The sequence below is a fragment of the Amblyomma mixtum genome, chromosome 2, assembly GCF_055824585.1.
Source record: "Amblyomma mixtum isolate Tamu chromosome 2, ASM5582458v1, whole genome shotgun sequence".
NCBI lineage: Eukaryota > Metazoa > Arthropoda > Arachnida > Ixodida > Ixodidae > Amblyomma > Amblyomma mixtum.
Genome location: NC_143013.1, coordinates 217,824,092 through 217,953,925, shown reverse-complemented (window position 1 = coordinate 217,953,925; position 129,834 = coordinate 217,824,092). Strand labels below are relative to the sequence as shown.

Genomic DNA, 129,834 nt, shown 5'->3' with positions numbered 1-129,834 from the left:
CAGGGTCTTGTCCCGGCCGAACACAACCGTCCGTCCGCTGGGGCCACTACCTTCCACCTCCCTCACTGTTTACAAAGGGTTCCGCGCCGCGCCGAAGGATGGCGCCATGGTTCGGCAAGAGATTGCGTGGTTCAATGTCCGCGTCTCAGCCCGAGACGAGTTACCCGCGAACACGTGGATTGCCTAACACACGCGGCGTTCTCGCTAGTCATGCGGGCTATGCGTGCATTGCTCGGGCTGCACGACAGAGCGTATAGGCTTCTTCGCGCCGCGCGCTGGCTTCGCTCGCAACGTGACTACGCTCTTTGTCGGTAGTTCCTTACACCGCTACCAAACCCGCGATGAGTGCGGACACGACGTTCCGAGCCTGCGGAATATAGTGCAAGTATAACATGGACATGTGGGATAGTGCGTTACAAAGTGCGCGTGCTCCGAACGCTGTTTATTATGGCGGACTTGACGTATGCTCCCTCACGTGCCGTGTTTGCCAAAAGTAACCGAACAGCTGTGCCGGAGGCCGGAGCGGTCTCTCAGCCGAGCGGCGGCGCTGCTCCCCGGCTACTAGTGTAAATTGTGTGACATAAAGCGCCTTCGTTCGGCTGCAAGCCCGCTTCGGCCTCCGGCACAGCTGTTCGGTTACTTTTGGCAAAGTCGGTACTCTAAAGGCCAGGCCTAGCGTGCACGACTTGCATACGCTAAGATTACGTTCCCAACAAGACGGCCCGCTCTGAAGCAGAAACCTTCGCTTCGGAGGGAATTCGTCCTTTTCATACCGAGCAATGCTTGAGAAAAGCATTTTTCAGCGGGAAAGAGCTTAGGAACAGTTTTTTTCATTTATTCTAAGGTTTCACTATAACAGTCACTATATCCGCCGGCTTCCCATCGGCAGGCTTGCATTTTTTTTTGTCATTAACGTTGTTGCTATAGTCAAAAACGTTCCCCTTAGGTTTTCGATGGCAGTATGAACTGCTCGATGGGAGTGGTGGAAAATATTTAAAACAAAGATTGTGCTACGCATGGTAAGAATGTACCATTGCATTCAATATTTGCGTACCAGTGCCTTAAAATATTTCAATATTCAGGATTTCTGTCTAAGAATGCTGTACATGCTGGATTTTTCAGTATGTTAACGGGTGATACATGTGACATCGGGCTTTCGTTTTGTCTGATCTCACTACAGCAAGATACATGAGCGATAAATTTCCTTAAATTTTCATTTCAAGGGAGATTCTGCCGCTCATAGGCCTACAGAGGAATGTCGGTTAGTCGACAGAAATGGTATGTGTTCTAAAAACCAGGTCGTACCACTAGGCTTAAGTTACCGTTGCGTCGCCATTTCTATACGAATGACTGTAAGTGCGGGGGCGACAAACAGCGCAACGTCTCGAAAAATGCTTGAGTTTAGCCTCCATGGGCGTGAATATGTAGACACCGTGTTTTTACACTCTTCTCCAACCACATCTGCATACACCGCGAGCAGACGACAAGCAGAAGACGATGCGCGGAGGAACACGTTTAATGCACTCTCCTGATTGGCTGAGGAGGTCGATAGCTGCCATAGTACTGCAAAACACTTATGAGATAGATTATACCAAGACGCTGTTGATGACGCATGGGCTGCTCCGGTGGCAGCGCAGCACGTAAGCAACAAGGGGTGAGTGAAAGTTTCGGCAAACTTGGTTTAGCTTCGCCTCCGTGTTCTCAATCCGTTCTGGTTTCCAGGTCACCCCCGGCGCATCGACAACCGAAAATGAAAGAATAGTTTAAAATGCAACAGGACTCATCATGCCTATATATGTATATAGGTACGAGCTGTTCCGCTGCCTGTCGGGCTCTGCCGCTCAAGCATTATGAGACTTTGGCAGGCCGGATGTTTGTACATTTGGTTTATATTTGGCGCAATAAAGTATTTTTGTTATATTATTACTACAATCATCACGAACAGTGCTGGATGTTCAACGCCTGTGCCTCAAATGACGGAACGCGTTTCGCCACAGCTGAGTCCCCAGTTTAAGCGAACCAAAACGTACAAACCGGGGCACTCTTGTTGATTGGGAAGTACACCAGCACAAAAAGCGCATCGCACAGATAATATTACTAAACTGGGATAGTAAGAGAGGAGTGCTATCATGATGGTGCGTGACGAATGTAGTGCACAACGCTAAGAGGTTCCGGAAGTGGTTTGTTTGCGGCCTGTGTTGTCGCTGTCTCTGAGCTATGGATTGCAGTCACATTAACGCAACAGAATTAAGCGACACGCGGGCGATTCGAATATAACGATAACGGTAATCCATCAATGACGATGACAGATGCTCTTGCACAGGTGCGCCAACAAATAAATGCATCATCGGCAATTTGAACCGAAACGAAAGTTAGCAGAAAAAAATTCAGGCGGCACTTTGGCTCTCTAAAGTGCTGCAAGGCGAATGCCTTTCCTGGCTCACTGTTTGGCATTGACTGCGGGACTGTTAGTGCTGTACTAGTGCTTTATTTTACTGCGCACTTTGACTACACATTACAACTACACACTTTGACTGCCGACTTTGATTGCTTCTTTAACACGACTCTCTCTCTGCTTCGATGAGTTCTGTAGTATCCATGGCTCTGTTCGCAGTAATGAGGTATGTAATGTGGTCACCCACGGACGCCTTACGCCCCCTGTCGGAGTGGACGACAACTACATTTTATCAGTTGTTGTCTTCTCCAAAAGGGGGCGTCAGGCATCCGTGGGTGATCTCATTACTGCGAATCCGCGCACTCGGACGTCATAACCATTTTGGATCAAACGAAAACCGTGACACCTCTGCTGACAACCTTCTGTCGACAACGATGAGGCGTTAAAGGCTTTCGCCTTAAAATGCAAGGCTGACCACTTCAAAAGCTTGGCCATGAAGCTAATCGGTGAGGGCAAAAACTTTTGTACTTAAGCTAGTTAAAATGTGAGAACAATTATTGAGTCCCTGAGCCAGTGGCTTATATAAAGGTGACTGCGTCATGCCCGGTCAGCAGCTGTCGACTAGCGTGAGCTTTCAATTGCTAAGTTTCGCGAGTATTTTCATTGTATAGCCTCTAGACCGCCACCATAACCTAACTGCTCAGTTATCGGCAGTGGCGTTAACTTTAAGATAACGGAAATGTCGTTATGAGCTAAAGTAGTGACTTCAAGAATCAGTGCAAAATTTGTAATTTGGCTAGATTTCCAATACTGTCCTGTCTTCATTCTCTTCTGCAAAAAGGAGCTTTTCCTCTAAATGATAACTCTAATATAAAAATCGCAAACACTCAACGAGACTGACGCTATGTAAGGCACCACCACACCGCAGCCTCGAGAGTTATGAATGAATGAATGAATGAAGTTTACTTCCCCAACAGATGCTGTGGCGCAATTTCTTTGGGAAATTATGATGACAACGTCCCAATGATCTTCAGGAAAATAAATAAATAAATGATTAAATAAAACAACTTGCCCTGGGAAGACGGCACATCGCTTAAGCTAGTGCTGACATCAGGAGGTGGACTCGCATCGCACGAGAGCGCGACTGGACGGGTGACCTCCTTACAAAGCTGCAGCCAGCAATCCGCTATTTGGCCAGCGATTGTACTCTGATTGCTTCCATAAGTTACTGCTTGCACATGCTTGCCCAGTGTCACTGGGCTTTTTTTGGCAGGCGACTTTCCGCCTGTGTAGAAAAATTATTAGCTAGACGTTTGCTTTCATCGCCGCAGTGGTGAAACAACGAAAGTTTTGGGGTTGTTTGTTTGTGCGTAGGATGTTTGGGGAAGTGCGTTATAGGAGGCATAGAAAGGTCTTCATTAAATCGGCTCGGTGCCATATAAGTGCCATAGTTCACGCTTGAAAAATAGCTCACGCCTCAAAGACCCGGACGAGGCGTCGTCCGTACCCTTCCATGAAAATTTTCTTCCAGACTACGATTGCTCTCGCAGTCGCCGAAGGCAACAGAAGAGGCAAATCCCTGGTAATCATCTCGGACTCGCAGACTGCCTGCGGGTCCTAATTTCCTGCGATCAGAATTGGCAAGAATGCTCTCCGCGTTCTAAGCCAAGATGGCTCAGCCGAATAAAAACATTCAGTTGTGTGGGCGCCGGTACACACCGGCCTGGCCGGGAACCACGCAGCGGACACCATAGCTCGAGGAAATGCTAACCGAGTGACTGCCGATGCGTTGGGACTCGAGCCAGTTACTCCGACGTATGGCGACATAGTGGAGCACCTTAGGAGGCTAAGGAGGGTCCAGCCCCCCGCCCATCCCCCCTCTCCCTTGCCAACTCACTAAAGAGCAGACTATAAGTTGGAGACAGCTCCAAACAAAGACATATCCATGCTTATTTATTCTAAATAACATACACCCCACTACATACAGGCCCGCATGCCCATGGTGCTGAGACAGCCACAGTATACCACACTCCATGGGGATGGCAACACAACCATGCAGTCCCAGTTATACACAATGCCACGCCGGAGCAGTGGGAGGTAGCGCTGGGAACCCGGTGATCAGCTCTCACTGGTCGAATGGGTAGAAGCTGCCGTAGCCGCGACGACGGTGATTATGCGTTGGAGAGGCGGGATGACATGGAGGATGCGGTAAGCGGGTGCGTGGTTACGGCGCATAGCAAAGTTGCGAATCGCCGTTTTTGAGCGTGAGAAATTATATTTAGCCTGAGTATCAGCAATTGCCAGAACAATGAAAGCTTCTTCTGCCTCGATCGGTTGAGCTACCCGTTCGAGGGTGGCGCAACAAAGGAAGTTGTGGGCATTATCCGAAACTGCAACTGCGAAGGCAGAGTGATGAGAGTATTCTGCCGCATCTACATAAGCGGCACTGGTCGAAGGTTGGTAGCGCTTATGAAGCGCATTTGCTCTGGCTACCCGACGGTCGTGATTGTGGGTGGGATGGGTACTTTTCGGTAATGGTGAGATGTACAGGCTGTCGCTGATGCAGTCTGTGGGCGACGTCGTGGAGGTACTGCGTGCTATGAGGTTAATTTTTTAGGCGCTGAAGGAGCTGTCGGCCTGGTTCTGAGTGGTAAACACGGTTATACTGGCTAATGAGGTGTGCTTCGACCAGTTCATCAAGTGAGTTGTGCACTCCCAGCTGGAGAAGTTTGCACGTAGCGGTATTGTTGAAAAGGTGCAGGGCCGTTTTATCTGCTGTGTGGATGAGACTACTAACCTGGTCCCTCTCAATTTGTGAGGGGTGCAGGTAGGAGAGGGAGTAAGTGATCCTACAGAGGCAGAACGCTTGGACCAAGCGCCGTGTCTCTGCTTCGCGAATGGCCCTGTGGCGGTTAGAAATCCTCTTTATGAGGGCGGAGCTATTCTTCACTTACCTGCGAATGGCGCAAATAGCAATGGCATTGTAGCCTTTATTGGGAATATAGAGGCCCAGAATTCTTACGTTGCTTACTCCTGGAATCAGCTTATTGTCGAAATATGCGGAAATTGTCCGAGGGTAAGGGTTTGGAGCAAATTAGAAGTTCAGATTTAAGAGCCGAGCAGCTGAGGCCGATGCTCCGCGCATGTTCTTGGACCGTTTTCTGTTGCCTTTTGAAGGGTGTATTCGATTGTGCCAAAGTTGCCCATGACGATCCAGACAGTGATGTCATCGGCCTACAGGGAATGCTGTAAGAACGGTATGGTGGATAATTTTTGCGTGAGAGAGTCAGAGTGATTTTGAAGAGGAAAGGGGATAAGACGGCCCCTTGCGGGGTGCCCCTATGCTGAGCGGGGTTGGCGGCGATTTTTTTTTTATTCGAGAAGTGTGCCATAAGGCATAAGTTACGAAAGGGGGAGTGGAAAGTAGGAGATAGAAAGTTAAAAGAAAGGGTGACAACCAGTTTCGCCTAGGTAGTCGCATAGGCTGCTGGTGGACACATTGTTCATAATCCACTTAACATAGTCGGCGATTTAACCGAGTCGAGGTGAATCGCCACAGTTATGTTGGTTAAAAAGGCAGTCACATATTGATTAATGCAGGGACCCACGTTAAGGCGACTGAGGTTTCAAAGAATGGCCGCGTGTCGCAACTTGGGAGCGCGAAACCTCGAACCAGACGTGGACATAAGTGAGAAGTCCTAGCAGGCATGCTTCAACTTCGCACCACGTCCGCACACGGAGCCGGTCACATCAGCGACAAAGTTCTAAGGAACTTACATGACAACTCTGTCCAAGCTATAACAAACGACGCTGGGTTTTCCAAAGCACCTCTCCACACAGGACATAACGTTCAAGATATCGGAAGACATCCTCCACCCCCGGCTTTGAACGCGAACGCGAGCGCTGCTAGCCTTACACCTTCGAAACGCCTTTGACAACTTATACCACACTGCCATATTAGATGCACTATCCAATATGGGTATTGGGTGTCGAATGCACTCCTACATCGCCGCTTTCCTTCGGGATCGCACAGCAGCAATCCGGGTCGGCCCCCAGAAATCCTCCACTTTCCTTCTGGGTAATCGAGGAACGCCTCAAGGGTCTATACTGTCTCCCTTTCTTTTTAACATCACACTCATCCCGATGGCCCGCAAACTTTAACAGATTCGAAGTCTCTCCATATTCTTTCTACGCAAACGACATTGCCCTGTGGGCCACCACAGGCTATGTCGGAAGCATGGAAGAAACTCGTCAGGCAGAAGAGCACGTTGTGGCAGAGTGTTCGGCCTCTATAGTCCTCGATTACGCCCCAGCCAAGTACGAACTCCTGTTACTCCACCCAACCCCAGGTAAAAAAGATAGCCCCTCCGTGCTCATCATTATAGATGGCAAGTCGGTGCCAGAAGTGCACAAGCTTCGCGTACTAATATGTGCCTGCAAGACAACGGGCTTAATACGGAGATTAAACTCCAAACTCACTACCACTACGCCACAGGTCATTCGTTTGATCAAACGCATGGCCAATAAACACCGCGGCATGCGTGAACACGACCTCCAAAGACTGGTACCGGCATTCGTGATAAGCCGGATGGTATACTCCCTGCCCTACCTCTACCTTACTAAAACGGAGACAGAAAAGGTAGATGCCTTAATAAGACAAGCCTACAAGGCGGCCGCAAGTCTGCCCATATGCGCCCCCCCCCCCCCCCCACCTTTCATCTTTTACGCACGACAGTCCGCAACACGATGAGGAGGAGGAGGAAAGAGACTTTAATGGATAATGGAGAGGTCAAGTAAACTGACAGAAGCACACCGCATAGCCCAGATAAACAGGCTGTTTTTCACTGCCCCTGGACGCCACATTCTAGCCTCACTCCAGCTCCGCCCGATCGGCCCACCTCCCATTAACTTCCACAAGGTTCCGCAATACGTCAGGGGTCATCTCACTGTCCACCCCCTACCTAAAAGCATACACCCAATGCACCACCAGGCTCAACGGACAGCCCGCGCCCGCGCCTTGCATAAAGCGCATGAAAACAAACCTGCCGTAGTCTTAGACGCCGCAGAGTACTCCCACCCTTCAGCTTACGCCCTCTGTGTACTTTCCAGCAACCTATAACACAGATGTCAGGCTGGATCATTGTAAACACCTCGATAGAAGCCGAAGAAGCAGCCATCCCGCCAGCGGTATGTCTTCCACTGCCACTCTTACCCTGAGTGATGCAAAAACCGGCATGCCATTGAAAATTTTGCCCGTGACTAGATACATGCTGCCACCTATAAAATTCTCACCTCCAGCCCCCAACAACCTCGCCCATCAAAATAGTCTGTGTACCGGCACATTCGGGCAATCCCGGTAACGAAGTGGCCCATTCCGCTGCTCGAGCGTACGTCAACCGAGCGGCGCCTACCGATTGGTGGTGAAAAACTTTTTTAATACTCAAGGAGAGTTTGGGGATCAGAAGACCCCGCTACATGGTCGGTATCCTTAGTCCGGGACACCGCTCGACGAGGTCCCGTCTCGCTCTCGCTTTACTAGAGCCCTTTGGGACTCCAGTGTGGAGCAGTTGAGGAGGGTAGTCCTCTCGGGTGCGGTTGGGGAAAGAGAAAAGGTGAAGATTCTGAACACATGCGTGAAGGATATCGCAGATCTCTCCACAGCGGGCAGCGCCAATCTATGTTTGGATCAAAGTGTTTGGCGATGGCAGGACAAAAAAGAGTTCCTGTCTGAAGGCGCCTCAGAGTTCGCTCCTCTGCCTTACTCAGCCCCTTGGCAGGTGCCGGGTAGAGGCGGTGGCTGCCACAGTAATGCATTAATATTTCGCGGAACCGCAGAAGCGGTTAATGAGCTTCTGAGCCAGGAGAGCTGGGATGAGGTGCCGGGTGTGTGAGCGCTCGGGCGGCTCATCAGCGGCCTCATTGCCTCGTAGACCTTGGTGGCCAGGAACCCAGATTACACTTGTGTGACCCGGATCGGCGGGAGCCCGTCTTAGAATCTGGGAGGTAAGAGGTGATATTTCCCCCGCAGGATAGTGTTCACATGCCTGGTGAGAGTCTGTGATAACCGTTCTCGATTTTGGATCGGCGGCAGCGAGAGCTATTGTAACTTCCTTATCTCGCATGGAATTTGGGGCCCGAAAAGATAGCCCATCGACACTCATTCCCCGGTTTACTACGGCAGCCATGTAGAAGGCCGCGGGCGACGGCCCTGTGATGTCCACGTAGTAGACTCCCTGTTTAGATCCGTATTGCTTCTCAAGCGCGCGAACCAGCGCTTGTCGTCAGCGTCATGTGAAGTCGTGTCCATGTTACGCGGGAGCGGAGCGACTCAGAGCACATGGCGCCACAACACCGGGATGTTCTCCGTCTCTTCTGGCATGCACGTGTGTTGGATGTCTGAGTGGTTTAGCAGGCGGCGCCCAGGACCCGTTTGCGACAGCCGCATATACTGGTTCACGAGGTGGGCCTCCCGCAACTCCTGATAGGAGTTTACCACCCCCAACTCCTTCAGTTTGGCGTTGGAGGTAGCCACCGAGAGGTCCAGTGCTCGCTTTATTGCCTTCCTGATGATGGCATCAATGCGCTCGTATTCTTGTTTGGTGGGCGTAAATACTGCACGGCGTAGAGGATCCGGCTGGTCACGAAGGCATGGGCGAGCCGTAGCGCGTCCCTGCCCCGCAGACCACCCCGCTTGTTGGAAACACGGTGGATCATGCGCCCTACCTGTTCGCCTATGCGCTTGAGTTCCGCTATAGTAGAGTCCGGCTTAAGCCTGTTATTGATAAACAGGCCCAGGATCCGGAGCTCCGCCACTTCACTGATGGGACCGCCCGACAGAGATATCTGTAGAGATGTGTTGACCTTGTGATTTCTCCTGACATGTAGAAGCTCTGATTTGGCGGGAGCACAATAGAGACCACAGTCGGCAGCATATGCATCGACTATGGAGGCGGCCTGGTGAAGGCGTTCCTCCATCTCCCCAAGGCTCCCTTCGGTGGTCCGTATTGTAATATCGTCTGTGTAGAGCGCGTGTTTTATGCCCTCCACCTGAGCCAGTTGGCCGGACAGGTGCATCATGGCGACGTTGAAAGGGAGCGGTGATAACACCGCCCCCCGTGGTGTACCCCGTGTACCCATAGCGTACGGGCCGTATTCTTCGTCCTCGATCCGGAGGAGTGCCTGACGCGCAGGGAGAAAGTCTCTGACATAGGCGAAGACCTTCTCCCTGCAGTTAGTAATGTTCAAGTTACACAGTTTGGTATCATGTTTAAAATTGTCAAACGCCCCATTAAGATCGAGGGAGATAATCGCCTTGTCGAATTGTTGCATGGCTGTGGGTCGTATAATGTCCCGGTGTAGTTGGAGTAGGACGTCCTGTGCAGACATGTGCACGCGGATCCCGAACATAGTGTCTGCAAAGAGGCCCTTACCCTTAACGTATGGAGAGATGCGATCCCGTACCATCGTCTCCATGAGCTTTCCCACACACGAGGTGAGTGAGATGGGTCTCAGGTTGCCCGTAGTCACGGCTTTACTTGCTTTGGGGCGCCTACCGAAGACCCAGGAAGCGCGAGAGACCGTCTGATCACATCATATCACGACATCACGCTTCACTACTGCGAAGAACAGCTACTTTACACCCCCCCCCCCCCCCCCCTACAAAAAAAAACACATCCGTGACAAAACAAGAACAGACGACCTGGCGGCAACTCCAGGCTCGCCCCTTTCGCTCCCCAGCGCTCCTTGCACTTTTTCTTTCCTTCTACTCACACCCCCGAATTTTCCCTCTGTGGGGCACCGAGAGCCACATTCGACCATATTATGTCCATCTGCTGCAAACTGTAGCCACCAGACCAATGCGTCCTCGTGGGCTTGGAGGTGTCAGAGGTCGAGGTCTGAAGCTCCGACCCGGCCTCGCAACTGAGGCCCAGTGCAGTGGGTGGATAAGGTCGCTGTCAGACACAGGCTGCCGGCCACCGCCCACGACGAGAAGCCAGCCGACCTCTGAAATTTCAACTAAAAGGGCTCCGCCAATAATAAAGTTTTTCACCACCACCATCGCACATTATTAAAATGCTTAGTTAGGTAAAATGTCGATATTGCTTTGGTTGGTGGAGGCGAGACGCAAAAAGTGCCCGATTGCTGCGCGATGTCAGTGCACGTCAAAGATTACCAGGTGGTCAAAATTATTGCGAAGTCCTCTACTACGGCACCTAATTCTTCCCTTCTCCTTTCACACCATCCTTTATCACTTCCTTTTTGATGCGGTTGAGGTGTCCACCGAGATGTAAGATAAGATGTAAGACGCACACCTTTCTGCCACCTCCTGCTACGCCTGCCTTCTGTTGGTTTCTCATTGATTAATTGATGGAGGAGAAACGCAAAAGTCGCCCGTGTGCTGCGCGGTGTCAGTGCACGTTAACGAACCCCAGGCGCACGAAATTACTAATACGAAAGTATTATGCAGCTCAGTCGCCAGTCATGTCGGCAAAACCTGTCAGCAAAATGTGTCCGCATGGACACCACACCAGATTAGTGATTCTGAAACTGAGTAATAAATTAATGCGTGGTGTTATAAGTCGTGATGAATAATGACAATGTCATGTCGTAGTAGGTCAATGCTAGTTAAGTAATTCAGTAAAGGTAACAAAAATGAAGAAGTATACTGTCGTAATATGTCGTAATAAAAATTATGACGTCAAATCGTTAATTAGTTAATGATGATTAAGAAAGTTAATGTTTACAAATCAATTAAAAAGGGAAAAGCCAGTGTAACGTGAAAAAATGACTTGCAAAATTGGAAGCCACGTGTCAAGTGATGGTGTCACACCAAAGTCACGTGACAGGATGACGCAAAATTTACAGAGATGACGTTTTACAGGGAGACAATCGCTGCCACGTGCAGACAGGAGGAGTGACGGAAAGAGACGCGCGGCGCAAAACCGCGTCCGCCGAAGCGACGACGCTGTTTTGAGCAACAGATATCGCAGGTGCAGACGAAATCGCCGCGATGGCATCACTGGTTCACCTCAGTGTCCATACGTTATAGTGTAAATAGATTACTTGTATATGGTACATCTCTCCCGCCTATCCTTTCTGCCGGTCCCCTCACCCCTTTCATTTCATTTCTCCAGTCTGCCAGCTATCCCTTTATTTCCGCTGCCCCAGCTCAGGTGCTTCCCGCAGCCATGGGCTGGCCTAGCAGAAACCTTCTAGTATCATTTTAACTACTACTACTACTACTAGTACTACTACTACTCGACCTCAATGTGGTGGCAGTATTCCCGAATACATTCGCCAAAATTTTGAGCAACCGTTCGTAGTGCAGCATTCCGGATGTCATAGCATTTCTTTGCACATATACAGGGTCTCCCAGCTAACTTGGACCAAGATTAAAAAAACAAACAAAAAACTAAGCGTTCTTTAGAACTGAAATCGCGTGGATGTTGTTAGGGTTTATCTGAAGTTACAGTACCATTTTTTCGCTCCTCCTATTTGAATAATTAGTCGAGATAAATAAATTAACCTCTTACATATAGCTTCAAATGTTCAGGCGTCAATAGGAAAGTTGTGGAGCTCCACAAATAGTCTCCAACCCAGGCACTTCCAACGAGATAGACTTAGCGCGGCCGATTTAATTCGGGAAAAACGAAAGCCCACGAAGTTTAAAAAATACCAGATAACAGCGCGCTCCGTGTGCCCGGATGCGCCGCGATTACAGCGCTCTCATCCGTGCTTTGTAAAAAACGTCCCTCGCTTTGTCCATTTCGTGCTGCCCAAGACAGGGCTTCACCTTGTGCTTGGTTCCAAGATAAGCGCCAGTGGGTTCGGGCGGCAATTGAAAGAAGACCCGGATCCTGTTTTTCAGCGTAATTCACACGATGTTATCAGGTCCGCGACACCACATCCGATCTCACATGGGCCACACCGAACATAATCCTTAAATCTCACACGGTGCTCCAAGAAAGCCTTGGGAGTGACCAATTTCCAGTCTCCACTATTATTGCTTACGATTCCAAGATTTTCAACCCTCGTTCGCAGCTTCTCACTGACTCGCATAGGAGGAGGAGGAGAATAATCGGTTTGCTACCCTGCACGGGCAGAAGGGGGTGAGGGGATAAAAAAATGAAAGAGAACGGAGAGTAGCAGAAAATTGAAGTCACTCTAAAAAGTCAGTGTTCGTTGAAGCCACAGCTTATCGCGCAGACCAGAAGTTCGCAAGAAGCGGAGCAGTGCCTTGGAGGCCTTCACCGCCGACGATCGCCGCGGCCAGTGGCCGAGAATCTTCATTTCCGTCAGTGGTCGTAGATCTAGGCTGGGACTGGGATAAATTGCGCTCATACTTGGCAGATAATTCTACCGAACTCCGTACTGTCACCGACTGGACAGACCATCTGGTGAAGGCCATCCAGGCGAACAGCAAACGCTATTAAAAATACCCCTACGGCACCTTATGGGAGGCCCGGCAGGGACTTCTCAAGCGCTGTGTCAAGCGATTGTGTCACCAGCGACACAATCGTAAATTGAGACTCCGCATAGCCGCTCTCACTTGCGAGGCAGAAGAATACGCGAACACGCTAGCCCGCGCAAACTGGGCAACCTTTTCTAACGACCTCAAGGGTACATTAGGCACTAAACGCACGTGGTCCATCCTACGCGCTCTATTAGATCCAAGAACCACTAAATCTCAGACACAAGTAAACACAACGTCTAATACAACTAGAGCTCCAGAAGGGCACCGACGTAATTGGCCAACTACGGGACACTTATATACCCACACCCCTTCAGTCAGCAGATCAACCCAATCTCCCTCCACCTAACCCAGAACATGATGCCGACATCACCTTAAACGAAGTCCACCGAGCAGTTTTTAGTATTCGCCGCTCTACGGCGCCGGGGCCGGATGGCATAGCGTACAAGGCACTACTCAATCTGGACGAAGTCTCCCTCCAGGAACTCACGGAGCTCTTTAATAACCACTGGCAAGCTGGGACTCTCCGAGCAGTCTGGACCCATACCAGCATGCGATTTATACTTAAACCGAGCAAACCCCTGACCCTTCAAAATTTGCGCCCCATCTCTTTAACGAGCTGTGTCGGCAAGCTCTTCGTGCATGTCATTCTCCATCGCCAGCAACCGTTCCTAGAAACAACAGGCTTTCTCTACAACGTTCAATTCGGCTTCTACCCAAACATCTCGGCGCAAGACGTACTTCTCGCCCTTAAAGAGTCCCTCTTTTGCACTAAGCGCCGTACAGCCGTTACGGAGCCATACTGGCCCTGGATATTCATAAGGCGTTCGATACAATAAGCCACGACCATATCCTCACGACATTAGCCACCACGGGATGCGGCACCCGCTTATGGCAATATATTCGGGCCTTCCTTCAGGGACGCACGGCAGAACTCCACCTTGGCGATATTGCCTCCCAGCCTTTCCCCCTGCCTAACCGGGGTACCTCACAAGGGGCGGTTCTATCGCCTTTACTTTTTAACATTGCCCAAGCGCCACTGGGAAAGGCCGTTGCTGCTATCCCAGGGCTCCACACAGCCATATACGCAGATGATATAACCCTCTGGAACACGGGAGGATCCCTCGGAACAGCCCACGATATCCTGCAATCGGCCATAGACATCATCACCACCCATTCAGCAAACACAGGCCTCCGTTGCTCTCCAAATAGATCGGAACTCCTGCAACTGAAACCCCTCCCCAGTGACCCCCCGATTTTATTGCACATGTACGGCAATCCAGTGCCCATTGTGCCTCAGGTGAAGATTCTCGGCCTTGTCATTAACAACACACTCGATACAACCGCCACCCTTCAGCTCTTGCAAAGACAGACCAAACCAGTCGCTGCACTTATCAGGCGGGTGGCAGCACGCAATCATGGGCTGTCTGAACGCGAGACCCTCAATATGAGAAATGTACTAATCATTAGCCGCATTACATACCACCTCCTATACCACATACTCACTAAGCGACAAACACAACAGACAGACATTGGGGTCTCCTTGGAGGTTGCCTTGAGAGAGGGCAGCTTGAGCCCTCCTGATTAGAGCACTCTCGTCACCTGAGAAGCTGTTTATGACGGTCTTCAGGTCAGAAAGGTGGCAGTTGCAGTATTCAACGGCTTCCAGCCACGTTTCCCAACCTGTGATGATAGGCTCCGGCGGGAGAGGCACTTCCGGCAACTGCTCTTTAAACGTGCACACACGAGAAGCCGCTTTCAAAAACACAGCCTTGACTGAAGCAATAAGTTCATTAACGTCTTTGAAGTGATCTCCGAGTTCTTCGGAAAGAAAAAAATTTTCAGAAAAAAATCGTTTAAACTGTTTTCAGCAGGTTAATGGAACATTTTACAGTTGGTTGCAATTGGAACCAACTAGGAATAATTTGGACAAACCTACAACTTACTCTGTATACTTTCCGAAATGTGGTGTCATCTGGTCAACTACCACTTTAACAGCCAAAGTCATCCACAAGTTGCCACGATAAAATGGCAGAAAATAGGAAAAAGGTTGCTTCGATATTTTCGGCTGACGTGGTTGGTATTGTGTACACAACCGGCGTAGGTGCAGTGTTCACAACAGCCAACTGACGAGGTCATCTAATGTTGCCACTTGTGTGTTCTACTCAAAACCGAAATGGATTCGAAAGCAAACAGAATCTGAAAGCAAAACTGCAGCGTATTTCAGGCCCCCTTTCTGTAAATTAGGGCATTTCTAGGCACCGACTTCGGAAATAGGCATTTATAGGCACTCACACCTAAAATAGGCATATATAGGCACTATAAAAAGAGTATTAAACATACTGTCAACACCTAATTCGTGCTCATATGTAAAAATGGTGCGCCTACGAAGCGTTGAAAAAAATAGGCATTTGCCTGAAATCCGGTCTCTAGTGATTAGTCTGTCCCGCGCACAATCCCTCTCCACTGTTCGGCCTGCTCGGTTGACGTACGCTCGAGCAATAGAGTGCTCCTCCTCGTTTCCGAGGTTGCCTGCGTGGGCTGGCACCCAAACTAATTGAATTGGTCTGGGGTCGTGGGGGTTTGATTGGAGATTTTTGTAGACGGCAGAATGGATCTGTTCCTTTGAAAAATTCCTTATTGCGGTTTTGGAGTCGCTCATTATGAGTGTGGCAGTGGAAGATGCTATGGCCAGTGCTATATGGCCGCCTCTTCCGCTTCGAAAGAGGTGGTTGCCCTTATCGAGGCCGAAGCCTTGTGTTTGAGGTCGTGTGACACCACGCTTAGGGCGTACGCTGGGTTGCATGGATATTCTGCCGCGTCTACATGGGCTGTGTCTTCGTTGTCCGCGTGTTTTTTATACAGGGCTTTGGCCCATGCTTCGCGTCTTTCCCGGTTGTGGGTTGGGTGTACGTTCTTGGGTAGTGGGTGGACGATTAGCTTTTCCTTGATTTGCTTAGGAATGATGTGGGTGTTGTCCGGAGGGGACCCGTTGGTTGAATGTTTAATGCGGCTAGAATGTGTCTGCCCGTGTTTGTGGAGGATAGTCTGTTCAACTGCGTTGTGCGGTGGGCTTCAGACAGTTCTTGTAGAGTGTTGTGGACCCCCATGCGGAGGAGTCTTTTGTTAGAGGTCCCTTGTGGGAGATTTAGGGCAGATTTGTAGGCCTGTCTTATTAGCGAGTTTACTTTGTCCGCTTCTATCTTTGTGAGGTGAAGATAGGGGAGTGTGTATACCATTCTGCTAATCACGAATGCTTGCACTAACCGCCTGAGGTAATGTTTTCGCATGCCTCGGTGCTTGTTTGCTATTCTTTTGATTAGCCTGATGGTTTGATGTGTCATGATCGTGAGTTTGGAGAGTGTCTCTGTATTGAGGCCGTTGCTTTCAAAGAACATTCCCAGAATGCGGAGTTTCTGTACCTCCGGTACTGGGAGGCCGTCGACCTTCACTTGTACAGAGGGGTTTCCCTTTTTGTGACGGTCCGCGGTCGGGTGGAGCAGCAGGATTTCTGATTTGGTCGGCGAGCATGCGAGGCCTATACAGGCCGCGCACTCGGCTACCGCGTCGGCTCCCGCTTGGAGGCTTTCCTCCAATTCGCCGACATTTCCCGTGGTCGTCCACAGGGTGATGTCATCTGCGTAGAAGGAATGGGGAAAAGGTGGGACGCGCTCTAATTTTCGTGCCATCGGTATGAGGGTAATGTTGAAGAGTAGTGGAGATAAAACGGAGCCTTGAGTTGTGCCCCTGCTTCCTAGGGGCAAGGGGGAGGATTCCGTGGACCCATACCTTATCTCAGCCGTTCTTTTATTCAGAAAGGCGGTTATGTAAGCGTGTGTTCTAGTTCCTACGCCTAAGTCAGATAGGGCGCTTAGTATGGCTTCGTGCTGGACGTTGTCAAACGCTTTCCTGAGGTCTAGGGCTAGTAGTGCTCTCTTGCGCTTGGCGTGTCTAGGGTGTAGAATTTCTTCGGAGATCTGGAGCATCACGTCCTGCGTGGACAGGTTGCTTCTAAATCCCAGCATCGTATGGGGGAAGAGATCCTGGTGGTGCATGTGGTTTTGGAGACGGTCGAGAATAACGTGTTCGAGGAGTTTTCCCAGGCACGAGGTGAGCGATATGGGACGGAGGTTCGCCAATTGAAGTGTTTTTCCTGGCTTTGGAATAAAGGTGACGTTAGCGTGGGTTCATTCCGGGGTGAGGGTGCCCTCCCTCCAGTGTTTTTGAACAGTTTGGTTACTGCTTAGATCGAATTTTCGTACAGGTTCCGGAATGTTTTGTTCGTGATTTTATCTCCGCCCGGCGCCGACGTGGTGCGCAGTTTGTGCATAGCTGCTCTCACTTCCCACGTCGATATGTCTTCGTCGAGCTCGGGGTTCGGAGGGCCTGAGTATTGGGAGAGTGGGGTCCTAGGTGTGGTTGTGAGATACCTGTATTTTAAGTTCTGGATCAGGGTGCTGTCGTCCACATCTAATTTGTGAGCGATGCGGGTTACGTTACGTTGTTGGAAGGCTTTAGCGTTTTCTGGTTCCAAGAGGCAGCGCAGAAGTTTCCACGTCTCTTTCAGTCCCAGATTTCCCTCCATGCGGTTGCAAATCTCGCCCCACTGTTGACGGGTTAAGTGTGCTGCATGTGTCTCGATCTTTTTTACTAAGGCCGCTATCCGTGGGCGTAGAGTCGAATGGGCGATGGCGTTCTGTGGACTCCCTGGCAGCGTTGCACGACGCTGTCGCATTCCACTCTTAGAGGCGAAGCTTAACTTCTTACCACATATCAGTGACACAAGCAGCAACACTGCGCTTCAGGCTTTCGCCTGACCGCAGTTTAGGTCAACAAAGTGCCCCCCTGAATTTTTTGTTGACCCGCTTCACTTGTCTGGCATGAGTGTTCATGCGAATGTTTAGTGTGAATTTTCATGTATCGCGTTGATGTTTCGATCGTACATGTATAAATAAACTTTGTCTAAAAACATCCATTCGACACGATGTCTTAAGAAACAATTGAAGAGGCAGCGTCTGTAATACGTGACCAACGGGCGGGAGAGGAGCTCCACCATCCTGCGGCAGTAGATGGTTTCACTCCTCTGCAGTCTGGTTTCGGAATCAGAAGAACGGCAGAGGGGACAGAATGAGAGACGCGGACTTCAGTGGCGCCAACTGAAGCGGTGAGCTTCAGTCAAGGCATTTCGGAATCAGGGTATAGAAGAGCCTTATGTGAATATACTCGAGGATACCTATAACTACTGCATAGCTCCCATAGTCCTCCATAAACTCAGCAATAAAATTCCAGTAATAAAGGGTGTCAGGCAGGGACACACTATCTCGCAAATGCTAATCACCGGCTGTTCATAGGAGGTGTTCCGAGGCCCGGATTAGGAACATTTGCGGATAAGAGTTAATGGAGAATACCGAAGTAATCTGAGATTAGCTAATGACATTGCCTTGATAAGCCACTCAGGAGATGAGCTGCAAAGCATGATCAGTGAGTTAGACAGGCAGAGCAGAACGGTAGGTCTAAAGCTTAACATGCAGAAAACTGATGTTCAACAGTCTCCCAATGGAACAGCATCCGGAACATGAGATGAAAATAACTAGAAGAATAAGAATGGGGTGGAGCGCATATATCAGGTTCTCTCAGATCATGAATGGCAGTTTACCAATATCCCCCAGAAGAAAAGTATACGACAGCTGTATCTTATCGGTACTCTCCTATTTGGCAGAAACGTGGAGGCTAAGGAAAAGTGTTCAGCTTAAGTTAAGGACAACACAGCGAGCAATGGAAAGAAAACAATAGGCGTAAAGTTAACAGACCGGAAGCGGGCAGAGTGAGTGTGGGAACAAACGCTAGTTAATGAAATCCTAGCCTAAATCAAAAGGAAGAAATGGGCTTGGGCGAAGGCAAGGCGAATGTAAGGCGAAGGCAAGACAACCGCTGGTCCTTAAGAGCAGCGGAGTGGATTCCAAGAGAAGGCAAGCGTAGCGGGGGGCGGCAGAAGGCTTGTTTGGGTGATGAGATTAAGAAGCTTGCGAGGATACGGTGGCCGCAACTGGTAGACAGGGATAACGGGAGAAACATGGGAGGGGCCTTTTCCCTGCAGTGGGCATAGTCCGGCTGATGATGATTATGCCTCCTTCTCTTCCAGGGCGGCGCTGGTCAGTTGCACTTTCCGCTGTTCCAAAGCCGCATTGGGCGGCTTTAGGTGGTATGGTTTTGGGTGCACGTCTGTGTAATACGAAGAAATGTAGAGGTGTCCCCGTGCACACCATCGCCACCGGCCGGGCTGCCAGTGTTATGGACCTTCCGGACATAAACACTTGAGTGCAGTGGGGCCATGCGGGGACCCTGGGGCGTGCCCCGAATTCATTTTACAATAAAGTTTTCTCTCTCTGTGTGTGATACGAAGAAATTTAGAGGTGTCCCCGCACCATGGCCATAGATTCATATAGAGCTTTGGGTGGAGGCAGGGTAGATTTTGGAGGTTAGAGAAGGTAAAAGTGTGGATTCAGCGGAGCATGTACACATCTTGCGAAGAAAGGCGTTGATGAGTAGGCTGGTCGATGAGTCGATTCAGTCGTAAGGTCTCAAGGCGTGTAGAGTAGTGGGTCAAAGAGGGTACACGTCTGGGCTGTGCGTCCCCGCTCGTTTGGTGTAATCACGAGCTAGCACGGTGACGCCGAAAATGCGGAAGACAAGTTTGGGAACTCGGCCATTTGTGAAGGCTCAGCATGCAGCACGCGAGTCTGTGATAATGTAGAAGCTCCCCATTCATTTGTCTTCTGATTTCATGGTGAGTGCGATGGCAATAGTCTCCGCTTCTGCTGAATCTGGGATCTAAAATTATGCATCAAGGTAAGGGTAGAAGGAGGGGTCGACTGCCCCAAAATCATATTTGGTGGGTTCTGGGTAAGAGGCCGCGTCCGCATACACCACCCTCGTACTCTTACAGTACTGTCTGCGGAGGCAGCGAAAGCGAGCATGACGTAGGGTAGCCTGGAGTTCGTTGTGAATATAGCGTTGGAAGGATCAAGATGGTGATGTAAGCGTACTTGCAGAGGGAGGATGCCTGTCAGGGCTAGGGTTCGTGAAGATTGTGGGTCGCCACTACGGGGGAGAAAAACTCTGCCTGCGGTAATAGTAAGGAGGCGAGTTTGTCGAGAGGTGAGGACGGCCGTATGTATCTGTTCGTAAGGGGTGTGGATGCCAAGGGCGAGGAGACGTTTTATAGATGTGCAGATTGGGAGGCCCAGGGCAGACTTGTAGAGAGTGTGCAAGAGAACATTCACCTTGTTTAAGTCTGCAGTAGTGGTAGGGCAGGCCGTATTGGATGCAACTTATAGCAAGGGCTATTACCAGGCGGAGGGTGTCCTCTTCGCACATCCTCGTTCGATGACCGGCAGTCCGTTGTATCATGTGGCCGATGTTGAGGTCAGTGATTCGAAGGGTATTATTGCAAGGGCGTCCGCAGAAATTTTTGCAGGGGGGGGCCCATTGGTTGTTGGCGCCGGAGGGGGGGGGGGTATATTCGTAGCAAAAAAGGCACTATTTGCGGAATAAACTTATTTATTTGTATATAAATAAAAAATAAGTAAAATACACACATGAAAGAAAAAGTACAAACAGCAAACTAAAGCGCGGCTAGGAGAGATACATTGCAGTTTATCAACGAAGAAACCATTAAAACTAATAAAAAATGCAAAAAGATACTATCACTTCGTGGAGAAGTGTGCTCAGTCTTGCTGCATACGGGTTCTCGACTCACCCGGATTGATGACCAGCACAAAGCACAATATGTTCACAAACACGCAACTACAGTCACTCAGTCAGTCTTCCTTGAACAGCAACTGTAGGCGCCTCGGATTTTTCTGGGCGAATTGCGTAATTACACGGGTGATAAATTCATTTCAGTGCTTCATTACACGCTCTCGGTGCACACTCATCATACATACTGATTGGAAAAACGGTTGAACGCGTACGTCGAAAACAAAAGATGACTATATATACAACTAAAACTTATTTACAAGATAAATGCACGCTCGCAGCTTCATACACCTCGCTCCATCTTGCTCGCGCATCCGCACAGTCGGGCAACCGCACACACACTGCTCGCCGCTCGTCGTTTTCTCGTCCGCTGTCTTGGTTGTTCTGATCTTCGTTGACAACCGGCCACTAAAAACACCGAAGCACAAACACAGAGGCGCGCACACGTGCAAGGGCTTACTTGCCGCAATATCCCCGAATGCGCACTCTGGAAGTGAAAGGAACGCCGCGCGACTTCCGAGGGGAAGGGACACTCGCCACTCCGGTCGTAAAATTTGTTTTTGTGTTTTTATGGGGTTCAGAGCCCCAAAACGACTCAGGCTATGAGGGACGGAGTATAGTACAGAGTTCCGGATAATGTCGACCACCTGGGTCTGTTTACCATGCACTGACATCGCACAGTACATGGGCGCTGTTGTGATTTGAGGCCCAGACAGAGGGGAGAGGCGAGCCAGGCGGGCGCTATCGGGCTGCGTTGACCAAAGGCGCTGGTTTTCGGAGAAGACGTAAGGAACGCTGGTGTGGGGCGCCTCTGGAGACTGCGTCGCCGTGAACAAAAGCAGCTAATCCCCTTTGCCGAAGATTCTGAAAGCGGCGCTTCTACCGAACTGCGCTCTCCCGAGGATCGGAGGAGACAGCGAGCGGCGGTGGCGCCGTCTGATCGCCCGCTTGCCCCTGAGCAGTCGGACAAAGCGGGGGTGGACACGGCTGATTTGTCCTTCCCTCCTGAAGGATTCATCGGTGACCGGCGTAACGAAGGCGAAAACAAGATGCCCTGTGCACTGTCTGCCTCCGTGTCGCTATCTCTCTAGAGATCAAAGAAACAGACACCCATCTCAAGACGGCTCGAAACACATGCTCGCTGGTGCCGCTGTATGTCTGCAACAGGTCGCCCTTCAGTAGAGTTAACGATGGCGTGGTTTGAAAACGGCGGAACGACGCGCGCCCGGACGCGGCATTTCGCAGATATGTGACCCAAAGCGTGGAAGCGGGGCTGCTTTTACCCTTTTGGCTGAGCGCACCACCGTCCCTGGCGTGCGGCCATCACTCACGGTTCGAGTGAGTGATTTTCCAGGGGGGTGCAGCCGCCCCCCCTTGCCCCCCCCTCCGGACGCCCATGTATTATTGTATGAGTAAGGCTCCCATCTTGTTGAAACAAGAGGCCAAGGACGCGTATTAATAGGCGTTTAATGATGGAGTGGTTATGGATCTGGAAGTCAATGCGTACTGGTAACGTGTAGTTGTGACCATAGATACGGATGGCAAATTGCATGCCTCTTGAAGTGGCAAAGTCTTCGACTGTATGTACGGCGGATTAAAGAGCGGCCTCTTTGTCGGCCAGGGAACCATGTGTCGACCCGGAAGTAATGACAGCGTAAAGTTTACATCTGATGTGAAGGAATGTGGAAACTTGTTGGGCCAGGTTAGCCATGGCAATGTTTAAAAGGAGTGGGGAGACGGCTGCGCGTAGACCTTTATTGTGTGTGGCGACGGTGGTCAATGTGTGGGTGCTGATGGTGGCCGTGCGGTTCTATAAGAAAGCGGCTTTGTACTGGAAGATGCTTGGGTCACAATTGATAGAGTTAAAGACCTCCAATATGGCATCATAGATATGTTGTCGAATGTGCATCAGACGTTTCCCTCCTTGGGTGATGCCTTCGAGACATGATATTTGAGAAGGTGAAAAACGTTTTGAGCGGAGACGAAAGGTCAAGAAAATTAGCTTAGGTTTAGCTCTGGTTAAACCGGACAAGTTGCGTAAGCAGCGTCGAAAGCGCGCGACTAGGCGCGCGGCAGCGGCGGCGGCGCAGTGACGGCCCTGCCATCGTAAGCAGCGTCGAGAGCGTGCGACTAGGCGCGCGGCAGCGGCGGCGGCGCAGCGACGGTCCTGCCGCCTGGTGGAGCGCGGCTGAAACGGTTGCTATGGCAACGGCTCTCGACGCTGCTTACGATTGCAAGACCGTCGCTGCGCCGCCGCCGTTGCCGCGCGCCTAGTTGACCGCTCTCGGCGCTGTTTACGCAACTTGCCCTGTTTTACCGGAGCTAAACCTCAGCTAATATTTATGCGAAGCATATCAACGTAGGTTTCGGGCCTTCGCGCGACGCCCGGCGGTGGCCACCATTGACCTTGAAGTGAGATCACATCATGGATCACATGATGTGACGTCACGTGATGACGTCACACCGGCTGCAGATGGGGCCTCATATCGCGCCGTCGGACGTCGTCAGGCGGAGGCCTCCACGCTTCGGTTCGCGCCGTCGCGCGCGACGCGGCGGCGGCGCCACCATCGCTGCATCACGTGATATGTGACGTCACGCCAGGGATGAAGAAGGCGCGCGCCCGCCGTCGCGTCAGTCTCTGTGCCCGCAACCGCGCCAGTGTCTTTGCGCCGGGCGTGTATGCGGTCAAGATGCCTCCAAACGCTAAGGACGTTAATAATAAGAATGCAAAACGAAGGCTGCTTCGCATCCACTGGGCTTAACCTTGATAAGCCTCCAACTTTAATTTTTTTGTTTCTGCTCTTATTTTTTATTTCTTTTATTTAATTTATGAAACCCATGCATTCACTAGATGCGCCTTTATTCATGCTGATACCCTGAGCCTTCGTGGCGGAGTGGTAGCGACTCCGCTTCAAATGCCAAAGGCCCTCGTTGGATTCCCATCCTTGACACAGTTTTTTTTATGTAGTGACGCCCAAAAGCTGAAACGGTTGCTATGGCTGCGGCGCTCCATCTATTTGACCTAGTTGAGGCTAAAGGTCAACCGTGGCTACCGCCGAGAGCTACGCGACGGCTCGAAACCTGGCGCAGTATTGCTTACGCAATGAAACCGAGCATGTATGGTGGGAAGAGTTAGCGTTCCTCGATGTAGTTGTGGAGGCGAGTATGTAAAACCCTATCTTAATATAGTTTATCCAGACACGAGGTTAGAGATATGGGTCTGAGAGCCGTGATGGAGAGGGGTTTATGGGGTTTGCGGATTAGCATGAACTCAGCGTGCTTCCATTGATCTGCAAAGTGACCTGAAATTCAAAGTTCATAGTTGATGTAGGTGGTTAGCGCTTACAGGGTTTTCGTGGAGAGGACACCGAAGATAGCTTTGGTAATTTTATCTTTCCCAGGAGCACTGGTACAGGTGGAGGAACGGGCGGCAGCATAGACCACGTCGTAGGTGATGAGGTGTCCAATTCTGGGCTGGGAAGGCCAGAGTAGGTAGTCCGGAGAGATGGTGAGGATTGGGCCCCGAGATAGTGAGTTTGGAGGGCGGCTAGAAGGGCTCGTCATTTCTCTGGGAAGAGTGGGCAGTTGTCTGTAATGTACACTCTCATGTTGTTTTGGTGGCCTCAGGGTGAAGTGGGCTTTATAGAATGGCCAAGCTTTTGGAGGTGCTTGAGTGCCTTTAACCCTAGTGCGCACTAGGACAACACAAGCAGCGGAAGAGATCGCCATAGCTCTAGCCTTGACTGAAGCCAATCGGCAGGGACTGAGTTACTGGATAGCGACGGATTCTCAGGGTGCAGCAAGGGCATACAGAGATGGAAGGATCGGCCGAAAAGCCGCGAGTATCCTCTTCGAACAAAAACAACACAGACATGGATCAAACAACACAAGCATTCAACACACCATCATTTGGGTCCCTGACACTGGGGTTGAGGGAAATCTCATGGCAGACACCGTTGTCCGAGGGTTCACGAACCGGAGGGCGGGTTTGCCGGTCGAACCCTTCAGCACGCCAGAATCTTACGGGGAGGCAATGAAGGCGTTGTTGGGAGCGCGCAAGAAGTACTCGGCTCCGGCGGATATCCTCGACAGAGAGCAGGCCACCACGCTCAGACGGCTGCAAACAGACACCTACCCAAGCAGAGCCATGTATCACAAAATGTGGCCGAACAGATACGCGAAAGAGTGCGTGTGGTGTGGGGGCTACGCCACAACGTACCACGCCACCTGGGGCTGCGAAAAAAGCCCTTTACTACCAAAGGTAAATAGCCCTAGTCTAGAGCAGTGGGAGGCCCTCCTGGCTGACTCCGACCCGAGCACACAGCTTATGCTGGTGACGAGGGCCAAGGCAGCGGCGGAGGCCAACGGGATCCTGGACTAGGGAAGACCGACCACTGAAGCTCCACATCTATCTATCCCCATCCCCCTACTCCCTAACTCTTCCTTTTGAAAAAAAAAATGTTTTCACTACTACTACTTGAGTGCCTTTTATTGTGTCAAAGAAGTGCAGCCAGTTTTGAGCACAGACCTTGGAGGCTTAGTTCGGGGCCTTGGAAAAGATGAGTGCCCAGTGCCCACAGCCTTGTGTTCTTGCAACAGAGTGTGCACAGAGTGTTGTAGACATGTATTGCGCCCAAGACGAGTGTAGCTCAGGGAGATTCCCAGTTGGTGATCCGAATTTCACCGAGTGACTTGTGTACTTCTGGGGTCGGAATATTAGTAGAGAGGATTTAATGGCCGCTTCCGAAGGTTTCCCCAAGATTTGTCCATAGCGGACGCTTGATATAGCTGGTTTGGTTTGGTTTGGTTTATTAGGGTTTAACGTCCCAAAGCGACTCAGGCTATGAGGGACGCCGTAGTGAAAGGCTCCGGAAAATTCGACCACCTGGTGTTCTTTAACGTGCACTGACATCGCACAGTACACGGGCCTCTAGAGTTTCGCCTTCATGGAAACTCAGCCGCCGCAGCCGGGATCGGACCCGCGTATTTCGGGTCAGCAGCCGAGCGCCGTAACCACTGAGTCACCGCAGCGGGGCTCTACATATAGCGTAGTAATGAATAAATTCGTCGTAATATCAAACTTCATAAGATATGGCATGAAATTATCATTTATACAAGCTTCTTCCACTACTATTTGGCACCCTATCGTAAAGACAGCTGGAAACAAAATATCGAGTGGTGGCTAAGTGGTGGCATATACCAGGTGTTTCGGGGCGGACTAAGTAATTTTCAAAAATAGGTTTTTGGGGCAAAAATATGTCGGCGAACACCGTATAAAACCAGTCTTAAGTAGTACACCGGCTAGCTAATTTCAGATCATTAAATTTTTAACTATTACAGCTAGGCAACTGGTTGGAATGAAGAGATTTGTAGCCGGTCGTTAGTAACAGCCATATCTTCAGAATTTCAAAAATGCGATTATCATCGGCGCGGTGGCTCTACAAAATTTGGCTGCATCGTGAAGAAATACATGCGCTTTCAAAATGCATGCGGGCAAAGCAACCTTTCCAGTGCACATAGCTAGTCAAAAACGCGAAATTTTGTCGAGCCATAGCTGCAAGCGTAATACCGTTTTCGAAGTTCTAAAACCTGATTTATCCATTACTAACGACCTGCTACAAATCTCTAATTGCAACTACGTGCCTAAATCTAATAGTCCAAAGGTTATTAAAAATTGGTTAACCAGCTTGCTACTTAAAACGATTCACCGGTTTTATGGTGTCTGCCAACACTGATAATACTACGCTGAAAAGCCACAATTTTACTTTTAAAAACCAATTTTTTTTTAATTACTTAAAGTCTTCTATGAAACACCTGGTATTTTTATGGGATGATCTATCGCCATTTAGAAAAAATAGTGCTTGTTACCTACACAACGACCATCACAGTCTCATTGGGAGGCCGTCCACTAGAGGAGAGAAAAGAAAGAATGCTCGTGCCCAAATTGAAATCGAACGCTTTGGTATTAGTAAAAGAAGACAATTTTTGCAGTCAGAAGCACTTACACTTCTTTGGCAGTGCACATCTCAGGGGCCACTCATTCAAATGATCTCTCGTAATCAATGAAGGCTATATATTGGGGTTTGTTATATTCCACCCATTTCTCTACGACTTGATTGAGAGTGTGAATATGGCGTATCGTCGAATATCTTTTAGGAAAGCGTGCCTGATCATTTGGTTAATTGAAGACTAAGGTTTTCCTGACTCTATAAGCGATTACCTTAGTAAATACCTTGTAAGCAGTAAGCTGATCGGTCTGTAATTTTTCAGTTCCTTGACGTCTCCTTTCTTATGAATTAAGATAATGTTAGCATTCTTCTAAGCTTTTGGCACGCTCGAAGTCACAAGGCATTGCGTGTACAGGGTGGCTAGTTTTTCTAGCCCAATTTCGGCTCCGTTCTTCAACAGATCTGCTGTTACCTGTTCCTCACCAGCTGCTTCTCCCCTTTCAATTGCTCCTAAGTCTTTCTTTACTTCCTCTTTCGTTACTGGGCCGCCGCGGTGGCTCAGTGGTTATGGTGCTCGGCTGCTGACCCGAAAGACGCGGGTTCGATCCCGGCCGCGGCGGCTGAATTTCTTTGGAGGAGAAATTCTAGAGGCCCGAGTACTGTGCGATGTCAGTGCACGTTAAAGATCCCCAGGTGGTCGAAATTTCCGGAGCTCTCCACTACGGCGTCTCTCATAGCCTTAGCCGCTTTGGGACGTTAAACCCCATAAAACAACCATCTTTCGTTACTGGCGAGACTTCCCATTGCTGCGCGCTGCTGTCTCTCTCATTAACGTTCTGATTGCATTGGCTGCTGTATAGATTTTTTTAGAACTCTTCCTCTATCTGTACTACCTTATTCATATTGCTAATTACATTGCCCTATTTATTTTTAACGCGTACATCTCATTTTTACCTATGCCTAGTTTCCTCTTATTCTTTTGTCGGCTACCCTGCGCTTATTTATCACCTTTGTTAGCTCTGCCAGTTCTAGACTGCCTGTAGGGTTGGACGCCTTCATGCTTTGTTGTTTCTTAATCAGATCTTTCGCCTTCTGAGATAGCTTGCCGCTATCCTGTCGAACCATTCTGCCACCTAATTCTACTGCGCACTTCGCAACGACAACTGTGATATTGTCGTTCATTGTTTTAACATAAATATCGCGTCCCTCAGTTAACGACGAATATCTGTCCTGCATCGATACCCTGAATTCCTCTACTTCTCTCTTACCGCTAACTCGTTGTTCCGTTCCCTCTTCAAGTGTAAGATAATTCCAGACCCTACCATTATGTGGTCGCTACAACGGCCTCCACATGCTGCACGATGCCAGGTTAAGCACACAGTATGAAGTCTATTTCATTTTTAGTCTCACCTTTGGGGCTCTTCCACGTCCACTTCCTATTCTCTCGTTTGCGGAAGAAGGTATTCATGATCCATATATTATTTCTCTCTGTAAACTCTACTAATAATTCTCCCTGCTATTCCTAGACCCTATGCCATAGTTGCCTACCGCCGGGTCTCCAGCCTGCTTTTTACCTGCCTTCGCACTGATGTTTCCCATGAGTGCAGTGTACTTTGATTTTAGTTTGTTCATTGCCGATTCGACGTCTTCATAGAAGCCTTCAATGGTCTGGTCATCATAGCTGAATTTAGGCGCATGGGCCTGCTCCACCTTCAGTTTGTACCTCTTATTAAGTTTAATTACGATAGCTGCCACCCTGTCGATAATACTTAAGAACTCCACTATGTTCCAGGAGGCGCTCATCTCCACCTCTACGGCGTCGGTCAGAGCCACTGGAGTCTTGATACTGAAAACTCCACCAGCTTTGTTCCTCCCCCCCCCCCCCCCCCCCATGATGGTTCAGTGGTTAGAGGCTGAGAGTCCTAACCACTAAGGTGGGGTTCCCGTGTTCGACTCCGGCGGCTGCGGCCGCGTTTTGATGGAGGCGAAACGCAAAGGCACCCGTGTGCTGTGCGATGTCAACGCACGTTAGAGAACCCCGGGTGGTCAAAAGTATTCCGGAGACCTCCACTACGGCACCTCTTTCTTCTTTCACTCCCACCTTCCTCCCTTCCCTAACAGCGCGGGTCTTGGACTCCACCTTATGCAAACGAAAATGCCTTGTGCCATGGCGCTCTCTCACCTAAGCTGCCAATGCGTCATAAGATATCATCATATTCAGAATCTGTTTATTTCAGCACTTAGCATTTCTGCATTGAAACAGAGAAAGAAATGTAAATGTAAGGGTATGATGGCGGATGAGACGAATATAACAGTTTATAGGTAGGTAGGTAGGAGTAACCTTATTAAAATGCCGGCAACCGACGGTTTAACGCGTCGTGACATTGGCCAAGCGTCAACCCGTGGTTATGCCCTACTCTGCACTACGCCAGTTCGGCCCGTTTGTTGTGGGTCGTGACGCTTGTGCCTTTCGAGTGCACCCCGGACCTGCTAGACGGCCCATATAACAGTTTATGTGCCCGAAGAAAAAATGCATTATCCTTAGATCTGGACGGTGTTTTTTGAAAAATATTATTAACTTTGTTTCTTTCCGCCAGGAGGAGCAGTAAGCTGTGCCTAGCGGGTCGTACTGACGTGGTTCAGTCGCCAGTTTGTGGTTGGAATTGACGCAGCAACACCATTACCCAATATCGCAAGGTTGCGTGACACAGATGTGGAAAGGAACAGTTTATTTACAAGAAATAAATACACTCCGCCCCCCACAATGAGTGATTCTGAAGAACGCGCAGGCCCAGTGTTGGCTCTGAAACACAAGGTAGACAGCTGCACACCACAGAGAGTTAAAGTGTTTAAAGGGTTCAAGAACTTGCTATACTCTGACTCGGTTTGCCGACAAGCAAAGACATATGCTACAGGTATGTTGGCAACAAGGAATACTGCTATATTTATGAGTTACAGCCGCTTGGAAAGGTAGTATTTGATAGAAATTAGATCCTTTCGGATAAAAACAAAATCTGACAGTTCTTTTAAAACGCACTTCATAATATGCCAAGTGCGCTTAAAGAACATGCTCTGAATTTACTCTAACACTCATTCTAAGCATTAAATAAGCATTCAATAAATAAAAGTAGACCTAGACATTAGATTGTGCGATGCGATGACATGGTAACCGTTGAGACAATTTAGAAGCAATTTTGTTGCATGCGAAAATGTGTATCGTTTAAATGATTAACGCCTCTCCTGTGCGGCGCGATAAGGTTTTAAAATCCATCCAGTTTTGGATATCATCGTGACCTATAAGATATAAGAAATCTGTTGGCCAGGAGTAAATATGTACTTAAAGGCATGCTTGAGTCAATTCTTTTTTGTTTTTGGTTTTGGCCTACTAAATTAAGAAAGCATTTTCAGCGACGACTGCGGTGTAGATATTTCTGTGACACAATAGCTGAAAACTGACACGCATAACATGCAATAAGAACGAACAAAAGAAGCACAGTACAACATATTTCAGGGTACGTTCCATGCGCAACAAGTGAATAAAATCTAACGAGACCTAAATAACAGCAGAAGGGACAGACAGGTAGTTCATCAGAACACGGGGCAAGAAACCGCAGAAACATCCGTCGATATCTAAATTTCGCCTCATGAAGCAGTCCGTCTTGCGAGGACGACTTCGTTCTTCCTTCTGCGTGGCGTCGCTACAGGATCTCGAAGTATGCTTCGGGAGTTCCCTTCGCAATCTTGGTTATAGGTGTTGCCATCTTGACGGGTCACTTCATTCCTGTGACAAGGACACTGCACGAGCCGGAAAAGTAACAGAAGAAAAGAAACGCCGCAAAGAACGAAGAAAAAAAAAGTAATTGGCCGCCGGAGCTGCTTATTTCCCTCTCTGCGCGTTTTTGCATTTACCGCCGTCCAAAGGTATCCAGAACTCGCAGCGCAAACAGTGACCGAGCGGCGTTCGAAGCGTCGAAGTTATGCTGCTCCAAGGACTCCACGAAACCGGCGCAGCGCCCCATTGTGCCGGGGCCGGTCGGCGTCCAGAGCGTTCACAAAGGCGTGGCCGCCACGCCGCTGGCTCGTAAATGCCTAACAGTCCTTTTCCTGTCCCCCGTACACTCGCCTTTGCCCTCTCCCTCTCTCTTTCAATCTCTCTCTGAGCGGCCACGCCGGCCGGCGCCTATGTCAAGGGTGTTCCCACGTTCGGCCGGACACCAGCGCGCCGTTTCGAACGATCCGAGCTCGGACTTAAAGGCCACCCTCGCGCGGGTACAGTATACGCCTCTGCATTTCAATGGCGTTGCGCTAAGCGCGAAGCGGGCGCTTTTGTTGCGCAATTATCTCGTTCTTTTTTTTTTTACTTTAAGGCCAGTCCATGCGAGAAAACCGTGAATCTCTAATGGCCCGACGGTGGTGGTCAATTAAGACGCCCATACAGTACTGACGCTGAAAAGCCTGAGGGGCTGTCAACCCTTCCCATGCACCCCACCCACTCGCAAGCTGTCACATTATAGCAGCCGCCGGCTATGGTGGAGGTTACATATGCGCTTCCGAAACAAGCTTGGCGCACGAACGAAGCGAGGATAAGCTACGCCTGAAATGCAAAGTCACGCGTAGCGGCGATTAATGGTCGATTGTCTTCGCTCCGTAGCCCGGAGGGACGACGTGCCAGTTGGGCATAAATTACTGGCGCATTAAAAAGGCGCCGCGTAGCCAGAAGGAACAGGAAATGGCATGAAATCCGCTCTCCGCTTGATGGCTGCCCTCACGTGATCTATTTCTCGTTTGTTTGTGTTTGTCGGGGACATTCTCACGCAGTATAATCCGCTCAATGCTTGACGTAGGTTCGTTGCTCATGCCAGCGGCTTTCGGTCCTCCGAAGGCCTTGGGAGCTGGTAACAACATTACCATAGCGTCTCTGGCTGTATCTCTGGCCATCGAAATAGATTCGGGTAGGGGTTATTGGGAAAGAACTGAATGCCTACGCCTCGGGCTACGGATCTCCGATATACGATTGAGATTGCAATCTGTCCGTAAATTACTTCGAACGTAACGTTCAGAACAAGCGCCGCAACAGTTTTCACACGCTTCACCATAGGAAGCCTGTTAGCATTGTTTACACCTCCTAACGCACTGCTGATAGCTTGATTATTCAAAGTAGGGGCGTGAATAATTTCAAGCTCCTACATCCGGGAGCTCTCTGGAGCGACCGCCATTCCATGTGTTAAAGAATGCGTGTACGTTACAGACAGGAAACCTGATGAGTCGTACACACCGGCGAAAATGAATTCGTGCTCCCACATGGTATAATACACGGAGCTCTGTGAATGCTGGACACAGATGGGAGACGATTCATTCGCAACATGCATAAAAACTCCTTCACAAACCTAACGACGATTGTGTTGCAGGATTTCCTCTTGGAAGCTGCCAATGTTTCCGTGAAGCTGTTGTCTATATTGGTTGGACAATGTATCTCTATAAAAGCAGGCAGCGCTGCACTAAAAGGTCAGATATCTCTTAAGTAAAGTTATCTTTCGTCTGGGAGCGACAGTGTACAGGCCCTTTCAATGCAACCTGTTCACTGCCGGTCTTGAAGGTGTCCCCTTGAATCTTCGTGATAGTTTGCACCTCATGGTGTGTACTTTTCTGCATGACCTCTGGCGAACCGATGGACCATACCGTTATTTACTTCTCTTTTTGCTCGTTTAGGTAAACAACTGTCATTCTTGGTGTACTAATCCGTAAGCAATGGATTTTAACGAGTGCGCATTGTTCGCCGAAGTGGTTTTGCTCTTAAACACCGACATGTCGGCTGACCAGTGCGTCCGCATCCAAACTAAGGCAACTGCGGGCGGTCTTTTAACAGAAAGCGGGTAATGTTTTGTGGGGCTTCTAAACACGACGTCGATCCGTGTAGGCCGCCGTCCGGTCGCCAAGTGACGAGAACCGCTCTCTGTGGAATGTGTTTCTCTGTCGCCTTTGCACTTCCTTTTCCTTGAAAGTTCAGTCTTGCGCGCACGCTTGGTGGCCGTGTTCCGGGGTATACGCTTCCTCTCCTTTGTGGTGTCTGTGAAAGTGGAGGGTGTCCTGGTCCTGTGTGTTCTGCGCCCCTAAAACTGTCGGTAACTGAAAAGAAACAAGACCACACGTAAGACAGACTCAAGCTCTTGCTCTTTCACTCTCTTCCACTTTATTTCACGTGGAGCGGCTAAAACATAACAATAAATGTGAATACTTCGTTGTACACCATTCCAGAAAGTATCGAAGTCAAATGTCGAAAATATGGGAACAAAACAGAAATTTTGGAGCACGCCAATTCGCCTGTAAGTCAAATGATATATCAGTTGGCGCAGTCATTAGTGTCAGGACTTGTTTTATATAGACAGCACTAAGTATGTTACTTTTCAGCCAATAGCAGATTGAGAGGTAAGGGCAGGGTGGGTATGTCGAAAGAAAAGCTGTAAAAGGGTTAGGACAAGGAAGTATTCAGGTAAATAGTTGGTCATAATCAGGTATAATTCTAAGCAAAACACAAGAAGCCTTTGCGCTCAGGCACGCATGAAGCAATCATAAGTTCGTTTGCATAACTGAACGCATCAGCTGTCTTGTCAGTTTCTTCCATATATTTTAAGAGCATGCATTGAGATAAGATTGTCATGGTGAGCAGAAGGGTTAGTTCGTGCGTGGAATAGGAAAGTAAGTTAACTTTGCAGTGAAGTATATCTGTAATGCGCTATACTTCTTGACGCAATGTTATATATACAAGAATGCGGGTTACCATATTGTTCACGAGAGATTATTATATTCTCTTGTAGGTATTAGAGATAGCTACCTGTAGTCTTTTCTGGTAGTGCAAAGAAGTTGGTAAATGGTACACTACAACTAGCGGCACAATCAGCCAATAAGGTTACATCTGCTTCAGATTAAAATGCAACTTTGGCTTAGAGGTCATGTCAAGCTCTTTCCATACTTCGACATAACTATGCTATCCAGCAAACCCGTCGTGTCCCTTATGAAAAAGCCATGCTGAAGAAATAAACAGTCGAGGTAGAGAAGGAAGTTATGTTTCTAATGCCTAAAAAATAGCCCGTTGGTCTTCTCCATCGTGACGTCAGAAATACCTGCATGTGAACTGTCAGCCGCGCACTACTTCGTAATTGTACAGCTAAGTGTGGTGACTATGTCTGACTGTTGTATGGCTGGAGATTTTTCCTCTCCTTAAAATCATCCCGCCTTCTTTTGGCATCAGCATGCCGCCACTGCAAATGGCCTTGTTTTGGAAACGTTTTAGGATGCCCTGACTAAACCATGTCTATAGAAAAGACTAATAAAAGACATTTGTCAGATGTGAGAGCCTGCTAACGCATGCTTATTAACAGATTTGGTCTTTCGTGCGCTGGTTCTAGTACAGCTCAAGAATGAGAAGACTCCTTAAAGACACGGATGTGTTGCAGCTTCTGACGTCACGACCATTCGCCTACTCTCTTGTGATATGATACTGTACAAAAACCCAGCTTTGGCAGGTCAAACTAGAAAAGGTCGTAGTCGATAGAAACGTTTCAAGCATGAGGGTTGCACTATCGCACTGGCTGTGTGCAGTACTAGTTGTGACCTTCAATGGCGTGACTTTGGCAAGCACAGCCGTACCACACGTTCGTCTTATTCACGTGCCGGAACCGTGTTTTGCCTTACGTGCCTCAAACACTAGAGAGGAAAAAAAAAACAAATAAGCGAGTGAGCAGCAAAGTCCCCGTAGGCGATGGATCTGAATGCCGGGGGTGATGAGAAGCTATAGCACGGCACGGGCGCTGAGGCCGTTTCTGGACGCCCTTCATGGAGCAGGTCGGCGATGACTCTAGCCCGTGCCGATGTTGTACGACAGGAGTGAGTGGTCAAACAAAGGCAGCGCCTTTTCCTCAACTTGCCCTTGCTGCGCTGCCCCTTGACCCGCAGGCTGGTAGACCTGCCCTTGCTGCGCTGCACCTTGAGGCCGGTAGACCTGCCCTTGCTGCGCTGCAACTTGAGGCTGGTAGACCTGCCCTTGCTGCGCTGCCCCTTGAGGCTGGTAGACCTGTTGGGGTGGAAGACCCGCAAACCCGCCGGCCGGAGAGGACGCGCTCTCAGCCTGCTTCTTCTTCTTCAAGTAAGGTTCTTCGTACTTCTTGGGATCGTAGAGGCCGTGGTCGTACAGGTCCGGGTTGTAGCTGCCATCCTCAATGTCCTCGTCGTCCTTCTTTAGGGTCTGCGTCGCTGGCGCTGGCTGGGGGTAGAATCCAGCTCTCTGAATAGGGTACGTGGGAATTTGGGGCGCCGCCGCCGGTCTAGGGGAGAAGGAAGGGGCTTGCTGCACGGGAGGCCTGAAGGAGTTGTAAAGTGGCACTTGTCCGCCGGCCTGAGCGGAGAAGCTAGGAGCCTTCAGTTGGGCCGCTTGCTGAAGAAAGACGGGTGGCCTCTGCACGGCTGGAGCGGCGGAAGGGGGAGGTCCGTAAGGAGAAAAGCCCGGTCGCAGCGTTGGAGCTCCAGCGGTAGCAGGTGCACCGGCAGGAGAATACTGCTGCTGGGGCGCTGGCCGTGGCACGAACTGTTTGAGGAAGTCGGCGAAGTTTGGTTTCGTGGCGGCCCTCTGGGCCTCCTGGGCGAACAGGTTGGCTATGCTGACCTTGGGCTGCGCTTGCTGCTGTTGCAAGTACTGGGCGGGGACGAACTGCTTCGCAGGGGCTGCAGAAGTAGGAGCGACGGCGAACGGCGCTCCTGGTCTGGCAGCTGCAGCGGGTGGGTAAGTGCCGGGCCTGATGAGAGGCAGAGGGTAGCCTTGCTGCTGCGCGAACGTTGGATAGCTTGGCTGCTGAGACGTTGCGGCCGGGAGTTGAAGACCCGCGAAAGGCCTTGCAGGTTGTTGTGGTGCAGGCTTGCTTGCGAATTGTGGCACGTACGGGGCCGCCCGCGCTTGAACTGAGGGTGGCGCGTAAGGTGCATAGCCAAATACTGGGGGCTGCCTGGCTGTCGATGGAGGACCTTGAAAAGAGGGGGCAGGTTGGCTTGTAGCTGCTGGTCTTTGCTCGGCCAGATGTTTGAAGAAGGTTGGGAAGGCGAGGTTTTCAGGGACGTTTGGCACGAGCGATAGCACAGGAACCTGCGAAGGACCGGATGCCTGGGAAGGAGGAGCCGGCCTGAACTGTGGGTACGCTGGCGGCTTGAACTGGGGACCTGCGTTTGCGGGGGCCTCTGAGTAGCTGGGCGGCCTGTACTGAGGAGGTGGGCCTGCGGGTGGGCCCGAGTTGCTGGACGGCTTGTACTGGGCAGCTGGACTAGCGGTGGCGGGAGCCGGTGCCGGTGCAGGAGCAGGGGCTGAAGGCGCCGGAGCCGATGGGGATGCCGACACCGTTTGCTGGATGTGCTCCGGAATGGTGTCTTTGGGTGCGCCTTCTTGGTAGATGTCTCCCTCCGCCTTGAAGCCATCCTTGCCAGCAGTGTACTTGATGATCCTCTGGCGGCCAGACGCGTCGATGAAACCGTAGGAGCCCTTCACCGTGCCGTCAGGAAGCCTGGTCTCTTCGCGGAAACTGCCGGTCTTGTCCGAGCCCTTGCCGGTGTCGTAGCCGAACTTGTAGTCGCCCTGGAGCTTGGCCCCGATGCTGACATAGTGCAGTGGCGCTGCCTGGAACGTGGCCAGCTTCACTTCTTCGGCTTTTTCCTTTTCAGATGTCTGCGCTGCGGCCTGAGCCTGGGGTTGCTGCTGCGGTTGGTGGGGCTGTGGCTGCGGCTGCGGCTGGGGCCGGGGCTGATACTGCGGCTGATACTGCGGCTGAGGTGCTGCTCTCGGAACGTAGCTCTGCAAAGCACAAGAAGCAAAACATAGTTAAACCCTTATCGACTCGGTAATATTTCTGCAATCTCAGCAATCGTGCCCGACTTGTCACTGTAGTCGGAGCTGGGCGTCAAAATGAAAAACTTTATCGGCGGTAATAATGGTATTTGCCGAGCACAAGAAAAACACGTTAAAATAAATCAAACATGCGTTAGGCAAATGGTTGATGGGCATTAGGTGGCATTGAGGGCCATCAGTAAAAAGTTCAGTGATTAAGAGCGCTAACTAGAATTATCGCAACGGGAAACACATATGCGAAAGTGCTTTAAAGAGAGATTTTGGCAGATGACACACATTCCCTGATAGATGTATTCTACATTCTGTTAAAAAAGAAACATCCTTGCAGAATGATAGCGCTAACTCTGGGGTAAAAATGAAACTAGCAATGTGAAACAGGCAGAGGCGTACAGATAGGAAAATTTAAAAATTGGAAAATATTGGTTAGAAAATGTTTTATTCACATATGTACACATTCCAAGGTTGTCGGATACAATTACATTTACAAGTAAACACGAAGCTAAGCATTCAAGGTGAGCCAAGCTGTTTTTAGCATTGCCTGGAAAGGATGCCAAACTATTGCCTTAAAAATGCCTCAGCCTTACAACTGATGCATCTTGCCTCAGCCCCGTTAATGTGGCTTGGTTACAGGGCGTGACCCACGACTATTGCGACTGCATGCCAGCAAACAAAGGCTTTGAGAGTTTTCCAAAATGCTATTTCGCTTCAAATACGCGGAGCACACCTTCTTCCAAAAAAGCTCTTAACCATCGCCATAATGCGCAGTTTAAACATCGAATGGCGCTTCGTGGTGGCGTACAGTAATGCTCTGCCGGAAAACCGCCTCAATGTTCCTGCAAGTGGAATAGACTCAGAGCTAATTCAACCCCAGGCGAGGCCCATTGTTTTTCCTTCGGAGGTCTTACTTTAAAATGACGAGACAATATGGGACGTCCTTATTTTATTATGTGGTGCATGCTGCTAAGAAGCAGATGATTTCATTATTACATTTGCTGTTTTGTTACTATGCAAACTATTATTATATGTTTCTGCTATGTAAGCTGTGCTGTCTTGTGCTGTCTCTTATTTATATTTTTTTTTTCAATAGGCGCATGAATCGAATTAGTCTGCGAGATAGGGATCCAGATTGTGGACTTAGTGTTTCGATTCATTTTGGCTGTGGTTCAGTGGTTTATTTATTTATTGATTGATTTCATTTCATTTATTTTACCCTCAAGGCTTTCGCATTACAGATGGCGTGGAGCAGCGAAAAAAACAAAAACAAAACAATACATAGATCAAACAGAGCGCTACATATATGAACAATGTTGAATAATGCTAGACGAAAACATTGAGAACAAAAGTACATAAGTAAATAAAAGGATTACAAAAAGATTGATTGATTGATTGATCAATTGACTGACTGACTGACTGATTGATTGCGTGATTGATTGATTGATTGATTGATTGATTGATTGATTGATTTATTGATTGATTGGTTGATTGATCGATCGATCAATCGATCGATCGATCTTCCATCACGGTAGCCATACCACCAGAAACCTTCGTACGCCTTGAATAATAAAATAAGCTAGTAAAGAAGCAGAATAGTAACGTCGTTTATAAACAGTGAATGAATATAGACAGCATAATCATCGCATGTACTCACAACACCAGCCGAGGCGGAAGGCGGCGGTCCCTGTGGCTGGAACCCCTGGGAGACGTAGCCCGACCTGGGCTGGGTGGGCGGGATCACCTGCTGGGGCACGAACCCCTGGGGCAGGTAGCCCCTCTGGGCGAGAGGGGCACCTCCCCCCTGGGGCGCTCCTCCCCCGGCGATGGCCGACCCGTAGGGCTGGAATCCCTTGTAGCCTCCGTTCAGGGGCGGTGGACCTCGCAGGTACTGCTGCTGGCCGGCGCATAGCGTGGCCGACACAGCCAGCAGCCATGATGCCACGAACTGCGCAACAAAGAAGAGGGGGAAAAATGATTCCCGATGATGAAAATGCCTTCTGTTTGTTACGCGCTGTTTATTTGTTCGAAATACCCCGCGAGACCTTAGACGAGAGTGTTACATAAGGGAGTAAAAAATGTGAAAAGCGAGAATGTTAGGTAACGATGAAAATGCCGTAAAAAGCAATTAGTGTGACAAAAAAAAACAAGAAATGAAGCTAGAAAACACGAAAGGTGAACAATATATATGAAGTAGAAAGACGACAACATACAGGAATGTAAGTAAGCCCAGAAACACAGCCTAACTTGAGACAAACAGTTCCATGCAATCCTCAACCACCACGATGGCTCAGTGGTTGTAGTGCTCGGCTGCTGTCCCTACAGACGCGGTCGAATTTCGAAGGAGATGAAATCCTAGAGGCCCATGTACTCTGCGATGTCAGTGCACGTTAAAGAATCCCAGGTGGTCTAAATTTCTGGAGCCCATAACTACGGCGTCTCTAGTAGCCTGAGTCGCTTTGGGACGTCAAATCCCCATAAACCCATGAACCCAATCTTCCTAAGGGCCGCAATTAGTTATCATTATCACTGAGGAGCCAAACATTCATAGAACATTTGCCAATTGTGGTCCATTGGCCATTTGTGACCGTGGTGGTAGATTCTATTGCTTCGTCGCGAATCGTACTTTGACATTTGTATACTGGCGGTAGCTTCGACTGGTCGTCGTCAATCATCTTTTTTTCTTAACTTTCATTTGGAGGACTTGCCATATGACATAATATGCGGCTGTCAATATACTGTAGCATGTCGTGGAGGCTATTTTCGTCCAGAAACCAAAGAAGGCTCTTGCTGTTACCGTTGTCCGCCAGTCATACGGAGAAGTGCTCTTCCTCTAATTAAGAACCTAAATCGTCTGCCGCCTATGAACGCAGCCATATACAGATACACTACGGTCCACTTATTTTACAGCATTTAATAGTTTTTTTGCAATGACTATCACATTAAAACAGGTGCCCCGACTGAGCCATGCTCGGGGTGCTATGATTGCAGCGTTTTTGTCGTGTTTTCCATCTTCTTTTCGAAGTTTTAAAATGGGTTGTCCCGATGCTTCTGAACAGGAAGAACGCAGATAGCGGTACAGCGGAGTGCCGACTACGATGTATTGTACAAGGTGCACAAACGAGTAACAGAGGTCAGGCTTTCGCCCTCACGGCCTGACTCGTGAGCGCGCCGCTGCCTCCGGGCTGGCCGCGGCACACTCACGGCCGCACTCGAGAGGAGAGAGCGGGAGTTGCGCGCTACTTTGGGTTGCTGCCTTCAGCACCAGGTGGAGCCAGCTGCTTCGCGACACTGCTTTGCCGCTTCGCGTTTGATAGTGGTGTTTTTTATGTGTGTGTCTATCCAGCCAGGGCACCTTTGGTAGGCGCCCGCCCGTTACAAAGGGAAGGCTACATCATCATCATCATCATCATCATAATCATCACTAAAAACGGCACGCACGCCGTTGTGTTGCTGCAGCGGCTCTTGTTTGCTTTGTGTAGCGGAAAGGTCTTCTTGATACGTTAGGCGTTTGTGGAGACCAAATCGAGAAATCAGTCATTTTTGAGATCACTCCGGAGACCGATCGGCGCATTATTTTTGTCCCTGTTCGGGGCGGTAGCGCTGGCTAAAACCCGTTATGATCCTCACCTGGAGCGCTACCGTACAATTATCTTTAAAGATGCACTACTGCAACAATAGCCTGTATTTCCGGAATGGACTTTAATCTACGTTCTTTGCCTCCAGTAACTCCTGGAAAGAGAAGCAAAAAATAATGACACACTATTTTTATTGCTTTCACCTTGCTACTATCGTTAAATATATATCAACATGACGTTCCAAAGCTTTCTTTCCTTCTATCGAGTATTGCCTTTGTGCAGATGATTTCATATCTACCACTCCGTACACGCCACGTGGTGTGCGCATGGTCAGGGATTGGATGCATTTTTCACTTTTTTCCGGAAACACAAAGTGTTACCCAGCATCCCGTTCTCATAGCCGAGTGACCTTAAAAATTTCACCGTCAGCAACAATCTGCTTGGCCCCAGAAAAAAAAAGTTAGCTCTTTTTGCTGCTTTATTAAATACATTAGATCTAATTATCATTCATCTACGTCAAGACAAAGACGGCATAGCTGTTTATTTCCTCCAACCCTATTTTAAACCGCTATTGGTGACTGCCGGTGAAGGCTTCGTAGATGATGATCGATACTACGTATTCTGGTGCAGTTTAATGATAATTATTACTTTTATTTATACGTGTGCTCAACAGTTTGCCATCGTAAACATCTTTTACCTCTTCATTTCTCCGCACTCGTGCATTGTGGAGGAGTTGGAAGTATGTCTTTGCCCAACGGAGTTGCGTTATGAGGCGTAGCTAGCTTTCAAACCGAAAGAAGATGGCTGCAAGATAGATGCGGATCGCTCATGCGGTCGACACAAAGCGCTGCACCAAGCGTATAACTGAAAGGATTAAACAAACCAATAGACAAATTATCAAAAAAAGAACAAATGGAGGACAACCGGGAGAGTGAAGAGTACTAAATCGATTGTAAGCAATAGGAGAGATATGAGCACCAAAGTTAACTTTGATATTGAAAACGGCAGTCGCAAATATCCAAAAATAAAAAAGCAACCCTAAAAAAAAAACAAGAGGATACTTAATTACATTGTGCATTGGCATTAGAAGCTGTTGACGCCTTTAAATTGAGTTCTGTGTCATTCTTTCATGGCTGTGTTTGCGGACCCTTACACGTCTGTCTGTGCACATTTTCCCGATGGCGCCTAGAGGGCGCAATCAAGGGCGCAATCAAGATACATCGACATGTTCAGTTGTCACTTCCGATCTGGTGATGTCATTTCCGGTCCTGGAAACTATGTCACCAACGACGCATTTCTTTCCCAGTTATGCTTCGAACGCCATTACATTAAAACTTTTTCGGACACCTGCGAGGCACAACAAACCATCAAGAGCCACGCATGTAGTGCGACCAGGCTTACGAAAGCTCACGTTGCAAGCGCTAAAACAAAAGCGTTTGTTTGTGGGGGATGCCGATGGTTTTGCCCCAATCTGTGCTGCTCTTTTAGTTGCCCTTTCGGAAGCGTATTGCCTCAATTCAATTAAATTCTTGAATTCTTTATTACTATCATTTCTTCAATACAATACATAGCACCACTGTCTGGATCCTTAGCCAAAGGCTAGTTATGGATCCATGCAATGAAAGCAAAGAGATTATTGAGGACAAATGCCTTCTACTGCGTGTCAAAATATTACACATATGAATGGTGTAAAGATACAAAGCGTACAACCAAGTTGGTTCAAATTACAGAAATACAGAAGGGCTAATGACAAAAAAAAAACAGAAGAATGCGCAAGGGCTGATGACAATAAATAAAGATATGAGAGCAAGAGCAGCATTCTTGATACAAAATAAACGCAGGCACATGCTTCCGAATACTGAGAGCGGCATCCATCGTCTTGAAATGTACTTTCTCATTCTTGGCAGCATAACTTCCTACGCAGTTATGCTCAAAGCGTAACGCATTTGCTTTCAACTCCCTTAACCGTTCGTATCCGTCAGTCCGCCTTTCGATGCGATAACTTCGAGTCTGTCCTTCCAAAGATATAACTGCACGCAACGCTGACCTGAAAAAACAAACCTGCTTTCTTTTCTCGTTCTCTGTTTCTCGCCGCAGTGTGGCTATTCGCGTATGTCGTCTATTCCCCTTATTATTTTCTTCGTTCCGCGCCCTACCCAACGTTGGACAGGTCAGCGCAGACGTATCCATCCTGCAGCTAACTTGAACTGGAGGTTTCGTTACGGCAAACACTGACGCTACTGCAGTCAAGGGCAGAAAAGGGCGGCCCACATAAACTGACCACGAGAAGAAAAAAAGCGGGACTCGAAAACAGGTTGTTCTGCAGTTAGTTTTACTGTTCTTCGAAGGGTCACACAAGGTGTACTTCTCATTCGGCATTTTTATCAGCGAAGTTCTCTCCACGTCTTCTTTCATTACATCGCTTTTCTCTTTCTCTCTTATCAGCGAAGGGGAAGGTTGTACGCCGTGTGGGCCGAACAAAACATGAAGTTCAAGCCGGATTTAGCTAAACCTGCTTCGGTGACGCGGCTTTCATTTTTTTTTATTATTGCACGGAAGGTCGCGCTGAACGCGATGATAGCGATCACGGCGGACTGGACAAGGCCGCGCGGGCGTGCCTTAAGCTTTAACGATCCCGGGCGTCCGCAATTAAAACCAGCCGGTTATTGAGGTGCAGTCGACGGTCTGTGTCGGAAATAGACGCTACTGTATATACGATGACTTATTTACGCAGCAGTCGGTACATGACAAATCAAAGATTAATTTCTCACAAAATTTGCTGTCGCCCATTGCAAATATGGTGAACAGCTTGTTCGCCAAAATTTTAGATCTATTACGGCAGCATGCAGTTGTAGCGAGTAATACGAAAACTTCGCCTTCATATCAGCCAAACACGGGTCGAGCATAAGACAGAATAGTAGACATTTTATCACCAATTCGACGATAAGCAAGCAATAGATCACCCGTCTTTGTTAACAGCAGCAACATGCCTTTTTCCGGCCTAAAGAAAGTATTCAGAAGGCGAAACGCGCCGCATTTGTAAAAGTATTTTTTGTTTAGTGTTCTGCGAAGCATGGAAAATGCAGCATTTGTAGAAGCTCTTTTAAAATAGAACAAGCTCTTAACGTTCTATCACGAACGTGCGCGAAGTCTATCACGAGCACACTGTAATAATGTGTGGGATTTAAATAAACGAAGCACAAGGTTCTTTGGTCGAACTTTATCAGTGCCCTCATTTGTAACGAAGGTCATAAGAATTCTGTACACATGATTTCATCGCAATCTTGCGAAAGGCACTACACAGTCCTCAATACGGGGCTACAAGGTGTTCCGGAAACTAGCAGTTAAATTGCCTGGACCTTAAGACCAGAACATATGAAACACGTTTCGTAAGAGCCCCTTGAATAAGGATGATTTGACAGGGCGCAATGAGACGTCGAAAAGAGACGAGAGACGTGAACGCACACACCAAGCCACTCTTGGAGAAGCCACCCTAGTCCACCTATATTTCTGGTACATCGTACCCTTTACGTCTCCCCTTCCAGACGCATGCTCCATCGTCACCCTCTTGGCTGCGTTGCTATGTCGGGCACGGTCGCCTCTTTACTGCATTCGAACTGAAAGCGCTTCGTGCGTATGCTTGTCTCACATCTGTGCCCCACGACATTTTCGGCTTCATTCCTCTCATGCCAACAGTTGAAGAAACCAGCGCGGCCTTATAAACCTTCTTTTCGGAGCACTTTAAGAATAAACAAAAATAAAGGCATTTGCTGCTAAAGGGGAAAAATTTTAGAGCACTAGATCGTCTTAGAAAACTAGAACAATCTGTAAAAAAAAAAAATTATCAAGATTTCTTGTCTTCGTTCACTCATATTTTGGCACAGTTCATTTGGTCACTATCGCCTCAAGAGGTCTTAACCTGCAGCTCATGCCGCAGGCAAGAGCGAAAGCTGCCTGTTCCCTTGTCACTTCTTTCTCAGCGCAGCTGGTCATAAAGGTTTTGCAACGACGATAGATTATGTGCCTCCTTTAAAGTGCAGTACAGTAGGGTTTCTGGGTGCCACCAGGTTTCACCGTGTAGTGTAAAAAACACGAATGTTGTGGCCAATGTGAAACACCAAAGTAGCCCACTGCTCTCATAAAGCACGAGCGTGGTATTCTACCTTCACTGAGTAAAGCGACAAAAAAAAAAAAAAGTCATGGGGTGAGTTAGTTAAAGATGACTGCGCAAAAGAAAAAAACAAAAGAAAGGAACGTCTACATGTTGGGGACATCCCGACCATGGGCGCGGCTGAGAGCATTTGCCCTTGAGTCCTTCAGAAAGAAGGAAATAGAAAAGAGATTCCTGTTTGCGGCGCCTGTCTGCATTCCCGCGTCTCCGGTTTTTCTTGGCTTTCTTTTTCCCCCGCTTTGTACAGCTCCACCTCCACCCCGCGTGCTCATTTCTCTCTCTCTTTTTTCTTTGCCTCCCGATTGCATTTTCTTCCCTCATCACTCCTCGTTGTTTTCCTTTTGAATTCCCTCTTCTTATTCAGTCCGGCTCTTGGAGACGTCAGCGTTGCACAGGGGGTAAACAGGTAGTCCGAGTCGAACTCACCGCTCAGGCACGTGCGTAATATCACGTCGTGCATCAGCGAACGCGAGGGCACACTCTTATCAACGCTAGGGCGTGGGCGCATGCCAAGAGCAGGTATCGGAAAGCGAGTTCTAGAAGGCGCCGGTACGTCCAACGGTCGCGCCTTCTTTTCCGCTCTCAATATGCGCGAGTCGGTTACGAAGTTACTAATGTCCAGAGGGGAGAAAAACCCTTGTGAAAATCCCTCTGCTGATACCGGGTCATTCATGTAAAAACGCGCTGTCCCGTGAAGTGGCACACATGTGGGGAAGAGTAGCGGATTCTCGTGGAAATTGGAGGCGAAATGCTAGAGGCCTCAGTACTGTGCGATGCTATAGTGCACGTCAAAGAACCTCAAACGGTCGATATTATTCGGAGCCCTTCACTACGGCGTCCCTCATAGCTTGAGTCGCTTTGGGACATTAAACCCAATAATGCAAAAGCCATTCTTATGGAAATAAAACTAATAGTGTTTATGACTGGCATGCGAATTCGAGGAAGAACGTCCTCGAGAGTAAACGTTTTTTACGACTATATGCGTGTCCGGACATCAGAGATGTCCCGCGTTATCTCTTCCGATCGTACAGTCTTATTTTTTAAATAGAACTGCGGGATGGTGATCACGTGGCCATGTCATCCTCTTGTTCAAAAACGCTAACAAAGCTTCGTAGCAATGTTGCATGCCCAAGTAAAGGCGGTCATACTATTTTTTTTTTGTACCTAGCAAACGCAGGCGAAGTTGATGTGCTCTATACGACCTGTAAAATGTGAACACGGCTTCTACACTCTAAACACCAATACACCTATAAGGGAGTAAAAAGGAAATGAGCTGCCTTCCAACGGACTATCTTTTATAAAAGGGACTAGAGGACAGCGTACACTCTTTTGACCCCTTTCTTTTCAGAGTGTATGACGACGACACTCCGTGCGGCTTCCAGGCGCGTGCATAACAAGTTCAGCACTTCATCTTCGCGTAACTGTTGGCTAAGCGAGGCCATTTGTTGAACAAAGAGCAACGTGGCATAGCTAACTTAACACGTTCACTTCGTCGTGGGCCATTGGTAGGTCACTTCCTGCATCTCTGCCTTACAGCACAAAAACGGAGGGGGCGCTAAGAAGCCGTGGGACAGGTCAGATTTTTGAAAGAACCTGCAGAAGACATACATTTAGGTTGCTGTTACCGTCTGTTTTTGGTTCCAAAAATTCAGGGGGCACTTTGACTGTCTAAAGTGGGTAGAGGCGGAAGCGTTTTCCGCACCATCTTCGCTGTTTCTGTGGCACTGGTGGCGTCACATGTAATTGAATACTAATTACTAAGTGATGACAAATCACTAATTAATGGTTATTACTGATTAATGCCTGAATGCTAATTAACTGCAAGCTTCGCCTTTAGGAGTGGAACGCGACAGCGCGTTGTAGCGCTGCCAGGGAGACCACCGAACGCCACCACCCGTTCGGCGCGATGCCTTGCGCTTTGAACGCAACGCTTTTTGAGAAAAGGAAATGTCGCAGTAATTCTCTGTCATCTCGGTGGACACCTGAACCGCACCGTAGAGGAAGGGAGGAAGTGGGAGTGAAAGAAGATAGATAAAGAGGAGCCGTAATGAAGAAAATGAAAATTGTATTTGAGGAAAGGAAATTACGCAGTAACTGTGTCACAAAATTCAGGGGGGGCACTTTTTTGACCTAAAGTGTGGTCACTGATGTGTGGTTAAGATGTTAAGCTCCGCCCCTAAGAGTGGAACGCGAGAGCGTCTTGCAACGCTCCCAAGGAGTCCATAGAACGCCATCGCCAATTCGGTTCTACGCCTCGCTCGCCGGTAAATTGGTTTTTGAGGAAAGGAAATGTATCTGTCTCTCATTTGTCGGTGGACACCTAAACCTCGCCGGAAGGGGATGGAGGAGGATGAGAGTGAGTGAAGACACCGTATTCACTAGACGCGCCTTTGTTCATTCCAAACCATCGAGCTAGCACGGCGGAGTGGATAGCATGCTCGTCTCTCACGCCGAAGACCGGGGTTCGATTCCTGAGCTCGACCAATTTCTTAATCGGCTTTATTTATTTATATGGCCTGACTAGTAAAGCTAATTAGACTAATTGGGTAATTAAGCAATTAACTAAGCTCAGTCCCACTTACTTGGAGCATCACTATAGGATCCCTTCAATTGGTTGCATGGTTACTAGCCGAAGTACAATTGGCCCCGTTTGAAATTCGCGCACTGTGACGTCACGACCGTTTCCACCAATTGAAAAGCGTGACATTTTCTGTCGACAACTGCTGCTTACAACGATGAGACATTAAAGGCTTCCGCCTTAATAAGTCGATTTCTCCGGAGGCTCACTGGCAGGTATCGCCGCACCCAGTAAAATCTCAAGGTGGCCCACCGCTAGGCGAAGGCACACAGGGATAAGGGCCTGAAAAATCGCTGCCGCACTGAACGTGTTAAAACATTTTGAAATGCGCTATTCTGTTTCATTTTTACTCTTCCCGCGCCTTCGTCCCTGAAAAATGTCGCACCGTTCACTTTCGTCGGGACCTGCTTGTCAGCACGGAGGGCGACATAAGTAGAATAAAAGCGGAAAGAGTCGCTAAATTACGCTACGCGACGTTCCTTAAACGAGACTCAAGTGGCGACATGGAAATCAACGTGGCCTCAAGTAGCCCTCATGGCACCACTGTAGATAGCCCAGCTGTACACCTTTCTGTCGTGCAGACCAGTGTCTTAAAGCACCTGGTCTTCGTACAGTTCCGTAACAGGTGCGGGAAGATCGTACCTCCCATTCAACTATCTAGCGCCGGGTGCACGCAGCAGTCCAGCGAGCAATATGACGACGTCCAGGAAGCGCTTTTTGGAAATGTCCGCACACTGACCGTCGTTTCAATTAGAAAGCGAGCTTAATTGAGGAAAGCCGGTGCTATCCTTCCACACTCCTGCGCACACGCGTGTTGTGATATAGCATGCTGCGAAAGGAGAACGCATGCTCGAGGCAGTCGCGTGACAGCGCTCGCGGCTGATCGATTCGGGTGCGCGGGCGGAAGCGGGCACGCGAAGTGCCTTCACGGCGAGCCCCCATTCTCTGCGTGCGGTGTAGTGCACTTTGATGCGATCCAAATAAGAAGGATAAGAAAGGTGGTGAACGAAGGATGGGGGAGAGAAAGAAGTAGAAAGAGGTGTTGATTGAGACAATCCGTGCTTGAGCGTACCCTACTCCAATTTTGGCTCTTATAGCCCGGCGCATGATAGCCTTGTGTCTGGTGGCGGCAGCGTTAGGCTTAGAGGGTGCGGGAACGTTTGCTCTAGCAAAGAGCGGGAGAAAGAACTCATTAACGAAAAACGGAGACGTTCTAGAAAAACAAGTACAGGGTTTAGCTTTATGGAAATGAGACTGATAAAGACGAATAGTCAGTTTAAAATGTAGCCTCGCAACCGTGATGCTGAAAATGCGTAGAAAGTGCCTGTAGTAGAATTATTATGCTGGCCAAATAGTAGCAAAGATTTGATAGGCACACACACACGCGTGCCCGCGCGCAAAGAGGCACATACGCACATAAAACATGCGACACACCTGGTTTTAAGGGAATATTTGGTACGCCATAATTTTACATTACTAAATCAATCATGAGAGAAGCCAACAGCCACAGAAACCAAGGGACACGAGGGATTTTTAATTAATTTATTTATTTTGTGCTGTTGTTCGATGAAGACTATTACTTAATATGTTAACGCTTAAAGCTAATTGATTAGAAAAGCAGAAGAAAAAACAACCACATGCCGCCGGTGGGATCCGAACCCACGACCTCCGAATTACGCGTCCGGTGCAACAACAGCACAAACCAGTCGAACAACAGCACGAAATAAATAAATTAATTAAAAATCCCTCGTGTCCCTTGGTTTCTGTGGCTGTTGGCTTCTCTCATATTTATAACGAGCCCCTCCTCCCCCTCTCTTATTTGCTTAAATCAATCATGATACATTATATCACAATCATTACCTTGACAATTATTTTTAAAAATGTACATGCATGCACTACCGGTTATTACTGCTGTGCATTATGGGAGGGTGGTTTCGACTCAGTCTGCGCACTGGCTACATTTAGCAGGAGGCCAAATACAGACATATCCGCGTTCTCCAATTTCGCTGAGGAACCACATGAGGTTGAAATTATGGCAAAGCCCCTCCCCCCCCCCCCCCTTTACCCCCCGTTTTGCTTTCCTCCATCGTGTGCTTTGGTGTGTATAAATTTTCAGTCCTCCAAACCATTATCGCATTAGTAAGGAACTTTCCGTAAGGCCATTGGAGGTCCCTAATTCGGGCGAATGGCTCTGAAGTTATCTATTTTGTCTAAAGTCCCTTACACTTCAAATCAATAAATCACAAAGATAATGCGGACTCGCCTCGTCGTTACGTAGTCTGAATGCGACTCGCACTCCCCTGCGACAGTCGTGGCAAGCATTAGCATTAGCACAGTGCCTCCAGATTTGCACTACAGTTGGCTAACATGTGACTGACAGCTACGAATCCGGGCATACTTCTTTATTTAACGTGGACGTTACTTGACTACCCAAACTAGATCAAGAATTTACGCGCAGTTATCTATAATAGCACAGTGCGGATATTCTTCATTTGCCAGTTGCGCGTTTTATTATATTTTTTTAGTAGCGCTACCCAATTTTTCAAGCTGCACTTGTCGAAGGAGCAACAGCAGAACACCTCTTGACGACGAAGTTCGTATGAGCAACGCTGGCAACAAGGAATAAACGTCGCTTGTAACATAGGAATAAAAAATATAGCAAGGATTACGTAAAGGCGAACCACATTGCCCCCGGCAGAGTATCTACGAGGATGTGTGATGGCGATGGTGATGGTGATGAGGATCACATGCAAGCATCCATGCCTGACATGCATGCCTGTGCATCTTCGTTCACTGCGTAGTGTCGAGAATCTCCCCCCAATTACTGCTTCGCACTGCCTTATTAGAAATAATTTCGTGTCTTAGATATTAGAAAACGAAAGGTGAACATCGTTAGCTTCCCGTCATTTCGCAAGTGCATTCAAAAGCGACCTGCTGTGTGCACGTGCCTGAACGTGTTTGAAGACAAACTGCACATTTTTCTTTCACAGGTCTCCCGGCAAACGTACAAATGATTCCCAATATACACATGACACGACTCGATATTATTCTTACTAGCCTGCACGGGGAATCTTTGCGCTGATGCTTACCTGTAAAGACCGCTGGAGAGGCCGATATGTAGTGCTTGAAAATACGCTGAGGCGCCAGAATTTTAATAGTCAGTCTATAAGATATTAGTTCAAATTTAGGTCTGTCAATAGGCAGCCTATAGACTTAACCCATGACTGGCTATGAACTGGTTAAAATTTTCTAAGGATGCCGATCTTAGAATCTATTGGCTCATTCTGTCTCAACCTTTTGTGATTATCACTGTGCGAAATTGAGCCCCTGGCAGGAAACGCAGACAGCGGAAACATACGCCTGCCTCTCAGGGTATTTCAATAACTTTCGAATAACCCCCTCCCAGTTTTACCTGTAAATGTTCTCGGGGACACTGCAGTCCTATTTTAACTTGGCCGATTACCAACTCGTCAATTTCCGCGCACGAACCGAGCCTTCGCTTACAGAGCACAGACGCGTTGCGTACTTTCGAAATGCAACACACAAAGAAGGGCCGGTATTGAACTGCATACGCGGAGCAGTGGAGGGTGTCTGCCGGCACGGCAGCTTATTTTTAGCTTCCGCTCGGCGTACGAAATCGAACGGCGTGCCATCGGTACGGAACGTAATATCGGCGTAATGCACCGTGGCACTGCTTATACGTATGATTTAGCGAAACGCGCAGGCTGCCCAAAAAGCACACGATAAAGGCACACAGGCTCAGCCTGAACGCTCGGCTAACTGGGCCGGGCCAATCATACGGAGCGCCGTACTTCGAAATCGACCGGCGAACTCCGAAGCGGCAAAAGAGAATCACGCACGCAGGAGCCGTTGAGAATGGGAGCTGTTAGCGGAACTGGTTGCACGCTAAGCGAAAATTACATGGTGTTATTCGTTTTATGCTCTGTTACAGCATTGTGGCAGACGCAGGGAAAGTGATCCGGTAAATATGTAGGAGCCTTGTTGGGATAGCGGCCTGAATACCTCGTTATGGCGGCGGTAATGTTTTTGTCCTGGCTATAGTCGGTACTTTGCGACAGGTGATGAGCGCCAGATATAGTGGACTAAGTTTGTGAGTCCAGTTTATTTATATAAGGGAAACCCTCGAGATGGAGTAGATTTCTGTTAAGGAGTCATTACTAACTGGCGTCCACATGAGTTAGCATATTGCCACAAAGGCAAGCTTTGTAACCATATACGGCTATGCTCATGTAGACGCTAGTGAGTAATGACTTCCTGAATGAGCTTATCCAAGAAGGCACCGGAAAGTTTTGAGAAAAGAACGTCCGGAGAGGACCCCGGAAAATTATTTCGTCACTTAATCGGTGCTGTCAGTAGTGCGGGCGAAGTACATGCGTGCACCGGCAGTTTGACCTTCTCGTTATTTTATGTTTTTTGTTTTTGCCGTAATCGGTCGCACACGGGTCTCCAACAAAGCCGCCATGGGCATGGGTGGGGAGCAACAAAAAGTCGGCACTTGTAGCGGAATAATTGGCCTTGGTAAACACACTTTCAAATGCCTATTACGACTTTCTACGAGTGCGGTACCCACTAGCATGGCCACCTGTGCGGAGACAACGTCAGCGCATAAACACTTCGAGGCTCATGAGTGTTACCGCGAACGACTTCGCTACCGAACCGCTATAAAAGGCTGTGCTCAACAGAGCATGTTAGTGTGTGCTGAACCTGCAAATGAGCACTTGTCGCTCAGTACACAATGCTCAGGTCTCTCTAGATGCGTATGCGTAGCCCTCGTAAGGAATTCCGAAACAGTGTTCATATCAGTGCAGTCGACAGAGCACTTAGCACTCGCATGCGGAATAAAACGTAGAACACGAGCAGAATGTACCTTTTAAACATATCTGAGAAATATCTGTATACACGTGTACGGCTCAGCAGAACAATCACCGCATGCATCTGGTGGGCGCTTTTAGAGTTGTGAATGAGTTTGGGCAAATTTTGTCAGAGGCGTGCTGATGCTTGCGGGCCTGAGCCACGCATTCCACTACGGGTAAATGAAGCTGTCTGTGCTCTGCATTGCTCTGCTTTGCTTAACAAAGAATAAACAGACATGAATATACCAAGCGATTTTATTTTAAACCTATATAAACTTTTATTTTGAAAACCATGAGAGATTCATCGGTGTGGTCTGTGCACGTTGAATGTACCGCTAGGCAGACATTATGTACGTCACAGAGTTAAATTAAAATACGATTAGTTTCTGAACTTCACTGGCCTTAATTTTTTCTGAACTTCACTGGTTTTAATTTTTTGCTTTAGGCCGCAAGGTTACAATGCGAAATTGTAGGGCGTAAACATCCAAACAGAGTCTAGTTTTGAATATTTTTGAATCTGTACTGTGGTTCCAAATATCGAGTGTCGCAAATACGCTCGAGAAGGTTCGCTAAGTTGGCTTTCCCGCGTTGCACATTGGTAAAATGGTGCCATTACAATTTCTAATGCCACAAATACAGACGCAGTTTGTGCTTGTTATGACATAGCAGTTGACGTGATTTCAACACCGACACGATGTGCAGCGACGCCATGTTATAAATATGCAATGCGGAAAAGCCAACTCAACAAGCTTTAAAAACCGTACTTTTGAAGCTGGATAGCTGTAACCAAAATCCTGATCCAGAGATCTCAAAAACTGGGTTCGCTTTAGATGTTCACGATGTTCAATTTCGCAATATAACCTTGGGCCCCAGAGCCAAAAATTAAAAAGTTGATTAGTTAAGGTGAGTTAACCAGACGTCTTTTAATTAAACTCTGTCACGTATCCATAATGTCCGCGCTGCTGTATAATTAACATGCACACATCGCACCGATATATCACTCAAGATTTTTAAACTTAAAATCCGTAAGCGACACGGAAAACAACCGCCGGTCTAAAGGATGTATGTATGAAAGGCGCGGCAATAAGTGAAACAGACGAAATCATAGAGGAATGCTACTTTTTCATGGTTGCGTTGATTAGAGCGGAAGCCAATTAATTAATTATATAACAATTTTTGACGGGAGATCAAATTTAAAGCAAGTATACAAAAAAGACAACCATTCACTGCTAGTTAGAGACCAAAATACGACATCCGCATGTCGCGCGCAGTGCTCTACTTCCCGGGCGCGACCATCTAGCCTTCTACTTTTAAGGTGTGTGTGTTACATGTAGGCCAACCTTGAGGGTGTTCACTAGCGCCACACCCGGCCATAGCGGCAGAAGTGGCACGTGATGTCATATCGCAAGTACCAAGTAGACCGCGATCGAACGAAGAAGGTGGCGGCTGGGCGAGAACCTCCTCACGCTACCGATACGTCATCAATACAGCCAAAACCGAGGCTCTCAGTTCTGGAAATACGCATAGAATAATAGAAGGAGCATATATAGAATATATACCGCCAGTATAATACTCGTCACCACATCAGGAAGGAGTCGCAGTGACAGGCCCCACCCTTGCGTGTTGCCTCACCTGCGCGCACCTGCACCAGTTGTCGGGTACTCGCCAAGGCCCGAAGCGGGTTTCGGGGCCGGCGCTGCTCGCGGGCGCTCGTTAATTAAATCCGACTCCGTTTCCTCGGCCAGCGCCGGCGGGCCGTCCGAAAGGCGCGCGAAATTATTTCGCCCCGGAACTAAGTGATGTAGGGCAGGCGCCTTGGCGTAGTGGCGACGAGGTGTGGAACGGATGGAAACGGAGATGGACCATGGCGTGCCTAACGAAATGGAAGTAACCTGGGAGATAGGGGGCAGCACAGGTGGTGATATATGAACGCGGGTGCTGATATTAATTCGACACCTGAGGTCTCATTTCGAAAGGATTTACGCAAATTTCAAATGTGAAAGCGTGGATAATGCTGGAGCTTCCGTACCCTTTTGCAGTACTTTGTTGATTGCTGCGTGAAGAAAATACGTAAAAAAAAGCTCAACATGCCTTTTTATTGGGCAAGTGTGTAAAAGTTACTCGTATGGAAGTTAAGCTGCTGAGGTGTTTTTGTCTTCGGTTTTATTCCTTTCTCAGCATCCCATCTTCCAAATAGGTACCAGAAAACTATACTCGACAAGGGTATAGCACCACTGGGTGGAAAGGTATGCGTCCGTTTAATGGCGCCTGCTTGTGGTTCCCGCACTCTAACGACAAATACGCCTATATGGGAATAAAAAGAGAGGAAGGTGTCCACTAGCATACTTTTTTTTATAAAAGGGAGTGCATTAGTGGACAATTTACTCCCCTTTTAGTTCTCTCTCTTTACAGTGTGACAGGCCAGCCGGCTTCAACCACTCATTACCTGTAAGTGTGAAGGACTATCAGGCGCTTCACTACATTTTACGAAGCATGGGCCGGAATTACACCTCTCTTCGTTATCCCAGTGTATCGATCCGGTGCTCGTCTTCTTGTTGATTCGAGCTCCGTGCGATTGCAGGGAAGTTAATGACAGCTGTACGCCATCATACTGTGTTTGATTCAATTTGCTTCTTTTAATAAGTTCAGTGAGTAACTCCAGGTCAAAAAACAGAACAGAAAATTTTCTGTCGTCCCGACAGATTTTTCCAATGCTTTGACCGAGAACTTGTAGTAAAAAAAAAAATTGCAGTAACAACACGGTTTTGTGTGCTTGCTACCAAGCAGTACTACAGAACTGCATTGTATGGAAAAAGATAGCAGAAATAACTACAGTACTAAAGAAAAGTACTGCAAAACAACAGACATATCTGTCGTTGCGACAAAACTAGAAAACATTTTGTTGTATTTCTGGCATGGTTCTGTCGTTTTTCTCGGCAGAGTTGCTTCTTGGTGAAAGGCGTGGCAAATCCGATTTGCAAGTATACCCAATTCTGTTCCAGTCATCGACTGAATGATACAGTAGATACGGAAGAGGTATTGCAGCGCTCGAGAACGAAATCCCCACGATGTGTTCCGGAAATCCACTGGAAGAATTCGTTCCCGGTTGTTCATGGTTTCCACAGAAGAATAATAATAATATTCTGCTCTCTCGTCAGCTGTGCAAAAAATTTAAAAATGTTGAGCTCTTGCATCTACATACGCTTCTCACTAATTTTTCACAGCACGTGTCCTTGTCGTGTTGAATTACACGTACTAGATCCGTGTCAGAAAAGAGTAAGTTGTAAAACTCTCTGCCAAACAAAGTAAACGTTTGTGCATGTCTGAAAAGCACTGTTGTTGTTTCTACAGCCTGGCGCAGCACATCTGGGTCTTGTCGTTGATATAACGGCCTAGCTGCACGGTTAAAGAAAACAAAAACTAAAGAAAAGCAGCACCGACGCGTATAGGGACGTGTTCAGCCCGAAAGCACATTGTCGTTGTATGCAGGTCATGTATCCCACGCAACAGCACTCCTCCCCTCGGTTTGCATTAGACTCGTCGGAACCCGTTGTAGCTTCCCTTGTGTCTTCTAGCGAAGAAAGAAAAGTTTGATGGCTTGGCTTGGCTAAGCAATCAGGGCTAGTCGTGTCTACGCGGCTAGCACGGTACACTGGAAAGTGATAAATATAAACAAAACAAAAACAAAATATTTCGGCCGGTCTCTGCGGCTCGTAAGGAACAGGTGGGCGCGTTGGAGGCGAATATACGAGCGAAATGTGTAAACACTGAGCGGCAGAAGACAAGAGTGCAGATGTAAATGGATTAGGAGATAGAACTGGGCACACAAGCGCTTCCTGGCGAGTAGTCGAGAACGCTTATCAGAAAATGCGAAGATACCCACCGCGGAAGGTCTGTCTAATTAAGCGTGACACTACCTCCATCATCGTCGTCTGTCACGCTTGGAGCTGAAAGATAGCACTATACTCCACCCATTGTAGGCCTCGCGGTTTTATGCTAACCTCACTCGTTTACGTTCAAGTTCCCTACCATCTGCTCCCTCGGCAGCAGCTGGTCGGTACCGCAAGACCGCAAGTGGTACTACGATCAGGCCGTCATTGACTGGAGGTCGAACACAAATTGCACTGACGTTTCGGGTGATCCTGTCAGGTTCCTAAAGATGCTGGCCTTCCACGACTCTGGCGACTTGGCTGCGGCTGTGACCGCTGAAGCTGGCTGCTGGCGTCAAGTCGTCGCGCGGCCGCCGGTCACGGGCTCCTCAATCTACATCGATCGCCTCTTTGGCGACCCCCGGCCAACAAAGGGCCCTTCCCACCATCCGTCATATGAGCGTCGCTCTCTGGTAAGCCGCGCAGCCTATACACACCGCTGAGCTGAAGCGGAAGGCCTTTCTTCCGGCGTGCCGCGCCCGCGCGGATGGCATGTGCGGGTCAAGTGTCGTCGTCTTCTTTGGACAACGTGGACAGGCTGGACAGGCTGGATGGTGGGATAGGAAAGTGACAGTTTCTGGCAGCTTCTCGATACCAGAAGCTACGTTGAGGACCTCGTTAAGGCTACAGCTTTTGCGTGTTGCCTAAGCCTCCATTTAACGTGCCCCGCCCCTGAGGGAGCCTTCTCACGTGTTACACCGTGAGCATGTTTTTTTTTTTTTTGTACTAGACGTGCTGCTCACGCTAAGACAGATGTCTACGAGAGCTGCTTTATGAGTTAGTCAATTGAACTTCGCGCAAAGCCAGCGCTCAAGGATATATATGCTTGCAAGGCCAGCACTGATGACGGCACAAGAACTTTGTTGGATGGTTCATATTTAGACCTGCAAAACAGAGTGTACAGGAGGTGTGCGGCTAATATGGGATCGCACTGGGAGCTGCGCGAGCCGCGTCAGGATGAAAACGGCGAGAGTTGCAGCTAACGCATCAACGGAAGAAATCAGCTTAGGAGCTCTTAAATTGCTGCGTCGCCTTAACGCAGAAGCTATGCCAGTATTCGGCTACGTTAGCCTTACAAATCAGTTTGCGTGCTCTATATTACACCAACATATGAGAGCTGAAAAAGCTATGAAGCGGAATCTAAAACAATTAAACCACGACCTTATAACTGTCAGAGATGTATAGTTTCTCCTCCGGGAGGGAAAAGACTTCTCACTCTGATAAAATCGCATTGCGTACGGCTATTCTTCAACGCGTGCGTCTAGCTTCAATTTTCTTCGTTTCGAGTGGAACAACTGATAACGTGCCTCAGTATCACCTTTCGCTTTCACGACATACGAGTACATGGCCTGTATTATATTATACCTGAGATCCACAGACTTCACGTTCCCGCGCCTTTCATGTCGTCGCCAGCCGACGACATTTTCACGGACGTCCAGAGAACTTAATGTATAAAATTGAATGCAGTGGCACTGTTTATGGTACTGTTCTGTCCTTCAAATGTAGTGTTTTTTTTTCTCTCGCGGAAGTCTGCGCATACACAGGCTTCAATTGATAAACACGATCCTCACCATGCCTCTTATTCCTGACGTCACGCATATCGCTTCGCATGCTCCACGCATGTTGCGCAGCCGACATTGAGAACGAGCACGTGACTAATTGACGTTAAATCTACAGCGTAAATGCGTTGGTGACGGTACACAAGGGAATAAGCGCAAAAAAAGTGGTAGGCTTCTAACGTACTTCAACCAAGTCGACAAGTCAAAGCATGTGTTCCGCCTGGTTGGCTCATGGTTTTGTTTTTCTGGTTCGTCGGCACATCAGACGACGACATTAGGATTCAGGTTAAGCTCTGATCGAGGTTAAGCTGATCTGATCTGTTCGCGCTGCAAATGGAAGTTTATGAAGATGACGATTTGCAATGCACAGCGCGAAAATGTGTTGCAGTTTAACACGAGGCCTGAGCGGCTGCGGCGATAGCATATATTGCTCTCGTGCAGTGGCCAGCGAAGCTGATCTGTCCGCGCTGCCACGGGTTCCAAACCCAATAGCGGCAATATCTATTTTATTTCTACACCCTCAAGGCCAGGGATGCCGCAAGTTTCTTGGTTGGGTTCCTTATAAAAATGGTCTATAGACTGTCTATAGACTTCTTATTGACTCTATTGACTTCCTAAGATATTGCTTTTTGTCTGTTCATAGTCTATAGACAAAAGTCTACTAAAAGTGTATGGCCATAAATCTATAGATTTTCTATAGACTGTCTATGGCATTTGTATTGCCTATAGACTGTTCTCTAGGATTTGTCTATAGACACACAATACACTTCATAGACAGAAGTGTATAGACACTCTATAGACAGTCTAAAACTTTTTTTGGTAAGGGTTGACCCCGTGAAGTAGCTCTTTCGGACTAAAACATAGCGAGAAGGGCATTATACTAAATGCCTCGACGGGCACTCTCTATGGTCGGAAAACGCGGCTCGCTGAACGGATAAAAGCGCTTAAAAAGCCGCTTTACTGCGTCGGAGACGAGGCAAGTGCTGAGACCTGCAAACGGCCGTTGAGTCCTTGCACGCAAGGGCAAAACAATTCAGACCAGCTTAAAGGCCTTCAGCAGCTTTCGGGAAAACTAAGCTGCCTTAACGACACTCGTTCTGTTAGCCGCTTGCTCCATAACCTTCTAACTCCGACGCCCGCCGTTACGCTTGATTGCAATAGTGGCCATAGCGATGTTCCCAACGGAGGAGATTGTGTCTGTTGCACAAACGTGATCCGGAATAAACCGTGCTCAATGAAAGGCGCGCCTGGCCAGCGTTTAAGCTTTCGCTTACAAAAGCCGACAATGGCCTGCGTTTCATTATGTATGGCCCGTTCACGTTTGGAACAATGACTTTCGTTTATTACCGGCTCGTTTTTCGAGCGCCGAAGCGGCGGCGCTTCATGGTACCATGCTTCCTAATTACCATACGAACCAAGAAATAGCGCAAGATTGCTTTGCAATACTCTCTATTCCCAGCATATGAAGGAGAATGGAAATCTTTCACAATGTAGCAATGCTCGTGCATTCTTTGTGAGGCAAAACGGAACGCAATGACGGAATGCGAGGAACGAAAGGGGAAACCCGGAACCTCTCGAGGAATTTCTCGGCGCCTTTCTTATAAGCGGAGCTCGAAAACAATGCGCCATCCTTGAAGCATCTCGCAACCGCTCGCTTGCTTCACTCTGTCTAAACCTCGATTGATGGACTCATTGACACCCGCTTACAATGGCTGCATGGACAGCTGTCAGTGACACCATGTACCACGACTCGCGGTGGATGTGCGCTTCGCCTCCATATACGCTGATCGTGCAGTGTAGAAGCACACGCAAAAGAAAGCATTGCGCCAGAGACGAAGAACGGAGCTTATGATGAAAGACGAGCTCAAGCGTTCTGCCGAAGTGAGCGAAGTGACCGATTGATTGTCTCAGGACTGTTACGCAAGAGCCGTGGTTCTGTTTCGTGCTTGTGGCCGTTCAGTGTGCCGCTCTTACTGTTATACCATATCAGTTTCTCTACCCCTAGAAAGAAAGAAAGGATATGCAGAATACGCTGCAAAAAATTATGCTGTTCACAAACCATGTTCCGGTGGTACTACACCAATGGCTCTTACATATTTGCGAATATTCCCAGTCTTGTTTCCTGTAGTAGCCTTTGTATTATGTTCATTTTTCCGGGCTTACTTACTGTGCTTGCTACATGCCAAGTTATGCAAACGTTTCCCCTGCTCTGGAATGGACCGGCGCCAAAAGCTACCGTCCCCAAAGCTTGCCATAAAGATTCGCAGCTGCGCAATTTCCAAAAGGAAATTGTTTTTTCCGAAAAAATTTTCTGCCACTTTACTTCCTAGATCAACGTTGTACTATGGCCTGTTGCAAAACTACGCGCTTAAGTACCATGCATTTGGGCGGAGAACGTCCGCATGAAATTTTCATAGCGAAAAAAATTCGGCTTTCTTCATCTGATGTAGTGTAAATGTGAATGAAGTGCAGCGCAATTTTTTTGCGCCAGGTAAAACCTCCTACTATGAGGCCATCCCTGATTCCAAGGCTGACTCGTTATTTCTGCGAGCAAGTACCGGTGACCGAGCCGCGCAAATGCCTGCAGGTTATCAGAGCATGCTGAGCAGACAACGAGCATTATTAGCCGCAATCTATTCACTCCTCACCAACTCTCTCCATCGTTTCGTTGCCGAGCCTGCCGAGGATTTTTTTTTTTTTTTTTTGCAGCAAAGTAAATATATTACCCTTTCTCTTCTCACCTTAGACTCACGCCACGTCGCTCCAAAGTCAACTCAGTGCTTTCTTTCCAGATTGTCAAAAGCAGAGCTCTGCTTTTCGGCCCGAAAACCAAGTTTCAGTAGCACACAGAAAAGTTCATACTTTAACTACATTGACGCAACTACAAGTTCTTTTTTTTTTTCAGCACTGGACTTTCGCAAGAGCGCATTGTTGTTGCCGCTCTGGAATTTGTGCCCACTCAAACCTCGCTCCAGAAACGAAGCCGTGTGACGTCAACGGGTAAACAATAACAGGGTCCACGGGCTCTCATTTCGCCTCACTCGCCGTCTGTCTGGACGCGGGCGAGTCCATTGTTCCGCCAGCGGCTGTACATTCAGCCCTATTCGATGCCACGCTTGGACGACGCGTACAGCTGTCTGCGTTCGAAAGTGAAACGACCGAGAAAAGCGCGATGGAGTGTGAAATGCATGAAACTAAAAATAAAGAACCTGAGTTCCGAAAAGGAGCGTATATCCTCGATACGAAGCCCGGGAGCTAAATTGCAGGAAACGGGCACATTCACTCGCGTACGATTGATTTCCTTAGCGCACGCTCCGCAATGCCTCGCCGCTTTAAACGGCGCTTTTGAACTGTCGAGGTCTATATGCCGCCGCTGCTGGTGGTGATCAGATAAAATAATCCTCTACGAGACTTCCGGAACCTTAATCCGCGATATATTTTTCCTGATTGTTTTGTATAGCATTCAATAATCCTGCCTTGGTGCGTGACATTAGTTAAGCGCATGCCCCGACGAAACAAAACAGCTATGACCCGAATGCTGAGCAGCGTCTAGTGTTCCTCGTTTGTAGCATCTTGCGGAGCCGTCTTCCGCGTGATGTCAAAAGTCTCGCGCGCCTCGTTCATTCGCCAATAGTGCATCCAATTTCCGCATCCTGTGGAGACGGAACACTTTGAACAGCTTTCAAAGCGCATCGAATGTGCATAACTGTGTATTTCAAGAGCTTTCTTAATCGAACACATTTATTCAGCGCAGGTCTGCTCGGAGCATCAAGGGTGCGTTCCGGGTTCAGGAGTCGTTGTACCGATAGCTGACTCTCGGCGACGGATTGCTTGTTATCGTAAAAAGGGAAAACGTTGCAACTTTTCTTGTGCCTCTGAGGGGCTTCTCTTCATTATAATTATTCTATCCAACCTCTGATTCAGCTACCTTTTCCTCATTCTCCCACTTTGTTGCATTTAACAGGAGACTAACTCGAGCCAGCGTGTCATGGGCCGAGTGTTTAAACGGTCCTTTAAACTAAGGACGGCTAGTACGGGCGTTGGCTTGCCACTTCCTCAGTCATGGCTTTCGGGCGCACGATAGCCAAACTTCTGGCCAATCACAAAACATTGTTAAGCGTGGCATGCTTCGATCGCTGGGTGTTTGATACCCTGCCGCCAGTTGGAGGCTCCACTTCAGAGGCAACAAGTGGCGAGACAGATTATAGCCATGCGAACGAATTCTTGAACGCCAGAAACTTGCGAAGACTAAGTTTTCGCTGAGGAAACATTTTGTTATTCCGTAAAAAAATCAAACTTCCCAGCTGAAGGTATGCTGACCAAAATGAAGAATATTTTTTTTTTTTGCTCTTTTTCAGGTTCGAAGGCATCCTTCCCAGCTCCCTTAGTGTAGAAAACATGAAGGGCAACATAACGGCTTGTGTTAGGACAAAAGAGCGGATTACTGGGACGAATTTTTCTCTATGAAGTTTATGTAAAGGCTGTAAAGCTTTCCTTTTTAGCCACATGACTGCGCTTGGGTGGATGCCAATGAGCAATTACTCCCTTATCAAAAGGGAATGAAAACCTAGGAGGGCATGGCAAAGATGGCGTGTTTGGTTTAGGGAATATCCGGGGATATATTGTTACTATACTGCTGGCGTAAAGAGGGTCTAATAAGAGATTGATGGGAGAGGCTTTTATCCTGTGTTGGGGTGATGATAGACATAACGTCGATGACAATGGCTACTAGTTGTGACGCTTTTTAGCCGAAGTAAGAAGACAGAAGGTCGCAGCAAAGTGAAAATCAGGAACAAAACGACATTTCACCAGAAGAAGGATCAGAGAAAGTGGAGTTTATAAAGCTCAGAAAATTCGAAGAGAACTGTGAACGTGTAACGTGAGCATAAACCGCAGATGTGCCCGTTCGAGCGAAACACATTCCTTTGTCAGCGTACAGCATTCGAAAGGAAAACGCGTCGCGCCAATTCTCAGCTGCTGACGTAAAGGGCCGATCACTCGCATACGGCGCCGACCCCATCCAAGCGTACCGCATCGTTCCGCCTGTAACTAACGGCGGCTGCTCTCGCCCGAACCGCCTGTGTACGAGCAGCACCAACACACTACGTTCGCGGTCCGGAACAAAGGCACCGGAACGCAGTGCTCCAGATCTTTTTCCAACGCGGCGCTTATCGTTTTCTCAGTCGCCGGAATCCGCGCAAAAGATCGGGCCACGCGCACCCAGCTTTTGTGGGCGCCTGCCGTCGTCACCATTGTGTTCGCGCTCACGAAGGCGGGTTGAGAGGGAGAGAGGGAAAAGGAAAATAAAAAATAAAAACAAAAACGCGAATCGTGAACGGCCAGAAGCCACGGCTTTGTGTTCGGAAAGCACGAGCGTGGGTCTCCTTCACACACGCACACACTTCGCACACTTTTCGCGCCGCTGCGTTGATTTGTTCGCGTGCGCCAGTTCTGAACTGCTTCGCGTGCCGCGGTGGGTGTCAGTTCCCTCTCCCACGGTGCTGTCGGGACGAGCGCCGCCTGGCTGGCTAGGTAAGCGCGATTTGCCCTGCCTGTGTATGCATCAAGGGCGAGGACGTCGCGGCCTATTCATGCGCGGGGACGTATACTACCATACCTCGCGCTTGCGTTGGGATCGCGTCTTGTTCCGCCGCATTGTTTTGATGGGGCAGGGCTCTGTTTCTCGGGGCGCTGGACGGCCGCTTCGATTGAGCCGTTCTCTTGGAAGGAACGGAAACTAGCTCGCGGAGTTGCGTCCATTGTTGGGGCTTTTGCGAGAACAAAGCAGCAGAGGTTCCGATCAAGGCTGGGGCTGGGATATTCTCGTTGTATGGCGGTAATCTAGGGGATTATTCTAGGCGTTGCCAGGCAGGGTGGGGTGCTCTATAGAAAGCGGATTGAGAAGGCCGGCAACGGCTTATTTTGTATCCGTGCCAACGATAAAGAATACGGAACGTGGACTTCGAAAGTGACGGCCTGACGTCGTTAAAATATACTTCTTTCGCAGAGAGCAGAGATTTTTTTTTTTGCAATGTCTGTTGGATGGAGGTCGTTATTGTGGGATTCGAGCTTGTGTGAAGTCCTTCTTGAAAACTAAGGGCTCGCATAGTCGTCCAGTATGGTCGTGACCGAAAGCATAGTTGTATCTTATTCGACTTTATATACTTCAAGGAATATAAACTACTAAGACAAAGAGTCAAAAACGGAACAAAAATTGAAAGATGCTGCACCGATTTGAAGACACCACTTTGTGCTTGCAGATTTGAGTAGGCACACCCCAAAAAACGATGATGAAGAGAAGAAAAGGCTTTGTAAAGTGTACAGTACAATCATACGGGATGAGTACCATGTCTTGGAAGGACTAATGTACTCGGTCCTCAAGGAGGGATGCAATATGGAGCGCGACGAGCTTTTCCTGTCGCAAATAAATCGCGTCTTACTGACATATATACTACAGTTCCGCGCGCACAGGAAAACAGAAGGAGCAATATTGAGATAGGTGGTTATACTTATCGCCCAACACCTATTATACCAGGCCTGGCGCAAGGCTAGTCCAGTTCTGGGCACTTGCAATAAAGTGTCATGCAATCCGTTTCTCAGCCACTGGTCAGCGAAAAGGCGCCATAAGCTATATAGCAGCGCTTCAATGACGTTGCCACACGTCTCGGAAAATTCCACTCGGACAGTCGTTCTTCCGTAGGCATCGTTTAGTACGCCATGTCCCGACGATATAACGCCGCTAACACGCGTTCGTCATCATCGTCGCAGTAGTTCGCGAACGCTGTAATGCATCGGCGAAAATGAAGGTCGCTCTTTTGTAATCTCCGCGCTCGGTCCTTCCATCCTCGCTTTAAGCCTCATCGTCTTCTCGTTTTTCTTTTCCTTTCTTCTTCTCTCTTTCTTTCTCAATAAACGCGAGTGCAATTCACGCACGCTCGCACACATCTAGCACGCCCGGCAACGTCAGCTCCTTCCGTGTCCATTGCTTTTACGCAAGACCATCTCGGCCACCCCGACGCATAACCGGGCCGCCCGCCGTTCAAGAGTCGAGATCTCTACAGTTCAGAGTGGGACGCGCCTATCTCAGTTGTCCCTCAGTCCCCTCTCCCGTCATCGCTTTCATATATGACGAGAGAGAGGGGGAAACATACAGAGTCCCACACTGATGAGCACTTTGCAGGGACACAGAAGGGCGTTTCTTTCACCGTGGCGCCGGTCGTCAACTTTCACCACCGCCCCGCCATATTATTTTATGTCTCACTTAAAAACGGCCCTGGCAGTTACGTTTCCACCCGTCCATTTCCGTTTTATTTTTCTTTCTCTTCTCATTCTCTTCCTTTTGCGCTCTGGGAACGAGAGGCACGGCTGGCAGACAAGGGCTTGGCCAACTGACCGCTACACTCAGCGGCTGCTGCTGTTACACAAGCAGGGGTCCTTTACCGCCTCCTTCTTTCGCACATTCATGTTTACGCGCTGTAAGTGGCATCCATGAAACTCGTTTTTATTTGTTTTTCTTTCTTTAGTGGCATCTGATGAAATTCGTCTGGCGCGCTCTAACGTACCGGGTAAACATTAGGAGCGTTGTTTAAGTTTTGCGAGACCCGACCGGCTTTGAAGAATGTATGTGTCCTAGAACACGCTCGCGTAAGCGGGTCCACTCACACTGCGCTTGCTATCACCTACCGTCGACCACCTGAAATCACTGGACCATGCCATCTCGTACAATGCGCTCGCGCAATAAACGTCTCAAGTGCCATCGAATGACAGCCCCACAAAGATATGCCCGTCCTCTCGAACCACAACGGCCGTTAGACTCGTGTGAATAGAATAAGGGCCGCTAGCAGTCAAAAGAAGCCGGATCAAAGCGCGGGGTTTAAGTGTGAGAAAAGCGGAATGTCGTTCCTCGTATTACTGGAACGACCGTTAGTGCTATAGCTCAGCCCTTGTGGAGCCGACCTGCTCGTGGACGTATCGGTGGAAAAATTACCCATTGTTGGAATAGTCACAATTAATTGTTTTTCCGTGCTCTATGTTATAGACTGTTAGCCGTCTTAATGGGGGAGGCTCTTATGTGGAAGTGGAACAGTTCATTTAGAGCGGAAAGCTCTAATCCTCCCATGCTGAGCCTGAAAGTCATCCGGCTCTTAGATCTGACCTCTAACGGGAGGCGCGCCTGTGCAAAATGGCGCGTGGCAGGTGCCTCGATCTTTTTCATCGACGCCTTAGCTGCGCGCTTGGCAGCACGTCCGCCGCTGCACTGGCTCTTCCTCGGTCGCTCCTCCTCGCCAGTTGTGGCATGTAATGTGTCACGTGATTCGCTCTTGCGCTTGGCAATGACGTCAGCCGCTGCGCCGACCGCCGCTCTGGACGCTCGCTCTCGCACTTGTCGCACTAGATGCATCACGTGATTTGCTCCGACTGAAACAATTTGCACTCGCTGAAGTCTCGAAACAATAATGATGAACCAAAAAGCTAAACCGCGCCTAACCACGCTTAACAGAGCTTTCGCCCTGTATATCCTGGCTCAGCTGAGTTGAGCCGCAGCCACTTTTTTACTACAAACGTCGGATAGACGACACTAGCAGATTAAAAAGTTGAGCATAATGCCATTTCTGTCACTTATATTTCAGGGTGTCTGGGTAGCCCAGCGATTCCCCTAAACGTCGATCAATAAATTCTAGCTCGTAAAGAGCGAATCAAAGAAAAATTGGGGGCAAGAGTACAGGAACCAGTTCTGCGATATAGAACCATCCGAGACCGATTGCTCGCCTCCTCAACGCCCATTCGCTTTTCAACAAAATGCGACTTGCGTTTGCGTTACCGAGTCATGCACCGCAGCAACAGGGCGAACGCTCTCGAGATGTTCGACTCTTCGTGAGCGACGGTCGAATGCCGGAGCCGGCCTATGTGCTGAGGCGCTAAAATTTCCGAGCACTGCCATTACACCACGGCGTGAGCTCGCGGTAGTCCCGGGCGTTAAGTGCGAAACTAGGATGTGCTCGTATATATGCGGGCGTGAAATTTTAAGCGTTTTATGCACCGCTGCTCCATTTACACCGTCCAGCGCGAGGTATGGCTGCCTGCTGCCATTTTTTCATTTTCATTTTTTTTTTACCGTTTTGCTTTAAAATCGTGAGTCACGATTTCGAAAAATGAGTGCTGGCTTCCGCAAAGCAACTCGCGCCCACGCTTTAGATCCCGTTCCCCTGATGGTACCTGTGCAGCACGAAAATTTGGAAGATGCGGAAAACGTAGCGGGGCTAAGACCCTCGCAAAAGATTATTCTTCGCGGAATTTCCTGGGTTTTCTTCCCTCAGTTCTACTAATTGTATGGTGCGTGAGCAAGCTCTTCTCAGCCGTGTTGGAACGTGTCGATTCAGTTTTTTTTCTTCCTTTTTGCGTCTTTAGCTACTACGCGCTGTTCTTTTTTAATTTTAACTCCTTCCTTAGATCCGCCTCGTCCCGTGAAGCGGTTTCCGTGTCCCGTGCTCGGTTTCTTCACGCCATCCTTCGCTCATGGTTTGGCGGTTCGTTTTTATACTTCATGTGCTCCCCGTCAGAGATAGCTAGGACGGCGTTGCTCACCGTCGAGCGGAACGATTCTGTCATCAGTTCCACCGGCAACAACCACCACTGCGCTTTCCCTCAAGTCTATCTTTATTGCCGCCCCCCCCCCCCCCCCCAAACACATACACACTTTATATTTGCTTGCTGGAGTCTATTTATTCTCGTATTTCCTTTTTCTTTGACGCCGTTTTTCACTGCGGTCGCAATTGGAGTTCCACGTCATTATGGCTTCGCATCACGACAAGTGCTCGCACGAGGAAAGAATTACAAGAAAAGTGACGCCTGAGCGAAGTATCTACACTTTCCGCGGGTATAGATTCGAGACAGGGATCAGCGGAAGCGCGGAAATGGCGGTAGCCGCAGTAGAGCTAAGCGCTCTGCGGTCGTAATGGAAAGGATCTCGGGAAGCGAGAGAAGTTCTCGAGAGTCACGACTGTCATGGAAGGCGCCCCCCGAGGCTGATGCTGATGTACGACGGCAATCTTCGAGACGATGCTGGGCCCCGAGATATTATCTACGGGAAGAGAGGAAGCTTCTGCAGACTTCTAGTGCAGACCTCTCAACGCTGAGCAGCGCATGTTTTAAATATTTTTTTTTGTATTTCACTGCGTTTCATTCACATTATAGAGGCTCTTCATTTATATCGAAGATGAGGAGGCGCTTAGTCTGAGGTAACTTTCTGCATTGCTTTCACTGCACACTGGCTTAGTGCTTGGCGCATTCTCCTGCTGCACGCGGTGCCGGGCAATCGAACCTCGGCCGCGGCGGCAGCCTCGTTTCGATGGAAACGAAATGTAAAAACGTCCGTGTTCTATGCACGCTGTATGGGCGCGTTAAAATACCCCGGAAGTTCAACATTAATCCGTTGCACTCCACTACGGTGTTACCTCTTTTTCTGTTTTCTTTGCCGGTGCAAAACCATAAAGCGATCGATTATAAACCGAGCTCATTGGTTCCGGGCGAGTTGGTTCATCATTCATAGTGATGGTTCAACAGCGCAAACACACACAGACCAAGAAAGAGACAAGACACACACACCAGCGCTGGTGTGTGTGTCTTGTCTCTTTCTTGGTCTGTGTGTGTTTGCGCTGTTGTGCCATCATTATGAATCTGCACCAACTAGCCCATTCTGCAGTTCTTCTATGGTTCATCATGTTATTCACAAAAAGGCGCCTGAAAGGTTAGAGTGCTAAAAAAGAAACGGCGTCGAAGTGTGTGTCTTTCTTCACTTCGCCCTGCATACCATTTGGCGCCCTTTTCTGAAGAGCGTGGTGGCAGCTGTTCCTCACAGTTAAAAACCCGCAAACAGTAGGACAAGGTAGAGTGAATGGTTGCCTGAGCCCACCACCGACAAGCTCAGTTATCAACGTATTTCGCTCCAGTTTTCCGCTGACTCCCGAACTGCATCCGTGCCACACACAATGCGAGTGTGATGACACTGATGTTGTCCAGGTGCATCGAGCGGCACGAAGCCCTTTCCTTTTGCGTAGTCTGTACTTTTAAATGAAGAACGGACAGAATGCACATACGGAATCAGGACATCACACTCGCTGTGCGAGATAATTAAACACTCCGATCCGGTAAGGCGTCACATCATAGTCACGTGCAATGCGTTCGGTGAAAAGACTTTATTGGACGCTGTGACAACGAGATATGAGAGTGGTTTAGCTGCTTTCATGCATACGTTCTTACCCAATAAGAAAGAAATAAGGATATGATCACTTTGCCACGCGACCAGCTCTCAATAGCATGACACCGTTATTGCCCAGCATTTTTCGTCTAAATCGCATAGGCATTAAATCATGGCCCACAACGAGGCAAATAAGCATATTCATGCTTCATAACCGTTTTCTTTATGATGCTCATTTACTAAGCCGTCCCTATAATAACGATACTCCGAAACCGCGACGGCAGCGTATAGGCGCGGCGTCTGAATGTGCTGGCATAGCACGCAACACCGTAAAAAACATCGAGTAGCTCATAGGCCGAAGCACCAGTGTTTCTTGATACGCGTGTCCGGACGGCCCGTCCGAGGCAAGGCGGAAGCTCGCATTGCACCAGAGGCGCCCATCAACGCACCCTTTAAACAAACTAAAAAAAAAATCCCTGCCCGTAAAGCGCAATCGTTCACGGCGTCGGCCTCTCGTAACGACATGTATGCGCGGACAAGGAACTCGCTGTGACACACACACACCGCAGAGGAGAGCGAGTGGCGACAGCCACGGCGGCTCCAGTTCGCAAACGCGCGATACTCTGGCGCCGCGTGCGTCCGGACTGCTAAGTGTCCTCGACCGCCCCACCACTTGCTCCCTTCTTCCTGCTTCCTGCACGGCGCGTGGGCGCAACCGGAAAGGCCACGCCGAGCATCGAGTGCTCCCACTGTGTACATATATACGTATACACTGCGACTAGGCCCGGAGGTGTACACGAGACGACGCCATGCGCGGCACGCTAGAGCGAATGTGTGTATGTGAAGCGCGAAATTGCTAGGCGCGAACCGAGAGCGCGTTTCGAGACGGGAACGGCCATTGTGGAGACGGCCCTGCTCGCGCGTATAATGGGGCAAACAATTCGGCCCAGCAACGAGCGGAGGCTCGTTCGTATGTGAGAGTGAAAGATAGAACCGAACAGGCGTGGCACCCAAGCTCAGCTGAGCCTGTTTGAAGAACCGCGCGAGGCGCTTTCCCACGTTCCTGACGCATCGATTGACTTTTTTTTTTACTTTTTTTCGTGTGTGGAACGGACCGCTAGGTTACGTAACGAAAGTACATGCATGAAGCACGCCGTTACGAGTTAAGAGGGAACGGAACAGCACACGGCTAACGCGTGCTAAGACGAACAGTTGGGCAGAACTATCTAGTTCTGTCCCTGTCTTCCTGATTCTTTTTTTTTTTTTGTCTTTCAGATCTATCTAGGAACCTTCCACTAGAGCAATGAGGGTACGGACAAAAACAGAAGGGCTCGCAAGCGGCTTTCTGAGTGCTGCCAACGTTGGTAATGGCCAGCTGGAGTCCAGGGCAGGGAGCCAGTATTGTTGGGGAGGGGGGGGGGGGGGGGGGGGGGGGGGGGCTGGAGAACGGAAACCCATTTCTCCGGCGCTTACACCCTCCTTGGCCCCCTCCTCCCCACCTTCCACTCGAACTCGGCATGCGGCGAAAACGCGCCCCGTCGTCCGCGAAACGAGAGCGCCAGAGGCAGAAACAATGCCCCAACGGCAGCTGGGCAGCGGAACCGCGCCCCGATTGCGCGCGTGCAACCTGACTGACGGACACTCCTCCACTGGTCCATTGAAGTGCGGGCCCACGTGGGGGGCAGTCTTGACACGCCGTCGCCTCCGCAGTCTGAGAGGTCGTGGGGGTCTCTCGAGACAACGAAAAAGCGCGCGTCTGAGAGTGACCGCGCGCGCTTTTTCGCCGATCAGATACAACGGGTGCACACGCGCGCGTCGTGTGGGAGTCGCGCAGTTTTCTGGACTGCACTATGCGAGCGAACAGGGGGACGCACTTCGACCCGGTTTTTGTCCAGTGTTTGCTGTGCCCGTTCGACGCGTGGCCTCCACGAGCACTTTGGGTCGCCCCTGCACTCTGACCCCTCCTTCGATGGCCGACACTCGCTCCAGTGGGTTCGGTTCTCGAGGCCCCTGTACCTTATCTTTTTTGTCTTCTCTGTTGTGACTAGCACGGTATGACTGCGCCCACGTCTGCGGAGCCACGCGACTGCTTTGCATACAGCCGCGAACGCCTATCGCAATACTTCGTTTTGTTTTATTTTTTTTTTATTCAGAATCTGGGGGGGTCCCTTCGACTGTAACACAAACAGGCGTCAAGTGAAATGGGAGAGCAACTGAGCCAGATTTTGCTGTGCTAAGCATCGTATTGAGAGGTATGTGAACCTCAAATATACTTTGTGCGATGATATATACACTAATATTTATTAATAAACGTGGTTTGAATGACGCGGCTGTCTTCTTTCCTCTCTTTCTCTTTATATCGATGCCCTTATGAGAGAAGGCTGGTTCGGACCGTTGACTCTGCTGCCATGCTATGCGCTGCGGCATTTCCCGCGAAACCACCTACTAAACCATAGAGGCTGCTCTACGTCCAGTAAGCATCTCGACTACGGCTGCCCTCAAACAAACAACGAATGCCACTTGCCAGGTAGTGAACGGAGCCACGCAACGCCCACACCGACACAAGGGCAGCAGCAGCAACAACAAATGTAAAATAAACTGGCATCGACACCATTGACTGCGTGATGGCGCCTCCGATCGCCGCCTTCACGGTTAACACACTGAGCGTGTGCACTAGCTATTGCATTGTCACGGCGCCCGACGAGCTAAAGGGCGCAATGCGAGGACCACCCGCGCAGCACTGCTACTGCAACCTGCCCCCGTAACAGGAGCGGCGACAATGGCGTCACGCGGCTCGGCTGACCGTCGGCCGTCAGCTGCACACTTCCGCGGTTGCGACACAGCCCGACTGACCTGAGTGACGCAACCATGATCGCCTTCGAGCCGGGCACCAGGAAATGGGCGAAGGGACCGCACACCTCGGACTGTGCGGTACCCACAGTGGCATGTTAAAGGCAGTGCGACTGCAAGGACGAACTGCAGGAACGATAGCAGCGCCACTTTTGTAGACTAACGTCGTTTCCTCTTCCTGCCAAGGAAGTGCATGTACCTCGAGTAAATTAGAAGGTAGAAGAGAGAAGGAAGGTCAGAACAGAAAACAGATGTCATGAACAGATGGAGCTGGCAGTGGTGTTGACTGTCAATCGCGCTTCTTAAAATGAAGCGTTTTTCAACTGCTATCCTTTGTGAAACAAGTCGAACATTGTCCGGAAAACAGCAAGCTGAATTTGCCGTTCGAATAGTTGCCGGCAGAACCCCGCAATCCAACCTCCTCCCCTCCCGAGCGCTCCGAAGGGGAGGATATTAAAAAGAAATGGCGCAGTGCTAAGTGTATACAGTGACGTGAACTGGGTGCACACAACCAGTTCTCGTGCTTACGGAATCAGTGTCGCTATCTGGACCTGTCGTTGCCCATAGCACACAATGACGATTATTACTATTTGTGTTCTACAGTGACCGCCAGGCTATACGCTTCGTTTCTTGAACCACTGGCGGCATTCCTTTTGGCCTATCCCCATTTCCTCCACGGTTTGGCGACGGGACTTACAGGGAGCGCACAAAAAGCATAGGACATGAGGGTTTCTGATTGCGGTATTTCACGATCGTATAGGCTCCGTATTCGCGCGCGTGCGTTAATATCACCCATGACGCAGTTATACGCAGCTCATGCCAGCGCTTCGCATTCTCTTCAACCATCGCCCCTTTTATTCCGGCCGCATAACGGACACACAACGTTCAACGAGTCGACCTCTCCTATAAAACACAGGCAGGAGTGGGAGAGGGCGTTTGAACACGCAGATGGCGAGAAGCACGCACCATTAGGTGGCGAGTCAATCCTTCACGACTGCTACGCCCGCGCTTGTGTGCGTAGCTCGAGCACACGACTATCGAGCAGCATATGCGCACGCCACATCGCGCCATTAGCACTGAGCGTCACGCATTCGCGCGACGGTTCGTTCGGAAACTCTTCCGCTGCCTGCTAACGGTTGGACGAGCAGCGATACGATGCACGCGTGTGCGTGAACGCGAACAACCTACTGGCTTACTTTAAAGGCACGGCGTCCGGACACGTGAGACAACAGAGCAGAGCGGGCTCTAATGCAGAGAACACGTGTACGAGGCGGCGGCATGGTGCCGTGTAAACAAATGGTGACGCCAGGAAGCGGCCAACGCCTTGTTGGTCTTACTGCGATTGTGCAACGGAAGTTGCACCTGCTTCTAGCAGCGCAAGTCACGTTGGCAACGGGAGAGGGCTGGTCTAGTGTTGCCTGGACAGCTGGTGCATTTCTGAGGGTGAAACAGGAGCTACAGAAGACGCCCCAGAAGCTGCACATGATATCATTTTATTTCTATTCCATTTAGTGCAAGGCATTCTTTCCGGCAGACGCACCTTCTGTTCGTTTTTTTGTTTGTTTGTTTGCTTGTTTGTTTGTCTGTTTGTTTTTTTCACAGCACGTGGCAACACCAGTACGAAACACGACGACACACGCGGCGCGAAACCTGAAATCGCACTAGCGCTGAAATGAGTGTACGTGTGTCATCGTATTTCTCGTTGTTATTTCTCCGTGTTTTGTCCTCATGTTGCTGAAAAAAACGGCGCCTTGTCAACTTGCCCGACATCTTGTTTTGTCACACCTTGTGACGGTGAGAACACGGTGAGGCTTCTTCGGAACGCTAGTGGTATTAAATTTTTTTTGTCTTTGTTGCAGTTCTATCTTTGTTTTAAGGTCTTAGTGTTTTGGAGTGAGCTGCTAACTGAATAGAAAGCGCCTTGCCCTGCGTTCTCTCCTAGTCAACAAAGCTGAGTACAACCCACGAAATGTACCGAGAATAGTGTGTATTCGAACGCCGTCCGCGGTGACATTACGTGGCTTTTCATTTGGCAGAGTTCGTGGACGAGATTACACTAGAATGTGGCTTGCACCCCGAAGAACGCGGCGAATGTCGGAAAGGATCTAACCGTCTTATAACATGTTGGCTGGACGTGCGAGCATTTGGCCTACTTTACGAAGTGAAAGAAATAAAAACAGAGCAGATTAAAACGAACCCCGTCAAGCGCGTGAGGAAAATCCCCTCAGCGCACAATGGAAGGAAACGAAGTGACCAGGAAATGGTGCGTGCGCCTTATTGGTCTCGCGGTTATTTATGCGCCGATGTGGTCCACCGCCCTGCGTGCGCTTGCAAAGCGGCCTTTCAAGCAGAACGTGACAGTGGGCGATGACCAATAGGCGAGGAATAAGTAAAAAAGAGCAACGAAACGTCGCTTTCCTAAGCAGCCTGGATGCAAACGTTATTCGCACGTCCGCCTTAGCGGTGAACGTCCGCGCGGTGAAAGCGACTTTCTAGAGCGGCCAGTTTTCCGCCCGAATTAACACTACTTGCCTTTATCCCTCCGAACGTGCGCAGCCTTTATTGGCGCAGGTGGGAAGGCACGGCTGAGTGGGCAAAAAAAAAAAAAAATCACTGTGTTATGAATCAAACGCATCGAGTTAAACGAAAATGCTTCCTGTTTCTCAAACTGACCTGTCACCTCTTTTCGGTCAATTGCATTTCTTGTTTTTATTCCATCCATTTCATCGGGCGTTATCGGTGCTGCGCTAGATGTATTCACTGGCGCAAACTAAGAACATCTCTCAGCCGAAGGCGAGCATCTTTACTGAGCTTTCTCCCTTATCACGTTTTAAAAACGCATATGGGTCGCCTCCGATGCGACGTGAGTTAAGTTTGACGAAGGATCTCGCTTTGCATCGGCGAGTGAGTGGCGGCTTGTCAGAAATTCCTGATTCGAGCAGGACGCTCGTTCGTCGATTGCAGGTCGTGACGCGTAGACCGGAAGCCGCACGTCCAACGCACTGCACGTATACGGCAGCGCCCGCAAAGTTCTACTCTGCTTTGTGGGGTATTGCGGTCGACATGTACATCGCGAAATGTCGTGAGTGAAGCAGCTATATAAGGAAGACGCGTGCTGATCCATCCAGATTACGCCTCCGTATTTAGGTCGAACTTAGAGTGAACGGGATTGATGTGAAAAACAATGGCATTGGCGTTGGAAATGAATCCCTCACCTTCAACCTAACGGGGAGTGGAACGAGTGTGCCGGGCCATTGATAAAGAAACGCTACAGCAGTTTTGTGTTGTTCGCTAATAAATTTATTGCCCCTAAAAAGTGGAAGGAGGGGGGGGGGGGGGGGGGGGAACTCGGAAAGCCCCAGTGTCAGGTCGGGCCATTTAGATCCACTTTTTATAATCGAGAGGCCAAGAACAAGTGAGGATAAATGTAAAACAGGAAGCAACAAACAGAACGTCAAAAGTAAGCCCACGAAAAGGGTTCGCTTCGAGGTTTCACGCTTTTTGTAAAGGGGTCATTCATACTGTTTAAGTGTCCGTAGTACATTGCCGTTTTATGCAGGATGAGAGACCGTCACGAGATTGATACATCACTGCCAAGACCAGTACTAAGACCTGCTCTATACACCAACGTCGATCTCGATGCCGTCGCGCCTCTGTCACTACTTCAGTCGCTACCGTCTCTCACTCCCCGGCATGGAATTCGGGTTAAAATGGCGAAAGACAGCATGGCATTTTGTAATGAATTTAATGACGACTACCCGTGCTGTAATTTTCTCAACTCTGTGTCGATTAACTGGGAGCCACAGCAGCGCAAAAGCGACTGATTTCTTTTCCTTTATCTTGGGTTACGGGGTTCGGCGGAGACGGACATGTCTGACAGCGCCTGCCGCGCTATTTTTTCTGGTCACCGGTCTTTTTATCAGCGCCGAAATTACTACAGCACTGAGTTTGGCCACAACGCACTTCGCCTGCCTTGTGAACGCCATCTCATTTAATTAAAATTCGGGCATATCAGTAGCCTTGTTCCGGATTAACAGATACGACAGTCCGTTGCTTGCTCGTGTATGCCACGTTCCCACAAGCAATCGGTCGAATGGTAGTCGTAGTCTACGCTCAGTTTCCGGCTCTTGCTCGAGCATAACTGTTATCGAAGACACTCCCAGGGGCCCCTATTAGTAGCCGGCTGATTGCGGCACGGAGACCAGTGCAAGGCTGACCATGCAGCTCTACGGGGCTACTTCGCCTCCCTCGTTCCCACGTAATCGCTTCTTCTGAACAAGACAAACAGGAAACGAGTAAGCGGAAAGGGGAGGGGTGAAAGGGGCGGTGCCGCGGATGACAAACATAGAAGCACGGATGTGGGCGACACATATTTTCTCCCTGACGTCCACTCACCCATCACCCGAACCGGTCTGTAAACACAGTACTCGTTTCACGTTCTTGGCCTGAATTCCGCCATTTGACGGGCACGGTGTTACTTTTGTTTCAACTACCGCAACAACCCCATCGCAACCACTGTTTTGAAAGTAAACAAGAAAGATGTGCTGGTTGTTCTTGTCGAAAGTTGGCCTGCGGACTAGCTTGTTAGCCGTCATTTGTTCATTTTCGGCTGTCAAGCTGGATGTGAGGCATATCTGCAAACAGTGCTACTACGATATTACGTTTGTTCGGCTCTAAGCCTTTCACCTTCAACGAAGCTAATTACACCATGCTTGTAAGAAATATGAGTTGCCACGCAGGGTGACCTTTGCAGCGTAGGCGCTTTGACGGCAACGTTCGAGTAATGCAGCGGGCACGTGGAAGTAGTTATTTGTTCATTTCTTCTTTGAACACCCCCATTTCGGTTTGATCTTGGCTTATGCTTACGTACACGCATGTGCTTACGTACACGTATGTGCTTACGTGTACGTGTAAGCCGACCTTTCCAGCGTGTGCATCCACTTCACGTGGTGAGACATGCTTCTACCGTCACAACACTGCCTGTACCGTTGTCGTTACAGCTACTGCTTGAGTAAGGTGCATGGGCGGGTAGCTGGCGCGTGGGTCGTTTGGCGGTTTACCCGGCCCTGCTCACCTTTTCTCAACCGCGAGGCGAACGCGTATCTCTCTTACGCAACGCCCAGGGCGCGCGAGTCACCTTCTCTTTCCTGTGAATCGCGAACGTGCGAAAGTTTGCGCGGCGCGCGCTGAGGCCCCCCTCTAGAGGCGAGCAATGCGCCGCGCCCTGAGGCATGGTGTATACGTAATCGGGTCTAATTGGCGCCGAAAAAACTGCGCGCATTCACGCGTCGTGCCGTAAGAACATGCGTGCTCTTGATGCAGGCGGCTTCACTTTACGCAACAGCAACGCCCGTCGTAAGTTTCGCGCGGATTGTATGCTTCAGTAAGGGCGTCCACGTGCCGAAGCATTCCTTTTTCTTCCTTCTTTTTGTCCACGCGTCGGAAGATGTTTGAAGAATCCGTACGCGAGCGGACTTCGGTGGAGGGTCATACACGTGGCATCCCACGTTTTTCGGAGACCTTTTCTCGAGCGGTCGTCTAGAATTTCGTGGACGGACTTAAAAAATGTGGAAATATAAGACTCGAGGTTGTGTACCTCCCTCTCGTCGGGATGCAAAGCGAAATGTACAGTGCAGTTGGAGCGCGTGCGGCCACATAGAGCTGAGCTTCTGGTTTCTCAACTAAAGTACCCCCCAGCGCTCACGTTTTTTTTTTTTCTGCGCAACATACTCTCGAGCATCCACGGTCCATCAGTGGACAAGAGCAGCGCGAGCTTAGACTTTCCCTCAACGAAAAACCAAATGTGGTACCACGAAAACAACGGCCAAAAACAAAACAACGATGAGAGTGCGTACCAATAATAGAATAAATAAGTAGAGCACCCTTTCTCGTGCCCTTTTTTTGTTAGTCCTCTCAGAAGAACGATAAAAAAAAAAGTATAAACGAAAGAAAGAGGGAGCCCGGGCCAGCAGAAGTGCAAGGCGGAAATTATTAATCTGCGTCTGGCCGGTGTATTGCCAAGCGTATAGCAGACACGTCGTTTCGCGCAGGGGTCTCGCCGCCGTCGGGAGACTGCAGTTGGCCGGGCGCGCCGCAGTGCTATCTGTCGTCGCCATCGCCTCGAGATTTCCGCAACCCCTTTCAGGGTCCCGTTCTGAGCACCGCCTCGGAGAGTGACCCACGGTCGTCGCTGGCGAAGCGAGGGAGAGGGCGGTGGCAGCGGCTACGTCGTTGAACGAGCTCGCTCTGTGTCCGAGTCTGCGTTATGCTAGCAGCTTTCTTTCTTGGCGGGCAGGCAGGCAGGCGCTGTAGGGAGGAGGTGTGCGCTCGCTCGCGGTGGTTCGGGCGAGGTCGACCACCGCCCTTTAGTGATAGGGCCGCCGCCGGGACGTAAGAATGCCGCGGCGGAATCTGGAGCAGAGTAGCGCCACGCTGTGGCCATGCGCGCCGCTTGGACGTGTCCGCGTGCTGCTGCGGCCGCTCGGTCGGCTCACGCTGACACCGCGACTTTGTGCACTTGCTAAGGAGTATATACATGCGTGACCCTCGTGTTCACCCGCGGCGTCCCGCCTTGGGCGAACGTGAACCTTCGCTCTTGGTTTACGGTATGCGGTAAGAAATATTCAGGCCGGTCGCTGACGTCAATGTTTCTGCGCGTGGAGACGGACCGAGCAGTGTAATTTTCCGTGCCTTGAGGAGTTTCAAGTTGGTAAGCCATATTCAGAAGGCAGTTGCCGCAACAAACGCGTAAGGGGCAACTCGTTCGGTCAATGCTGCGCTATCGCGTTCAACTGATTTGGCGCAAGGGACAGGAAAGCAGAAAGATGAGCACGGGGACCCGTGTTCGCCTTCCTTACCCTTGTCCTTGTCCTTTCTGATAAACGAGACGCACGTGATTTCAGGCTACCAACTAGCCCAACAATTAACTCTTCTAAATCCTCCTCTCAGCTAGTGTTAGCGAGTGGCAGCATCCATTGCTTGTCCCCCTCACTGCATGGTCATTGTGCAGTAGCGGTGTCATTGAGAAAGTCAACCAAATTCTATTACTGCGACTCTTCGCGCAGTTCTGGCAGATAAAACAACGCAGCAAAGAGCAGATCCACTCTTCTGTATATCGTCTAGAATGTATGTCTTATTGATGTTCAACTTAACCTCAAGCTGCGCACAGGAATTTTCTTCGTTTCGTATAAAAACATAGCAAGAATGATTTTCAACAGACACGCTAAATATAAAACGAAATTTCATTGACCGTTTACCTTTCTGACAACTGGGCAGTAATAGCACTGCTGTGTAAAAGCAATGTGTATACAGTGCAGGCGTAAATATCAAAAGTTGCTTGCAGCAAGGCCATATCAACGTATTCATCTTCAAGCCAGGCTTCGTAGAAGGCGTTGCACTCCGTTCATATTTTTGGCGCCGTCGAAAGCGGAACTATAACCTCCACTAAAAAGAACGAAATCGCGCACAGAAGTTGCAAGGGAGTCTGTAGCGATATATAATTTGGGACAGCGCACTAGACAGTGACAGATGTGTGCCGGTGATGAACTCGAAGCATCAGTACGAGTGATGCGATCATTATCGTATAGTTTTTAAAGCGGAAGGCGACGAAACACAGTTTCTATAATAACAAATCGCATAGGAAGACTGTCAACTCTTCAACATCATGCTGCGTCGATAATTACGCCATAAAAACCATTTGTAGGCAAAAAAAAAAAATCAGGACCAGAGCATCGCAACGTCATAGCTGGAGTCGGCGCGGCAATTGCAGCTCCTGTCCCTAGCTCTGCCAGCTCTTTACTAGCAACAGCCACGATTCGCCTCTCCCAGCGTCCCGTTTGTCTGTCGCTGTGCATCTATCTACACGCCGCAAGTAGAACGGCAAAATACAGGTTCGTTTCTGGAGGCGTCTATAGCTGGGCCACGGCCAACAAGGCGGCCGGCAACGGCCTTACGTTAACCCAGTTCCACACGTAACCACCACGGTGCATCGATCAGAGACCGGCAATGTCAGAACACCCGAGGCTGGAAATCATTTGGCCAACGAATGGGTCTCGGAGAAAGCAGTGCCAACGATCCTGCCTTCCTGTTCCTCTTTCACTTTTCCTCTTTCGCTCTCTTCAGTCTGCCGTCTAAGCAAGAACAGTGAGGGTGCACAGCCCGCCTGTCCGAGCAGGGTGACCGCGCCTCCGGGGAAAAAGGGTTAATCTAGCCGAGGGTTCTGGGCGTGCTCTCGTTTCGTCCACTTCCTGCCGAGGCCGCGCTCTCGGAGGAAGCTAGGCGTCTCGCGGACACCGAGTTGTGTAACGTGGCAGCGGCGGGCGCCGTCGTCTGGGCAGCGTGCCAGAGGTGTGATACTGCGACAACCAGTCGACTCGTCCAAGCTGCGTCAGCAGCAGAGATGAGGAAGGGAGCTCTGTACATCTAGGTGCACCTGGCTTATGTACACAACGAAAATAGTTGGCATCAGGACAGCGGAGAGCAAATAAAGGATGCAGGCAGCCTGCAGAACAGATATTGAGTGAAGCCGACAGTAAAGATCATTAGCTATAACGATGTGAAGGAAACCGGGAGAAAAGATAACAGCCCATTTGTGGAACACAATGACTGTTCAAATGCGCAAACACACACAGACCAAGAAGGAGACAAGACACACACACCAGCGCTGATCTTACAAGTCAGTTGTAAGATCAGCGCTGGTGTGTGTGTCTTGTCTCCTTCTTGGTCTGTGTGTGTTTGCGCTGTTGAGCCATCATTATGAATCTACACCAACTAGCCCAATCTGCAGTTCTTCTACAGTGGAACATAAGACAAGCGTTGCACTTCGTCCGCTGTGCACGGGACGTGTCGACATCTTCCCGCGGGTTTATATGGACACACTTTGTTCCGTTAGGGTACCTTCATCTTCTGGCTGTGAACGATGACTGCTCCTGAATATGGCCACCAATGCAAGCCAAAGTAAAGATGATGGTGCGCAAGAGTCATACGGAAGCATATGTAAATATAGTAAGCACAACGGCACACTCGCTTGCGGGCGACCAACTCAAGAGTTAGCCACTTATTATGCCGGCACACACTGAATTAGCGCTTCCTCTGCCACATGTGTCCGCACAATAGATATAACAGAAGGATAGTAACGGTTCGACAACGATAACAGCGAAAATGATGCACCAAAACAGTGGCCGATGTTTATGAGCGGCTTCCTCTGCAAAGCCGCCTTCTCGAGGATAAACGAGGGCAGTAAAACAGCTCCACGTATAAGTATCTCGCCGTCCCTGTTGGCCTCCCAATGATGCAGCTGTCAGAGATGGCACGGTCGCCTTGGGGTGCACTTCAATTCGTCGGCAGCAGATAATCGCCCAGCACATCCATAGTGTCCTTCATTAGTTGCAGTCATCTCGAAAAGCTTAGCCCTTCCATTTCAGCCGCCGCGGTGGCTCAGTGGTTATGGTGCTCGTTTGCTGACCCGAAATACGCGGATTCTATCCCGGCCGCGGCGGTCGCATTTCGATGCAGGCGAAATACTAGAGGCCCGTGTACTGTGCGATGTCAGTGCACGTTAAAGAACACCAGGTGGTCGAAATTGCCCAGAGCCCTCCACTACGGCGACTCTCATAGCCCGAGTCGCTTTGTGACGTTAAACCCCCATAAACCATATTACACACCAAACCTCAATTTCAGGAGATATTTCAGCGTTACTTAAGCCTTACTGTAACGTTGCACCGAACGTCACAATGCTGACGGTACTGCGGAAAGTCGCACCTGAACTGCACAGTTATGCACTGTAATGAGTTGCACTGTAATCAAAACGGTTTGCGTCTGCTGCGGTTCTCCTTTTTTTCCGGCGAAAAGCACAGGGAGAGAGAGAGAATGACAAAATAAAAGTTAGAAAGAAAAGGGGCCAGTTTCTACTGTCTCTTATTTTTGCACGACGGCCTTCCGCTGCGCGAGCCCAAGTGACCGTGGCGTGCAGCGCGGGGGGCGACAAGAGATTAGCCGTTCGGAGCGGCCGACCCGAAACCCTAATCTACCGACAACGAACGAGCCATTCGACGCGACCGCTTCGCTTGGCCGGCGGAGAAATTCGCGGTGGGCGCGCGACAGGTTTTCCTTTCTGCTTTCCTATTTTCAAGCTTCGACGGAGTGCCTTCAAAGTGAAGAGATGTGTCCTTCATGCTCCAAGCTCACCGCTCGACACGAGAAAAGGCGAGTAAGTAAAAAAAGGAAGTGAAAGGCATGCGGTCAGGTAACCGTTGAAAGCTAAAACTAAGTCTGTGAAAAAAGCAACGAAAGATAGGCAGGAAAAATAAGAAGGAAAAGCAAGGCGAACCGGAGAAGCGAAATGGAGAGCTGTAGAATCGAGGTCGCCGAGAAAGAATACTGAAAGGGCGCTCTGTGAACGCGGATGACAGCAAAAACGAGGCGAGCGCTGTTTACAACTCCGCAAATGGAAGTGAAAATGAAGACTGGCACGCGGCGACCAGACGCGTGAGAGGTGTCTCCATTGCCGAGTGACCGGATGCAAACAGGTAAAACGCCGGCTGCGCAACGACGGCTCCTGCTTTCTGCTCATTGTTATCGTGCACAGCCGCTCCTCACTGGTATTGTTAACCTTGCTGCGTTCTTTTCTCCACTTCCTGCATTCTTTTTGAAGGGCACTGCGCAAATTCCGGCTGATTCTCTCTCTTCGATGAAGAATCTGCGCTCTTCACAAGCAAACCAAGCCCAGAAGCACAAATACGAGTACGACCAATGTCAATGCACAGTCAAAATTCCTTATGAGTTTTTAAAACACGGACTCACCTTGGATCAAATTTAGAAAGAGACGGTTAAGAACTTTAATTTAGCACGTAATTAGAAAGTCATGAAACGAAGTTTATAAATGCTACTCGGTAATTAAGCGCAGGTAATTGCGTTCCCGCTTCTCCCTCCTCCAGAGCAGAGATCGATCCAGATTCTTACATATGCCGGTGACGGTGACGGTCAAAGAGCTCGACAGCGCAGCAAGAAAATGTCTGATTTTACACGCCTGTTTTGTCGGTTGGTAGTTCTTAAGGAGCCAGGGGCCCGGCGTTCTGAAAATTTAAAAAATGCTGTCACAAACGAAGACCGCGTACTCTAGGACGAAGGAAAGGACGAAGGGGGGGAGGGGGGGGGGGGGAGTGAATTAAGGACAATCGTCTGCTTCAAAGCACGCTACCAAAAGTACAGTTCCTTTGTTGCGCATTTACCACGGGATGCAAACGGGCGAACAACGACGTGAACAACGATCGCACTGGACAGCTGCCTATCAACACGGTGCTGCACATACAAAACAGCGCCCTCTACCTTTTGTCATCACGTTAACGCCGCTCTCAAGAATCGTTACCTAACGTGCCCATTAACACATTTCTCGGCATTTACGCTTGTCTTCAAACCCCGTTCCTCGTATGACGTGCGAAAAATTTCGTCTGCCAGTCACGCCGTTGTCGAATCCATGTCGGGACGAAAATAAAATAAAATAGCGGAACAAGGCGTGCAGGGACGGTCAGCTAAGAGAGGCAGTAATTTTCCCACGTTAAGTGGCCCTCATTATGCGCGAGCTCACGCGAGCCATAAACCAATGCCGGAAGAGCGCCCCCTTGGGAGACCGCAGCGTAACCGAAACCGTATAAACACGCGCTGGTGCATCGGCTGAACACTCTGTTACGCTCTCGATTCCAGCCTCCCATCTGGACGAGTGGCGTCCGGAAGTGAGAGCACGGGTGCGCCCACAGCTTTCTCCTCACTGGGCCCCATTGTCTCAGCAGTAGCGCCTACGCAGCCGCCCTGCAATCGGCCCGTCAGTACGGCCTGCCCGTCTACCACGCGTCTTCCCCCGGTAGACGGACCGATAGCCTTCGAGCGTGTCCCTGGTTAATCGGACTGTCAAAACGGGGCGACCACCGGTGGCTTTTCATCTTCGATCAGGGTCACCTAATTGTATGGGGCCAGGCACGAGGAGCGTGAGCGATGACGTGTGGAACATCGTGTGATGGAGCAGTGCAAATTGAATTGAGGAACAAAATGCAGCTGGGCCGGCACCGTGACCGTGGAGAAAGTTAGCAGTTCTTCAGAGACCTCTGAATGACAGTTAAACCCTGGCTACTCTTCCTTTGTCACACTCGCTTGGTCCATGATGCGCTTTGCTCTTTATACATTCCTTGTGGGCGTGTGTGTCAGGATTTTTTTTTGTTTTTTAGTTGTCTTCCTTTTTGTGAGCATTACTTATTGAAAAGAAGTTTCAGTGGAGTGAGCGCTCACCATCCATTCACTTGCTAAAGTGATCTCCATGATCTGTGTCGGCCTGTTACACATGGACAGCATTTTTCTGGTATCGTTGCTGATGGACGGTTACCATTAATTTCTTAGCCCACGTACAATTGGGCACAAATGTCCCCATGACACGCGAAAGGCGACCAAGGTGCATAGGTGCCGCTTCTGCCAACGATGGCCTGATTTCACTATTACATGTGAGAGTACGAGTATAGGCATGTCCAACTTCTTCATCCAGAAGTGTTGCCCTGAGCCAGCAACTGGTAATAGCTTTAAGCGCTTCGTTGCCGCTCAAGCATCGTGAAGAGAGATTTTTGTCCCCGATACTATTCGTGTTCATGGTAGTGGTTTGCAGTTTAAATGGTCGCCAATGTAACGGACCGAACACGTTGCCGGCAGGGACGTCATCGTTTCCTCTACACAGAAAGTGCGTACAGTAAGCTGCAGCTGTTGGAAATGCCGATTTCGGGGCTACCGTTTTAGATGAGTGTCGCAACGTCGGGATAATGATCGGCGCTGCGGACGAGTGCATTTAGAGCTCGCTTCATGACAACTTTTTCAATCGTAGGCAAGCTTCGCATTACGTAACCTCTTTCTTTTTTACCTTTTCTCTTTCCTTCCAGGACGCGTTCTGCAGAGCGAAGTTTCGGAACTTGGCCTGCCACTCAGGCAGCGCTTTAACGGAATATTGACCGCTGTGCCGCATAATGACGCGCTGGAAACTTCCCACGCGTAACGAGCGCAGGCGGGCGGCGACTGCACGCTCAAGCACTGTCTCTCGTTCCCTCCCGCTCCGTATAAGACAACTGCGATCCATTAAGTGTGCAAATAGAGCGCAGGTCTTCGAGACAGCTCCCAGCAACGCGTACGCCACACACGGGCAGCGCTCGATCCTTCATCGTCTCGCCAAACAAGTGAACAGCGGGCAAACTATCTTCTGCAGTCTCCGGGCATGCGCTAGTGCAAAGTTGTGTATGTATGCCAGTGCCTGCCCTTGTTCGAGGCAACTCGAAAGGCTCGCCAATCCTCGCAAAGCGAAACTGCTCTAACGTAACCTTTCAAGCCCAAACCCCCCTTAACTCCCTTCGTTATGCCGAAACGGAACTCTAATGAACAGCTGCGTCTGCGCACACGTCAAGCACCTACTTCTCAAATATACTCCCGAAAACTTCGTCTTGGGTTACGCCCGCCCTGCAGGACCTAAGCAGCGTTTTACTATTCGTAACTTTTTCTCAAGCTCGCACGATGGCTACGCTAACTCAAACAGGCTTAAGTTATGTAATTACCGGCCTGTAGATTGCCTGAAGAAAAGCGGCGGCGTTAAACCGGCGACTAAAATTTGTCAGGTGGTTTTAGTTGTGTGTCAACTTAACCACCGTTACTAACCTTTGCTAAATCTCTGCAGCCGTGCTCTTAAAGGCACTCGCGGTTGAAGTTCGCCGGTTTAAGAACATAAGACGGTGACTTCGCATAGAGGCCACCTGTTTCTAGCACTAGACTTCTGGCGTAGTCTGGTTTCATTGATTAAGTCTTGACTTGATATAACTATCAAGTTAAGAGTTGAAAGAAAGCCCCGCCACGGTGGTTTAGTGGTTACGGTGCTCGACTGCTGACCCGAAAGACGCGGGTTCGATCCCGGCCGCGGCGGCTGAATTTCGATGAAGTCGAAATTCTAGAGGCCCGTGTGCTGTGCGATATCAGTGCGCGTTAAAGAACCCCAGGTGGTCGAAATTTTCGGTGCCCCTCACTACGGCGTCCCTCATAGCCTGAGTTGCTTCGGGACGTTGAACCCCTATAAACCAAACCAAGAGTTAAAAGAAAAGAAAGAGTTTTCATGATGAACCGCGATTTCAAAGATATTCTTTAAATTCGCCTCCTGCATCATTCAGCATCTTCAGGCGTGGTGCGCTGGCCGAAGCTATAGTCTTTTGGTCCACTGCGGTTAATTATGGCACACTGACGTTCCGCACGCTTTATTATCTCTTCCGTGTTCCCGATTGTCTTTCTTGTGCTCAATGCGTAATCAGGGCTTACCTCCGCCGAATTAAAACGCAAGCAAAACAACAAAGCCGAGAAATAAGGAAAGCCAGGCTAAAGGAACATCATCTTCCAACGCTTCCTGATTTGAGAATCATCCCGAAACTGACGTACTACGTCAAGAAGTGGTTCGCCTCCGTGCGTCTGCGTGTGACGCACCGCGGCGCGCGCCGTGCGCGCATACTTAACGCTCCAGGAATGTCATGCACGTCCGAGCAACGGCAGCGACAATAAAGAGGCGAGAGAAAGATATGAAAAAGAAAGGGGCAAAAAAAAAATGAAAGCGAGAGACAAAAGGCGGAGGCCATAAACGGGCCACCGATGCTAATGGTGCTGCGACCTACAACCATTAAGCGACACGATAACGAGCCTGAGGCGGGCGATTCCGCCACTGGTCCCCGGAGGGAAGAAACATTCCTGAGCTTTCTCTTCCGCCACCTCACCTCTCCCTCACTTTTTCTTCCTTTTCCGTCTCTCCTTCTCGGGCCACTCAATTTTTTTTCGCACTCGGTATCAATCGAGCACCAGCTCGCGTGTGTCCTCGCCTCGATGGTTTCTCGCCTCCCTTATCGCTCTCGTTTTCGATGGTGTACAGCGCCCAGTGGGTCGCGCCGCCACTTCACGTGCCAAATAATTTAACCGCTCGCTTCGGTAGCTTCGTGTCTCGATGAATATGTAAGATATCGACACGTAACGCGCGTGGTTTCTGCTTGTATTGCAGTCGTGTCAGCGGCGGAAAGTGATTTCTGTTTTTTAGTTGCGTGGCTCTCGTGTTTGGTTACGTAAACATTACTCGTCGTGTTCTGTCCCCTGTCGGCCGTATATTGCTAAACTGATTGAACGTATACGCAAAATGAGGTTTGAAGTAAAGAACGCGGTGCTTAGGTTTGCGCATTCATTGGAAGTATTATTAAACGTGCGTGTCCGTTTTTTTTCTTTAAGGCTACAGACAAGCAGGGGACATCGCGCCTTCAGGGTACATCGCGTCTTCAGAAAAGAAAGCGTTTAAAAAGGAATATCTATAGGAAAAAAATCTCTGTACTGATATGACCTACGGAACTTTAGCACACAGCCTGTTTCAGATACGCCCTCTTCATCGCTTGGCGTTTCTGTTTTCTGTTATTGTGATCGGGGTGCTAATTAAAGGTCAAGGAAGGCCGAGTTATTAATCTAATATTCGTGCATTTCAAATATTACTGCAGCAGGGGCAGAATTAATAGACACGCGACGACGTTCGCAGTCGTCCCTCATCTTATTGATCCTGCACACGTTGCGTCAATATAATTGTTCTTTTTTTTGTATGCGGAACGAGCTCATTCACTAGCTATAGTGGGGCATGTAGATTCCTTCCCCAACTCTTGTTTTCCTCTACGCCACCTCTATGAAGCACATGCGACGCTTTTAGTGCCGCGCCGCCATCTCACTCCTCTGCAAGCTTGAGAAAATTCCTTCCACTTCCCTCGATCTCGCTTTACCCTCACCCAATGGCTATTACTCCGCCGTCTCGGGAGGGCGGGGTCAGCCATGCACTGACATGCAGAGTTCCGGGCTGTTCACCACTCGGCCCGTAATTTGGAAGCAATTTCCGCGCAATCGGGATGAAAGCGACTCATTTGCCAGGCTTTCGCGAAGCCCGACTGACCGGAGACCTTGCCGCCGCAGTCCCCTGGCGCGGTCAGTCCTTTTGTTCCGGGAAACTGGAAAAACAACGCCGCCCCAGAGATTTCGTGGTGACGCCCGCGCAATCACGGCCACTGCGTGGAGCGGTCGCCTATACGGCGCGGCGGACCAGCGCTGTCGACGATGTCTAACGCTTAGCGATTTCACGCCTACGCCTGTTAGCGACGATGCCATTGAGGTCAAGGTGTACACATACGCATTAGCCCTATAGCTTTCAGATACCGCTCGTCATTTCTACGGGAAAATTTCTTGCTTCGCTTCAAAAGTCTACGCAGGCCTCGAGAAAGTCTACCAAATTTAAACGGGAAACCCTAGCCGTTAACTTCCTGCAGGCGTGCGCGTAATTGGGTGTAAAACGCAGCAATAATTAAAGGTTGTAGCATCGAAGCTGAGGTATTTGTCAAATAAGCACTGGAGAGACCGTGGAAACGCACAAGTTTTTTTTTCTGAAAATGCGGTCAATGGTCGATGCCCTCTTCGCACAGTTCGCATTTCAGGTCGTCATTCCACGAAAAAAAAAAAAAAGACGTATTTTGCAAGTCATTGCTGGCAACACACACGCCTAGGCGCAAGCCATGCAGAGAAACCTGCCAGCGCTGACTCCACGCGACTTTCCTCAGCGCGCTGTGTGCATCTGAACTGCTTACAGCTCCTCGCGAAAACCCGCATTTTTAATTTCTGGAACAAAGAGAGCAAAATTCTCGGAGGTGCCGGTTAGCTCGTTCTCACCGCAGCTGCCACAAACCTCGCGTCCTGCACGCATCGTGAAGCACGCGCGTAATTCCTCAGCGGCGCGTGAGAGCGCGAAAAATTTGTGCGCAACCGTGGGATCAACACGGAGGACTGGTGTTAAACGCGAGCAACCTGAGTGCAGATCGCACAATTTTGCGTGCGTGAGTGCGTGCGTGTGCGCACGAGCGCGGGCCGTCTTGCCTTCTCCATCCGCAGCACTGAATGCGCTGCCGGCGTCATATTAGGGCCTGCCAAACCTTCACAGCGCGTATACGCCGTCTCAGGGTCCCGTCAAAAAACACATAAAACACCCGGTTCGTACCGCACGCGTACACATTACGAGGCTACGCTCCTTGAACGGTGACCGACCGGTGGAACAGGTGGCCATTCTTTCTGTTCTGTCCCATTTCCACGGCACAATTCTTTTTTTTTTCCTGTAGCACTCTCGAGGTTTAGAGCCACCACCTCTCAAATATCTGCTGAGCCCCTTTTTTATGTTTTTATCAGCGCTTGCGCGTGCAGGTAGTCCCGGAACAATTGTTCTCTCGCCATTCGGTCCATTCTGTCGGGGCGTCGGCGCAAACGCCGCTCCAGATCACACTGCGTCCGGTAAGAGCGGTCAGGCACCGAACTGTGAAAAGGCAGTAGCAAGTCGACGTGAAGCCGTCTCCGACTCCGGAACAGAACGCTCCTTTTTTCTCTTGTCTTCTCTTGTTTATACAACTTTTGTTTTGGTGGTGGGCATTTGTACAGTGAAGGCGAGCGAAGGAAAAGAGGTAGGTAAGGGGAGTAGCTGAGAAAATCACCAGATGGAGTCCGATTCTTAAGAGTATGCCGCTCTGCGGAATGCGGCGACAAGCAACCGGCCTCTGGAAATTGTGCTCCGAGGGGTTGAGCAATGGAAGGGAAGCACTGCTCGAGCAACGTACAAGAAAAAGGGTTGGGTCGTGTTGCTTGAAAAGGAAGCTGGGAGGGCGGCATGCGCCCAAGCAGAAATAATGCAAGGCGCTGAAGCGGTGGTGAAGTGTGACACGACAGCTTGACAGTATATGTTTCGAACCGACAGCGCGAGGGAGGGGAAAAGACGAGAGTGCAGAAACACCACGCTGTGTCGTTCTCCGTCCTGCTCATTGGGAGCTGTGTTTCAAGATGTAAACTAGCCGACCATTTTTCATACTCTGCCAGTGGAGCATTGATTGAATAGGAAATGGAATGCACTATCATCCAAACCAAGTGACTAGGCGGTCTCCGTGAGGATCTTGCTACGTGATTTCTGGCAATACTGGGGTACGGCTTGTTTCCTTCTAAAGCATCTAGGACAGAATGTGAACACATTTTTTTTTTTCTGCATAGACTCGTAATGTGAACTGCCCTTTACGTGTGACTGTGTGAGGGAAGAGCGTGGAAGAAGTCCGACGTGGAGCTAATGTATATCATTCGTGCGCATCGATTCTTGTCTGTCCCGTCTGATTTTTACGTTGTTATTGTGTCAATAGGTTCAGGATCACTAACCAGCACAGGCCATCTCGCTTGTCACTGCTTCCAAGAGCAGAACACATGTTAAAGTGTACAGGTACGCTCGGGAACAACATCGGCACCGCGACCAATCGAAGCCTTGCCTTTTTATTACTATTCGACAGTTCTAACCACGAAACGCGGCTGCAGCTAATTTTGTCCCCTCCCCCCCTCCTCCCCATCTAGAGCCACCAGTTTTCAACACTGTGGCTGTGGTATCCCATTTCCCCGCTGAATTTTAGCTCTATGATCATGTAAGAGAACTTTCTTGCAAACCACGTTTCGTGATTCAGTGTCCTTTCCCTTCCATTGTCCAGCCAGGTAACTTCACAACCACGCGCCTCAAGCTTTGCTGTCATCGTTCGGAATCTCAGAGGGTAAAAAATGGAAACGTGATCGAGAAGGAAAGCAACATTGAAGTAATCGTTGATGGCTTTTTTTTTTCCTGCTATGCTAGGAACAATTCGGGCCCACTTCGGCATAGAACGCACGACCAGAACACAATGCATGCGAAGGGAGCTCAAATCGTGATGATCGCGTGATTCAGTTCTCGCTCACTTTGGAAAGAACTTCGTGCTGCCGCACTTACACCACAACGAAGCTCACAATAGCCGATCTGCCTCCTGGCACAGAATGGCTGAAAGAAATCGAAACAATGTACTACCAAAACGGAACGCCGTTTCCTTCCCAATCCTTAGCCCGAGTATAGGCTTGTGTAACAAAGCTAGGCGGAAACTGAACAACGCTTTTCCGGAGTTGAATTATGATTAAAAGGAGGTCTTGCCAATTACATATTATAATAATGGCTGTGAAAATAAAAGTATGCACAGAGAGAATACAAAAAAAAGGACACTGGTGCGCACACTACAAAGAGCACAATGTGCATTGCTGCTAGGCCCACCAGCGTCGCGGTGCCGAACCCTTCATCAGAGACTGCATTCCGCGCAACCCATTCCACTCTCGGAGCAAAACAAAAACATATTAGCCAAGCAACTCGCTCGATTGTCGGTCAGTGGAGCGGCCGGCCGCTTCTGCAGGGCGTGTCCAAGGCCGCTCGTGCACGATAGAGCGGGACACGCGCGCTAATTAGGCTCGTCTCCCAACGCAGAGCTTGTCCGTACGCCCCCACCTTCCTACCCCCCGTTCCTCTTTATTTCGCAATCCTTCCTCGTATCTTCCCCTCCTCCATATCGTCACTGTCCGAGGCAGCGTCGAAACGTAATTTGCGTCTAATCGATGCTTGACGACGGCGATCCCCGGGCCGGCAGTGATTGCGTAAGCGCCCAACATCCCGCTTAGCGTCGTCTGCGACAGCGGTGCTAGCGTACACGGAGGCAGGCGACTTCAGCAGCACGTGTTATGAACAAACGCGTCGCGGCTTCTCTTGCAAGTGATGGAACGGTGGCCCGCTTAGTACGAGAAGGAGCTCTAGCGAGACGAGGAAGGCAAAGAGGGTAAATGGGAAGGGAGGGGGGGGGGGGGGGGGCTATTGTTTTTTGAGAGGCCAGTAGAGGAGGAGGAGCAAGCACCACCGATGCCGCCTATTCTGTTCTCAGCGAGAATGATTGCGTGATCACGGGGCTGTGTTTAAACTCTTACACACTTACATACGCCATCTTTCTCCCCTAAAAATCTCGACTCCGAGTTTGCTTTCTTTTTTACTTTTCTTTTCTGCACTCCCCTCATCTCGCCGTTCCGCTGCTGGGGTTCGCGTTCCCGCGGTATGCGGCTACTCGGATTTCGTCACAGTCCGTAGCCGTGTTCCGTCGGCGTGAGAGTAAGGGCGGAAAACACGACAGGCTCTCGGTTCGCTGATATATTGAGGTCACGCGAATTATCACTTTACGGCGCTCGTTGGTTCCTCCGAGGAGGACTGCTTCGAGCACGCGATTCCGCGCTTTGTGCGAGTGTGTATGTGCGTGTGCAGAGTCTAGCCCGGTATGCTTTGAATATATACTACGAGAGGAACTGCATCCACTACGGTGTAATTAGTGTCTAGCTGCTGATCGCCCCTCGCGTTATATTGCGATTACTGTATGCTCCCTGTCGCAGTGACATTGTAGAAACCTATTCACAAACCTTATTATCTTTTTCTTTACATTTTGCTTTCCTCACCCCCTCAGCACCCCCTCAGGAGTTATTAGTATCGCTATAAATAAACGTGTTTCATGCATTATGGTTTCAAGATGAGCGGGTTATGAGCGTGGTATTTGTTACGCTGGAATTCACAAGTTGCATGTCCTGTTATAAACAAACAAGCAAGCAAGCAAAATATTTGCCACACTTTTATATTTCCTCTAGCTTCTATATTACTTCACTTTCACACTGCATGTCCTGTTAAAAAAATATTCACCGCACTTTTTTTTTCCTTAGCTTCTTTATTACTTGAGTTTAATGCTTAACGAGCATATAACATACCGTTCTTTAAGGTTGCATGTTCAAAAACAATCACTGATAACGATTGGACAGCGACAGACGGTATGAAAGAATACATCGAATGGTCCCCTTAATACGTGTTTTAATCATTAGTTTCCGTTTTGCTTTCTAGCGATGAACTGTCAGCTCACTTTTCTTCTGAGGACTTCTATATTTGCGCGCGGCCAAGATGGAGGCCAAGATGGATATGGCGGGTTGACTGGAAACGAATTATCGCTCGGTGATTATATTTTCCTACAAAGTCATTCTCCCGTGAGGTAAAATAATATTACTACAAATATTCATAACTTGACACTTGGGCACGCGTTAATGCCCACTGCAATAATGGAAGCTGAAAACTGCCAGGAATCGAAAAGATTATGAAGAACTCCTGCATTTCGTCATCTGAGGTAGATAACAGGTAAAACCACGGATAACGGTGAAACATGTAGGAGAGTCTGGTCGCTTTAAACATTCTATCGCTTTTGGTGCGCTAGTATCCGTCATAACAGTAGATGGATATGGTTAATGTGTTGTGCTGGAACTCTACAGTCATCAGTGCTAAGTCAAATGAATCATCAGTGGAACTCGTTTGTCAAAGGTTTAGCGCCCCAGAGGAACTGGTCTGGGGCCACACTATGTGGCTCACCATGCATCCCTAGCGTACGAAATCTCTTGATGGTTAGAGAGAGAGAATTCTTGCCCCCCCCCCCCCCCCCCCCCCCCCGATTGCTAGAACTTCCAAGGATCCTACAACGGACCGACTGCACAGCATAGAAGCAAAGCCTCTTGGACCCGCTAACATTTTGACAAAGACCTGTATGTTATGTTGAAAAAATGGGGAGTTGTAAGCCAAAAAAGAAGTCTATCACCAACCTTAAAAGCGTTTTAATGTGCTTAGAACTGACATTCCAAGTGTAACTGATGACAGTATCGAAAAATAAGAGCATAAAACATTGCATATTCAAAAGTACAGAACCAAAATGTCTGCCACAATTACGACAGTGCAGTCACTGCAACTACCGACGCCTACCATTTTGTTCGAACTCGTAATTGCATCTCTCACTGCGAAACCCACGCGCATTCCCGAATAAATAAAGAGCATGCTATAACCACATCCGCTGTTTCACAAGCTGCACGCCGTTGTTCGGGGTACTCCGGAATTTAACCAACTTATAAATTCAGGGGCTACATCTGTCAAAAAGCTAATAGAGCCTCCATATGGACACAAGCCGCATGTTTTACTAGCGAAACAGAGGTGTACGCTTTCCAAAGGAGAATTTCAGGAAATAAACGCGCTGCAAGTATTAGCTGCCAGTCGTATTCATTCACTGTGTACAGGTTGTATAGCCTGACAAAAAGAACACTTTTCCTCATGCGGAAGTGCACTGCCCAACTTGTGTACGAACGAGTAGCCTGACTGAAATCTAGAAGATTGAAAACGTATAATATCTAAGGTGCCCTTACTCTAGAGTTTCAGCGAGTGTTCCGGCCGTCAGGTCCAGTAAATATACAGTTATCGAACGGACGGGGAAGACTGAATACGTATTTTAATTACTTAACCTGTAAGGGCAGGTAAAAGCAATGGCGAACTTTTTCGTGAAAGGACCAACTCCGAATGGCCAGGAAGTCTTGCCTGCACGTCAAAGTGTATACCGGTACATCTGCTCTGAGCACTGTACAGTGGGCGGCCTGCTGCACCGTCCGCTTTCGACACGCGCGGCGAAGAACGCCTCCCAGGAAAGTGCGCATCCGTGCGCATCGCGCGCGACTCTCCTCATCGTCATCCTTTCGCATCTTCCGCCGAAGAGAGAAGGAAGGGTGAACCTCCGAGCGGGAGGCGCCGCTTTCGTTTCGGGGTACGATATATCCGGCTGTCTGTCGCAGGGTGCGTGTGGACGAGCGGGCAATCCCGGCGGCGCACTATACCGCCGTGCGTAGGTGCAGGCCCTCCACATTGTGGGTGGCGTAGCCGGCACGGAGAAGTGGCACGCTTGCACAGACTCACCCAGGAACACATGGCAATGGTCGTCGCCGTCCCCCTCCTTTGACGAGTAAAAGGTCCACCACCACAGGGCACCGTACTGAGCGAGAGTCAACTACAATTCGCGGCCGGTCGCGGGCAGCCAAAATGCTTTTATACCGCACCGCCCTCCCCTCTCGGACCGCGGTAGCGGCCGTCACGTGACGAGCGGGGATTTTTATCTTTTCTCCCCTTTGCAGCAGCCACTGGGGGGCCCCTTGCCACTTTCGCTCGCAGCCTCCCAAGTCGACGCCGGCGTTCCCTCGTCTCTGGCGCTTTCCTTCTCGGCGCCTTGTGGCGCGTGGTCGCCGACACCGCCCGGACTTCCTCCTCCTCATCCCTGCAGCCGCCTCCTCGCGGAAGAAGACTGCTTCAACCGGAAGGCGAGAGGCGGCGTGGTCACGGGCCACGCTTGACCGTTAGACACGCCGAGCGGCGCCCGCACACGCATTACGGGCGAGACACGGCCGCCGTTCGAAGACGAAGACGACGATGACCACGACGACCGCTTTACAGGCGACGGAGAAAGCGACGCGTTCACATCGGAAGTATTCGCTATCGACGGACGCAATATGGCTTCACGGATATGCAGAACGGGCCGTGTTTGTTTACTTTTCTTCCGGCGACCAGAGGGAGTGTGTGCTCCACCACCGTGCGAGGCTGTTGCCCCTTTTGTACTTGGAGGCACTCGCTGCGTGTCTGCACAAGCTCCCAGTAATGTAGTGTACCAGGTTTAGCTGTGCCGAGATTAGTTCATGCACTCATCTTAAATGGCGTTCTTGCAATGAAAAGCACAATACGGAAGACATAAAAGCGTGCGCTGTTGGCTAAACAAAAATAACCAAGTAAACAAGCACACGGCAAGCAGATATGCTTCCGTCTTGCCTAGGAATTAGTGTGCCCGAAGAATAAGAATACAGTGACTGTACGTTACTGGTGAGCCAAGAAGAAATCATGCGGCTCTGAAGAGAAGTTTATTGGACTGATTATTCATACAAAGGGACCATAGTCCCTCACAAAGACAAAAACACCAAGGCAGCAACTAGTGTCGCTCGGTACAAAAAAGCTATGAAACAAGAGCACGACGGCGACTGCTGCCGCCGTTCACACAAAATCATTCACAGCACAAAATGTTCAAAGGGTCCATAATGTCCAGGCATCGCGGGGAAGCACGCTCACTGAATACGATGAACGCGCACCGACACCGCGCACCACACACTCAATACGGCAGCTAGCCTTATTCACAACACGCCTGATACACTGTGTTGGGTTCTTAGAAAACATAGCGCAAAAAGGACACGGACGACACAGAAGTGGACAGGACAGGCACTAACTTGCAACTTTATTTTTCGAAAAGCCACCACGTCTAATATATAGGAGCCGATCACCACCATCAAGTGATGAGCATGCGCAAAGAAGAGCACAATCAGGATTACAGCGTGTGAAAAATAAGCAAAAAATTACGATAAAATAACAAAATGAAAGCACGGTGCCGGGGGAACAATGAAAGAAAAGAGACATCGTGTACTGAAACTTACTGCAAAAAGCGCTTTACAAGCTTGTCAAGGTTAAGAGCCAAACAAATAACGCGGCTATGTTTGCGCTATGTTTTCTAAGAACTGTTACCAACTAGCCCAAACCAAGCTACTGTGTTGGGTATATTCTGGCTAGGGGTCATTTTCTAACGTGAATAATGTCAGTGCTACTGTTGTTGCTCTGCTGCAGGAGGGGGCCATGGTTATGCCTTGTGTACACCTTTTCCGACGTCTAGTGTACCCTCCTTGTCCATCAGCGGGGTGACACATGATCGGCGAAGGCGTAACAGGCGTTGAAGACGAAAAGAGCTGTCAAGGTAGACGCTTGCGGATGAAACTAAAATGAGCCGCTGTCAAGGGTCGGTGGGAGGGAAGTGCTCTAGAAACAAGGTTTACGTTGTGAAGTCTCACTCTGTTGGCTGTTATAACGGCGATTGGTCGGTCAGCTTAGGTGTTCATGGTGGTCAAGAGAAACGTATGTGATATCACTCGTCGGCACGAGTATTCCTTTTGCATTTGTGTGCAGATTACACCGATATTGTCAAAGTAGGCAGTCATTCCGGGCGTAACCCCAGACAGGAGCTGCTTTCAATAGTTTTGCTTTTATGTGAGTGACACCATCACCATATTTGCGCGCTGAAGGTAGCATCTAAGAAGGGGGATTATTCGGGCTGGTTGACGCGTATGATGGAAACGACGGAACAGCGCTAACCGACAGCCGGCATAGAAGAGCACAGACACAGCGAATGTGTCTGCGTTCTTCTATGCCACCCCGTCTGTAAGCGCTGTTCAGTCGTTTCCATCAAATTAGCATCTCCCATTTATATACATCAAGATACTTCTTTATCGTAGCAGTGAAGCTAAAAGAAGATGGGTCTAGCATAACCAGAACCCTACTGTTCGGTTCCACCTTGCATGCTCTTGCTTCGGGTAAACAACCGACTGAAGCACCAGGCGGCTGTAGCGCTGATGCAATTGCCATTGCCTTCTCCCGTTCTGGTGGCCGTTGTAAAAGTGTAGACCAGAGATATAAGACACATATGGGTCAGGGAAATGACGCACTGCAGATTTTGCTGCTTCTAGTCATGTAACCTACGTTGGCCTTAGGGTAGGCGCACTCATGATCGAGGAGGAATGGAGGGGGTAGAAGTCTCGCTTTTAATTATGCAGAAATGCATTTTAAGGCTTGCAATTCACATTTTAGCGGGCAAAAACCTGCATCCGCATGGGAGAACTCGCCTGGATTGCAACAAATAGACCCGTGTCTTTATACACACACACTGTATAAATGGCCGTGTAAATGTGCATATGTTAGTCGAGTTTTCTAGGTGTACTTGGAAGAGGAAGAAGTAAGAAATAAGAAAACGATAGCCTTGGTATAATACATGGCCAGTCTCCCGCCGTGGTATGCGACATTTGAACTAAGTTCAACAAGAGCAACATCACCTTCCGTGGGAGCTGCCGTGGAAAGAAGAGCAGAGGAACTACATGATAATCTGAAACCAACGACAAAGGCAGTCGATGGGAATGGATTTATTCTGCGGCGGCATGCAGCGTATCACGGGTGTATCTGTAGTCAAGGGTTCGACGAAAGTTCGTCTGGTCAGGCGTTAGTAGAAGTAAAAGTATAACAGTCACTGACCAAGTCGGAGTAGAAGCTATTGACGTTTCGGAACCCGTAGGGGCTCCTTGTTCACAATCAGGCTAAAATGGCAAGCTGTCGAAACTTAAACACGCAGAATATGACGCAATGATTGCATGTACACGGGTGGCATCGTCCCTTCCTTCCGGTTCATAGTGTCAGGCCTCGTTTAGGTGAATGATGACTCGAGCAAAAGGCCTGTCGTCAGGTTCCGCTCTTTGGATAAAATTGCAGCGTTGTCCCAGTCGATATCATGCGTTTTCTCGTGCGCGTTGTTTTCTCATCCTTCGTACGCGAGAAACTCCCTGCGAAATGAAGCGCAAACCACGGCGGTCACGCAGACTGAAAATGGCGGCGTTCCTGACAAAGCAGAAAGCGCACGACGCCGAAGGCCAGCTTTTCTGCACGATGCGGGCGGTCAATAAACCGTTGCTTGAAGCACTGCATGTGCTTCTGGCAAGAAGTGATAGTAGCAGCGTGGCTTCACCCGACGATAAGGCGAGCATAAATCGCCGAGATGGGTCAGCCGGATGTGCCGCCGCCCATCGCTCTTTGCTGCGCATCTGCTGACAGAGCAAGCTGGCATGCTGTTTTTCCCAGTTCGTCCACGGCTCGCGTACTTCGTTTTACTTTTGGTACAAGCACAAAACAGCCGTCGTCTGCAGCCCACGTCGTAAGCGGCGTGGAGAACCTGTGGCGTTGCTTCCGCTTGAATTCTGCTCTGAATCAAGCGAAAAATATCCCAGGTGTCTTCAATCGGAAAGAGCAGGGTAGCGTAAAGCTGTTCACAACGGTAGTCAATACCACGTTCTAATTCCATTTTTTATAGCGATATTTATTGCCCCAGGGCATAAGGGGGTAACTGCGAGTTCATCCACAACACTCAACATTTCCGGTGCAACTTATAATCAGCTACAAAAGCTGTTGATGACGACCGCATCAGATCTTTTCAGACACGCCCTCTGGCCCATTTGAGTATGTAGGACTGGCTTTTCACCATTTTTCTCCTTGCACTGCGGAGAAAAATGAGCACTCCTACCGTTGACATAAAAGTGTTGCCCATAAGACAACTGTATTTGAGGCTGACCACTGGTATCCATGGCCACTGGTATCCATGGTATCCATCAGGGGCCGAAGTGTCTGGGATGCGTGAGCGTCAACCAAACCCCCATTTCTGCTGTACTACGTGCAATGGCTTGAGGTGACACTTGGGAAGGTGGAAGTGGGACTCAGGAGCTCGAACGTGTGGTATAAGAACGACATTATTGTTGGCAGGCGATCACCTGTGCGTCTAGATCGCTTTTCGCATGCTCCGAAGGCTTCTGCCATCATAGTACACCCGGTGCGGCTAAGTGCCGTCGGAAGAAGCGTACGGGATGTGGATGGGCGGAGAAATTTATTCGTGTCTCGTCACGCGAGCAAAACACGTGGAATGCCGGCAAGTATGGGGGCGCTCATGCTGCATCCACTGGCGCCATGCAATAAATTTGTTCGCCACCACGGGCGTCACCCCTTAATCTCGGGGGTGGATTTATGGGGGACCGGGAAGGCGGCCGTCTGCCCGCCCCCCTCCCCCCCTCCCTTCCCAAGCAAGAATTTTTTACACATAGAAAAACCCTCTATTTTCCTCTTTCAAATAAAAAATGCATGCAATACATGGTCAGAATGGGAAACCACCCGCCACCCCCTTCAAGATTGAGTCATGCCCCTGCGTAAACTTCTGCAACGGAGCGTATGTAAGCGTAACGTGTTATGTGTAGCTTAAGAAATATACAGGCGCAAGAAACACGAAACTGAAAACTTAATTAACATTCAACCGACAATTACTCCCCAGTATTTTGTGAGAGGTATTCGCTTCTTCCCCTATAGTTTTCTTCTGGAGTCATGACTTTTTTTTTAATTTTTTCTTTCTAGTTGAAGCAAGAGGAAAAGTAAGCTGAGTGCGTACCCTTTACATTGTTCGTACGCGTACGTCCAAGAACCAACCGTTACTGAGCGGCAGTGAGCACCAAGGAAACCTCTGGAGCTTCTCATAACCGCTATGGAAACTGCAACGCAATCTAGTCTAGTAAAAACAAAATTTCAGCACTCACATGACAGCGCAGACTCTAAACTATTTCTTTACTGGAAGCGAGACGTATACCCAAAGCTGAAATAAAATCACGTATCCTTTATGGTAAAAATTACTTCAGAATCAACGATGCTCTGCTCGTTTTTATCTTGTTCAGCCTGAGCCACGGCGTGTTCTGGGCGTAGAGTGCAATCCACTTTTCCGAAATTAATGAAACAGGCTCTCCCAGTCATCAATGCTCTCGCTATCACCTTCGCATAGGCTTCATTCCTCTCTTGTAAGCAGCACTGCCTCCGCAAGAGCCACCAGGAAGCTCCGCTATGCTCCTTCACTTCTTCATTCTGGTCTCTAATCCTGTACACAGGACGACTAAATTTTCGATTGAGTTTTTTTCTTCCTTTGTTCTCAGCAAATTTTTGTACTGGAAGCGTCCGGCCGCAGGGTCATCAAAAGCCACAAATTGGAACTGTCCCCCTTTGTCCTCATCCTGCTCGGGGGTATCGAGTGGACCCGTCCATCCACTTCGTCTGCAAGGACCTTGAGTTGTCAGTCGCTAGTACTTCGGTATTCGTGTTATGGAGGTGGCGGCGGGAGCGACGTCGGATGCCACCGCGGCTCTGTCGCGCCGTCGGATGACGACAGTTCCTTCCTCCGGGCTACAGATACAGGTCGACCGGAAGGTTACTCTCTTTTTCTTTTCATTTCACTCTCCTTCACTCTTCGTCCTGATCGAACACAGACGGCCGGGTCAGGAAGGTATGCGACCGGTTTAGAACACGCCGAAGCCCACCGCGTGGCAACCTCACCCTCCCTCTCCGCCCCCTTTGTGGACAGCAAAGAGAGAGCTCCCACCTTCGGCGTTATTTTCGGTCGAAGACGAGACCGCACCCGCTTCTGGGCGCGAAAAATATGCTAACGACGGCGGCACTTTCTCATTCGCCATTCATGGCGCAATGCGTGCGAAGACTCAACCAGCACTACTCAAAGAAAAGGAAAGCAATGAAAGAAAGAAACAACTGCCATACAGAGTGGCTTCCGAGCTGCTGTTTTAGAGATTAGTCTGCTTATTCGCACGAGATGCAAAGAAACTCAACGCAGAATAAAAAGAAAGAAGAGACAAGGAAGAGCAGTGAAAGAAAGGTGAACCAGCAGGGAGCGCTCTACTCAGATGGAAGCGAACAGCAACTGTCTCCCCACGGCGGCGCGGAACCAGATGTATTCACTCGGAGCGGACAACGACAGCGCCACGGTGCGGCGAATGTGCGACGACTTCGAGCGAAAGAGAACAGATGACAAGAAAAAAAAAGAAGGGAATAAACGAAAGATAACGGCCAAAGGAGCAGCGAAAGAAAACGAACAGTGAATACGTTCGACGCCACGCTCGGTGGAGCGGAAAAGCGCAAACTCCGGACCGAGTTATATTTGCAGCGCCGTTCGGCGAACAGCGCTGGAGACGCACGTACGCGCACAGTTTTGTTCTGTGTGCCGCGCGAAAGATTGCGCTTGCCGAAGCCTCGCCGCTGTCGGTTCGTTTTCTGGGCAAGCAGCTCAGCTTTCTCCACCGCTGCAGTGCGTCCACAAAAGCAATGCACGCGCTGTGTATATAACGAACGGTTACGTGACCGCAATGGACGCCTTCGACGCTTGCAGCGTGCTTCGATTGTGCAAGATGCGAGCGCCTTTTTCTCCCGGTGTTTGGACAGTGTAGCGGATATGCCGCTAAAGGTTTCTGCAGAGTGCACGGGAGAGTTAGACGAGACGTCACTGTAATGCTCGCTTTTCCGCATCTACCAAACTGTTTGAAAAGGACGTTTCGGATCTAAAGAGTGGCGAGCGCACAGCCTCTGAATCACCTACTGTGTCATCTCAAGAGGGTTCAGATCATCCATTATTGATGTGGTCCCACTTAAGATTGTTTCAGCGAACTGGGACAGTGACATGGCTTCGAGGTCGCATGCATCACTTTAGCCCGTGACACTTTGTTCACCGTAGGAAGTACCTTACAGGAGCCTGCAGTGTTCGCTACCTTCAGACCATGACGTGAATTTAGCGGGAACTGGGATGGTCTGCGCTCTGCCGAAGTGGTTATTTCTCTGTCATGCCGGTTACACAGCGAAAGGCTTTCGCCTTTTGACTAGCAACATCTAAATGCAATAAATAATGCATCGCTACTCAAACTGTGTGCTGAAGACCACAATATTCAAAAGGGTGGCCGCTGAAGGCCACTTATTCCTACAGCCCAGAGCGCTGTAACAGTGGCAGATTTGGCTGAAGAACATTAGTGTGTGGCCACAGAAACCTTGTGAGCATTTTCCGGGTTTCCTTGAAGCGTAAAGAACCCAGAAGATACAATTTAAGAAGGGCCATTCTGCTGCTCAGTTGAGCGCGTGGTGGTTGTTTTAACCTTCGTTGAATTTCTTAACAACAACAGCAAGAGATCAGCTAAATGGAACAAAACAGGTCATTAGCGGACGGGCCATTCTGGCGTCATCACATCCAAGAGTTGACACCTCGCGACAGTCGTGTAGAGGTCACTTGTCGGGCTCGTACGCATAGCCGTAAATGACGTTTGCTCTACTGCAATATATCTTGCTTCATTTAAGGAGAGTCACATGTCATCTCATGTTGGGCAGACAAATTGCCCCTGTGTTCTACAATGTGACCTTTTGGTGTGAAGCGTGCGACCTTTAGCCCCACCTTTTGGTTGTCAGCTCTCTAAGGTCCTTGTGCTCCAACGTTTGGGAGAATGAGTAACTTTAGTTCGCTGTCTTCTATAGCTTCAGTGCACAACAATGGCCATTACCCAGCTCTCTGCCGTTAGCGGTTTGACGCCTGTTCCAGAATCGCTTCCAGGAGAGGGGTATTTTGTTAAAGTCGTCAATGCAGATTTTGTGCATGGTTTAAGAAACTCGGAAAGTGACAAGGCTTCGAGGTCGCATTCATCGCCTAAACCGTTAGGCAAGGACACTGGCACGAGCGGTGTCATTATGAACTTTACTCATCGTAGAGTGATATAAAAACACCACTCAAGAAATGAAAATTGATCGCTGATAATTATCACCTGGCAGTCGGACGTGATCTAATAAGCCGCTTACTTACTTTCTGAAAGATGAGGAGCTCGCTCTCCACATCTAGAATTCTAATGGCAGAGTATTACACTGGTTTATTTTCAAGCCTCGTTAATGGAACGCCTTCTAGACTCAGGCGTATTCGACGACCGCTCGGCGGGAGCAGGATGTTGCAGGGATCGTCTGGGCAGTTTTTGAGAAAAAAAGAAACTAGAAACAAAATTAGGGCACCGATGAACATCATACGCTGCCTTAAGTGCTGTAACTACGATGTAAGCTAGGCAGTGCATTCGTTAATAAACCAAAGTTCTCCCGTCGCGAGGTCGCAGCGGCTTTGGCTTTTCTCTGCTGATGCCAAGGTCGCAGAATCGAGTCACCGCCGCGGCGGCCTCATTCTAATGAAGGTGAAATGCTAAAACGCCCGTGTGCTGTACGATTCCAGCGTCCCGTTAAAGGACCGCAGAGGGTCTACATTAATATGAATGTCAGACACTTCTCTACGGTTTCCCTCAAAGCCCCCCTCCCCCTTTCTCCGCCCTCTTTGGTCGCTTGGGGCCGTTAAACCCCGCACACTATCGAAAGAAAGCTCACTGCGTGTGCGCATTTATAGCTGGTCTGGAAATAATTTTCCATGGAATTGATTGTTCATGCAAGACCTTGCAAAGAACAAAGTCCTATTATCGCGTTCGCCGGCGCATAAACAACCGGCGCAGCTTACTGTGAGGAATGGCGACAAGACGTAAATCACTTAATGTTTTGTTATACTCTGAAAGCTTCAGTACATCTTAGCAAACATGTTGCAGTGGGTAACGAGATGGGAAGAACGATGTCATACAAAAGACGCATTCGGACGAAGGCACAGTATTTTTCTTACCTTCATTTGAGGCAAATATGAATATTTGACCCGGATGATAAAAGCAAACGGCAATGTGCGGCTGGCCGAGGCCATCACACACTAGACAGTGCAGGTAATTATTAGTGAAATTTATCCACAGCAAACATAATACAGTAAAATAAATCAAACACAATTCACTATGCAAATGCCCACCCTTGATACAAAATCAAAAATGATAAATGCATTAAATGATACTCAAATTATACCTACGTTGGACTTAGCTAATTGGTCAGCGAACCGAAAAGTAGAACGGAACGTTCGTTCAAAAATGCACTCCTCGAGAGGCAAAAGCCGGTGCCGTGAGTGGTGCAGGAAGCGGTGGCGTCACGTGCACCATTAACAGCCAACGATGAAGGAAGATTTCTAGGGAGGCTTCACACGAGAGAAACAAGGACGTGAGAGGAGCACAGGACAAGCGCTCGTCCTGGGTCCCTCTCACGTCCTTGTTTCCCTCGCGCTAATCCCCTGTACAATTCATGACTTACCAATTAACCCACTTCCACTTTGCTCAAGATGAAGGATGATGAAGCAAACAAGTCGCATTTCTTTCCTCCTCCCTCTCTTGATCCCAGCTTTTATATGCTAGAGGATGCTAACTATTTCAACCAATGCCTCTCCCTGCTCCAGTGCTATCACTGGGAGTCAGTAGCACCATCCACCTAACAGCGCTGGCATAGAAAGCGGACAGCAAAGTATAATTGCGCACCATTTGGAATGGTGAGTTTCCAATGAATTAACAGGAAACTCAATCTTCATGCATGCACGTTGACTAAATTAAACAGGTCCTGATTCACCTTGAGGAGCCAGTGGAGTGTGGTCGTTTTTTTATATGTGGATGTGTTCAAGATGGATGGTAACCGTGGTCCCATGACGATTTTTCACTTCCAATGAAAATTTCACATGTGATGGAAAATGCGTCGGTACAAAAGAATGAGCTCTAGTTTTGCCAGAAGCGGTGTAGTTTTCTGAATGCTACAAGAAGCGGAACAGGGCACTTTTGCGACTTCGTAAAGTTGCAAGTTTGGACCCACGCAGAGCGAAACAAAATTTTGTGGAATCTGGATATTCTTTCAGTAATTATGTAACTCTCCTGTGTGAAGCAGCCGCACCAAACTTTGGTTCGTGGGATTTCGCAGCAAAAAAAAAAGCTAACATTGTAAGATATTTGTTCCAAGAATATAATGATAATGGGACAAGAAGCACAAGAGAGGAATAAGCCGGGCTAGTTGGTACATTCTTTGCATAAAAACAGCGCAGTAGACGGGACCAAGAAGAGAGAACACACAGCCTGTGTCTGTGTGATCTCTCTTCTTTGCCCGTCTACTGCGCTGTTTCTATTCAAAGAAGCATGAATTTGGCGCTGAAACTTTTCGCATGTAAGGATTTTGAAACCAATGTAAGCGCTTGTTACGTGGCCTACAGTACTGTTTCGCAGTGGAATCTGCTATGGTCTAACTTGCGGTCTTTTGCGGGGCCGTACGCTGTGGGAATGGCGACATCAACGGTTCGCCTTTATATCGGAATACAGATTACTTAAACGAAGTCATGTGATTGAACGAGCTTTTCATTCGGAGATGATGACGCTTTGTCCGAGGCATCTTCGTCTAAGTCATCTAAATTACATTGAGTACATCACTGTATAATACATCTTGTTGACTGACTGCATCATGTACGATCATCATATCTGTAAAACACCATACACATAAGGTACGAGAGTGTTAGTGGCCTAATGTGAGCTACTATAAAATGTTCTGTGCAAAGAAACCATACAATGTAATAACCGCTCTTTCTTGCACCTCAGCCTAAATTGACTTACCAGATGAGAGTGCCTTTTTCAGATTTAGGTATTCAGATGCACATTAGAGAAAGTTGCTGGCGTATTATAACACATAAAAAGTAGCTTTAGTGAAGAGCCAGCGGGGATACAAATTCATATATAGCAACGATATGTAAAGAAATATACACATTAAACACTACTTATATTAACTAAACGCTACAAACAGAGCATTTATACTGAGAAGAATGGAATAATTTATTTTGCTGAATTTAATGATACCGGGAAAAAGTACACGCAACAGGGAATTTAACCTTTAGATCTTATAAACACTGAACTATTAAGCTAACGCAACATTCCAAATTATTTGGTGAAATTTCGCCAATGTGGTAACTGAGATGCGACCACATGTGCTTAGTTCAAAGTCCGTTTCATGAACGTTACTCTCTTAGACGGCTAATGTACAGTAACAGTAGGCGAACGAAATATGGCGGCATTAGGCATCAGTTTTATATACTGAAGAAATACAAAGAAATGCTTTATTGTTGCCTTGGAATTACCACGTGGTAAAGGTATTTTAAAAAAGGTCTAATCAAAATCGGCGCTGTTAGTTATTTTTTAAATGTCAATAAAGGTTGGCGACGTTTTGCAATATTGCATTGAATGACATTTCCGGACTCAATCAAAAAATGAAACTCGTCGAGAAGTACCAATTTTCGTAGACAATGGCATAAAGAAAGATTAATACTGAAGAAAAATTTCGTTATCAGGTTCCTACTGTTTTTTGTGCCATTGTTGTTCCGAAAACTGATTTTCTTGGAACGCATAACTTTTTGAACAATGCGATTTTGTTACTGGAAAATTCCATAAGCCATATAACTTTTCCGGCCGCTCCACGCAGAAAAGTTTCCATATAGTAACTGAACAAAGACTAACGTTTCACACAATTCTGTTTTGTTTCCCGCGAATCCAAGCTTTCAATTTTGCGAGATCACAAAAGCGACGTTTTCCATCTCTTGTCACATACAATTTCTTTTCTTTTTTTTTTTCAGAGACACCTACAGCGCCTCTTGCAGAACTAAGGTTAATTCGTTTGTGTCGGCAGAATTTTTGAAGAAATGCGGATTGGGCGGGTTGGTGGGGATCCATCGTTTTAAAAACCAGCGCTTACGAACACAGACAGAGGACGAGACGAGACAAACTGAAGGCGCTGAACTTACAACTGAATTTTAATTCGAAAGTAAGCATTCATTTTATACACTTACACACAAGCGCGCAAAGGAATCTTGTCAAACCTAGATGGACTGCAACCGCCCATACGCGACAAAACCGATAATAACTGATGAAGAAAGTAGGAACAGGAAAAACCCCTTCCAAAGCACGCGCGCTGTTATCTCAGTCCCGCTACCCACAATGAAGCATGCTCATTTCCCTTCATGACAAGTTAACCGAGGTTCTGCTCACGCATCTCTCGCCCTTTCTGATAATCTGGAATGCTTCAGCAATCCCTATTGTGCGCTGGTCATCATGTACAAGCAGCATCGTGGTGTCGAAAAAAAAAAAACGGAGAACAATTACACGCGAAGCAGTGTTGTGCTACATTTCTATTTTCTTTGCTGCTGACGGATTTGGCATATTCTGGCGAGGCGAACATTGATACACCGCCCGGTCTGGCCGACGTATGAGCCCGCAAGATAAAGGGATAACGTACATCACGCCCTTTTTACAGGCAGCATGATTGTTCCCATGCTTAATATTGCACAGCTTCTAACTTCTTTTTGCTTCTCGTCTTGTGCTTGGCAAAACGCCTCTGCGCGCGTGTTTGTAGTGTGTAAAAATTACTGCTTACTTTCGAATAAAATTCAGTTGCAAGTTCAGCGCCTTCAGTTTATCTCGTCTCGTCCTCTGTGTTCGTAAATGCTGGTTTTTAATAGGATGGATCCGCAAAATCGATATATAAGGAATTCATAGAAAACAAAAACTGGTCACGACACTCCGATTATCGCCCTTACCTGAATATATCCTATTATACGTACGTTATGAAAACAGGAGCTACTGTTGATATTAGGGTCGATTCTTGCTGTGGAAGTCGATCAATAAGAAGCTGTGCTTCCTCATTCGTCTTCAGAAGAGCCATCATTAACTAAGGAATGCAATGCACGACGGTTGGTGCAAACCACGAAAGCACTGAAATGGCGCCATCCTTCAGTTTAGGCAGCATTTGGAAGATTACCACTTAGCCTCTACAAACTGTCTTCAATAAAGTCAAAAGGAAAAGGAAGGGCGGTCAGCAACATATGCTGCACATGTGAAAAACAAATGAAAGCATACAGCCTTCTACGCGAAACCGGCCCCGTTTTATTTCAACTCATAGCGGTATATAGCGCTGGGGACGACTGACCAGAAAAAGAAGAATACATGACGGAGCACTTCTAATCTTTCGTTTTCTGCGCAGTTCGCCGCTATGCATCGTTGCCAACTTGCCCAGCTAAATATACTGCTAAGTATCATTTCAAAGCATCTCACAAAACAGACAAATCGTACATGTACTCTGCCATATTTTAGTAGCCCCACTGGCAGTTCTACTGACATTTCCGAGTCCGCTTTTTTTCCAATGCATGCTTTCCAAATTTGACCGTTGCATGAAGTGCGCCAGAGAAAGGTTTCTGCCTCTAAATACGATGTCATGACGTCAAGGCCGGCCATGACAGTCGCGAAATTTTCCCCTTGAATTGTTTACAGTGTCCGTGCCTTGTTTATACTAGGCATTCAGACTGTCATGGCCACGTGTTGTGTGAAGCAACACTGTTGAAAGACACCAAGGAAGAGTCTACCCAAGCATCACAGGTAATCGGCTCAACGTTGCAGGTTGATAATTTCACTCTGCTCCATTGAGGGATCGGCCTTTGCCAATATATTTCCAATATTGGCCCGATTACCTGTGCTGCTCGGGATAGTTTAACGTCCAAAATTTCAGTACCATCATCTGCTCTATTCGTTGTTGTATGAGGAACCATAGAGTTCGTGTAAGAAGAGTGGGGAACTTATAGTCGCAATGAATAACGGATATTTTAGCGGATGAGGGAAACAAAGAAGAAACCACAGCAGAGAGAGATAAAAGGAACGCTGCACTGGACGATACAATTTCGAGATTTTTTCGCAATAGGCACTTTGCATTTAGTATAAGCTAATGTGCCCTAGTGTATACTCACTCACTCACTCACTCACTCACTCACTCACTCACTCACTCACTCACTCACTCACTCACTCACTCACTCACTCACTCACTCACTCACTCACTCACTCACTCACTCACTCACTCACTCACTCACTCACTCACTCACTCACTCACTCACTCACTCACTCACTCACTCACTCACTCACTCACTCACTCGCTCGCTCGCTCGCTCCCTCACTCACTCACTCACTCACTCACTCACTCACTCACTCACTCACTCACTCACTCACTCACTCACTCACTCACTCATTAGAAAGTACAAATTCAGCTCGAGTCAGCAAAGCTTCGCAAGAGCCTGACTTTAAATGGTTTGCGCCGGCCGTTACCTAATGAAATGAGTAACAGTGTGCATAGTTGACAGAATAGATTATCCTTAGAAGATGGCTGGATTTCAAAACTGGGTGTTTATCAGCCACCGCCAGGGCGCTCCGGGAGCATCGAAATGTCCTGGCGTAACTTTCAAATGTTTTCATCTTCCTAGAGTGATGTACGTGCTAAGTATCCTGAATCATATTTGCTACAGCAATACCTCTACTGTGTTCTTTTAATTGGTTTGTAGATCGGAAGGAATTTGTATGCTTGATTGCTTTCGTGATCTCTTTCTGTATTATTTTTATGCCTTTCTGCGTACTGCACCCCTCCTATTTGGCTGCCAAGAGGTAACTGACATTATTCAATAATAAAATTATAAATAAATAATCTGCCCTTATGGGGTCAGCAAAGGCGCTCGTGAACAAGCGTGGCAGGACTGAAATACTGCAATGCTGCAGCGCAGAACTTTTTCTTTCTTTCACTGACGTTCTAAAATTGTTTGATCAATCCGAATACGAGTAACCGTCTCAAGGTACAAGAGGTGCCTTACCGTTATGTTTCTTCAGCGCCAACCATCAAATTAAAAAGGCCTAATTTATACTCAGGCATGGCTACGTTTTCACAAGAACTGCTCTAATTTCCTCTGCATCATCAAAATTTCGCACAAGCAACCGATTGCTTTGAATACGGACACGACATATTCGTCCACCATGTATCGTGTTTGCTAAAAGTAACCAGTCAATCGGTTTTGCTCTTTAAGACACCCCTAAACACCAAAAGGTATCGAGAGGCGAGGAAATGGGTTTTCCTTGCCTTACACAGATCTATAACTCAATTAAGGGATGCAATAAGTACTCCACTACAGAGCTAAGAAACAAACACTGTTCCGTGCTTTCTTTTGTCAGAGGCAGCACTATATTGCGGGTTCTTGATAAATTAGATGTAGACCTCGCGGTAGTTTTTTGCTCCAAGCATCTCCTGCTATCAGCGTTTCGAAATGGTACATCATTGCTCAATTTTCGGCTGTTATGCGATGCGGACCCCACGAGTCATAAATAACCCAGCAGCCGGGCTCCGCGCAATGTTTCATCAGCGCGCAGTCTCAGGCGGTCAACGCGGGCGCTCAGCTTGGGGAGATAACGGCGTGGGCGGTAGGCTGCAGGGAGCGGCGGCCCTCATTGTTCTACACCCTGGAAGACAAAGCAGCCGGGAGCGGCCGTGCGCGCCCTTCCTATAGAACGAACGGGCGCGACGCCATTAAGACAAACGACATCTACCGTCTTCCCCTGCGCTCCGCTCCCTCGACCTAACTGCGCCATCATTCCGTTTGCGCGAGCACGAATTAGGTAGTCGTCTAAAGAAACTAGAGAGGGGCGATGGAAGCATGCTGGCTATACCAGCCCAGAACGAAGTCCCTGATGGAGACATTACCGCCTCGCATAGAAAAGGGAAGGGGAGGGAAGAAAGAAGGGCGGGAGAAAGGGAGAGAGATAGGGATGGAAAGCAGGATCGCGTGCGCAAGCCGTGTCATTATGGTTTCCAAAGTACAAATCGGAGCAATCTCGGGCGCGCCGTTGGCATTGGAAGCCGCGCGCACACTGCTCTGATTTTCTGAATACACAGGGGTGATGGTTCGAAAATCGTGCCCCCGCGAACCTTCGGGGGCGAACCTTCGGGGGGGGGGGGGGGGGGGGGGGGTTGATTGAGTAGCGATTGAGTTGTCTTTCAAATACCGAGCCGTCACGCGTTCGGGTGCTTGCGCAAGTACACATATGCACCAGCAGTATAGCCCCGTATCTCGATTCGTTTTCGATGTTTCCGCGCTTTCTGTCGCTGTACAGCGTCAGTGAACACAGAATCGAATAGTGAAAGCGAAAGGAGAGTGTCTACGCAGAACACGAAAGCAGCGAAGAATGAAGAAAAAAACAATAAAGCAACAAAGTATGACCTCCACATGCGGGGTGAAAGCGAAACCGTAACAACAAAGGACTCGGTCTCCGCCTTGCGCCAGGCACCCACCAGAAAAAAAAAAAAAATAAAAATAAGGAGCGGCGCCCGCCCCAACGCAGCGACGATTAGCGCAGAACAGGATAATTCGGCCGCGCCGCACTTCGGCACCGCTGCCGCCGTAGCAGGGGGTACCGCTGCTTCCAAATGGTTTTCCCTTGTCGTTCCATTCGCGGAGTCACGAACGGGGCAAAATAGAGACGATTAAAGAAAGCAAAACGAAAGAAAACAGAAGCGTGGGCAACCTGCCCAGCCAACTGACCGCGCCGGACGGCAGGCCAGTCCGTCCGTTGGCCGCCGCCTCTGCCCTTCCGAGCGAAAAAAAAAAACCCGGAATAAAGTATCTTTTTCGCTCACCAACCATTAAAGTCTCCCGCGAGGGCCAGAGGCAAAGAGGCTGCACAGAATACGTGGGAGAGGGGAGACCCAGGGCCGATTGGCGAAGGGGAGAACGCGCTGGAAACAGAACGACCATTATTCGGAAATGCAGAGCAGATTCGTGCGCTGATTTTCTTTTTTGCCATTTTCGTATACGCTATGTGTCGGGGAACGCGCGGATACGCAAACACGTTGCTGGTTTTCTATTGCTTCCAGACCGCCCGCTTGCCTACCCACAGCTGCGCGCGCCTAGTATTGCGCACGCTCGGATTCCACAAGCTGGAGACCAATGTCTGCACGATTGCGTTTCGCTGTTTTGAATTGCGATGGCGACCCCCAATCTCCATTCTGCACAGCTCATTTCTCTCTGTTTTTATTTTTTTTTCTTTCTACGTTCCCTACGATGAGTTCATGTGGGGTAGCATAGTAGAGCGCCTTGGATTCAGCTCGACGGGGCGGGGCGCTTCGTTCAGTTGGGCGCAGGCCCGTCGACGCGACGTGACGTCGGCGCCTTGATATAACGCGAATGCCGTCGGCGGCGGAGGCGATCGGAGTAACGGTTCTTCGGCGCCGGTCGAAGCCCGAAGGTCGCAGGCGCCCTCCAAGGTCGCGCGGGCTTTTCCCGGGCCGCCAATGCGCCTTTGTTACGCACGAAACGCCGCTCGGACGTAGCCAGGCACAGTCCGCTAGGGTTGGCCCCGATTTCGATTAGGACGGTGTTGGGACGAGGGCCGAGCGCGGCGTTCATCAACGCGTGCTTCCTTCCTCGAGTGGGAGGTGCTCCTCCGTTCGGGGTGTCATTCACTGCTGACGCGTACACTTACACGAGCCGCGCCTGTCTACACGCTGAATTGTCCGCTACACGAAGACCACGACGGGGGTCCGCTGAACGTGCTTTCATTGCTTTCTAAGCGCCTCCCGCCGTCGCCTCGGCCGTGGTTGCACGGACGTGCACTTCGGTACCCGCGCCGTCACGTTGTAAGTAGTGGCCTATATACCGCCCAAGTATGCGCGTGCTTAAGTGCTTCGTCCTATAGGCTCCCGTGTAATATGATCGTCTTCTGGCAGCACCAAGGACTCTGCGGTGAAATAGATTCGTTCCTCCTGATTGCGTTTCCAGCGCGAATGCCTTTTTCTGTTTCGGTGTTCATTCTTTTATATGTTACTACGCGAAGAAAAGTGGTTCGATCTGTCGGTGACTCATTTAGGCGAGATCGACTGGGGAGGATGGGAACACCTTTAGTTCGTAGCAGAGGAGCACCCCAGCATGCCTTTTCACAGGAACAAAACACTGATAGTGCTTGTCTGAGCAGCGTACCCAGTAATGCAGTTAAGATGCTTCGGGTCTCAAAGTTGTGCACTCGGCTGATGAACGCCGCACAGCATAGCTTTAACCTAATTTATACTAACGTACTTTGTGAAGGCCCGTGAAGGCCGCGGCAGGTATTACACTGTAGAATTTTCACTGATTCTTGGGACCGCAACGCAGGTTAAGCCAAATTATTCAAGTTGAACCGAGTGCAGTTTCTGAGCTGGCTGATTCCAACATAACTTAAAACTTTATTACATACTTAGCAAACGTCGGTAAGAACAAGTGAAGCAAATTCCTAGAATTCTGTTCCTAGTCATCGTTCCACACGTGCTTTTTTGTGAGTGTGCTTTTTTTTCTGTTGGAAGTTGGTGACTCCAGCACTGCGTCTGTCGATGAAGGCCTTGTCACTAACAACGCTATAAGGGCATGGCAAAATAACCACGAGAAAACTAAAAGCATGCACCATCTTGCACCTACCCTCACCAAGACAATAAATCAGCCTAGCGGCATGGATATCTCTCAGTCGACCTCTTCGTCTTGACACCACCGCACAGGGCATCGGGCAGCGTTGCAGGGCAGGCTTGTGGAAACACCAGATAAAAATTACAGTCACGTGAATAGCAGGTGACAGCAGCCACTAGGAGACTACGTGGCTCACCCCCAGGAGCCTGAGGTCACCTACATTAGAGGCCAGCAGAGTTGCTTCCGATTTTCTTTTATACAAGAAACCAAAAGGGGGCTCAGTTCTTCACTCCTCCATTAAGAGTTCCTGCCTGTATCAAGCTAGCTCACGCAATCAGTCAAAATTCTCCTCACGAAGGCACGGTTGGGGTTTGCACTAATAGGCTATCTGTTGCAAAGGCAGATTGGCTATTAGCGCCGAGAACTTACACTACCGCCGCTGCGTTCGCCGCAGTGTGATGCCACGGCAAGAACACCGTCGACACGGCTACAGGGTGCCTTCGAGGTCGCTTTCGCCTTTTATAGTTTGCGATTATGGTGATCTACTGCTCAGTGACAGTGCAAAGCACACAAAGAAGCTAGTGTTAGCTACCACTTCCAAATCACTTGGCTACATCAGGACATGTGTTATTTCCCCTCCACCCATCACACAATTATCATACCAAATATGCTCTCGCACGTAAATAAATTTGTTTATTGGTTTATTGGGGTTTAACGCCCCCAAGCGATTCAGGCTATGAGGGACCCCGTAGTGAAGGGCTGCGGAAATGCCGACCACCTGGGGTTCTTTAACGTGCACTGACATCGCACAGCACACGTGTCTCTAGAATTTCGCCTCCATCGAAATTCGACCGCCGCCACTGGGATCGAACCAGCGTCATTCGGGTCAACAGCCGAGCGCTATAACCACTGAGCCCCCGCGGCGGCTGCACTGAAATAGAATATGCTTCAGTAATATTGTACCGTCACCACGCCTGCTTGATCAACTCACTAAAGTCGAATACAACTCAAGAACGAAGCCGCGAATGCCCCTGAAAGGAGCCTCTCCTGCCAATGGCGTCGACCTATGTGATCATGCCTTGGTTAATGCGGTCAATACGCCGTTAATCTCTTTAGCCGCAGCGGAAGCAACGGCGACGGCAGCAGCGGCAAAAGCAGCTGTGACGGCGACGGCAGCAGCAGCGGAAGCAGCGGCTACGGCGACGGCAGCAGCGGCGGAAGCAGTGGCGACGGCGACAGCAACAGCGGCGGAAGCAGCTGCAACGGCGACGGCGGCAGCGGCGGAAACAGCGGCGACGGCAGCAGCAGCGACGGCAGCAGCGACGGAAGCAGCGGCGACGGCGACGGCAGCAGCGGCGGAAACAGCCGCGACGGCGACGGCAGCAGCGGCGGAAGCAGCTGAAACGGCGACGGCTGCATCGGCGGAAGCAGCTGCATCGGTGACGGCTGCAGCGGCGGAAGCAGCTGCGACGGCGACGGCAGCAGCGGCGGAAGCAGCTGCAACGGCGACGGCGGCAGCGGCGGAAACAGCGGCGACTGGAGCAGCGGAGGAAGCAGCTGCGACGGCGACAGCAGCATCGGCGGAAGCAGCTGCAACGGCGACGGCAGCAGCGGCGGAAGCATCTGCGACGGCGACGGCAGCAGCGGCGGAAGCAGCTGCGACGGCGACAGCAGCAGTGGCGCAAACAGCGGCGACGGCAGCAGCGGCGACTGCAGCAGCGGAGGAAGCAGCTGCGACGGCGACAGCAGCATCGGCGGAAGCAGCTGCCACGGCGACGGCAGCAGCGGCGGAAGCAGCTGCTACGGCGACGGTAGCAGCGGGGAAGCAGCTGCGACGGCGACAGCAGCATCGGAGGAAGCAGCTGCGACGGCGACGGCAGCAGCGGCGGAAGCAGCTGCGACGGCGGCAGCGGCGGAAACAGCGGCGATGGCGTCAAGTGGCCGAGTCTACCGTCGAGTCGCCGGGCGGAGGGACGCTGTGAAAGGTCGAGTTGTTGCTGTTAATTGAAAGACGGCTCTGTCCTCGACCGAGGTTTCGTGTTTCGGGCATCCGGCGGAGGAGTACGAGGCCGTTCATTCACCTGCTAGGAAGCGGAGACACCGAGCAGAAGACTTGCCGCAGTGGTGAAATCGACACATCAGTGTTTGATGACTCAGTCTCTACCGCTTTCCATCGACCGAGCTGCGAGAGAGCTTCAGCATCGCCCCCTGCCGTGGGCGGTACCACCAGTGTCCTCATCTGCCCATCTGATTGGACATCTTTCCCCGAACCTCATTCGACGTGATTGAAGGTTGCTCTGTGGGCGATCGTGTGTGGCTCCGCAGTGACCTCAGGGCTTTACCATCGGCTTGTCACCCTACGGTGTAAGATCCGTTTCCTACAGCCGACCTCACTGCATTGCAGCTATGCACCAGCTCTACATGTATGTCGCGTTATGTTGTCGTAACGGCTGCGTCAGATTTCTTTAGTTTCCTTTTACCTTCAGTGTCCTCCGCACTCACTTTCCACCGCAATATTTAATTACTGGAAGCATTCGCCGCAAGTTACAAATCTTATAACCCGCGATTATGCAGGGTGTTCAAGATTAGGCAACAAAAAGTTTTAAACAAGTTATAAATGCCAAGGAGAGAAGAATGTTGCGCATAAGTTTTGCATCTAGGCGGGCACTGTTGTGAAGGTTATTGTCACCATCAATCTCCTAATTAAATAAAAAAAATCAAATTTTGGTAGTAGCGTTGAGCATGCGTGTTTATCCCGGAAAGAAAAAGCCACGCAGAACTACTCTCTCGTGTGATGTAGATGTAGCGCATGACGTTACTTCAATTTCGCTAGTTGAAAGTGAAAGTGCAATAGTTCTTGAAGGCCACATGAAATAGAAGGTTTATGGTTTATGGGGTTTTAACGTCCCAAAGCGACTGAGGCTATGAGAGACGCCGTAGTGGAGGGCTCCGGAAATTTCGACCACCTGGGGTTCTTTAACGTGCACTGACATCGCACAGTACACGGGCCTCTAGAATTTCTCCTCCAAAGAAATTCTAGCCGCCGCGGCCGGGATCGAACCCGCGTCTTTTGGGTCAGCAGCCGAGCACCATAACCGCTGAGCCACTGCGGCGGCACATGAAATAGAAAGCCACATGAAGAAATAGCTACTCCACAAGGCAGCATGCAACTCTCAGCTGACAATAACGCCGTTACACACACGAGCGTTTCATCCCTGTTAGTTTAGATATCTACTTGAACAAAGATTTGGCGGACATTACTAAATGTGATATAGCACTGGATGTCAGTCTTAACTGGAAGTTGATTGCGGTTGGTACTGCTCGATACAGACGAAACACAAAGAAAGAAGAGAACATAGACGAGTGCTGGTAGTAAAGTGAGGGATAAATAGCTGCGAGTAACGACCCACCACATCTAAAACCTGCCTTGGCCCCATTATTCTTGCGCGAAAACGGGACAGCGGATACCTGCATTCCAGAATGCTTATAATCCAGGAGTAATTTTTTTCGGTGAATTCAGGAAATATTTCTTTTTACGCTTTAGTGAGAAATAAGAACTACAATGGACAATAAATCTGAATGATGATGATGATGAATTTGTATGGCGCATCGGTAGCTTTGGCCAAAGAGTGCCATGGCGCAAGGTAGTTTTTATTGCATAAGGTGGCGTCAGCGACCAATTTCTCAAGCACTTCGCCCCACATAAGCCGAGCAGCAGGCAGGGGAAGCTTGTACCCATTGTATCATCGCTGGGTACCCGGCGGCACTGGGGATGGAACCCCGCCCCTCTTGCATGCGAGGCGGATGCTCAAACCACTTGGCCACCACTCCGGTGACAAAATGTGCAACAATTACACAGTTAGCCATTCCCTTCTCTGCATTACCTATCACTTACATACACTAGAAATGCAATATTTTCGATTTCCCAGTACTCTCGGATCCCTCAAGCACACGTAATGCCTATGGACGTCCCCTAATTCAGTTGTTTGGAGGGGAAGTATGGAAATTGGTGCCTCTTGAAATTTAAATAGCTGAAAACTTTTTATATTCACTTACACTCCTTACGGCCGCCGCGGGGGCTCAGTTACGGCGCTCTGCTGCTGACTCGAAAGACGCGGGCTCGATCCTAGCCGCGGCAGTCGAATCTCGATAGCGACGAAATTCTAGAGGCCCGTGTACTGCGCGATGTCAGTGCACGTTGACTAACCACAGGTGGTCTAAATTTCCGGAGCTCTTCACTACGGTGTCCCTCATAGCCTGAGTCCCTTTGGGACACTGAACCCCTATAAACCATAAATCTTCCTACAGTTGCATGTTACTGTTGCTTGCAGATTCGTCCACGATACCTGGTCCTTGTCTCTTTGCGGTAGTCGCATTGGTTAGGTTATTAAACTATATTCTGCCTCTTTGCCACATTTTTTGTTTCGTAAAAGTTGGAATGGTTCCAAGTTGCGATACTTTTGACGCATCTCTCCGTTGTGCTGTGTTGGTCTGTACCTGTGCGCTATCTCCATCATGGTATGAATGTCGCCGCCTCCATAATTTCTAGACCTTTCTGCACTCCAGTAATGCCTAATTAGGTTTTGTAGGTATACATATCGAATGAATAAATAAACAAACAAACAAACAAACAAACAAACAAACCAGTATTGATGTATTTCCCAAATAGTGAAGAGAAAATTGGCCATACAATCTTCGGTATTGGTCCAGAAGCTTTGAGAACGTTATTGTGCCATTTAAAATTAAAATAAAGAGGTAGTTTAAACTTTGTTGGTGTCAGTATTTCTCATTCTCTATATTTTTTGAACCCAACTACATGGACTTCCGTCGAAGACGTTCTTACTGAAACTGTTTCGACTACTGAAAATACCCTTAAAGGGATACTGAAGCAAAATCCTAAAATTGAACAAAAATGCTGAAAATAGATCCTCAGAATGTGATTACATCGAAATCTAGTCGTCACTTAGCATATTTTTCAGCGCATGGTTTTATTTTCGCTGTTTTATGAGCGCGCGCCAAGCCCTCCCGGCCGGCGGGAGGGGAAGAGCGTGACGTCATGACACCGTCGTCCGACAGGCAACCGGTCGCGTCACTCGAAGCGCGATGTCGCACTGCAGTTTGCGTAGGCCAAGCGGTAAGGCTCCCAACCGCCGACGCTGCCGACGCAAAACTGGCAAAACTCGCAGGTAGCGATGGCAATCGTGCTCCTGCGGGAACAGTGGGCGCGCGTGTTATGACCTCTAGTCACAGCTTTCACACGCGGTCGCCAGTAGCAACGAAACGGCAATAAATCGCGAAAAAAACGTGCTATCCGCCTTTTGTCGCTAAAATGCTTGTCGCATTTATCAATTTTAGCAGTCAAGCTCATGTTTGCACATAAAAGCTCACGAAATATACACACAGAAATTATCTGCCTACATATTCTCTGAAGTATCAAGCAATTACAGTAGATTTGTTAGTCATTATCTAAATAGAGATACTGGCCACAATTTGCGTAGGACTTTCATTGTCATAGAAAATTCAAGGACAAATTATGCTAAACAGACAATTGATCATCAAATTATGAAACTATGTAATAATTACCCAGACATTCTCGAGATCGCAAAATCATGTAGAAGTCTGAGAACTTTCAAGCGCAGAATACAACTTCTTTTCACTCCAAACAGCTTGCCAAACATGTACGAATAATGATTTCTAATTGCAAACTTATTGTGTTCTCGTTTCTATATTTGTGTACAAAGTGTTAACAATATGTGTTTTTCTTTTTGAACTTGCTCCATGTGCATTTTTGTACGGTGATGACTGCTGTATCCAATTGTATGTGTACTGTCTCCATGTATTTTGTAACCGGAATTGTATTTTGTAACCGCTGCTGATGTGCCCAGTGGGGCCAGGGCCTCGTCAGGAGACAATTAACTCCTTTTGTCCTGCCCCACGGGCAGTACCATGTATTGCCCATTCAATAAATAAATAAAAAAAATAAAAAAATTCGAAAAGTTTTGTTCAGTATGCCTTTAACAGGCACACTGCTATTTTAGAGAAAAAAAATAAACGATTGCACATAACTGCATTTTAGAGAGAAGACACCCAATTCATGATTTCTTCCGGAGCGTAATTTCATGAAAGACATCGTTTGATCGTAGCTACCAGGACATACTAGTTCAGTAACCGCTGCGAACTTTGCAGGTGCAAAGGAAAGAAACCTGCGTTCTGGAATACTTCTTACATCAAGAACAAAAGTCTCTTTCGAAACCCGACTTATATATATATATATATATATATATATATATATATATATATATATATATATATATATATATATATATATATATATATATATATATATATATATATATATATATATATATATTGCGCTGGCTTTCGCGCGTGTAGCGGAAACAGACACACCGAACAAGAGCGCGCAGGCGACGACGGGGAATCTTCGCCCTGTTCCCCGTGTCTCTGAGTTTCCTCCCGGGGACATGAATGAGCTGAGGAAACCGGCGCTTCGTTTAGTGAAGTAACGAAAGAGCATCGCAGTCATGACTTCCGAGGAATGCGCAAATGGCATGTCTTTCATTTATATAAGAACGCGAGCGCTGACGCATTCCCGGGCATTCGTCGTCATGATTCCCGGATCCTCATCGTTACTTCAGGCTCTGCAAATGAGATAAAAAGAAAAAAAAGGAAGCGAGACGCGAAGTTAGTCACCCTCTAAAGCGCTATTTTGCACCGTCTGCTTATAGCTGCTCCGAAACGAGTTTCCTGTTCGCGCGCCCGCTGGAATTCGCGTTTTCCCGCCGCGCCATCAGCGGGAAAGTCGCGCCTTTAATTTGGTAAGTCACGCCGTCTGCCTCGGCGCTGTAATAGTGGCCGCTGTCTGTTTCGGAATCTCCCTGTTTCCTGGACGACACCCAAGTGGAGATAGTTAACCCTTGGACCCTTCGTAAGCAAGGCTCGCTTATGGAGGAAAATGTATTATCGCTCTTGTTTTGTTTTCAAGTGTGGATAAGCAGACTTTCGCTGAGGTCTACATTTGACGCATGTTTTTGCAGAGTAGGAAAGTTCCAGTGGAATTTCGCGTTAATGCTGTTCGTCAGTAGTAATGGAGCAATGCAAGCTAATTCCCCAGTCGTGGAGGCATGAATTGAATGTCCGTTTTTTACGTTCCTAGCCCCGGAGTGATGGCCGACGGCCAGTCTTACAAGGCTGTAACCCGCGAGCCTGCATTGCAACACCACGGAATCCTACACCGGCGCGCGATTGATTATAGCCCATTTCACACAACAACTGCAATACCATTCATATTAATTGAAGTCACTCAAAGTTATTTCGCATTGCCAATCGACAGAAGGTGAAGGTTGGGGTCGTGCCACCTGAAGAAAAGGAGCGCAACTTATCTCGCCGGTGAGAGTAGGTGTAAACGTGAAATGCCTTGCAGGAAAGACGTAGCACATTTTATAAAGGCTCAAAGATTTGGTTAGCCTCACTCGAGTATCGGCAAGGTCATTTGGCTGCTGAACTTGTCGCCGCCTTCATCCCCTTCTTTTCTTTAAGTTAGTCAACGCTCTTGTTCTCCATGGCTGCTTTTGCGGCTTGACGAGCTTCCACGACCTTCTCTTCCTGCTGAACAGTGCCCTCGGCGTCTCTCGACGCTTTTATTGATTTACGGGTTGCCGGGGCCAGCCGCTTCTCATTTTCATTCTGGGAAGGGCATTCAGCGTCCCTCGCTGCTTTCGGAGCTTGACGTGCCGTTGAGCTCGCCCGTTCGTCTGCAGCCTTAGTTCACCTCCGTGCAGCTCTACACATAGTTACCGTTAGTTACATAGGCGAGCCTAGATACCTCTTGACTCATCAGACTCCATTGCGCCACCAAGTTGGCAGGCCTAATGCCAACGAACATATGAAAGCGCGGAACGAACGGATGAAAGTTGACGAAGACGATTCAGTTCATGCTAATTAAAACAAATAGCGCGATATGCTGCGTCGATGGCCTGAAGTGGGATAAGGTGTCGACGGACGAAGCTGCTTTAGAGCGAAGCTGTCAGCGGTTCACTTGAGGCGTGAGTGGTCTCGTCTTTGGCGTAACACATTACCTGATCATCTCGTGCACCCGTGGCATCATATGACAACGATGTCTCCATCACGTGACGGTGACTGGATTGGAAGTAATTGGATATATTAAGACATTATGACAGATTTTTGTGCAAGGATTGTGACGGGTTCTTTTTAAAAATGATGTCATCAAGGAAATCAAGGAAAAACAAAACACGTTACCAATCATGTTAGTGAGCCTCAGGAGCATTTGTACAGTCAAGAGATTGTAAAACTGCGCGGTTTCAACGCCTTAGAAAACTCTTCGAAGATATTTATGCTTATAATGTATTGAGGTAGTGCGTTTCAATGTTTAATTTCAGTATATGTTAATAAGAAAGCGCAGAATTAGCTCTAATACGGGAGACGTATAGAGCAGCTGCTAATAAGCTAGTAGTGTGAATTATGCTACGTTGTAGAAGCGCTATAGTGCAGAAAAAGAAATTTCCCCAGAATATCGAGCATTAAATTTGCAACGTAGAATTATGCTTTTGTCAACAGTTAGAATACTATGTCGCGAAAATCGAAAGCGTGCAGAATCTCATTTGCGGAAAAATACTATGATGCGTAAAGCAACATTCTTAGCAACCTATAATAGATATAATCTTCTCTATATAAAGCTGTACACAGCAAATGAATCAATAATATGTTAATGTACGAGAGTCTAAGGTGTCAGTCATATTTGCAACGGGAATAGATGGCATAATTTTTAAAATATTAGAATATTTCTGTAAATTTTTTAAAAGACTGTTGTACTTTGAGCGCCAGGTTAACTGATTATTAATCTCAACTCAACTCCAAAGAACTTCGTTTCGTTGATTATTTGCAGAGTAGCATTATTTAGAAAATGGCTGTACTTTTTTCAGAGACAAATGCTTTTTGAAATAAAAATTGTGCAGTTACTTTTGGATATATGTTCGGCATTAGCCTAATTAACATGTAGACACAGAGGAATTTTACTGAAGTCTTTTGCGCCATGGTGGCAAGACGTCGCCATTTACAGCATTAATGAATATATCACGGCCATTAGCATATAGTATGCAACCCTGTGCAAGGTACGATCGCTGCTCGTTAACGAGTGTTAAAAACATAAATGGGCCTAATATTGAGCCTTACGGAACCGCAATATCGATTTTCAATAGTTTCGATGCTTTGCTTTTTGCGCTCACGTAGTGCTGCATGTTCATTAAAGAGCTTTTAGTTAAATATAGCTGGACACCACTGGTACTGTAGCTCCTTCGTTAATCTAAAACTTGGTGAGAGATACAACGTAACAAAAGCCTTGGTTAGGTCGACAAGTATAGCCATGGTGATAAACTTATTTCCTACAATTTGACGTACTTTTTCCGCGACGTTTAGTACGGAAGCAAATTCGGTCTGCTTCGTCCCTTGTATCCGTACTACGAGTCATCTAAAAGATCGCTTCACAGAAAAAGAATTGCTTGGGAGCAGTAGGAGTACCTCTAGATATTCAACGGTATTTTTCAACCTTTCGTTTATCCGTTTTCCTAATATTCGTACTATTCTGGATTTTTAAAGCGCTGAAGGAAATACTCCAGAATTGAAAGGACCTTTAATTACATGATATAGCGATGATGAAACGTGATCTGCAATTGACTTGAGGGTTTTAGCCTATATATTGTCATGACATAAACAACTTAAGGGGTCTTTTTTTTAATGCTAATATATACCCCGCATTCTCCTCTTCTTCGACCGGTCTATGGCAAAAAGTTGGTTCATTAGGGTTTAACGTCCCAAAGCGACTCAGGCTATGAGGGACGCCTTAGTGAAGGGCTCCGGAAATTTCGACCACCTGGGGTTCTTTAACGTGCACTGACATCGCACAGTACACGGGCCTCTTGCATTTCGCCTTCATCGAAATTCGAGCGCCGCGGCCGGGATCGAACCCGCGTCTTTCGGGTCAGCAGACAAGCACCTTAACGACGATGCGTAAAGCTCAGTATTGGGCACCTGAAATTTTTATAATCAGCAGGAGGTGCTGTTGCAGGACAAGGGAGCTTACAGAACCACATGCTAAATTCATTGAGAAAAAAAAAACGAGAAAAGGCAACGCAGTTTTGAGAAATCATATATAGGCATTCGTTGCCGCTCCTTTTGGTTCGAATTCCATTAGGGGCGTTGAGATGTGAACGCCTTTTTTTCTGCCGGATGCTGTTTAGAAAGCAAATTTGTGAAAGTTCGGGCGTCAGCGTTCGCGGAGCTTTGGAACTGTGTTCTCCGAAGCTTGCCGAGAATATTATCTAAAAGCATCTTATGCTTAAAAAATGCGCTCATGAATAGATTAAAGCACAGTTTTTGAAAGTTATTCTGTACAAAAACAGACTTCGAAACTGATGTCCGAAAGTTGCCACAACTGTAAGTTTATTGACAAAGCCCATCAAGACCTGGGATACGCAGAAATGTCCAGATTGTCGCTGCAAAAACTACTGTCTGTAATGGCATGTATGCAAAAATAATCGATCGATATCACCACAATTCCCTGAACACTAGTGACCTCATACCGAAGGCCGCAACACAAGTAGTATAACGTAAAGACAAACTTGAAGGTGCAGAGTATTCTTAAAGGCAAATTACAGCAGTTTTTTTTTTCCCACCAGCTAAACAAACCAAAGAAATCTGAAACGTTCACTACAGGAGCGCCTCTTTTGAGTATCCGCACCCGGCCGCAAATCGTTATTAGCCGCAGCCATGGTGCATTCAATGGCAGCGCGACCGCAATTTTTGGGCGCCTTTGAGGCTTCGCCCGCCTCTCTGATAGAACAGCAAGAAGTCAGAAAGAAGCTGCGTTTCAGAAAATTTTACCAGTTGAGGCTTTTTTTTCACAGTCAGCAGCACTCGAAACTCTGCACTTACTTTTAATTGTTCGAAAGGTAGAGTTAGCGCAAATAATTTAGAAACAGAAATATCTGCTTGCGCTAAGTGACGTCTAGGAACGTTGGTTCCGTTTCGTTACTGCACCATCTACCATATGGCTCAGGTTACCTTGACCAGCATCTACAAGGCGGTACCCGTCTTGTGATCGTTTTATTAGCCATCCATGAAGCATGCATAATTTGACTATTCTTCTGAAGCCCAAAACAAAGCAAATAGGCGAACAGAAATAATTGCGGTTACCGTACTATGTACGCGAACTGCTTTACACTAGGTGTCGCGAAACGAAACGCTATGCTGGGTTTCGACAAGTTACCCTTGAGCTGCTATGAAAACTGTGAAGTGTAAAAGAAACTCTGTTAAAACACAGACCATTGTTATTAGTAAAGCTTTTGTGGCTCTTAAAAACTGCAACAATTTTGTAGGCATGCAGCTAGACGTAGTCCATCGTGCCCGCATTGCTGAATGCGAGGAAGCACTTTTCGCCAACCCCCCCCCCCCCCCCCCCTTTGATTTTCTGCAGTGCAGGACTGCCTAGGCATCTACATTATTAAGTGCTTGCCAGCTGTCTACGACTGTTTAATAACGAATGCATCGCTCACTTAGCCCTCAATACCGATACAGACATTTTTCTCACAACCCAGCGAGCCGAGTGCGTTGTATCGTTCACCGGAACGCCCTTGTGCAACTTCCTCATTGCTTGACCAGCGCCATGAAAAATGCTTCAGACTCCCTCTCTGCCGACCGGCTTATGCGTATCCGATGTTTTATGGTGGGAACACGAAACGAGCATTTGCCCCGTCGCAGCGGAACGACGCCACTGTCCTTTGCTTTATTTTCCATCAACCTCTCCTCTTGTGTTCCCAGCCATTAATCTCCCTCTGCGGCGATGCTAATAAGGTCGGCGGCTTCGTTACGCGGGCTCATAACGGCCTCATTTAACTTTACGCCGCCAGAGCCCATCCGGCGATACACGGTTCGCCTCTTATTTTTTTTCTTTGTTATATCAGCGCACGCACTTTACAGCGTTGCCGCTGGCGAAAACAAGGTCGCTCCCGACGCCTCTGCGCTGCTCGTGTCTGTCTCGAACTTCGTGATTCAACGCTGATTAGCGCTTAATAAAGCCGAGCCAGAAAACCTAGCTCGTGTAGACTTTCTGCCAGAAAAAGAACGGAACAGGAAAAACAAAGACAGTCGGATCCATATTTTCCTCCGGAGCCGTCTAAGCACACAAACTCGACAGCAGGGTCAGGCGCTTTAAGTAAAAACAAGCAAGACACGAGTCCTTTCTGGCGACGTTCAAGGTGAACGGACTGCGGTTGTGTGTGTATGCGCGCTGCTCCAATTCTTAACTGTGCATGCGTGAGTCAATGCTGCGTGCGAGCGAGAGAGTGAGCACGAGGTGGAGAGGGGAAGCGTACGGATAATCACCGGTTAACGAGCTTTGTGCGTATGTGCATTACGGAGCGGCCGGCTAGACGCCCGTGACGTGCGCGCTAGCTGCTACGTGGCATACGTGCTCGTGTACGTGTAGTACATCGTGGCGCCGCTATGCGGCGCGTTCGTTGTTTCACGTGCATGAACCGCTCGTGCGCCTACAGCGCTACAGGCGCCCACGGTCGAGCGATTAACTCGTGACAAATCGTATACCTCGGCGAAGCAGCGGTGGTCGGCGGGAACCTGCAGCGCACACGGACATATGGGAGCGTGGGAACCCAAACAATGCGCCGCGATGGGCGAGGCCCTTGGGCGAGGCACCGTGTAGGGGAGGGGGAAGGCTCGGATCAGGACGTGGACTGGACAATGGAACCGCTAATCGTCATCAGCACAGCCACTAGCTCCATGTGTCCGCGCCAACTATACCGAACAATGCGAGACACGCGGCGATTGTAGGAACCTTGAAACGGAGCCGCTTTTCTTCTTTAAACTTTATTCTTGTGCACTGGAAATTTCCAGAAAAGAAATTTACATGGCGGAAAAGACTTAGTGAGCCTGAACGACATGATTTCTACGAAGCTTTGGACACGTTATGTGGTAAAAACATGCGCACTCATTATCTCAGTGTATTTGTTTTAAATTTGCATCCGAGGAACTTCGGTTGTTTTTTTTTATTAATGTAAATTTCATTACTTAGAACTCTCCACATTCAGTAGATCTGTATCGCGCTTTTGCAGCATTTTGTTCGGAACGGAACTTCGTGTCAGTGATTTGTTGTAAATGCACCAAAAGGCTTTGCTGCAATGCACTCTATATTTGCAAAGCAACGCAACTAAAAGGCGCTAACGTCTGGTTACGGCAATGCGTTTTAGATGGAAATTAACGACGGCCTGCAAGCTAAACGAGTTGATTGGAAACGAACAATTAAGTCAGCTTGGCCTGTCAGGAAAGGAGGAAAGAGAGGATAAGGGGCTGGAGGAATCTAATAGGGTCAGCATGCCGGGATCCGTCTCTTGCCCGTCAATCCATTAGCGCTAAACATTCCAGTACGGCGTTCTTGAGTGTAAATCGCGTCCACGGCGGAGTCTCGAAGGCGCAGGCTAGGCACTTCAGCCTTTTAGGCCACGATTTCTTTTTGCCCAGAGTTGATACTGTTAGCGAGAATTGGGACTCAAAAAGGAAGAGCTCGCGACTACTTCGTTATTCAGAATTGAAAAAGCGTTCCTTGTTGGGCCAGTTGGTGCTTGGTTACGAGAAAAAAAAAAAAAAAAACAGGAGAAAAGGGAGATGTTCCCAAAGACGCGTTCCTTACACGCATCTGCGCCCTGCTCTTCTGTGAGAATTTTCACGAAATAAATTCAGTTGTGTTTCCAGCGTCGTCCTCTCTACTTCTTGCGACCGCGTTCTTTTCTGCTGTCTTTTTTTTTTTGTAATAGCTATTAGAAGAGTGCCTAAAAAGGGACGAATGTTTTACGCGCGGAATGTAGAGAGGCATTGAAAACTTCCCGTGATGCGGTAGTGAGAAGCCACGACTCACCTGTATCTCATCGCGGGAAAGGTATTATTTCAGCATGGGCCCAAAATTTGTTGTTGATGACCTTACTTCGTAGTGGTTTCGAACTCAATATATAAGCATGCTGCTTCGAACGGAGGCTACAACCGGCTGAAGAGGCGACAGCATTCTTGTGCTAAGAGCGGTCCTTCTTGCAGGGTTGCCTTCCTTTTCCTTCATTTGCTCTACCATGCAGCACATCACAGGTGAGTTTCCTAAAACGACCATTTGTGCTCTGCTGAACGAAGCAGCTGCATGTATATTCGTGAATGGAATCGAAGGTTATGTATAGAATTTTTCGTACATTGAGGTTCGCTTCCTCGCAGAAGGGACGAAGGGAACAAGGGAAGAAGTCCATCTAAAATCTGCCTTCCTGGCGGGATTCACAAAGTTCTTGCGCAGTTTGACGTTAGTAGCTTCGTCTACTTACCTACCAGTACCGAGTCTCGAACTAATGACAGTTGTTAAGATTTACTAATAAGGGTCTGCCACTCAAGAAATTCTACAGGTTGTTTCTGGAGTACTAACTAGAAACTATAGCGTTTTATTGGTTACACCGTTTCATTTAGCCAGTATATTCGGTTTCCTCTAGCATCTATAAGGTATTCTAAAGGCCGAAAAATACCTCATATATTGTAATGCCCTGGGGGATGAATGTTGGTGCATTGATAAATAAATAAATAAACAAATAAAATCTTAATTTGCTACTTCTGTACCATGTTCCTCAGCACAGACGTGTGCCATATTGTTAAAAATACAAGCCTGTTCCTGCTCTGTGTATGCTTATACATTGGCTGTTAGGGCAGGCAAGGCCTGACCAGGAGGACGGGGGGTAATTTTCAGTACTGACAGCAGAGCGCCCTCCTCACCAACCACCTCTCCTCCCTGGTTCCGACATTCAGTGAGTGTTCACAACGCCTGAGGCGTGCCGTCCGAGCCATTGTTAAGTATCCACCAGCTAATACGACCGAACTAGATCGTGCGCAACCGCGCAGGTATCCTAACGCGATGCCAACTTCTTGTTCTGGTCGGAGCGGTGTGATACCGGCGGCAGCCTCGCTGGTGTCACGAACATCCGCTGCCAGATAAACGCCTGCGCACCGCGCATGCACGGCCGTGGACAAAAGGCTGGCACCGTGTGGGAGAGCCGAACGAGGTGTGGTTATCGTGTTTTGGACGGTCGCCTTTGTTCGTGGCGGCAACCGCGTTCTATTCATCACTGAGCCGGGGAGAACGCCTTCTCTGCATAACCAACCGGAGGCCCCCAACGCTCAGCGCTCGGCTCCTCGCAGAGTCTCGTGCATCGTGAAACATCTCGCATGCGATGTATCTTTGCAACATCCGCCGTCCTTGACGGCCCAGCAACGCCGGCTTACGCATTGAAAGAATCGATAACAGAGAGCTTACAGTAAAGTACACGGCTCATAATTCGTCGGTAATATAACTTTCAATTCACTACACTTTCTCTGCGGTAGGCTTGGAAGCTATCCAGTGGTGCCCGGATGCAGAGTAGCGAGCGAAGCGTGCGCAATTATAGTGCGTGCTTGTTTCATCTCATTAAAAACTCACGGCGTTGAATTGTAATCGACTCAAGTACTCTGTGTGTGCTTGCTGCGTTAGTTTGTGTTCTGTTCGTCTGTCTGCCTGCCGTATATGTCTGGTGAATTTATTTTCTTGTTAGCTGTCAACAATTAGGCGTCCTTTCGGAGCAGGCCAGACACAACGGTACCACTAAGTACAATAGAGGGAGGCGCACCAAAGTTAGGCGTTGCGTTATTTAATGTGCATGTCTGAGAAAATGCTGTAATTCATGAACATTGCGGCTTCTAACATCTGAAACCTGAACATTGTTTCTTTAAGTTTCTTCATCAGGAAGAGGAAATACCGAAAGGTGTCACTGCTATAAACGTAAGTTTGAAACGTGAATTGTAGTTCTAACGCCCCTCCGATCATGAGAATGCGTGCATGGGGTTTTAGGAAGAATTCGAACTCTGTCTTTAGTATTCACAGGATAAATCTAGGCTCTTTTCTGTCCTGAGAGTTTCGTATTACTCAAAAGACACAAAAATGCGGCGCATGTGCGCTGGGTGAGATTAGCGGCACTTAAATTTTCTCCAATTTCAGCAATTTTTGCTTGCTTTCCCAGAGGACTAACGGCACATTGCAATACGGTCTGAGAAATTTGTGTACGCAGTTCGTGTAACACATCGAAGTACCGGAGTCCTTACGGAATCTCAGTCTTGCCATAAGCAATGACTCAGCAGGACTTTTTAGAAATATTTTTCAGGAAAAAGTGTAGCTGCATTTAGCATACCTTCTCGGATATTCTTTATCATGGGGTGCGCTTGATTTTTTTGTGTGTTTTTGCGTGTATCCAGATCCAGCAGTTGCCTAAACAAGCCCATCTTTCTCCGCAAAGCATATGAAGTATTCTGAGCGATCGCTTACCTGGTTCCTCGTGTTTTTCGTGAAAGCATGTGGAAAAAATTAGGGAGCAATTACTGATTAACATCCGGCTGGAAGGAAAGGCTACAAAGCGAAATTATTCGAATAATCTCCAATAGCAGTTCCATCTACAGGTTTCAGTAAAGCTGGACATGTGCTGAATTTATTCGTTCCTATTCCTGAACTAAAACCGTAGCTTTAGCGACGCACCACTGAACCATTTTTATATGCAATTCCATTCCTTCAACGCTACAGTACACCAACTTCTGGCTTGCTCTCTCAGCATGTGTGAAACCATTTTACACAATGATTTTTACTTCAAAGCACCTCGAAATCTAGCCGAAAAGGGGAGATAGTAGTGAATTATTTGTCTGATGGTAACTGCTTGTTTAAAAAAAGAAAAACATGCACAAATAGCTTTATATTGGCGAGCTTAAACAGCTATTTTCGCAAAAAAGCACCTCAGAATTCTTACAAAGCAAGCTAAGAAGAACCACAGCCACGCGGAAAAATGAAGAATGACTTGCATGGCGTAAGTGTTTGAAAAAAAAAACTAAATAAACCCGTAAATGCAGAAAAAGCAAAAATGGGATTCGAAGTTTTACCGCGCGCGTTAAAAAGCAGAGTGCTAATACATCGCACCACAGCATACCTTTTCTTTATTAACAAATCTGGTCACGAATAAATAACGACATACCGAAGAAACATTTGGTCAAAAAGCGTCACACAACCTTTGGAAGAAAAATTAGAATTAGGGCAACGACTTTAAGGCTTCCACTGTTGAAGGCAATTCTGCTTGAGATTGCTATATCTTCAACTAGTCTATGACGTTGCTGACAGGG

General features: G+C 48.7%; 1 protein-coding gene across 2 annotated transcripts; it reads right to left on the bottom strand.

Moving 5' to 3' along the window:
* Positions 1-29,339: 29,339 nt before the first annotated feature.
* LOC149362582 (uncharacterized) lies at positions 29,340-93,961 on the bottom strand. 2 transcript variants are annotated; one of them, XM_089573107.1, is made up of 4 exons: positions 93,864-93,961; positions 38,107-38,397; positions 34,498-36,404; positions 29,340-32,698 (listed from the first exon to the last, which is right to left on the bottom strand). In XM_089573107.1, the coding sequence occupies exons 1-4, from the start codon at positions 93,873-93,875 to the stop codon at positions 32,683-32,685; spliced, it is 2,226 nt and encodes a 741-aa protein (XP_089429233.1). In that variant the 5' UTR covers positions 93,876-93,961; the 3' UTR covers positions 29,340-32,682. The 2 variants fall into 2 exon arrangements, with proteins under 2 accessions (XP_089429233.1, XP_089429232.1); XM_089573106.1 differs by lacking the exon at positions 29,340-32,698 and having other exon boundaries at positions 32,716-36,404.
* Between the last annotated feature and the right edge of the window lie 35,873 nt (positions 93,962-129,834).

Excerpts from the sequence above, each read along its gene's own strand:
- LOC149362582 (XM_089573106.1), bottom strand. Across the intron at positions 36,405-38,106 it reads CTTCCGCCTCGGCTGGTGTT|AGCTACGTTCCGAGAGCAGC; the intron begins GTGAGTACATGC and ends TGTGCTTTGCAG.